This window comes from Pleuronectes platessa, chromosome 3, assembly GCF_947347685.1.
Source record: "Pleuronectes platessa chromosome 3, fPlePla1.1, whole genome shotgun sequence".
NCBI classification, from domain to species: domain Eukaryota; kingdom Metazoa; phylum Chordata; class Actinopteri; order Pleuronectiformes; family Pleuronectidae; genus Pleuronectes; species Pleuronectes platessa.
In genome coordinates this window covers 23,987,355-24,131,533 of record NC_070628.1, presented here as the reverse complement: position 1 = coordinate 24,131,533, position 144,179 = coordinate 23,987,355, and the positions used below count along the sequence as shown (strand labels likewise).

The window sequence follows — 144,179 nt, the reverse complement described above, 5'->3', positions numbered from 1 at the left end:
TTTGACCTACAAAAACCTGGTCTGAGGTAATTAGCTCAGGATTACACAGGTATCTTCTGGGGCACAATTTCAACATAATAATAAACCCCTGCTAGACGAGGGCAGGGGGTTATGGACCGGACTTTTTACATATAGTAAATACATATCTGCTACTGAGCAAAGTGGAACCGAGAGGCGTTCTCTCTAACTGACCGGCAACCACAATGCAATGGCACTTGCTTTTTAAAGGGAATTGGAGATGGCACTTTGATTGGTTCATTGCATTTTATGCCCAAATCACACCTACGATTAATTACGAGACTAGGTACAACACTTTTAAACCATGCACATACGCCACCGCATACATGTTCACAACAGCAACAAATCCTCCGCATCATTCAGGTGCCACTAAATACTACCAGTACATATACATTTTTCTCAAAGATGGTGTTAATTTCTAGTTAGTGGAAGGAAGATTTATATACATGCATGTATAAAGGTATTCTGGTGAATGTAAGTGAGGTAAAATAAGCAGGCTGAGGGAAGGTGACAACACCACTGGAGGATAACACTAAACATCACATCAATTCTATTTCCTGCAGCCTAATAGTCCCGAGACTTTGACTTTCACTCTGCATTGTCTTGCACCCACCCCTGCGCATTTCATTAAGTCTAAGACTTCATTGCTCCCCACATTGTTAAAAGTATCCATCACAATAATATAGTATTTTAGCCTCACAGCTTATCTGTGTTATATCTCTGGTATATTGTTTTAGAAAGGATTAGTTTCCGTTCACGGTTACTTACTGTTTATGGGCATCAGCTAAAACATGCTAATTAAATAGAATGGCTCCTACATTAACATATGGTGCTTCTACAAATAAATGGTATTTCCCTGTCATAAGGGGCAATTAGGGCACCTTACTAAAGTTGTCACTTGGAAACACACTCTGTTGCATTGATTGATCTGCTTAATGATAGGGGCAGATTAATTGAGTCAGTGGAGATAAATGACTGTGCACTGATCATCCAGTGACTTTCACACCATTGATTTGTCCCTTATCTCGACTGAAAAGAGGCTGGTGCCAGAGGACCGGGTGGCAGCAGCTATTCAGACGTAAGCCACAAAGTCTTAGCTCTTCCTCAGGCCGCAGCTAATTAACCAATAACAGTTTAAGTATCTAAAAGGTAACATTAAGGTGGTTCATTTGTGGTAAGTGGTAGCAACAATAGTAGTGACAGCAGACAAAGAAACGTGGAAGACATTTGATATTTATGTAGTTCAAGCTTCCAATTCGTGCAAATAACCTATCTTATTTGATCAACATTAATTTCTTATTTTGGTAAGTCTTGAGACTCTTTGTCGCAGGGCTCGCCTACGCAGAGGTTTTTATTGACTTTAATATTTTCCTTTAATCTTATTTGTATTGCATGCTTATAAATGAGCTCAATAACTTTAAAATTTCAATATTATATTCATATTGTTAGGGTGAATGTGTAATATTTGTCCGGGGACCACAGATGAAGCGGCTTGGCTGACTCTGATGCATTTACAGTATTAATTTGCACTGTCTCTGTTGAATAAGTAAATAAATAGACAAATATGATTAAAAAAAAATGTTGGTGGACTGTTTAGTCACCGTGTATCAACGCTGATGAAATGACACCCACGCAGTACTGATCAAGCAGGTACGCCGTGTTTCTAAGTGTTAAAAAATAATGATAACGCTGAAGATGTTTTTCTTTTAACTTTGACTGTTGCATATTCAATCATGAATATTTAATCTTAAGGACAAATACTTGTCAAGTTTTCAGGGGCTTTCATTCTAAGAATAACACATTGTTAGACTTTTTATGTACTTCAGATTAAAGTTTCACCCTGAGCAGCTTTTTTTTACAACACAGAATAAATGATTTTCTTATTTGGATTGATTTTCAGTAAGTCATCCTATTGTCCATACATATCTTCTGTGAAATTGAATCCACTGTATGCATCATGGACTCAGCAGTCTACATTCTGCTTTTGAAGACATCCATTTAAATGATGCACTTTATCTCTTTCCGGTGTGGTCTGCTCCCTTTTAAAAAAGTGAGGTGCAGGTGTTGAATTGATGGAATGCTTTTAAAGAGATTCCAGCCTTTTATGTGCACGCAATGCAGCACGCGCAGCCGTGACACCTAACCCAGATAAATACTATAATTATCAGTTCTGCCTCTCACAGATCACCCGTCTGCCGATCGTCTGTCGTATCCATCATGCCGACATAAATATATGCACGCACACTCACGCACGCACACACACACACACACACACACACACACACACACACACACACACACACACACACACACACACACACACACACACACACACTCACACACTCACACACACACACACACACACACACTCACACAGTTTTGATGTGTCAGATCTGTATCCATCATAACAAGTCAAAGTGAGATTTAGTGCAGCGCCCTGGCGGGGGTAACCACACTGTGGGCGAGTCCATATTAAATTGTCTGCTGAAGTGGGCCAGATTGTGTTAGGGCAGCCTATCCATTCATCTACGCTAATGCCCTTTCTGCCTCCATCCATTTCAAAAAGTGAAGGGGACCGGAGAGGAGAGGACAGGACCCAGGAGAAGAACGAGGAGGGGAAGGTTGTTGAATGAAGGGGAAGGTGAGAAAGAAAAATATTTAAAAAGTAGAAAGAGGAAGGGGCTAAAATAACAAAGGACACCGGGCCTGGAGGAAAAACATGGGAAGTCCATGATGCATGATGATGTAATCATGCATTTTTTGGTTCACTATAACCAATTAACTACATTGTTATTTCAACATTTGCCATGGTTTTGAATGAGCGCGCTTGTAGCTGCTTCTGTAAGAGAAATAAGGAAAACAAGAGCTAATGAAATGAAACCGGGCCATGTACAATACACGCAGCAGCTATTGCAAGAAGACTCAGTGGTAATGAGCTTGAGTCGGGGAATAAACACACATGCATGAGTGGACACGCACGCGCACACACACACACACACACAAGCACACGCACACGCACACAAACACACCAACATGCCGAGACACGATCAGCATGCCTTTACTTTGCCATGACCACTTTTAAGTGTTTGTTGCCATGGCAACAGCGTGATTTATTTCCCAATTAAGAGTTAGTGAACGTGCTCACTTACAACCCTTAACATCAAGCTGCACATAAATTACCTTCAAGCTTAATGTGGTCTATTTTCTATTAAAAAACAAACGCAATATCACCGCTGTGCATCTCGCTGCTGAGCAAACTTCTGCACTGGGAGTTTTTGCCTCTTTGTGAGTTTGCTGTACGAGAACAAACATCCTCTAATAATTGTGTGCTGCAGCTAATTGGCAATTAATGTGCCCGCTGAAAACAAAGCAACGCAGAAATTCACCGGGCCTCACATCCAATAACACCCCTTTTCATCCATCTAGCGTAAAATGAAGATAAACAACACACGGATGGATGGGAGAGTCAGCGGGCAGGTGGGAATGTAATGGAATCAATTAGGCAAACACTTGTGATTTATACTCTGTTTTGATAACAAAGAAAGCTTAATTTACTCTCTTTCCCCACTCTTACTGATATCATTTATTTCAAATGTTTCGCAATGATAACATATGAATCTCATTCCCCCTTGTGACGTATGCAGGCAGGGCCTGGTGTGTACGCAGAGAGGTGTGTGGGTATGTGTGTATACGAGCAAATAAAGCATAAGTAACTGCTAATTATGAACTGTTACCATGAAATGTTAATGCATATGTATGTGCATGTTTCTGAATGTGTCTGGTCAGAGTAGATTGCATGAGTGTAATTTCTCTTCCTGTTTGCATATCTACAAACATGTGGATGGGGGGGCTAAGACCCTCTCTTGCCTAAGTTTGCAAATACTTGTGCAACATTCTTCTGTAATGAAACCTCTCCGCTCCCCTCATCCTCTCCCTCTCTCCTCTCGCGCTCACTGCAGTGATATTGAGAAGTGGGGCTCGTCTGGCCCTCATTAATGTCCCCGGCATTCACTTGGCTCTGCGTCTCTCTCTTTCTCTCCCCAGCCCCCTAACAGCTTCATCCCACATTCTACCCGTGCCATCCTCGTATGTGCAACACTAGCAGACCTCAACTGCAATTAGCACCTGTGCCATTAAGCATTCACGCGCGCACACACACTGCAGAAGCCGGTCCAGATCTCTTCTGTGCCCAGCATGACTCTCCCCATCCTTCACCTCTGCAGCTCTCTCGGTAATGATGGACTTGACAATAATTAGACAGAGTTAATAAGCATTCAGTTGGTCCGGGGAAACATTGGGATGCCGTGTTCGTTTCCACATGGTCTTTATTAGAGGCCTTTTTACTTTAACCTCTGTGCATGGCTGGTTTAGCCCTGGTTCTGGTGGAAAACAGATTAGAGATAAGGTCGCCCACAGTTTAGGCTCGAACTGCACTGTGGTGATTAGCTAAGATGACATCCCACATGAACGCTGATCAAAGTGTCATTGTGCAATGTGGTGCCTTGGATGCCGGCCATACAAGAATTGAGTACTGCAGTGTGTCGATAACTTCCACGGCTTTGTGTTATCTGATAATGTTTTTTGGCAATAGCCCACAATGGCTACACGTTGTCTCGCTTCTTTATTAGCTCCAGTATGAATCTTTCATTTTGGCCTCTGTCACAGAATCCCCAAACACTCCGGCAAAGTCATTACCGTTCTCACTTTCCCAATCTCTGGCTCTCTACATGTTTCGAGATCACGCCTTTATCCCTCGAGTTCTATTTTTCATCACAACTTTATCCTCATTCATCCCCTTCAAACACTCTTTAAACTTGAAGAAATGAGATGCATGAGGAACTAGGTCTGGGGTGATCACCAGAAAGTTTCTGACACGCTGAATCACCCTTAAGCTGGTGTTGAATGTTTTAGAGCACGCTGGTCTCTCCTTCTGAGGGGGATAAGACGGCTCTTGTGTCTGCTTGTCTGCTGGGGCTTTGGAGGTAGAGGAGAGGCAGCTACCTGTTCTGCTCTGCCCTCTCATCTCTTCACACTAATTAGAGAGAACTGGCTTTAAATCTTAACGCGGACACACATCGTCTGCCTGCGCACAGGTGGGTGTGTGTAGTTACGAATTAATCAAAGTGTTTTATGAAAGTTCTGTTTGTGTGTCCAGAAACATACTTTCGGGGGCAACATTCTATTAGTAAGAGACAGGCATACAATATGTGTGTGTGTGTGTGTGAGCGTGTGTTTGAATAGCGTGCGCTGCGGTGGCAGGGCACCGCAGGCGATGCTAAGGAGGGGGCTTAAGCACTGGGCTCTCTAGGCCTAATCACTGCATGCATTTCAAAGGCGAGAACGCCAATTAAAACTGATAGGGCTCAATATGGGCTTTTGGGCCGCCACACCGAACAGCAACACATCCAACATGAAAATCTGCCGGCCACGTCTCCTGGTCGGGAGGAGCCGTTTTTTACCAGCCAGTGATCCGAGAGGAGCCTCTGATAAATACATGGGCTCAACGAGGGGCTGTAGCAGGGGCGAGGGGGAGGGACTCGCAGGGTCATCAACAGAAGACAGAGATTTGTGAGTTCCCTATAATCTCGTGTGGGTATGCTGAGGATCAGAGGGCCTGTGATCTCAGCTTCTCTCAAGTAGGTGGAAAAGTCCGCGACAGACACTTTGATATAGTCTCATTGAGTACTTCATTAGCAACAGCAGAGGCCAACGCATGGCCTCATTTTGCTCTCCAAATAGCCTTCTTTGTGCCGCGGATTCCACAACATGCTGGAAACCAACCTTCTGAGATTTTGATCACGCAAATTCGGCAAATTTGTCAGATCAGCCCATACATTGTCTAGCTGGGTTCACACACGACAAGCTGCTGTTTATAAACCAGCTTTCCCCGCTGGCCATATGATATATTTGTTTGCCAGTCTCATTTTTGACAAGCACACTACCATGGATGAAAGCCCACTGCCTGGTGGGGTTAGTTATTGACAAAGGCTGAGGCTTGTTAAGCAGAGGAGTAGCAGAATTATCTGGATGTTAGGTGTATCCGCATGCGGACAATCTTGGGATCTTTGATGGGTGACTAGCAAGACTGTCAAACAGTCCTTGACTCCACTGAGAAAGTGAGAAATGTTTATTGCAGCAGCAGAACATAGAGTTTGGCATCTGTAGGCCCCCGCCTCATCAGTTCTCCAGATATGACAGATAGAAAATGGAGTGAGGGGTAAATATTTTAACCCCACTGTCTGAGCCTACAGCTGAAATACACCTCCAAATTGTGAAGGTGTGTATGATGGAGGGTTGTGGAGAGTGAGGCATATCACAAGCGTGAGTCCATCTATGATATTGCACGCATTGTTATGCAAAGATGCATGTAGAAAAGTACTTTCACATTCAAAAAGGACAATCTGCTCTTCCTACAATTTAAGAGGTAGAAGTAAAGGATGGAACTATGCTGTGATTTATTATCTCAAACTTGGAAACATTGTCTTGCCACTTTTTATTATAAAAATATTTATTTTTCTGTATTTTTCTCTGAGTATGAGATCTGCAGTAATGAGACTAGACGCTGACTACAACAATAAATCAAGCCTGGAATTTGACTCCATCCCAGGCCCCCGTTCACCAAACCACCAGACGGCTAATTTTGTTGATGTAATGGAAACCAATAAATTGTGCCACTATGTCCATTTGGGAACTGACCAACAAGTAGTTTAGCTAAGTTTTCAAGATGCCACGGGCACGTGTGACTGTAGAGGGCAAACAACACACTTTTCAGAGGGTGAGTGAGATACAGAGTGAGCTAAATTGTTCAAACTATTATTTTATTATAATCAAGCATCAAGCATTGTTTCAACTTCGCACATATTCACTGAAATTTAACATAAGCTACAGCAAATGATGTGCTCCATCTTGAGCTTGGCACATGAATGAATCCAAAATAATATGATTTTATAGAGTCAGCTATTATAATTTATAATATTTTGTATAATTAAAGACATTTCTTTAACTTTAGAAATTTTGTGTTTCTTCTTTCAAGAAATGTTGTAATTTTCATTTAAAAAACATTTGTTTTTAGCCCAGAATTTTTGTATTTTTCTCTTTTTTCTGCCTCTATTGTCTCTAACTCAACGCAACTGAGCAGCTCTTTTATTGTGTTGTTTTAGTGTTTGTTTGTCAGCACATGTCTGAATTTTGTTTTTGTTGCCCTAAACTAAATTACCTCAGGATTAATTAAGGTGCATTTATTGTAATGTATCGTACTATAAGTTTGGCGTTTGTTGGAGCAGGTCCCTTCACTGGCAAACAAGTTGCTGAGGTAGGATTTAGCTGTGTCCGTGGCAGAGCTCCCTCTTTGTTATTCTCTCCTTCTGCTCCACCTTTTCATTCCTTCTGACCATGACGACCACTGAACCACTGGTAATTGGTTCATCGATTCTGTCACCGCACAACACTGTGTCATATATAATAATAAACCAATCACAGGAGCAATTTTTCTACTTTAAGTACATTTTCCTGATAGTAATTTTTTTATTTTATTAACAGTAATCAAGGGTTTCAATGTAAGACTTTTTATATTATGTCTTAGGTTTTTGTAATAAATGATCTGAGTGCGTCTTCCACTACTTCAACTATCTTATCAAACTCTCTGCAAGAAAGCCACAAGAATATTTCCCACATTAATGAAATAATGCTTTAATAGATAAACATTGTACTGACATCCATCACATTTCTCAAGCAGGCACAAAGACAAAAAAAGACAAAAAACTTATCCATCAAGAGAGTAATTTTGAAAACCTATGTAATAGAAAAAGGAAATCAATAAAGGAAGTGGAATGATTGCAAAATGACCTAATTACAGTGCAGCCATGATTCAAAAGCCCTGGCATGTGTCTCAGATGAACAGATTTTCAAAAGTGTGTGTATGGTTCAGTGTGTGTCCACTAACAAGGCCAAGAAACACAAAAGCCTGCTGTGTCTGTATCACTGGAGTGAAACGCTAGCTTCACAGGAGCTGAAGGTCAAAGCGAGCATCCCTCGAAAACCATCCACTGGCTAACCGCTGTAGGTCACACTCTGCTGAGGCAACATAAGGTGACGTCCAATATCGTGAGACGTGGGCCTGAGTCTGTGCGCTCGCATGAATGTGTGTGAAGGCTAATACGCTCCGACAAGCTGATAACATATTTCTTGTCAAATCGTTTGACATCATTAACTAATAAAGATTGATTGGCCTTTGTTCCCCTGCAATGGGTGTTTGTGCTATTACCCTGCCGCCCTGGTGTGTGCATGTGTGTGTCTCTGTGTGTGTGTGTGTGTGTGTGTGTGTGTGTGTGTGTGCGTGTGTGTGTGCGTGTGTGCGTGTGTGCAAGAGAGAGTTAGGAGAGACAGAGTGGAAAAAAGGGAGCTTTTTTGAAAAGCTCAGGGTTTTCCTATCCACAGATCAGACTCTGGCTGAACCCAATCTTCTCCCATGATGCTTTGCAGGCGGAAATTGTGGAAATACTCCAGGCGGTGGCTAAAAGACAGAGACAGAATTGATTATGCGATGCATGTCGGATGCATAAAACCCAGAAAAAAAAACTCTATGGCTCATTTTCCGAGTGTATTCATCTGCTCAGGTGTTGGCTACTTACTCACAAGTACAGGTTATTACCTCTGACAAGGAGGTTATGCTTTCGTCTGCGTTTGTTTGTCTGTCTGTTAGTCAGCAGGATTACGCAAAATCTACCAGACAAATTATCACTTAACTTGGTGAAAGGATAACATTTTAACTTATTTAAGAAGATGGTTAGTGTCATTAACATACTTCCCAGCATGTAGTAAATCAAGGTTAAATCACCCCAGAAATCCAAAATTAATGATTCATGTGTTATTCATATATCTCTTAGATGTCAGATGATCTTCTATCTACTCCAACTCCTTCTCACTAATCAATTGTGAAATAATGGAAACCATAAAGATAAGTGTGTACTTCCCCGTTTTTCCACTGGTCAAAAACCCTCTAACACCCACTAATATTTTGATCTGCAATGGGAATGTTCTCTATTTGCATCACTCCCAGGGCTTATAACTCTGCAGTGTACACCGGTTTCAATTGGCTCCAACCAACAGTGATGGAAACATGATATCTGGTTGATTGTGCTAATTCGTCAAGACTGCGATGTGAGAGCGTCCCAGTTTAAAGCGATTGTGAGACGTTAAACATGACATAAGCAGAAAAAACCTTACGGTAAAGTCCTCTAATGGCAATGGGAAATAAATCAATGGCCTTTTTTTAGAAGGGTTACAAGCTAAGACTAATTTGCTAAAGAGGTAACAGTATTTACAATGTCTGAACTAAGCAACAATGCAGCTGGGCTGAGATAAAGAAATTGTGAGGAGATAAAGCGAAAGCTACAAAAGAGAACTCATACATATTCATAGTTATAAAAAAAAACTAATTGGCTGCAGCTCACAGACCAGAAATACTTTACCTTTGAGTGAATTAACTGAAGTAAAATTCTGGGTCAAGTAGAAGGTAATTGAGGGAGAAGAAATTAAGTTAACAAAACAATGTTTTTGTTTCTGAATAATATCTGTGTCGATGACCTACATGACTTTGAACAAACACTTGGGATTCTGCATACTCACAAGTTTGGTTGTTGGCCTTCCACTATCTCCTGCTTGGGAATAGAGTAGAGAGCCTCATACGTGCGCTTCTCTCCTGAGCCGTGGATGGCGTAGGAGTTCATCTTGTTAACCTTGGGAGGAAGGTACGACCAGGGGAGAAGAGCCTCCCCCATCCACCTGTCTCCTGCGATTGTGGCATTAAACACCATCGGTAGTTGTTGCTGTAGAAAGAAACAAGGAGATAAACGAGAAATATCTATCAACTAACACAAAGAAAGTCTCTCAGTAACTCCTCGACGTCTGCCTACCTGGAAGGCTTGGCCGACCCCTGACAGCAGTAAAATCAGGTGTTGTCCATGTCTAAAGTAAAACCATAAAGAACATAGGGTTAGTTAGTTTTATTGCTGTAGTGTGACTAAAGACATCATACTGATCCAGTACAAGATATGTCTATGAAACTTAGTTTTTTTTTAAAGAGTTTTACCTTGTAGTTCAAGACTTAACAATGATATGTTCATTCATTAAAACACATATTCTTTTTGAATGGAGTAAGTGCCAGTGAAGCTATGGTCAATTACAGCAGTGCTGCATTATGGGTTGTTGTAGCCTAAATATTGCAAGGCCAATGAGTAACACCGAACTGTTGATCAGACAAAAAAACTGAGAACTCATTATAAACCAGTGTTTAAATCCAATATTTAGTGAGGAAACTTTTAAAATATTAAGAATTCTGAACATATTTTAATGTATTTGTTACAGAGGCAGCTCTTCTGGTTCAAGAAGTGAGAGATCAAGTGTGACTGGAGAGGGCTCTGCTGCTCATTAATAATTAGATAGTGTTGCTTTAACCTGCAGCAGCTTTCCCAGGCTCCTGTAAGATGTTCTGCTGCCACAAGAGGAAATAACGTCTCCCTATGAAATAACGTCTCCCTAGACTAGAAATACATCTCTTGCAGATGATGAACTAAAAAAAGACTAAATTGTGAAAGGGAAGGAGAGCGAGAGCGGGATAAACTCACTACAGTTACTCAGCTGACCGGTGGACCCTGGGAAAGTGAGCTGTCTGCAGATGTCTAACAGAACAAAGATTTTGGTAAGCAGCCAAGTGCTGTTATATTGTCAGATGATTAGCTCAGACGATATGTCAGATGATAAGGAAAGGTCGAACGCGGTTCAGATCTATTCACTGTCAGTCGTGTTTCTATGACGCTCACAGAAATCTTCTTTTGGATGTAGCGCTCTCTCAGAGAGGTGAGAAGCAAGTCCTTGAACGACTGTGGCTCACTACTTCCGAGTATTTCCCTTTTCGTCCCTTAGGTGTCTTAGTGTACTGTGAGAAACAACAACCAATGTCATATTTTATAATAATGGCCGAAAATGCCTATCTTCAATGCACAATAGTGCCCCAAATACATAAGACATTGCAGCAGCTTAGCTACAGTATGTACTTACGGACAAAACTCCACTTCCAGGTAATTTTCTGTAGTGCTATCAAGGAAGAACGACTCAACCACTGAGGGGATGAAGAAGAAAACAATAAAGATAAGATCTTTAATCTTATAATAAAGTTTAAAAAGTCCTCTTGACCTCATCAGCACCCATTCTTATTATTAAATCCTAAGTCATTCGAATAAGTTATTTAAAGGTACAGTTTAACATCATGCAAAAGTAAGAGATACATAAAGGTTCAAGTAAGATATGAGGATCAACACGCCCAGGCTACTCATTATCTTCCGAGATTATAATGGGATTGGTTTCCAATATAATAACTAACATTAATGAGGCCAAATATGTGGGGCTCATTAACCAGAAATCGAACTTACTTCAGGTCAATTAGATAGAATTGTTGTTACTCAACCTCATTACAAGGTTTAATTGCTGTGTCACCATAGCAATGATAATGCAATTACCATTATGACCTCATAAACCCAGATAGTCCCTAGTCTCTCCAACGTCATTGGTCTAAATTCAGAATTTTATCTCAGCTTGGAGAGACTGCATCATTATATTACATTATATTACATTGAGATGAGGCTTTTATCCAAAGCGACTTAAGATAAGTGCATCATACAGAATAAATCAGTAGGTCATGGATGGAATTACAGTGGTACAATATATACAGCTGTTGGCAGGTGGATACCATAGACGCAACACTTGTGCCTGTTACATACACTCTATTACAATATCTATTACAGGAGGTGTAAATATGAACTTTCTGTAAGTCCATACAATTCAGTTCACAATAGAGTATTCAGTTTATCACTGGAATGATTCCACACATATGACTTGCATCATTCCAATCAGATAAAGGAATAGGTTGCCTTTTTTTTTTAAATGTCAGGCGTTTTTTGGGCCTTTATCAGCTGGAGATTAAGTGTGATATATGGAGAAAACTAAAAAAAAAAAAAAAACAGGGACAATATGCCAACACAACAAAGAAAACCGGGGCTTGGATTCTTGGTGTGAGGCAACGGCGCTAACCACTATATCGCCATTTGCTCCGCCCTTGCAAAAAAGCATATCTCGGAAAATGTTTCACTATTCCTTTAAGTAGCCCTGCAAATTTAACATTCAGTTATTCCATTTGTGACAAATGTCATTTCTGCTCTTCTTTCCATGCAACACCAACCTTCATCTCTGTCAGACTTTTTCTTTTTACATAACCTTTTTGCATAAACTTTACTTTTATGTTGGACACTGTCTGTTCTCATGAATATTTAAACTATCATTATTTTGTTGATGAACTCTGTTATACGCGACATCTATTGCACTGCTGTCCGTCCTCAGAGAATTATTGCTCACTTGTGACTCTTTCTGAGGTGTCTGCATTTCTTTTGCCTTATAAGATTATCGTTTTTTGGGTCGTTTTTCCTCACACTAGTCGAGGTTAATGGCAGAGGATGTTGCACCTTGTACTGATTGTTTACCCCATTAGGCAATCTTTGATTTGAGATCAAAATTCGTTACCGTTGCTCTTCTTAAACATCATACTTGTCCAATCACTTTATTCATAGACATTCATCGTGCCAGTATCAGTCCACCTTTAAACGCTCTTACCCACATCCACAGTATTTGCATCTCTAGAAAACTGTATGCTGCGGTATCATACACACAGCATCTCTCGTGCCTGGACTCCTACCTTAGTTCTTACCCACCTTCATAATCCCAGAGTCCAGGGAAGGCCTGACTGGGGGGTCCTGCAGGAGCTGCGGGGTCATTGAAGAAGGGGCCGAACACCTCAATCTTCAGCCCGCCTTGTCCGGGAGAGAACAGGATCCTGATGGGCTCGTGGTTCACGGGATCGCTGTCCCAGGTGCTCTGGATAGAAAACTCCATCAGTGGGAGAGGACTGAAAGAAAAACACAAAATCATTCAGAATGAGTAAGATCTGCTGTGAACAGTGACACAGTGATGCAGGTGGTACAAACTCACAGAGATGTACAGCACAGCAGCAAGTGGAGAAGAGTCACACACTGAAGTCCCTGAGCTAACCCCATGTTGTTAAAGCCTGCAAAGACCCACTGGATCGAATACGGTCAACTGTGCCCCAGCTGAGCCTGTCATGTGTTAATATACTCAATATACATATCAGATACACATCTATTACTCAATAACTGATAAAGACAATAACACACTGACTTCCTGAAACTTTGAACACCCAAAGTGAAGCGAGCTGGCGAGCTGGTTGTGTTGTCAGATAAGAGCAGGACAAAAAAGGAAACAAAGCATAAGTTGTTTGCTGGAAAAAAAAAAATCTACCGAGAGCTGCCCGTCGCGTCTGATCCCAACAGCTTTGTTCCTATCGATTCTACCCGTGTTTAAACCATAGACTGTATATATATATATATATATATATATATATATATATATATATATATATATACTTTCACTTACCTACACGTCACATGTGATAACGTGACTCACACTGGAATTAAAAGGAAGCAGCTGACTCACCTATCTACACAGACATGTTCAATGTATCCGGATGGAGCTATCCCGTTCAGAGCGGAACCTTTATTCTGCCACTGCTGCACAAACGGAACTATTTTAGCGAAGCACACCCTCCTTGTCATTGGTTGTTGTTTGTAGCCTTCAAAACGGACGGCGCAACCGAGGAGAACAACAAACCCTCTCATGTATCCGTGTTTCCCTCTATCTACACATAACACAATCATATAACTCGTAAGTGTCACTTTCCCCTCATGTTATCGTTTTGTCTTGCAAGTCAGACATTCAAACAACACGTGACAGGGTTTAGTAAGCCAGGCTTTAGCCGAGATTGATTAGCTGCGGCTGCTAATGCTAGCAGCAACACCTAACAACACCAGCTCATACATTTAGCAGCTTTATCTCGTCGTTAGCTCAAGTCACGTGTTACCGACAAACTGTCAAAACTCCTGCACTGAACCGAAAACAGCCACTGACTCATCTAGTGGGGAGGTCGTATTATTCTCTGCTTTAAATAAAAGGTTTATGGTGCTGATCGTTTGCAACCTGTCAACGACAACTGTCTGCTTCTGTTCAGAGCCCGCCATCACTCACCATCACTCACCAGCACTCACCATGGATGCAGAAGTGGATCAGGGTAAGAACTAAGCAGGAAGGGTAGCGCCAATACATTGTTGTATAAGTGGCAAAGCTAAAACGACCCTAAAGCTTTCAGATGGAGAGAATAAGAGACCTTGATACGTATGATACCGTAGGACACGTCTCTTAATACCTAACAGATAATCACTGCAGGGATTCTAGTTACACACACACACACACACACACACACACACACACACACACACACACACACACACACACACACACACACACACACACATTATATATACTGATACTGCACTAGTTATTTGTTGTCATCCAAGCTATTCATTACATAGACAGATCTTTCATCAAACACACCTGCCTAATCGTAGAACTGGTTGTTCATGTGCTCAAACTTTAGCTTTTGTTAAGATCAATGCTCCACGAAGGCCTATTGAATATTAACCTTTCATATTTTCACTTTGTGTTTATGTTTTCCTTCATCTGCCTAGTTGCTCACATGCATCTCATCTTCATCACAAGTGCTCATGTCACTCATGGATGACCTATAATTAATCTGTCATACTTTAAACGATCTTAATAAGATACATTTCTAACTTATATTTTGGTTGTTTATATCTTAGATGTTTTCAAGATGTTTGTAATTGCCTTACTCGGCTTTCACTAAACTTAATTAGTGAATGATATCATTTAAAAGTGCTGAAAAGTTGTAACTGTTTCTATGTTTTCAGACCAAGGGTTAAATTCTGCTCTCAGTCAGCATCAGTACGGGCACCACTTTCAGTCCACTTCATCTCAGGTATAGAGGAATCATCACCATCTTGTGTTAATTGTCAAATATTTTACATAACCAAAATGATTCTGTGGCATTTTTTGGTGTGTTGTATTCATATTGTTATCAGTATGCTTTTCAATAAGACATACAGTATATATATAAATATACACAAATGTATATTTATCAATGACATTTCTGTTCTCTATAACCTTCTCGTCGATATTTAGTTTTTTTTCATGAAGGAAACCAAATTAAGTGAATAGAAAACCCCATGACACTAACCTTATGACCCCTGCCTATCTTATGTCTGTCAGATTGAGGAGGAAAGAAGAACAGGGTCTCCTTCTCACCGGATCTCAGACAGAAGGTCAGGCATGACAAAAGTCTTTCTTGTATGGCAATGCACATATGACTGTTCTTGAGTCTGAGATACAGGGAAACTCACTCTGGATGATTTTTCTCTCTCAAGTGATTACCATTAATCTGTGTTACAGCAGGATGGCTCCTCTGATCGCAGAGTATGATCGGCACATGGAGGAAATGAATGAACAGTTACAGAGATATCAAGTAAAACACACTTAAACTTTTTTTTCACTACTTCAGTTACGACATGATGTGAACGGATGCTTCAACTTACAAAAGTTTATGGGTTAAAAAAGGGCCCTTCTAGTCAGCCTGCTAGGTCATTAATAAACATGGAGAATTGCTAGCTTTATTATAAATGGGTAGAGAATGATAAGAACTTAAGAAGGAAACTGCACTGTGTGTCAAGACATTTAAACTTGGGACAATGGCGATCAAGGCAATACAGTCAGATGGACACGCTGCTTTGCATGGAACAAGTATATTTTCAATTCTGTTATGGATTTCTATCAAAACTTTCGTCATAAATTAGATTTCAAGTGGTTTTCATAAAGCTTTGCATTTAACTGCCCCAGACAAAAAAATAAACCTGTGTGATGAATTTGTGTTGATCTTGAAATTTCTCTTTTTTCTCATGAATACTAAACCCCTAATTTTTATCTGTCAATTGTTACTTTTAAATGTAAAAACCCGAGCTCGGATTTGATTGCGGGTGCTCTAAAATCTACCAGCATGTCTGAACGGATTAATAACAGACAATTTCCCTCTTGTTTTTAAAAATACACAGGCGCTGATGACGGATGTCAAAGTGAAACTGGAGAGGGTTGTCAAAGAGAACGAAAGGTAGCTGTCTACTGGTGTCAACATAGGAAGAGTGGTGACGTAACAGGAGACATTAGTGAGGATGTATCACAGCAATCAACATAATGTTATTAGACAGTATCAGATATTATGTTTTTTTCTTAGTTGGATTATTTTGAACTCATAAAATAAGGTTACAGCTAGTTGTTAAAACATTTACCTTACATCCAAGATCAAGATTGGGATATTTGATTGATAATCACAAACTATTCAAAAATTGTAAAAGTTTTTCTATGAATGACCCCTTAAATCGAATTCCTCTGTATCAACACCTGTCTTTTCCAGGCTGCATGCCGAGCTAAGGGAGTCTGTAGAGAAGCAGTTGCATGCCCTGCCCGTGGCTCCAGGAACAGAGGGCAGCACACTGGAGGAGGAGGCATTCATCAGGAACCTCCAAGAACAGGTCCAGCTGTCGGAGCAGGTCTGCATATTTCCATATGTGACATCTAAATCTTTATAAATTAAGTCCACGATTGCAATTATGTGTTTATATAATCTGCATATTACTTTTCACAAAATAATGTAGGGGAAGGCGGTTGTTTGCTGTTTCGCAGCCCATGTACACACCATCTGGCTGCAGCATTGCATTCTGGCTCCGTCACGGCCATTGGAGACTTTGAAGCTCCTTTTTTCTCACTCTGCTATCTTCACACAGCTCGTCTATTTTTTCAAGGGGTTGCAAGCTGCTCAAATTTTTTATGATACACTGCATTTGTACCTCACTTTGTTCTCACATGTACACGGCAACAACTACTGTCTTTGTGTTTGTAGTTAGTGTAAGAGCGAGACAGAGAAAGAAAGCAAACAAAGGAAGGACAGATACATTTTCATCAGAAAAGACTTCATTTGAAGATTGAACAACATTTATTGCCATGCACAATAAGCATGCATGTTCCCACGGTTGCGACGGGCACGTATTCCCTCCAATGTGTATGGGAGTAAACAGGTTATATGTCAACAGCACATGGGGTTATTCTGACATAATGTCTGTTGACCGTGAGACCTACAGCAGAGGATACCTGCTCAGATGGTACAAATGCCCTAGGATTGTTTTTAATGGACAACAGTTTTATCACTTTGTCAAAATTGGTGGTTAATGGTTTAACTGTTTATGATCAACATCCCTAGTTGCAGCATTTTGTGGAATAATTGATCAGCAGATCAGGAGAGAATGATTCAGCAAAAACAAATTGAATAATTATGTAAGTAGTTGTCAAAATTCTCTGGCGGAATCATTTCAGTTTAAATGTCTTTGTTATATGTCACATTGAACTTAGTTTGATGCGACTGGAAGCTGTAGTGTTTCCACTTTGTATGATTTAAGACATTTTTTAGAAGAAATACTATAACTCTGCATTCAGTTGTGGGCAGGTGGAAACAGCCACTCTAACTCAAACTTGAGCTACATAAATGAGTGATTTCTGGATTTTTTGTACACTTGCTCACTTGCCAAGAAGTATCCATCTGAAAATAAGACCAATTTGGAACTGGTAAGAAGACATTGCTTCTCTTTGAATGGGTCCAGCTGTCTTCTATGCTTTGTCTGTCTTTGCTGAACGCACAAATGCTTTGGTTGTGTGCTTCTCATCTCACTCTAAGGACGAAAGCAGCAATTTCCTTAGCTCACGTGAATGCCTCTCGAGTGTGATTGTAAATGTGTGTGTTCATGTTCATGTGCGTCAGGAGCGGGTGCAGGCCATGGAGCTGTGGCAGACGGCAGCCCAGGAGCTGGACCACCTCCAGCAGGTCTACCAGAAATCCAACTCGGATGGCCAGGTCCACGATGCCAACAGACGGCAGCTCAAGGTTCAGTTGTCGTACATTAAAATGCAGAACTATTTTAATTATTAGAACGTCATAGCTTCACCACTAGATGGTGCTTTTATTAATAAAATGCTGTAATTTAATTAAACGCTTGATATAAGCATGAGGTAATTACATGTAGTTACATTTAAGTGATGTCCCCTTTCCATTCGCCACAGGATCAGCTTGTTCAGTTCCAGCAGCACTCACACCAACTCCAAGTCACCAATCAGAAGCTGGAATCGGTAAGTGACGGTTAATTAAAAGTGTGTTAAATTATTGCCTCCTAATTAGCCATGGGATCGAAATGGTGTGGATTTCTCCGAAGTGAGCCCTGCTCTAATAATTACTCTTGCAACTAAGTGAATTGGTTTCTAAATCACTCTGGTAGTCAGCCAGAACTGTCTTGGTTGCATAATGGACTGTCATCTCGCTTGGTAATCCTCTAACTACCTTAGATTTTTCTTTTCCAAGCACTAGTATCTGCCTCTCTCCCTCACACACACACACACACACACACACACACCTGGTGGCTATTTTGGACCTAATACAACATGTGCAGGCAGAGTAATACTATATCCCCCTAATGCATTTTTAATGAGAGGACAACCCTGTTACTCCCCCTCTGTTCACTTATCTCACATGCAGCCTTTTTCAGTCCCTGCATGTTGGAACAAGTGACTATGTAACTGTGAATGACAGACAAAGGCTCCATGGGGTTTGTTCTAGAAGTACATACAGAGCTCTGAGAGAAATTTTGGGGAAAGTTGGTTTTGAGGTAAAGTTTGAAGTCATGCCGCATAAATGTCAGTCTTGTCTTTGTTGCCACACTCAGACTAACCAGCAGTTGCTGAAGACAGTGACAGAGCAGAGCATGGAGATGGAGGAGCAACACAGTCAGCTCAGGTGACGGAGCTCGCCGAATAAGGCGACTGTAAATTGGAAATGGCAGACAGTTTTCTGTATTGTTATATGTTTCAACTGTTGTTGTTTTTTCTCTCTCCCCCTGCTGTAGACAAGCCAAAGCAGAACTGAAGACGGCCACAGCCAAAGTGGATGAGATGACCAAATTGCTGCAGAATGTCCAGAACCAGATGCAGAGACGGGTCAGGGAAGAAAAAAGTGCAGAAGAAAATGTGTTGTTAATGTCCACCTAATAGCAGTGCAATGGGAATTCTGGTTTTTGGTTGCTTCCTCCGCAATGGAGGTTATGTTTTCACCCCTGTCTTTTTGTTTTACGCAAGATTACACAAAAACGCTGTTACATTTTTTTTTTACTTTCTTTAACTTTTCACTTTTCAACATTTTCTTTAATCTCTCAAAGAATAATGAAAGGTTCTTCATGTAAATTATTCTGCGCATTATGGAGTCTGATATAATTGAGTTTGGGTTTACATCCAAATATAAATACAGATCTAGTGAATTGTAAGGTTCTTTGTAGGAACCTTACAATTTGCGCCTTGGCAGACTTTTTTTCATTATATTGGAAATTTATTCTAAACAGAACAACAAATTAATTGTGTTACTCTGCAACGAAAATCCTGGTTTCCTGCAGCTCTGCTCTGACAGCCACATGTGTGTGTTTGTGTGTGTCTAGGAGGAGGATGTGGCAGAGGCTCAGGGCCGGGAGGCTGCGGCCGACAGACGGCTCCATCAGCTCCAGGAAGCCTTGAGCCAGCTAGAGGCCAGGTGATTATTTTTAACTGTCAAGTATTTCAATTAATTCTCACATTTATTTATCATAGAACTTTCAGATGCAGATTCCAGACTGATGAGGGGAGAAAACTGTGCAAATATAGTGTAATTTGATAAATCACAATGGGCTTTAGAAGTCGATTACAAGATATGATAACTTAAGTGACTATAAATACATAACAGCAGCAAGACAACATCAACAACAGTACAGAGAGTATAGAGCAGCTTTGTGTTTGAATCTCAAAAGTCATTGTATTTTACATCAGAGATACAAGATTATGTCTTTCACCCCTTTTCTGCGCTGCTAGGCTAAAGGCATCATCTCAGGAGGCAGAGTCCTTTCGCAGAGAGCAAACTGTGTGGGAGAGGAAGTTGGGGGAACTACAGGGACGTTGCAGCACCATAGAAGAGGAGAAGTATGAGGCCCTGGCCAAAGTTCGAGAGAGCGTTCAGGTGGCGGAGGAGGCTGCGCTGCAGAAGGACCAGGTAACTGCTGTCGCTCGCTCTTTTCCTCTTCTTTAACCACGCTATCTCTTCTCCCTCTCTTTTAGTCTACTTCACTCGCCAGGCCTCCCCCTCAGTCTATTAAGCTCTATCAGCCGTTGACAAGTGTCCAAATTCTTTCAGCAATAGACAACTTTTCCACTGAAAAGTGAGTCTGTGTCTGTCTTTGCCCTCTCCCCTCAGGCCTTGTTAAGAGAGAAACAAAGGATGGAGGAGCTAGAGAAGACGAAGGAGGCCATCAAACAGTTGATCCAGGACGCTGCGGTCCGCACCAGGAAAGAGGTGAGGAGGTTTGCATGGCTCTCAAGAGAAGAACACGAGCAAATGTTACAAACATAACACTGAAAGAAGAGAGACAGAAAACAAAAAAAATACAGTTTAGAAAAATAACCTTAACTGTTCTACCCCTTAAAGCTTGGGATGATATAAAGCTATTTGTGCCAAAGACGAAGAAATACGTTCGTACAAATCAATTATACAGATTGTTGCCTACATTAAAATGAGGAATGTGGAGCATCTTGTTAAGTTGCCATTTAATATACTGTAGGTCTCACAAATAACCCAATACCTCATATTTTGGCTCATCAGCCCCACATTTTTGTAGTATCAGGACTTTGAAATTATTGTGTAAGACACTGAGTCTATTTCATAAAAGAATCACTCTTGAAGGAAAATGCCTCTTTTGTGGAGGTAGAAATGTGATATTCAAAGGGATTTCCCAGTTTCACAATGAGATTGGTTCAAGATTTGGATCCTCGTAATTTTGCTTCTTTACCTCGTATTATTACAATAAAAAAAAGAGAGAAAATGGCCAGAATACTCATCGCACACATGAAACCAAAACCTCTAGCTGTACCATTTCCACAGCTCCAGTCTTTTTTTACCCAATAAGCCAAAAGCAAATTGCTCTTTCCTCCTGCCTAACCTCGGTTAGAGACATGGTGATTAATGCTCTATTAATGGGTCTTCTTCATCAAGCCCTTCAACTGTTTAATCCTGTTAATGAAGCCTTGAATGACTTCGGTGCTGGCTGTCATCTTAGGGTCTGTCTAGCCTTCAACACACGATGAACATTTTGAGATTAACCATTGGTGCATACAACTTTCAGTAAATTATAAACCAGCCCTCAGCTTTGATTTTTTTTTTTTACCTTCCAGGGTAGCAGGTCATTTTGTCAGAGTTGGTGGTTAAAGTTGAACAATTCAGCCAAAGTCTTTTAATCTCCTCTCTCCCTCATTTTCATTTAAAGCCAATCAATGTTGAGAATAAGCACGTGATGAAGAGTTAATCCCCAAACTGCTCCAGTCAGACCTCTTACCTGAGGACTCGAGAACCACTCAGACGTTTATGCACGAGGATCGAAGTCTCAAATAAATACCTGACAGTAGCATGGTGTTACTATGTTTATCCAAACTGGACCCATTTTTTATTTGGATCTAGTAAACCCAAACAAGATCACACAATTGTTCTTCCCGATTCCACATCGTTGGTTGTGGTAGCGTGCCTAGAATTGAAGAAATGCTCCCACAGAGGTAATGAAGAAGAAAAACTGTAAGCAAGCAGATGTGGATTTAAGCAGGGAAAGTTTGAGAATGCTAAAAAAAAAAAGCTGTTAATAATCACAAACACCACAGTATATTGAAGGAAATATGTCTGCTTAACGGTAATGACCTAATTCAGATAATAAAATCATATTTAATCTGATTTCCTGAAGATGTTTAATTTCTTTGCAGGATGCAGTGATACTTACAACAGCCTAAAGTAGCCATGAGTGTCACCATTAATTACCTCTTACCTTACGCATTTCACATTTATATAGGGAGATTGGTCTTGCTTTTGAAAATTGCAGATCAAAGTTAAAGGTTCAATGTGTGCAATTGATTGATATCTAGTGGTGTAGTTGTATGTTGCAATACCCCTCACCTCACCCTCCCCTTCTAAACATGAAAGAGAACCTGTGGTAGCCTTCAGTTTTCATATAAACTCAAAAGATGTTTTGTTTGTTCAGTTTGGGCTACTCTTAATAACATGGTGGCCTCCATAGAGAGGACCCGCTCCAGATGCACATATAAAATATTTGAATATAAAGGGCTCACTCCAGGTTAAAGAAAACAATAATTCTTGCAATTTAGATGAAACCCAGTAGTGAAAATATCTCAAGGTTATGTTATATAGAATTTCTGAAGATAGATCCCTTTCACCTAAGTCTTACACACTGAACCGTTAAGACTTTCTGCTTTTTCTATTTCTCTGAATCTTTAGTATTAAGACATCTGCTTGCCTGGCACATTGAAGTAGCTCTTTCATAGAAGCAAGGTCCATACTAAAAAATGCTCAAAGCCTCAAAGGTGTAGACTAGTAATTTTCTGGTGATTTATATAGTTTGTATGTGCTGCCCAGTCAAAGCAGAAGTCTGGAAATTGATCACTTACCTCACTCTCTTTATGCTTCAATTCAACTTTTGAACCTAAGCTGCCGAGTTCAGTCTCCAAGTCAAGTGCCTGCTTCTTTGTTGGATAAAAGTTACCGTCTATCGAACTGAAAGAAGAATGCAAAGCAATTACACGTCTCAGATCCCTGCGGCCATTGCCCGTATTTCAGCTGTGTGACTTTATCTTTAACAGGTAGAAAATGTGCGCAAGCAGTGCAACGCTCAAATCCACCGTATGGCCGAGGAGCTGTCTGCACTGCAGTTGGTAAGACCCCGTCCTCTAAGGACAAATTCCTTTCATAATCACCCAAAATCCTTTTTTTTCAGTCTCTACCAGACTACTCATCTTTTTTCATTCTATCTCCAACCCGCCCCTCTCCCCCCATTCTCCTTGTTCTCTCTCTCCGCCTCTCTGTAGGAGTGTGCAGATAAAGAGTCTCAGATTGAAAGATCCCTGCGAGAGAGAAAAGCTGCAGAGGAGGAACTGGAGAAGGTTATTTCAACAGAAACCATAAAACCATAGAAAAGCATCTGCTGAATCTTGACACAGAGTTTGGTGTTTGATTAGGTGGTTTCGTGAATTGGTTCGGGCAATACTATTGATTGTTTTCATGTTCTTTGCTTTAGGTGTATAAGGAGGGCAGGGGCGAGCCAGAATACAGGAAGATTGAGGCTCTTCATCACAGGTGTCTGAATGCAGAGAGGATGAAGGAAGACATGAGCTTGACTCTACAAAGCACCAAGAACAAATTAAAAACGATGGAGATGGAGTAAGTGCAGTAGTTAATACTTTGTATTTATGGCAGGACGTTGAGGTCTCCACCTTTGATCACTTCCACCCCCGCACATCCACTGGCACTCAGAATGACAACTGGTGTTGCTCCTGTGACTCTATCTGCTGCAAATAATAACAGTGTTTGTCTCCGTCTTTCTCCTCTTTCTCTCTTGATCTCTCTGTCCATCTGCAGCTACAGCGAGGAGCTGTCCCGGTGCCAAGAGGAGGTGAGGCGGCTGCAGGGCTCTCTGGCTGCAGCCCGGGACGACAGCGTTAATGTCAGTGAGGAGCGGCTCCAGCTGCAACAGGAGAACTTGAAGCTCCGGAGGGAGATGGATGAGCTCCGCAAAGCCTCCCTGCTGCTCCAAAAGAAGGCCAAACAACAGGTGACTTAATAATGGATAGTAATAGAATCGGTTGAAGGAATAGGTGCTTTCTACAAGAACAGCCAGAGGGTTTTATATATATATATATAGCATATATATCTTTTCAAGTCATGTGACCTGATGACATTTTGTAGCCCTGGATGCAGTCGAATCAGTCAACTTCTTTCCAGCATTAGCATTGTGTTAGGAGCAGCATGCATCACGTTAGGTCAGCGCTGAGCAGAGCTGCATAAAGTGTAATGCACCTAATGGCTCCAAAATTAATACCTGCGTTTGTATCTGGGAGATTTTGGCCTCATTTGTGTCTTCCATCTTTATATTGATCATTGACTCATTGATCATATGCCTGATTTTTTTCAACATTGGAAAAAATTCCTGGATGTGCCCCTAACCCTGATCTGCATCAATATTTAAGGTGTTCTTCCTTGACCCATACCACATCTCTCCACTAAGTTTCATGATAATCTACCCAGTCCTCTTTGGGTAATCCTGCTAAATAAAGTAATAAATACTTGCATAGGGGGCATGGGGAATTTAACACAGGTTAAAAACAGAGAGATGATGAATGAAAGACATGGTTGACATTTGACACACAAGACATGCTTGCTTAAAATCAACAGATAATGTAGAGTTCATTTTTATTGGTTCACACAAGTTTGGATTGTGAGGAGTCTGCATCTATTTAAATGAATGTTGGATCAGAAGAGTGAACTCATGTCTTCATACCTCCTCACTCTGCTGCCCTGCTCCAGGTGTCTCAGGTGGAGCACGAGTACAGCCTGAAGGAACAGGGGCTCGACGCCCGGGTGAGGGAGCTGGAGGAGAGCAGCCGCAGCTCCACCATTGATCTGACGCGCCTCCTCACAGCACAGCAGAAGAGCACTCAGCGCTGGAAGGAAGAGGCCAAGAACCTAGTCCAGGCCTTCGAGACTAAAATCACAGGCCTCAAGTAAGAGCCCATGAAAAGAGATAGAGTAACATGACAAAAGAAAGGAAAGATGGATCGAATATAGGATAAACTTCAAATAGATGGGGAACCTGAATGTTTTTTTTGTGCATACTCTGACAACAACTGTTAGTGTGGATTTACTGGGTACTTTCCACGTGTAGATAAATGTGAAGCAGTTTGGTGCTCAGAGAGAATAAGCAGGCTGAGCAAATGTTTACTGGTTTAATAAACAGCCCTAACATAACCATTCTAATGGACCCCTGTGGTTAAATGACAGACCGTTCAGACAACAGACTTACTACTCCCCAAGATGAGACTATTTTAAAATACATGAAATATTAATTAACTTAAAAGGGAGTGCTCTTTAAAGTTGAGCTTAAACTGTCTTTATTGAATAAGAAAATAGTGCTTCTGATACCTTAGTGCCTGGAGACTTTTTTATTGTGAGTTTTATCAAGAAACAATGGATCAAAGATAAAACAACAGCTAAGGTGGAGAGCCAAAGATTTTGATAAGTAGAAAACAAAAATTGACTTAGAACTTGAAGTTGTTTTGCCCTCAGCAACAGCTGTACAGTGCGGAGATTCATTGGAAATATTGAACCTTCTGAGACACTTGAAAATAAAGCTTTATAAATGTTTTTTTTTTTGTCTATGAAAGGCAGCTCTGCTCTTATCTATTTTTTTTTATTATTCTTTATACGTTTGTTTCAGGGGAGAGCTGAATCGGCAGAAGCAGCGTTCACACGATCTTGAGATGCAGCTGGAAACCGATCACAACACCATTACTGAGGTATGTGTCACAGAATGTACCAAGATGAGATGGTCACCATGAAATTCTTTTTTGATCTTATAAGGGGAAGTGTGAGATGTTTGTCCTTCAGTGTAGGACACTGTCTTCTACCTGATGGGAAGAGCTGCCCTTTGCTGTCCAGGCCTTTTCAGCTGATCTTAGACTCCGCAAATGTCAGGCCTCCTTTGTATTTGCACTCCTCAGACCAGCAGCTACAAAAGGCAAGAAGCAGGAGGGATTTTAACAGAAACCTGCAAGATTAGCATTAAGTGGCGGGCATCTGGCAGCGTGTCAGGGAGAGTTTGAAAAGTTTAAGTTCACGCTGTCCATTCGATCTACTTTACCTATTCGAGAAATACGACATAATTAGTTGGAAAGGTGGTTAAGTAAATGTGACAAGAATAATTGGAGCTCACGCAGACGTCTGAGAGGTTAATTCACAGGTTCAGAGAATGTATTATGATGCACATGCACAAGACTGATGCCAATTAATAATATGAAGATTCACAGTTTCCTGCATGTTTTCCACATCTGTAAATAGCCGCCAAGAAAGCATGTCCACCGAGATAGATGCCGATAATTGCACCATGTGTTCTCTCGTTGCTTGAGGACGTCGGAAACAAAAACTTCAACTCTGTAACTTTTGTGCGCTTGACTTCATGGAACTAATTGATATGCGTGTGTTTGTGCAGTACGAGAGGCAGCTAGCAGAGTATCAAGAGAAGTCGAGTCGTCTCCAGAGACGACTGACATACGCGGAACAAAGGGCAACTACTGCAGCACAGCAGGTATGGGTAACTACTGAGAGAAGTGGTGACATTGTGCGACTCTTACACGGAGGGATCTGTATTTCTCCTGTTCTCTTGTTATCTGATTGAACAATGAAGATATTCATCGCTTGCATTTTTTTTTTTACAGCTGAGTATGCTGGCATTGCAACAAAGGAAATTGCCCGTGGTGGATCCAGAGACTTTGTGATGTTTACTTTTACTATTAATGTACTGGCCAAAGGCATAAAACAGACATGCTCTTATTATTGCCCTGGTGGTTATATGACTACAATATGTCTTAATTTTATTAACCAATGTGTTTCCAATGGTTTTTTATCAAGCATTATTTAAATGTATATGTCTGTTAAGTAGTATACAGGTGCATCTAATAAAAATTGAATATCGTGGAAAAGTTTCAATATTTTTGATTACCTATTTATACAGTTTACAGTAAATATTGTATCTCTTGGTCTGGATCAGTACACATAACCATAGTCATGAGGGAAACTGCTGATTATCGACAGCCTCCACACAGAGGGTGAACCACAGCTGACTAAAAGGGCAGGCTGTTGGCAGAGTCCTGCATCGATGCATATTCATGGAGGTGACTGGAAGGGATATGGATGGCAGGAAAGGGTGCACAACCAACAGGGATGACTGCAGCCTTGAGTAGTTTGTTAATCAAAGCCGAGTGGGAGAGCTCCACAAGGAGTTGTCTGAGGCTGGAGTCAGAGCATCGACCGCCACCAGGCACAGGAAATCGTCCTAAGTCCTCTTTACAGATGAATATAATTTATACATTTCATTTGGAAATGAAGGTTCCAGGGACTGAAGGAGAAGTGGGGAGGCACAGAATCCCAGCTGCTTTAGGTCCAGACAGTGTATAGTTGAGAAATTTGGGGTGCCATGTCATCTGCTGCTTTTGGTACACCGTGTTTTATCAAGTCCAAAGTCAACGCCTGTCTACCACAAGCTTTTAAAGCACTTCATGCTTCCTCCTGTTTACAAGTTTAATGATCGACTCCATGCATTGATTCAGTAATTTGAGCTAAAGGAGCCCCGACCAAGTATTGAGTGAAGAAATTAAGATATTTTTCTGAAGGTCGACATTTTGATTGATCCTAAGAAATACTATGTTTTTTTGTGATACAACAAAATACCCCTCAGGAATAATAAAAAAATAAATAATTTCTTGACTTGATACAGGAGTTTTAACTTTCATGAGCTGTGAGCTGAAATCATAGAAATTAAAACATAAAATACTTATTTATTTAAGATGTATTTATTTATTTTACGTCAAATGAAACAAATATATGGAAGGTTCACTTTTTCAATTAAATTACTAAAAATACAACTTTTCCACAATATTGAATTGTTTTAAATGCATCAATATAATGTGATATTTTTTTTTACAATTGCACAATAAATACCTATGAAATGAAGTGTGCTCTTTATTGTTGATGTACTTTGAACAAAAAATTCAAAATAAAAGTTTTTATTAAAGTCGGGGTGAAACCGGTGAAACCAACGTAAAACCAGCCACGTGCTCTTGTTTGGTTGCGGTGCATGCAGGGAAAGAGTGTTGTTGCTAGGAAACCGTAAACCTGAGCCCGGCACCAGTAACTCCTGGACAAACGGAAGAGATGATTTAATTAAGTTTAAACCTTAAAGCTTTATTAACCCTTCATTTTGGAGCTGGATATGAGTCAGTCAGCAGGTCTGTACCTTTCTAATACAATGTTTACTCAATGGCTAGATGTTCACGGATGTGAAACAAGTTTAGAAGGTTTCCGAGACAGAAGCTCAAATCGTGACAGTGGCAGCTCGTAGAGGCACTTCCGGTGGCAGCAGAAACTGCCACTGATATGTAAAGACAGTTGTTAGGGTGGCCAACCGTCCCTTGAAAAACGGAATCGTCCCGTATTTAGAAACAATAGCACCCGTCCCGTATGAGCTGAAAAGGGACGCACTTTGTCCCGTATTACTGTGAGATTTAAAAAATGGTCAGTAAAATGCCAATGGTAAATGAATAACAGCGCGCTTTATTTGAAAATTTACGGTAAACTTGTTCCCAGGCAATGTCCTGCTCTGGGATCAATGAGCTGACAGCATATTCACACACGAGTACGATTATATAGAATATGCTTATCCCATTGGTCGAGGAGCTACTGTTGCTCGCTTTTTTTTTCTCTTTTTCAGAACCCCTTTCAAAACAAGAGTCCCAACCACCAACCTGCTTATAACAGGAACTACACATTAATTTTCCATAATAAAGCCACTAACGGGACAAAAATGTAGAAACCTGTAGCATATCCCCCGAAAGATGGTCAAGACTTTCAACTGATGTTTTCAGGTTTATTTGAAAGTTGATTGAATGTGTGAAAAACTTTTTAATAATATTTACTAAGCATTTTATGGGGCCAAGTATTGTGTCATCATATTGATGAGTAATTGTGTTTTTTGAACTGCATATCAAAATTAAGTGATATTACTGCTGGATACGTGTAGGCTCTATCACATTCACATAACGTTCTGCCATCAAAAAACTTTTGAGGACATCATTTTTACTTTGCACTGTAAAAATGTGCAACAAGTACTAAGTGGACACTTCACTGCATTACCATCTGTACATATTTTTTTTCCATATGAATATTTATGTAGCCTATAGTCAATGGATGATGATGCTTAATGACAGAAATTGGAATCCTGCTTTCTTTTGAATGAGTTACATAAAAACACTAAATTTTGCTATGACTTTACTCCTCTGTCTGAAATAGAAAGATGGTGAGAAGCTGTTATTAATGTATCATTAGCCAATTCATGTTCGTGCCTTTTGAACTTCAATATTTTTTATTATTAAAGTCACTTACAACCCAGTCCTTACTACAGAACCTGTAGTTGTAGCAATACCAATGAGCTGATCTCGGAGCCACACTTTTTATAACTCGCTGCCATGATCACATTTTTTTACTCTAACCATAAAATATATGTGTAGGTTCGCGAAAGTCTTGGGATTCTCACTGTGTTTTTATTCCACAGATTTATAGTTCTTGAATAATCGCACGTTGTTCGAGGGCTTTACTAGAGTGTAACCTTCTCTTTTCCAGTGTGTTTAGCGAGGAAAGATTCCGATGATGAGTCAGATGTAAACATAAAATAAATAAATGTGAATGTCTGTCATCAAAAGCAAGGAAATACATATTTGTCAGGTTGTACTTGGTAACCTTGATGAAGATATGATTGGTTAGCCAGGAAAGTATAAGTAACAGTTTGCTTTATTATCAGTACCTTTCACTTTAATTCAACAGGATAAGCCAGCCTGTATCAGTCTTGCTGTTCATGGAGTCATTGTCAGTTAACTGAATTCATATAAATACTGAAGACATGAGAATAAAACTTGGTTAAAAGTAGTAGGTCAGCAGCTTTTCTTTGTGTACAGCTTCGTTCATCATTTGTCTAGTATATTCACTGATGCTTTTACACCATAGAAGTCCAATTTGAATGTTCCTATGGATGTGATTGTATTTAATTAAGAGTTCTCGGAGAATCCCTATGAGATCCCTTCATAAGGAAAACATTTGGGCCAACGTCACTTATGATAGTAAATAAAACTGTAAATGGAGAGTGAGCCAGTTCCTACCGTTACGAAACACTTTGTTGCTTTGAGGTATTTCCATCTTCTTTGCTAAAGTTGTAGTCAATAAATTGCTACATGAGCAGTGGCATCTCTGTGCATCATTGCTATCGTGGAGTTATTCACCATCTGATGTAAAATTTAAGGCAAGGATAAATATGTACATTTCTCCTTTGGTTTATCACAGTTTACTGGTCCCACTGTAACTGATACTGCTAATACAGTGTTTCCCACCTATCCATAGACACCAAGATCATGCATATGGATCTGATAGATATGCAACTCTTCTTGATTCATTTTGAGTCCAACCCCTGAGAGCTATCATACTATCTAATAAATCATAATCCAGTATACATCTCATGGAATAAAATCACAAACAGTGCCTCCAGCTGCCTCTCAACAGTGTTGAATCCAAGGCAGCTAAGGTGGCTGCTTCCAAACCGTGCGGTGTCAAAGCCTCTAAACATTGTTGCATAGTGTGGCATCAAAGGCAACTGCGTTTTCATATCAGAAACCTGTTGCCACGAATCAGAAACCTGTTGCCTCATATCAGAAACCTGTTGCCACAAATCAGAAACCTGTTGCCACATATCAGAAACCTGTTGCCACAAATCAGAAACCTGTTGCCACATATCAGAAACCTGTTGCCACAAATCAGAAACCTGTTGCCACAAATCAGAAACCTGTTGCCACATATCAGAAACCTGTTGCCACATATCAGAAACCTGTTGCCACAAATCAGAAACCTGTAGCCACAAATCAGAAACCTGTTGCCATTGACACGATTTGAGTTTGCCCTTACTGAAGTTTGCTGCTTTCAACGTTTAAAAATAACGTTAGACAGTTAACTTAGCTAGCATTAAGCAAGGTAACACAGATACATGCATGTATTGTTTGCATCAATGTAAATGTAAAATTTGTATGTATTAATGTACTTAAATTCCGTTCGACACACAGACCCTGAGCGGCCTCACAAGCTCCCCAAACTGAGTGTCTCCACTGTCCCAAGGTCCCCACTCCATGTTAAAGACCCAGAGGTATGACTTTAAAATAAAACAAGTCAACTTTAGTTAAGTACTTCTTTCTTTTTGCTAAAACCCAGTGACTTTACTCGGATGTTACCACTGCACTTTAGCTTAGTCTCAGACCCAAGATCGTTTTTAAAGGACATTTTTAAAAGATAAAATGAAATAATTTTCTGGAACAAAATCACAAAATAGACAACATACGTAGTTAACAAAAACATAACAACATAACATGAATATTCAGTAACATTAATTCACTTACATTAACATGTAATTTCAACTGTGGTGTACTGCTCCTCTGTCTCTGTCCCACAGCTTGTGTCGACCATGGCCTCTTCTTCTCCCAGAGACTCCCTACAAAGTCCAAGCAAGGGAAATATGTCCAGTGGTAGGTCCGGCTAATCCAGAGCCTTTTTGCTTTTATGGAAATGTGCTAATCAAGTCAAATAGTATATAATCCAAAACTCTGGGTAAGTCAACTCTTAAGTGTTAATGTACTTACATCCCTTTTGACACAGAGGTCCCTGGGCCGCCTCACAAGCTCCCTGAACTGGGCCACTCCTCCGTCTTCCCAAAGCCCCCACTCCATATTAAAGACCCAGAGGTATGACTCGGCAAACAAAGATGTAACTCAATGAGATATCATCCACTCAAAATGTGGTACCTCCCATATTATTAACATATATTAACCTTGTCTCGGAATCAGATTTGAAAGTATACAGGTATGAATCTTTTGTTAATGTCCGTTTCCTCTCCCCAATGTAGGCTGTGCTGAGAAGGCGTGTGAAACGAATAAAACCCAGTCGCAAACACTTAGACAACCTAAAGCGGATGCATTTTCCGGGCTGGGCACCTTCACCTAAACAAATAGGGCGGCCACACAGGCCCCAGAAACAGTCGCCTGTCCACCTACCTCCTCTGCCGTCCACTTCAAAGGTCAGAGACATGCAGGCACAAGAAGAAAATCAGCATGATTGAAAATGCCAATAGTATAGGATGCACATATCCATGAAAAGTATATCTGCTCTGAATTTATTTCATAAATCAAAATCAGCGCTAAAACCTGTTAAATTATAGCATTTTTTGTAAAATGATTTGTAATCAAGCTTTCGACAGCTTGAACAGTTGAAAAAACATGGTATTAATCAAAATGGTTTTCAGAAAATCAAGCTTTTCATGCAAATGGTTGAATTTTTTTAAAGGCATAAAGAATGTGGAGTTAATTTCCCATAAATGAGCTGAATTCATCTTTCCTTGTGCCTCTCAACTGCTCCTTCTCAGGCGTCGCAGGATGTGGAATCAACACCCAGTCTCCCTAAACGACCCTTTTCCATTAAGGCTGGTAAACATGTGGTTCCTGGCGAAGTTAAACTTTATGAGTACAGCAAAGATGACTTCATGATGATCGATGAAGATGGCGTGGTAGTCGTGCGTGGAGACGAGTATGAACATGTGACCATCGACCGCTGGGAAGAGGAGTACAACTACCACTGCAAGATGAGCTCCATCCGTTTCTTTGCCCTCTTCGAAAAATGGAAACCTTTCTATGTCTGGCGCTCAAAAGTCCGCCAAAAGAAGTTTCATTTGGCCCGGGAGTCCCTGCAAAACCGCCTGTTCTTTGTCAATCCGGTATGTCACTGGGTGCATAAACCAAGGTCTACATTTAGTCACCAACTGTCATAATGATCTTGAATAAGGAACATCATATACTGCATATGGTGAAACAACAAACTCACTCTTCATCAACTTAAAACCCTAAAATGTAAGGATCTGGTTGACTTCAAAACTGTCCAAATTATGTAAATAAAAAAATAATATTAATACCCATCAGTATCCAAAAGTTGTCTCAGGTGAGCGAAAATCAGCATGATCAAATAATTAGTGATAACCAACCAAAATATCCCTGTATGACAATAATATAAGTCAAACTATGGAGTTATTGTACAGTGGAATGGAAAACATGCTGAACATTGGATAAGTTTAAATTAATGTTTAAATATGACATTCTGAATGGATATATATAATAGAGCGGGATGTTAAGTTTTTCCTGTTGCAAATATGTCACATTTTGTCTTTATTTGGATTGCCTTTTTTTCTATTTGCTCGAAATGCTCTATTTCTTACTTTATGTCTAGCTTTATTTGACTGACTTGTTCTGAGTGGTGAATGGGAACTGAAGCAGAAAGCTTGAATGTGTATTTTTCACCTACATCTCGAAAAGACAAATTATAAAGAAGGGGTAGCACTCGATATCACTCACTCTATTCCTACTCTTTCGAATGTAAAATGTGCACTTAAAAGAATAGTTCACCCAAAAATGAAAATTCACTCATTATCTACTCACCCCTATAACGATGCAGGGGGGGATGAAATGTTTGAGTCCACAAAACACTGCTGGAGTTTCAGGGGTAAACAGTGAAGCAGCTGAATTTAATACAACTGAAGTTATTAGGGATTTATCTTCCTCCATACTGCTCGTGTGGTGTCATCAAAGTGTCCAGAAGCCCCGAAATTCATATTCGACTCGAAACGTCATCATTTACATCTGTTTTATTTTGTCTTGTCTAAATGCATAGATGCACTTTCAAATCAATCATTCATTCATTGTAAATATGGTCACTTTGAGAAACGATCTTGGAATGAACTTAAGAAGTATGGGTAAGATGTTTAACCTGTTAACACATGTGTATCTCTTACAGTCTTTAAGTCCTGCACTGATAGACATCAGGAAAATGTCTCACCAAATCAGCGACACGAGCTTGTGTCACATTGAGAAAAAACACACTTACACACTGCAGGAGTTCCAGGACACGCAGCTCAAACAACTGCAAAAGGTGCAATACTACATTCATACAGCACTTGGCTTTAATACTTGTCCTATGTAAGTGCATTTGGTTTGCATGTGTCCTCAGAAACTCGTTGACTTCATGTATTTATTCCCATCAGATTTCGAATGACTTGGAGAAGTTTGAAGCCCTGGTTAAGGATGTGACACTTAGTGCCTGTCTCAACTTCTCAATGGAACCTCAATCCAATTCGGATGACCCAAGTGCGTGTATACAGTGTACACATATGAACATGATTCAATGTGCATACATAGACTTCAGTATTGAATGTTTGATACAATTCTCTTTTTGACCCAGATGATCAAATAGACAAGAAACTGCTTATGGGAATCAACAAGACGTTTCTCTCCGGCCGCCTTGTCTGGTGCGTTATTTAATGAATTTACTTCCCTTCTATACTGTTAACTCTCTGTCTCTATTCATGTACAAGGCATACCCCCTTCTCCTTTTTCCAAAAGGATGAAAGATGTTTTGACATGTTGTTGGTGGAGAACAGGTTTCATGGAATTAATGAGGACTAAATTCCACTCTCCATTCTTCTTAACTAACCTGGCAGAATGAGGCAGTTGAATTAAACAGCTGTTTTGAATAAAAGCTGTGCACTTCTTACAATGACATGTCTATAGCATGAACCAGTCCAACCCGTCTGTCTCTCACATACTCAGCTTCATCCGTCTTGTTGACTATATGGTCGTCAAGACCCTGCACTCCTTGGTGGTGAATGCAGTGGCCAAGCTTCTGGCTGTGCTCCAGGAGCAGGTAGATCTAACACCCGGCAGCGCCATCATTCAGAGCTTGAGTCAGCACTCTGAGACCACCACTGACCCTGTGGATCAAGAGATGGATGGGAAGGTAGGGTGTTTTTTCAGTATTTTAACCAGTGGAACCATCACTTTAAGCAGACACAGAGAATTTCTCAGTTTGGTCTTGATGTGTGTTTGATTTGTGTGTCTTTGATAGTCTGATGAGTCAGAAACCCCTCATGTCCAACCTTTGTTCATCTCTGAGTTGATGTTGGACACAAACGCTCTGACCTTCAAACCCAGCGAAGAAAACTTTCAGGTGTGTTTCCCAAATTATCATGAATAATTATACTTTGGCTTATTGATGAACTCCAATATACAGCTACTCCTGTACAGATTGCGAATGTGTTTTTCCCTGTTTTTTTTATTTCACAGGAGACTATTGCAGAGGTCATTGGGGAGTTTCAGAAGACAGTGCTGTCGGTTAATACATTTGCGACCGATCCTGATTTTGATTCAGTGACACAGCCTGGAGAGTTTGAGGTAAGAAGAACTAGGTATATTGAGAGTAACTTAGTTTGTATTTGAATGTTTATATTTGAAAGTATTTCAATCGTTATTTGATTTTACATATTCTTGTGGTCTTATGCTTTCACTTAAAATCCTGCGCTCACATTTAAGTAGCTCCTACTTTGGCTAAGATTTGCTCAGCTTGTGCTCAAATTGTGAGCTTGTACTCAGATTTCCTGCGCTCAATCTGCCAAGTGTAATGTTGACAAATTAAATGGTCCCACACTTATTTCGGATGTAATACTTTTACTTCTCTAAAAGTCCTGTAGAGCTGGTTACTTTCATCAGGTCGATGCACTCCTACCCTCCATGGCTCTATTATTACACCTTCATGGAGCAGGAGTCCAGTAGATCCCTGGTCAACATGGAGCAGCAAAATCTATTATGTTAGGGGAACATTGCTGCTAACAACTATGACAACAAAATAGACGCTTCCCATGTTTTTTACCCCACTGTATTTTTTGGGGAACAATACCATCAGCAAAAGTAACCACAACAATGGAGGGACAATTTAATTTATCCACAGTCCAAAGGGTTTTGATTGAAAGCATTACAAAATCTGAGCCTGAAAGCAATAAGTCCTGCTCTTAAACTGAAAGACCAGGCTCTTGAATAAAGAGGAAGAAACCCATAGTAATAAGTGTGTAATCTCATCTCTGTGTCTGTGCGTTTGTTAACTTACAGATACTGGAAAACAAATATGAAGATGGCCCCAGTTTGGAATTCATCATGGAAACTGACAGCTACCTTCAAAGCATCATCCGAAAAATCATGGTAAACTTTAACTTTTCCTTTGTGCTCCATCAATGCACAATGTGCTTTGTCTATACAGTACTGTTTGTGTGTGGACCTTATTTATTTGTTGTTTTTTTCCTCTTAGGAATCACTGCAGGCTGCCTTTGATGCAGCAAAAGTGTACTCGCAAGAGTTTGAGCGTTTCCGAGTGTTCTATAAGGAGAACGAGAGTCTGGATCTGGATGCGATGCAGCAACATGAACAGGGTGATGCCCAGCATACATCAACATAGACATTATTTTTGTAACACATCTCCCACTCACAACACAAAGAGCACTTCAGTTGAGAACAGTGCTGGTTTTTTCTTTGTTCCTTGGCATGAAATATGCCTTTGTTACTGGCGAACAGAAGCATGTGTTGGACACGTAACAAGTTACCAACTGTAGTTTTGTCGAAATTAAACCAGCTTGCAGAAGTTTTTTTTCTTCAGAAATATCAATCAATCAAATTTTATTTGTATAGCCCATATTCACAAATTACAATTCATCTCATAGGGCTTTAACAGGGTGTGGCATCCTCTGTCCTTAACCCTCAGCAAGATTAAGGAAAAACTACTAAAAACCCTTTTAACAGGGTAAAAATACGTAGAAACCTCAGAGAGAGCCACATGTGAGGGATCCCTCTCCCAGGACAGACAGAAGTGCAATCTGCCCTGGATCTGCGGGTGATAAAGCAAAGGGATTCCGGGGGAAGGGGGATAGGGATGGAGAAGAGGAAGGAGAAGCTGGAAAGAGAAGCTCCGTGTGTCATGTGTCATAAAATAGAAAGTTACGTTCTTCCGCACTAATTAGCTCTAACTATAAGCTTTATCAAAAAGGAAGGTTTTGAGCCTACTCTTAAACGAAAAGATGGTGTCTGCCTCCCGAACTGAAAGTGGTAGATTATTCCACAGCCGAGGGGCTTGATGGCTAAAAGCTCTGGCTCCTACTCTACTTTTAGAGACTTTAGGGACGACAAGTAGGCTTGAATTCTGGGAGCGGAGTGCTGTAGTGGGTTTATAAGGTACTAACAGCTCTTTAAGGTAAAAAGGCGTTGCATTATTAAGGGCCTTGAAGGTGAGGAGAAGAATTTTAAATTCTATTCTAGATTTAACTGGAAGCCAGTGTATCGGTGCTAATACTGGAGAAATGTGCTCTCTTTTCTTGGTTCTCGTCAGGACACGTGCTGCGGCATTTTGGACAAGCTGTAGAGTCTTTAACGACTTACTGCTGCATCTTTTTGTGAAAGGACATGTCTAATTTTTGAAATATTACGCAAGTGGAAAAAAGCGGTCCTAGAAATTTGTTGGCTTCAACTTTTTCTAAGATTTTAGACATGAAGGGTAGATTAGATATTGGTCTGTAATTGGCTAAAACCTCTGGGTCTAGGGTGGGTTTTTTGAGTAGGGGTTTGATGACAGCTATTTTAAAAGACTGTGGTACATAACCTGATGATAATGACAGATTGATTGTATTAAGTAACAAACTATCAATTAGGGGCAGGATTTCTTTAAGTAATTTTGTAGGAATGGGATCTAAAATAGAGGTTGTTGGTTTAGAACCTGAGATTATTTTGGTAAACTGATCACGGGTGATCAGAGAGAAGCTGTCTAAGTAATGGGTAGGATTCTCAGCCGTTTCTGAGATCTCTGTTGTTGTGAGGGTATTATTCCCAATTGAGGGCAGGAGATGGTTGATTTTATTTCTAATAGTTTGAATTTTATCATTAAAAAAGGTCATAAAGATATTGCTATTTAGGGATCGAGGAATACTGGGTTCGGTGGAGGGGTGACTCTCTGTCAGCCTGGCTACAGTGCTGAAGAGAAACCTGGGGTTGTTTCTATTCTCTTCTATTATGTGCTATAGGTAACATAATCATAATATGATTATGTTACCTATAGCATTGTTATGCAACTGAAAGCAGCCTGTTTAAAAAACATCTCTCTGTTGGTTAATTCAACTTTTGTGGGAAGGTATGCATTCACAAGCAGCAGTCACAAAATCAATGCTTACTTTATCACTATCACATAGATAATTCACTGTTTTTGTGGACCATAAATTACATCTTTTAGTTGTGCTTACAAGTGTAGCTCTAGGTATATGCATATATCTATATGGAATCATATATAATCACTACCATTTGTATTATTACAATGGTTGGGGGTTTGACAAAGGTTGTAAGAGACATGTACAGCATTGCTGCACAGCAGGTTAGACAGATAAAAAGGCACAAGGAAAAGTGAGAGGGTGGACTGTTTTATCCGTGCACTTGTGAACAGTTGGGGAAACATACTGTGAGATAAAAAAGGGAAAACATGAAAGACAAACATTGAGTGAACACATATGACTTGTAGTTAATGGGCAGAGCAAGTAGAGTAACACGTGTGGCTTTGTTACACTGATGACTTTTGTCCTAATTTCACAGGTTTGTCCTTCTTTGAAAACGCACTGAAGTTATACCACAGTGAATGTAGAGAGACCGAAGACATCCAGCAGAAGAAACATCTGGGTTTACTGCTGGTTGACAAAACAAAGCTCAAACAGAAGCTTGTGGCTTCCCCCCTGCGCTGTCTGGAGGTGAGGACGAGCATACAGATGCGTTGATTGTCAATGAGTTTAATTATTTGATCATGACGAGCAAGTGATTCAAACAAAAGGGCAGTGAGGACTTTCAGTGTTAATTAAACATAACTTAAATGTAAATTGTAAAAGAGAGGTCCAGGGATCCGTTGGAATAAGTACTATAAAATATTCAATAAACACTACAGAAAAAGTATTAAATACACAAAAATATTAAATCCATCCTCCAGGTCTTCAATGAGATGCTCACCAAGCTGGCCAAGAGGAAACTAGATGCCATCATCAGTGAGGCATGTGACGCCCAGTTTAAACTTGAGTTTAGTCCCACTACTACCGCTGAGTTAGCCAGCTCACTCATATTCCTGGATGAGATACAAGAGAGGGTAAGACTTAAATATCATGTTTGTTAATCGTATTTTCTTTCAACATTGCTCTGCACAAATGTCCCCACCTGTGACTGTAGACTTTCCGTGGCCAATAACAACCATACTGTACATACATCAAATTGTAAAAATCTTTGATTCATATTGCACATTTCTGTCAATTTCCCCAACCACCTCCTTTACATTTGCTATCTGACTCTTCCCCTTTCCTTTTGTTCCTCTTACCAGATTACAGAGCTGGACGAGGAGCAGGAGACCGTGTGTAAGATGTACAATCTGATTAACAAGTACTCGGTTCCCACGCCACCCGAGGACATGATTGTCTTCGCCACCTTGCCATCTTCTATTAACTCTCTGCACATGCTCATTGATGAGGCAGTGCTAGATCGGGAGTCCAGCATGGATAAGTTGTGCACTTCTCTAAGCAAGGCCATAAAGCAGCTGAACCGGGAGGTCATGGAAACCAAGCTGAAGTCACAGGTACATGGAAAACCTCTGTTACCTATTTACACACTTACAAACACAAACTTTGGGACTGTACAGCGTTTTTTTAGTTCTTTTCACTTATGACTAACTTATCACTCCATCTTTACTTGTTTGCCGTGTGCCTTCTCATGTGTAGGATCCACAAATCTTGGACATCAATGCAGATTCCTCCAGAGTGCGTCTGCTGCTGGAAAAGATCCATCTTTCTATGGATGAGATGCAGGCCCAGGCTTCTACCTACACATCCTACCAGAAGAAATTCAAGGTGCTGTAATTCTTCAGATTCAATTCTCCTTTAAACACAGCAAGACACAAAATATATGTGTTACAGTTTTCCAAAATAACAAGCCCGCTAATCCAAACCAGTTTTCCTTCTCTACATACAGATGGAGGTGACCAAGTTTGACACCTTGGAGGAGCTAACTGCAGATTTAAGGCTGAAGCAGCTGCTGTGGGACTCTCTCGAGGAATGGGACTCTCTCCAGGATGTGTGGCAGCAGGTGAGGTGCACGTAAAAAGACTGAATTGTATGTGCTAGCCTGGACAGGCATATGGTATATTAGACATATATGCAGCTCCTTCTCTTTTTAAGGCTGTTCCTTCATGTTTTTTCCTCAATAGGGCACACTAGAGCAACTGGACATGGAGCAGTTCAACTCACAGATAACCAAATACGGCAAATACGTCGTCCAGCTGGAGAAGGGTCTGCCACGCAACAACGTAGTGCTAAGTCTGAAGGCCAAGGTGGAAGTTATGAAGCAAAGGGTGCGTTGGACAAAGTGTTCTGTAGTGGCTGACATCAATGACAACATAACATGTTGAAATATTGACTGAAAGCTAGTAGTTGTGATGTAGCCAGACTGTTCTACACGACTGCTTTCACCAAATTAACTTCATGTGTTTTTCATCAGCTGCCTGTGATCACTGATCTGCGTAACCCATGTATGAAGCCAGAACACTGGACCAAACTGGAGTCTATTATGAACACCTCCCTGAACGTGACAGAGCTCACTATGGCCGCTTTGGAGGAGCTCAAAATATTCTCCTATGGCACAGAGATACAAGAGGTACCATACAAATGGAGATTCACTCTGCCATAGGATACTCACCTTCAATACACAAGCCAGTTTTACTGAATACCTTTATACTTAAACGTTGATAAACAAGACTAACACAGCACCTTGACTTTCAGATGTCAGGACAGGCTTCAGGAGAGGCATCGGTGGAGACCATTATTACAAAGGTGTGTCGACTTCCTATGAATATATTATGTACCCATTTAGATGTAAGACACCACAGCAGAAGTTACCTCCAACACCTGTTATTTGAATACGAGCTGGTAATCTTTATGCCCACACATGCCAATTTGATGACTTTAATGATGATTCAATGATGACCTCTGCAAATACCTAGATTTCTGTTAAAAAAAGAAAATTGACACTTTTATACACTCAGGTAATGTGGTTGTTAGGCTTCCACAGAACAAGGACCCAATCGCAGACTTAGATGCCAAAAAATACTTCTTTATTTAACAAAAACAGAAAAACCAAGGAATCCAAAAAGGCAAAAAATGACAAGAGCCAAAAAACTGAAAATCCAATTCAATAACTTGGCAAAACAGAATTCCAAAGAGGCTCAAAAAATCAGGGAGTCAAAAATCATACCAGATAACAGAGTTCACAAATAGCAGTATCCAGGCATTGCTTCTTCACAATCAAAAAATGATGAGACAATCCGACAGGGGACAACAGAAAGACTGGGCTTAAATAGAAGGGGAAACAAAGACAAGACACAGGTGAACTAATTAGGCAAACACTCAGGTTGATGATGGGGAACAGGTGAGGGGGAAAAAAGAGCGGGAAGCAGTAGAGGGCAGAGTCTCAGGACAATAACAAAACACACATGGCCTGACATCCCAACCACAACAAGCACACGACAACACAAACAAACAGGGGGAAAGACATGACACAACAAAACACAGGCAGGATGCACAAGGGAAAATGTCTTAAACCACCAGGGTCTTAACAGTGGTGGCATGTGGTGTTTCCAGGTTTGCGACACCGTTTGATTTATGTAGTGGCGTCTGACATTAATCATAGACAATTAAAATAGATTCTTGTGATCTGCCCTCAACTATGGCACTTCCTTTCGCACTAGCTTCATAGTCAGTTTTCAGTAAAAGCAGTAACCATAATTTCACTAAAATGTAACTTTGCAGTATTTAAATTCTATCAGATATACTAATATACAGTGATGAGTAATGTGTACGTCACTGTGTGTAATGGGAATTAAACATGAAAACAGTGGACATGGATATTCTGTTCTATGGTTGCTTGAGTCCAGACTTTTCCCTTGTGATAAATCCCTCTCACCGTGAGTCCAGTGTCACTGGGTTGCCACTATTGAAATCACGCCTGTTCAAGGATCCACATGAGATACACACACGCATAAAGATTTCTTGTAGAATCCATGTTGTTTAACCTCTGCCCTTTGGATGGGCCTTGCAGGTGGAGGACATGTGGAGGACCACAGAGCTGACTGTCCTATCTCATGGCGAAGCCGAGGAGATGTTTATCTTAGGAGGCACGGATGATATCCAGGTAGCAACATGCAGCATACACATGCACACACTCTCTCTTACAGTACATCAGATTGTGTGTTTATTTGTGTTCACCACGTTTGTTTGCTGTGTAGGTACTCCTGGACGACAGCCTTATTAATGTGGGCACGGTAGCATCTTCTCGCTACGTAGCGCCCATCAAGGTCAGGGTGGACAAACTGCTGGAACAGCTGACTCTCCTCAACCAAACACTGGTGACAGCTTAGAACAGATCCCATACCACTGCACTGATCTTACATCTGGCTGCAAGTGATTGTTCTGACATAGCTTTAAATGTAACACAGTAGCTCTCCCTACTGGCTGCAAAAGTAATTGTTCTCTGTTAATGTTTATTGATTCCTTTATTTCAGTTCATGTAAAGACTGAGTAACAGTGTCACATTTAAGACTGTGGTTTAATTACATTATTAATCGTGTGTGCCTCTTTAATTCTCCCTGGGCTCACATTTTCCCATTGGCCACTCTGCTGATGTTCACCCTTCTGTTACAGGATGAGTGGCTAACATGCCAAAGGAACTGGCTGTACCTGGAGAGTATTTTCTTAGCTCCAGATATCAAGAGGCAGCTGCCTGCGGAATCCAAGATGTTTCTTAAGGTGGACAAGACCTGGAAGGAGATCATGGGGAGGGTCAAAAAGATGCCCAATGCACTGAGAGCAGCCGTACAGCCTGGTAGGTGATAGTGCAGCCTGAGTGGAAAAATACTTTTCTCACTCAGGTAAACACCTTTTCACACAACATACAAACAACTCATTTCATCCTATACAGATCTGCTGGAGACCTTTCAGCACAACAATGCTCTCCTAGAGGAGATACAGAAGTGTCTGGAAGACTACCTTGAGTCAAAGAGAGTCATCTTCCCCAGGTAAGCACATGCTTTGTTTATTGTCACACTTTACATTCTACATTTGAAACGTAAGAGTATAATTTACATACCATGTTGCTTTGCATTGACAGTTGACAGTTTTTACTTAACATCTCCTCCCACTGAGCACTGAGTGCTAACGACTATGGTCCTGTGTGTGTAGTGTGCCTGCTCTGATAATCTTTCTTTATCTGTCCCCTGCAGGTTCTGCTTCTTATCTAATGATGAGCTGCTAAAGATCTTGGCCCAGACAAGAAATCCTCAGGCTGTGCAGCCACACCTTAGGAAGTGTTTTGATGCCATTACCCGGCTGGAGTTTGCTTTGCTGCCTAAAGACCCTGATGCTAAAGAAGCAGCACCGCATGCGGAACAGGAGACCCTATACAGCAAAGTGATCCTGTTTATGATCTCTCCCGAAGGAGAGAAGGTCTGTTCGAGTAACCTTAACACATTTTTTCTCGTCACACTCACTGATTGTATTTAATTCCCACTGTTGTTCTCTTGTCCTCGCTGAGAATAAGAGAGGGTAAGTTTGAAGGAAAAAATACTCTCTTGCACTGCCTTTCTCTCCATACAAAACTGCAACACTATTAAACCTTGTCAGCCCCTTAACAATCCTGAAGGACAGCTAGAATAAGGTTGATTCATACATTTAGCAAAAACCTGTACAAGCAGCACTTGAAGAAAAAAATGGACATGCCAAATTCTGATTAAAAATGATACAGAAGTGGGGTTTTATTTTCAGAAAACATAGAATATTTTAGTTTGCCACAAAGTTGAGTAGCAGCTGAATGGCCTCAACTGTCCAATGATCACAAATTCAAGGCAAGACAAGGCAGTTTGATTTACAAAGCCCCTTCCATACACAGAGGTAGATTCAAAGGGTAAATAATTGCTGTGAGAACTGATTCACAGTGAACCCTCAATTAAAGAAAAGGACAAAACACATGTAGTCATGTCCATTACTGTATTCTTCCTCCTTTGTGTGTACGTGAAGGTGGGCCTGACTAAAGGTCTGAAGGCACAAGGCAATGTGGAGGAGTGGCTCTGCAAGGTGGAAGAGGCGATGTTCTCCTCCCTGCGTAACCTCAGCAAGGCCGCCATTGCAGACTACCTGACGAAGTCTAGGGAGGAGTGGGTGGTGGCTGGACATCCATCGCAGGTACAAACACACTCACACACACACACACACACACACACACACACACACACACACACACACACACACACACACACACACACAAACACACACGTAAGAGCTGGTCCTTTTCAATCTTTCAATCTCAGCCCTATGTGGTATTGTGTGTAGTATTACATCTCTGGACATATCAAAACATCATTACATATTATTGCCAGTAAATGACCCTTTTAATTTTACTCCTCTATATAATTTTATAGTAATATATTTTGTGCTATTTTTTTTTATTATTATTTTTTTAGATGATTATTCACTCAAAGGAGCCTTAACTATCTCTCTCTCTCTTTTTTTTTATGGAGGCGTTTAATTTTAGTTTGTGTGTGTATTTTTGTGTCCACCAGGTGGTGCTGACCATCTCACAGTTGATGTGGTGCAGGGATATGGACGCCTGCCTGGAGGGAGATCACGACCACTTTGCTGCCCTGCAGGAATTTGAGCTGGCCAACATTGATGTAATCCTAATAAACACTAATAGCTCTTCAGCTGGCTTTGAATCCCTATAATTTTGTTTCAGATTTGTTGTGACACTTTATTCATGCCCAACTATTTTTAACTTTTTTACTCAAAGATCTTATGTGATTGTTTGCAACGTTTGCATGTATTCCAGAGGCTAATTTCCCTGGCGGCGTTGGTGCGACAACCCCTCCCTGCTTTGCACCGAAATATCATCACTGCCCTCATCACCACCGATGTCCATGCCAGAGACATTGTCACAGATCTGGTCCAGCAGAAGGTACAGCTGTGAAGTATTAGTGCCTTTGTGGAGATCCACACAAACACCATCAAGAAGATATGTTGTCCTTGTCTGTTCTTCACCTGGTTTTATCGGAGCAGGAGCTGACTCAGATCTCTACGTGAGATTTCTACAACTCACAACCTTACAGCAACTTCAACTGTCTGTTTCAGGTGGACACCAGGTCTAACTTTGAATGGCAGAGACAGCTACGGTACTACTGGGACCTGGAAGTGGACAACTGTGTAGCCAAAATGGCTGTGTCCACGTACCTTTATGGCTACGAATACCTGGGAGCCTGTCCACGGCTGGTCATCACACCACTCACGGTAACACAACATATCAAATTAAAGCTGTGCAAGCCAACTGGAAAGACACATTTTATAATCCGGTAGACAAGCTTCCACTCAGAATCTAATAATTACTGTGTGAGATATGTTTGATTTCACATAAAGCCAAAGACATGTTTGTCAATTGTGCGAGTATAGAACAGAAACAGAGAAGACCTCCTGTGTGTTTGTTGCCTTGTTTAATCCCCCCTCTCTTCCATACCTCTCTACTGATCAGGACCGTTGCTACCTTTGTCTGATGGGGGCTCTCCAGTTGGATTTAGGAGGTGCTCCAGCCGGGCCAGCAGGGACAGGCAAAACAGAGACCACCAAGGACCTGGCCAAGGCACTGGCCATCCAGTGTGTTGTCTTCAACTGCTCTGATGGGCTTGACTATAAGGTCTTTGTGTTTCTTATATGCTCTCTTTGCTTATTTTCTTGCTCGGTATTTAATCATTTGTTCCCCTCAGCTCTTTACCTACTCCACATGTTCAGGAGCCTTTGGTTTACTGCAGCTTTTTGCCACCACTCTTGTTTGCTCTGTGTGAAATTGGTTGAGAAGGCGCTCTCCCACTTCGACTGTACCGACTATGTTAAGCCTTTAGATGGCACTGTTGCTAAAGCAGTCAAGACTTCTAGCCTGTGTATTTTTGAAATCACTGATCAGACTTCCCGGAGCCATAGTTGTGTGCTGCCAAAGCATAATTGTAATCCAAATTTAATCCTCTCCCTTTATTCTCTTTGGATAAATTTCCTGTAAGTTATTAATTTGAGGAACATATGTTAGATGTGTGTTAGGGGACGCTAATGTCAGGTGTCATACGGCTGGTCACATCCTTAAATGTTTTGTTTGTATTTATTATATAAACATTTCAGTAGTATGACTCATATCTAAACGAATTGAAACTTTAATATTAACAACACAGGATTAGTTCCTTATATTTCTCCTGAGATAGCTCTCATCTCTTATGATACGTGTGTTATTCACGGTGTCTGTTTGTGCACATTGTTCACCTTCTATTAATTATGATAAGCTGACATTTAACTAAAATCAGTATGTCTGTATTTCATAATCGCCGAAACTTCCGATTGGTCCTTTGACCTTGAGCATTTTTAACGTTAAATAGTGCTGTGTCCTGTGCCTGGCAGTGCAATAAGGCACAACCAGTTCAGCTGAAAGGACCCAGTGACACGACAGCTGGAAAGCAATTCTCTTCTGTCTGCCGTAGTTATTTATTGCCAGAAGACACCTGAAGTATATCAGAGCTGGATGGGGCTTTGATTTAGTGGGTTTAACACAGTCTTCTCTGATTTTATGTGTTAATGCTTTGTTCAGGTCTGGCTCCAGTGTCAGTGTGAGCAGCATTTAATTGTAACATATAATACCAGTGTCCATGAGATGTTAGAACCTTTGAACCAGCGCTTTTGTGCAGTGAAGTGCTTTTCATGTTACTCACAGACATGTTGCGGGTAATACAATGTAATGCAGGCATAATGAAATTAACTGATACCAATATTAAAAGCATGAGACACATTCATAATGCTTCTTTATTTAGGAATTGAATTGGAATTCAAATTGCTGTCACTTTTTAACCAATCGAAATTGTGTCTTCCAGATGATGGGCCGCTTCTTCAGTGGACTCGCTCAGTCAGGAGCCTGGTGCTGTTTTGATGAATTTAACCGAATCAACATCGAAGTGTTGTCTGTGATCGCTCAGCAGCTCATAACCATAAAAAATGCTAAATCTGCTAAGGTATCCCATCATAAACACACCTAACAGACCCTAAACAGTGTTTACAAGGCATCGTGTAAGAATTAAAGACGTTGCTCTGCTGTCCTAACGTGCAAAGTAACACTAAGCTTTTAGCCTCAGTGATCTACAGTCAGTTGACCATTTTACACCTGATTCCACTGGTTTATTGTGATGATGGGCTCCTATCACTTCTATACTGATGTGTGGACGACATCTTTTAAATAAAAAAAACAAGACAAGTGTCCTACACTTTGCATGGCAGAAGCCCATTGAGCCCATTTGAAAATGTAGCCGGTCATCTAATGTATTTTTCATAGCTTGGGTAGCACTGTATGGTAGCACAGGTAACATACAAGTCACTGCCACACATACTTCCTTTTGCAAATATTGAAGACATTATGTTATCTGACTCAACTCTGCTTGTTATTCAGCTGCAAAGATTCCGATTTGAGGGCCGCGAGATCAGACTCGTGAACACCTGCGCCGCGTTCATCACCATGAACCCAGGCTACGCTGGAAGAACAGAGCTCCCTGACAACCTTAAAGCTCTCTTCAGACCCATAGCCATGATGGTGCCAAACTACGCACTTATTGCTGAGGTAAGAGACTCCCCGCACTTGCACTGTCACATATGCGTGCTTGCTGTATTTTTCTCTCTATGCAACAGTTTGTATTCCCTCACTTTTGACCCTCCCTCCAGGTTATTCTGTACTCTGAGGGATTTGAATCCAGTAAGACCCTGGCTCGGAAGATGACCCAGATGTACAAGCTGTGCTCTGAGCAGCTGTCTCAGCAGGACCACTACGACTTTGGCATGAGAGCAGTCAAGTCTGTCCTGGTCATGGCGGGGTCAGTGCCTCACACTCGTGCATTCACTGACACACATGTGCATTCAGTTGTTGGGACATGCGGGCACTCACCTTTTCAGGAGAGTCCCACCAGGACCACAGATGCACACATTGCAACACATTCTGTATATTTAGCTTCAATGTTTTGCTGTTAAAGATGCAGTGTTACATGGAAAAGGTTTACTGTCAGTGATTAAGATAGCAAAGTTTGGTGTCAAACTGTCGTCGATACAGGAAATAGACAGTTAAATGTAAGAGTAAGAACTTGATAGTGATGGCACAGAGCAAACGTTAGAAACACATGACTTTTCAGATGATCCTATTATTTTTAGCTGTTACTAAATCAGATAAAAGAAAAAAGTATTTTTCTCACTTGAGGACAAATTTCCCCACGTGTAATCTGTGTGAAATTCCCTCACTTTGTTAAATCCACATCACGAAGAGATGAGACACATGAAGAGATGAGGTGCAAGATTAAGTAGATGAAATTGGAGACAGCAAAGGCACAGCTGTTCCTGGTGTGCGTGGGCGCATAAGTAGATTCAAAGGGATGCTCCTGACCATACGTAGTGAAAGTGAGACTTTTGCCTGTTGGTTATTAGCTGAAGCTCAGGGAACTGTTGTAATTGGCTTGTGATGCATTGTGTGTCTTTGCCTCGATATTACTCCTCTGTGTCTGCTTGTTCCATACTGAACACACATTCATTATCACCTGCCTTAATGTCTCTGATGGTTTTGTTCTCTCTTTTTTGTAACTGAGTGTAGCCGTCCTGCCACTGTGTAAAAAAATCCAGCTCATGATGAACACTTCTTATCTTTATTACACTAATTAATTTCCCCATTATAACAATAATGTTGCCGTATATTAATTCTTTAATTTAATGAAATGCACTAACTGCTTGGAGAGCTGGTTGTGTTGCCACCTCTTACGTCAAGTCCTTTTTTACCTGTTTTTTCATTTAATAATAATGCTGCAACGATAGGTAAGGTAAGAACTGGGGAATATCCTACTGTATGACCAAGTAAACTGAGGAATGAGGTATATATACAAAGGATAAATAAATTAATGACCAAACAGACAAATGACCTATACACAGCATGAGGAGAAAAAACACTGCTGTTACTAACATTTCCAGCATAGGTTTTTAAATTGTAAAATTATTTTTGTATTTAGTATATTCTGTGTGTGTGTTCTTAGGTCTCTAAAGAGAGAAAACCCCCACCTGAGTGAAGATGTGGTTCTCATCAGAGCCCTGAGGGATGCCAACCTTCCAAAATTCCTCACTGATGATACTGTGCTCTTTGGGTAACCCTGAACTCTGCCTTCTAACTATCCAAATGCGCAAATACAACAACCAAATTACAGGCTTTTTGTTGTTGAATGTGAAAACATTTATTCTTATTGTGCATGTGTAATATGCCACCTTACACACCCCTGCAGTGGTATCGTGTCTGACCTGTTTCCTGGTGTGAGCATCCCTGAGCATGACTATGGTGTTCTGCATTCCACCATCCTGGAGTGTCTGGTTAAGCGAAACCTGCAGCCGCTCGCTAGCATGACCAATAAGGTAGAGTTCAAATGGGAAAAGCAATTATTATTATTTTCACGTAGTTTTTTTTTTAGATTTGTTTAATTTAACTTTGAATGTGTCAATACATCCCATGAAAAGATTAGACTGGCACTCAGTATACCGCAAACTTCTGCCAAGGCCCAACAGTCCCCTTAAATTCAATATATTCAATAAAAACATAACATTAGTCCTCTAAATATACCTAATAATATGTTTCTTTCAGCAAGATCTATTTATTATTCCTTGGAAAAACAATCAATTCGCTTCAAAATTGTATGGGTGCCTTCCTGACCCATATTGCATCTATCCACCAAGAGTAATCAGTTTCTTTGTTTTTGTTTAATCTTGCCTACAAAAAAATTGTCAACATAAACATGGAAAGGCGTGAAAACAAAACCTTGTTGGTCGAGGTTGTAAAAAAAAAAAACAGAACTGTTAAAATTGTCACACAGACGTAACCGAAGAAATGGACAGTATATATTGCACCATAGAACATCTAAAAACATATATATATTTATTTATGCAAATAAATAGAGCTACAAATAAGAAAAACTGATCTGTTCAATTAGTCACATACACAAATAACTGAAGAAATGTCACAGTTTTTGGTCCATATATTATAATGTCAAAGAATCGTAAGACACTTGGCTCAATTATGTGCTTCTAACAGCTGTATGTAAACAAACATGTTCAGATAAAATTCATCGTTGTTTCTATGTTTTCATTGGATTTTTTGACAATAACAATATATGGAAAATATACAATATTTCCTGTCTCTGTTGCCATCTATACATGCAGATATTGATATTTTAATTGTTTTCCTTGACGCGGCTTTGAGGACTGTCCGATTTTTGCCAACACATCAACACAATAGATGTGAATGGAATTTTGTTTGTCTGGCTATGTCTCCTTTTAATAGCCAAACAATATATGGATAGTTTGTCAGATACCCTGGATGTGTTGTCTTCACACATCAGATTTTCCATCTTCTTCCTGTTTGTTCTCGTGACCAGGTGATTCAACTCTATGAGACCATGATAGTGCGTCATGGTGTGATGTTGGTGGGGCCAACTGGTGGAGGCAAGACCACCGTCTACACCATCCTGGCTGACACACTGGAGACCCTCTATCGCACAGTGCACAAGGACAACAACCCTTTCTATCAGCCTGTCAACACCTATGTCCTCAACCCTAAATCTGTGACTATGGGAGAGCTCTATGGAGAGGTACTCAAGATATGAGACTATATATAATACAACAGCTTCTTCACCTCTCTCTCTACGTACATTCATTATTGACCTCCACTTCTCAGGTTAACACCTTGACTCTTGAGTGGCGCGACGGACTCATTGCGTTGACTGTCCGCAACGCAACCAACGACTACAGTGACGAGCACAAGTGGGTGGTCTGCGACGGGCCGGTCGACGCCCTGTGGATCGAGAACATGAACACAGTCCTGGACGACAACAAGATGCTGTGTTTGGCCAACAGTGAGAGAATCAAACTGAGCGAATCCATCCATATGTTGTTCGAGGTTAGATCATTGTGTGTTTGTGTGGTCAACGCACAGGCAAGATTTCAAATTCCTATTCACAGTGTATATACCCAAGTAAATACATAATTCGAGGAGTAGTAGTTTTCATTTCCTTGTTCCTGTTTTACCTGGTATGTCCATAAAAGTGATTACGTATGATTTGTTTTCCAGGTCCAGGACTTAGCGGTGGCATCTCCAGCCACAGTCAGTCGCTGTGGGATGGTATATATTGATCCGGATGAGCTCAAGTGGATGCCCTATGTCCAGACGTGGATCAGTGGACTTGGAGCCAAGGTTGTATATAATATATATTTCTCAAGGTTTTTTAAAGTAAACTGTTTACAGGGTTGGCTAAATGCAGGCTCGTTGTGATAAAGGTTTTGTGCTTGAAATCTCAAGTTAGCGTCACGTGTTTATCGGCTAGTGTTAATAGATTTGTTTCTCAGGGCACAGTTCTTCACTCTTTATCACTGTTCAGGTCGTGGGCATCAAAGACATAAACACACTTTATGTCACTAACTACTAACGTTTCTTCTGTCCACATCATTGCTCTTGTATTCTCTTTCTGTTAAACTGTGGTTGACCGTTTCTGACTCTCTGTGTGAGCTGCTATGTGAACGGTTAAGTCCCTTTTTCACGACAGTACAAGCCGTGGAACCTTAACATCAGCATTAACTTTAATGACGGCACATCACATTAAAGTTTATAGCTTCCAACATTAGCCCTGAGTCTTTTAGGGTCAGTGAGAGTGAGTCATCTCTCCTGTCAACTTTTAACCTTCTCTCTCTCTTGTTCATTGTGTGTCACTCCCTGTCTCAGTGTCTGTCCATCTTTAAGTTGTTTGTTACCTTAGCTGTCCTCCTTGTTTCTGCTGTCTCCTATTTTCTCTTTCATTCAATTGACTAATCTACCCTCTTCATTACTCCATTGTTTTTAACAAAGACCATTTTATTTTTGGGAAGGAACTTTCTTTTTTGAGTTCGAATTTTCTTAGTTTTGGAGTAATTTCTTTTGCATTTGTTGGGGATAATTTTGATTACACTTTAAATACATTTAGGTTCATTAGAGTAAGATCATTAGCATTTTTAATCAATTATGTATTTATTTCCACTTAGAAAATTTAACTAGGGGAGTCTGTCTCTCCGGGGAAGAGCATTACCCCCGATTTAGTGTATTCTCAGTGTCCTCTCCCCAAAAACAGTTCTTTAAACCAAACTCTTGTGTTCCTGTCCAAGTTATTTGTATTGGTTGTGTAAAAAAGATTTACTCTTTCCTTTGCTCAATGTCATCTCTTTCCTTCCATCACTCCTTTCTTCAGCTGCCGGACGCAGTGCGCGAATACCTGTTGGAGCTCTTTGAGCTGTATGTTGAGAAGGGTCTCCGGTTTGTTCTGAAGCATTGCAATCAGGTGATTCACCAGGTGGACATCAGTAAAGTCACCAGCCTGTGCTTCCTGCTCCAGACTCTGCTGCTGGGCAAAGGAGGGCCCGACCTCAATATGGTAATTTCCACTTCAGTTTATGCCCCACAAGTCTATTTATAGAGATCGTAGTTCATCTGTGCAAAAAAAAATCAATGTATGGGCACTGAGAATCATAAATATATGTTGAAGCTGCAGTGGGTGTCAGGATGTTAGTGATCTATTGTACAGTATAAGGCCCAGGAAGCATTTGCGGTCATACAGTAAAAAATATTTAGCCACACACATGCAAACCCCCTTTGAATCTGCTCTGAGTGATTGGATGCATTTGCTTGTGATTAAATCAGTCAGGACAGATGCTAATACCAGGTCTGAACCGGGGTCTAATACCCTGCAGATAATTGGAACCCACCTAAACATTTACATTATCCAAAAGCAAACTGTAAGCTGTGGACACTTAAATTTTCTAATGTTATAACTTAATGAGTGAGCTTCTTCCTTCCTTTCATTTGTGTTTCTTTTGGGGTTAGGATTCCAAGACCATGAAGAACGTAATATGTCAGACCTTCATATTTTGCTACCTGTGGTCAGTCGGTGGCAACCTGAACGATTCATACTGGGACTCGTTGGACTCCTTTGTCAGAGAGCAGTTTGCAGACAACAGCATAGCAAAGGTAATTTATTGCACTCACACCCACAGTTACACACAGGATTAGATTAACTTAATTGCAAGCTTTTTTCAGCTTTCATTTCACCTATAAATACACAGAGGGCCTGATCTGCTAGGGGGTTGCGCGTGTAAAAACGTGTGCAAACTTGATTTCACCCGCGAAAAAACCTGCAAACTGATCTAGTTACTGTGCGTGGACTGCGTGCAGAATAACAATAACTGTCAATTAAGTACGTTTGCCTTAATGAAAATGCAATATCGGGTGTTTCTACCCGAGTGTGCAAAATATTGGGAGGAGTAGATACAAATACTTTAATTTAGCACACGCACTTTGATTTACAAAGCCTGAAAAGAATTGCTGTGGTTTCTACTGGGTCTATATTTAATACGTTTGAAAGGTAGGTGCTAATAGGCAGGGCGATGCGCACGGATGGCTGCAGTTATTGCGGTGAGGAGGAGACGGCAGGAAGAAGATGGTGAGAACGGGTTTCTTCTGCTCGTGTTAACGTGTTTGGATTGACAGAAGCAAAAATAATCCCACTCTTACCAGGGCACTGAAGGTCATCGTCACACCAGATACAGCGCTAACACGTTGCCTGGTGTGCATTATGTTTGCGCCACAATGGCCTGAGTGTCGCGCCTGAGCACTCGTGCCACAGAGGACACAGCTCTCACCTCTTGCACAATATCGGTCAAATGCCTCTCTCTTCCTCACCTGGTTTATTTGCCGAGGTTTTATTATGAGCTAGTTTTTCTTTTGTTCTTCTTCTTATATCCTGCGATCTTCTCCTAATTTCATCGGTTGTTCTTTTTGTTTAACCTACATTATTAACTTTCTCGCAGATACTCTCCCATATCGCGTTTTTTTTAGTTATATTAATATTTCTTCACTGTAGCTCAACCACATGTTTGTTTGCCTCTTACACTTACACTTCCAAATCCATTGCTTTAATTTTCGCTACGCGCTTGTGGTCGCTCTGCTTTCCGTAAAGCAAAACATAATTTAAATACTATTGCCTCTACCATGATTGCACCTATTATCATTTGCACAATTATTTTGTGTAGATCACCCGCAAAACGCCCACAATCCAAACGTGAAATCTGTAATAATGCACACGCAATCTAGAACTCTTTATTTGGTATCTTAGTGGATCAGGCCCAGAATGTCACAAAAACGGTTCTCTGCCACTTAAAGCATATTTTATCCCTCATTCCCATTACTGAGAGTCAAATCTATTTTTCACTGAGTTTGCTGGTATATGAATGAAATATGTAAAAAGGCCCGAAGGTTAGCTCCTATCATATATTACACCAAAGTGCTTTTGACACTGGCACAGCCAATCTGAGAGGGAATTCTTCTTGATCATGTCATTCACTAAAATGAATGAAGACATTAAGAAAGAGCATCCATATTGTACATTTTAGTAATAACTTCAGTGGATTACAAAGAACACATGTCAAAGATAGATCACATAAAAGTAAGGGTGTAGATTCAAGGTTATAAAAGTCCATAAGGTATCATTATTCTACCTTTCCAACTCAAGAGAATTATGAATCACGGGGTTGTGAGAATTTAAAGTAATTTTAAATGTGTAAAGAAGGAGGTGCAGGAATGTAAACGAAACAAAAGGAAACTGGAGGCTGATATTATAAGTCCTTCAGCCCAACAGGATATGGAAAGCTATTTGTTTATAGTGAAATAAGCATTTATTATGCCTTCATGAACCTTTGTTCATGGAGGCATAATATCTTATGGAACATTTCATGTACTTCAAAATGTATTTATCAGCCTGTGAATAAGGGGCTGATGTCGATGTTTGCAACGTCAGAAAATGGTTTATGTGTACAGTTTTGTGCCTTTACCATAAGATGAAGGATCACAGCTGTGAAGCTTGAGGCGAAAGCTTGAGGCGAAACAAACTACTCACGGATGCATGTGAACACACACACGCACCCACACACACACACACACACACACACACACACACACACACACACACACACACACACACACAGGTTCATATGTAACGTCTTGTGTCACAGACAATCTTCCAACGCACTGCATACCAAAGGAAAACAAAGGAAAATGTGTTTTCTTCTATTCTGGATGTCTAAGGATTTTAAAAGAACAACTTGCATACAGTCTAATGTCGACACTACCTAAAGGGTTTGTCTGTGTTTTAATTAATGTGCATCCATATGTGCTGTGTAGCTCCCGAAGAAAGGTACCCTGTGGAGCGTGTACATGAACTTCGACAACAAGCGCTTGGAGTCATGGGAGACGATAATCCCTGTGTTCCAATACAACAACGAGCAGCCCTTTTTTGAGATGCTGGTTCCCACCACCGACACTGTCCGCTACGGATACCTAATGGAGAAACTGCTGTCTGTGCGACGTTCTGTGCTCTTCACTGGCAGCACTGGAGTGGGGAAGGTGAGGATTCCGGGACAGTCACAACAGTGTGGTGTAAACATCTCTAGATAGAAACTGGGTGATATAATTGATGCAAGTTATTTAACAAGATTAATTGGCTACAAGGCAATGGTGATAATAATTTGCCCACGTATGTCCTTTCCAAGATACTAAAGGGACATCTGGGTTGCATAGAGAAAGATCATTATAGGTAAAGAGACAATAGGGAAAAAGAAAAATTCCTAATGGAAATATTGAATAATAAATAGTCTCCACCCACCTGAAACAAATCCTTGGTTGAAATCATAAAATTAGACAGATATTAACTGCAGCCATTCAGATAAACTATATTACAATCAATGCAGTATGTTTGTTGGAAAAGTAAATACTATTTAAACACCCCAGTGATTTTGGTTTTAAAATTGATCACAGTGTAGACCGCAAAACTAAGATCAGAAGCAATTTGGTGGCAAATGATTTTCTGTGTGTCAATGTGTTTCAGTCCGTGGTGGCTCGCGGCCTCCTCAACAGTATGCAAGAAAAGTCCGGATACCTTCCTGTCTTCATCAGCTTCTCCGCTCAGACCTCCTCCGCTTGCACGCAGGAGATCATTGAGTCCAAACTGGAGAAAAAGAGGAAAAACATAATGGGTAGGACATCTTGGAGGTTCTCCTAAACAAAATGTCTCTGTCTCAATCAGATATTTAAGTCAGTATACTCACACGTCGTACACAGTATAGACAATGGCATAGTTCATGTATTCTGATAGGGCCCTGTCCGATGAGCTCTCACCTGAAATGATGATCACAACATGTGACAGCAAATTGTCACCTGTTAAATATTTCAACAGGCTGCTTTTCTCACTTGACTTAAAAACTTACAAAAACATAATTCCATCTTACATCTATACCAATTGCAAAATGTTTGGATCTCAACTGCATTACCACACAATATTCACATGCTGTAATGTATTAGGAAGTGTGTGAATATATGTAACCAGTTACCAGTCACGCCAAAGTTCCTTTGTTCATATACAGTAGTCATCCATTCATCAGTTCTAACAGTTATCCCTGTAGTTGTCTCTGTTAACCGCTTTCTGCCTGTCTCCTCGCCCGTCTCTATCCCTGTAGGCGCTCCTGGAAACAAGAAGTTAGTGGTCTTCGTGGATGACCTGAACATGCCAAAGCTGGACAGTTACGGCTCTCAGCCGCCGATAGAGCTCCTGCGTCAGTTCCAAGACTTCTCTGGCTTCTATGACAGAACCAAGTTCTTCTGGAAGGAGATCCAGGTACAAATTCATATGAGACACATAAAAGAAGCAGATTTTCCATGAAACTATAAGCTTGCTGTGTGTTTCCTCTAGGAATTTATTTTAGCAGTGGTGGCAGGACAGCCCTGGCCTCAAATTGTAATAAGAACTCTCATTATAGCCTTCTCTGAATTAGGGTTTCCCCATCTGGACCCCCCCTGGCAGCGCCACTACTTTGAAAAAATGTTCTCTTAATTTCTGCTCCTCTGCTATTTTTAGATGTAGAGCTGATCTTTATAATAACCTTGTGAATTAACATGCCTGTGTCCCTGGATAAGTGGAGTGTTGTGTCTTCTGCAACCATGAAGATAGAAGAAACACTGCGTTGTGTGATAATATGTGGGAGGTGTTTGTGTGAAATGTGTGCCTCAAATTCTACAGCAACTCAAACCAAAAACAAAGTAGACTCCAAGTACTAGACGGGTCCTGAAAACATTATGATACTCCAGGTCTAATGTGATCCTGAAGTAGTGCCGCTGTGCACAGGTAATCACATGCATTGAGCTGGTTCAGTTTCCTGTAGATGTTTTTGTCCGTTTTATGAATAGTCAGACCAGTCAAAGCTGCCATCAGTAGTAATTTTTAAAAGATGTCTATTAGAGGCCGTTTATATAAAAAGGAACATTCCAACATTTTATGACGTAGTCTTGCTTGCTAAAAATTAGCTGTTAATTGATTAAATTGACAGAGCTTCAGAGGTGCTACATGCTAGGATCAAGCTGTCAAAGGACCAGACTATAGGACCAGAAATCAGTTTGCACATTTTTTGTAACCTTCACTGTCTGTTTCTAAATGTGTCCATCCAGATGCTGGGGCTCACTCACAGAGCTAAAATTAATATTGATGTTCTAATCTGCCTCAGTGAAAAACTGCACACAACTGTGTGTTTTTCTAAACAATGGAATGCCTTTTTTTAATCTTTAGGATTTGTTTAAGATTGGTTTTCTGTTCAGGGAAAAAGTGTAAATGCACTGTAGGTCCTTAGTTTTTGTTTTTACAAAGTCAGCACCAACTTAATTTGTCTTCTACTTGGAGTTTTAATGAAGACTGTCCGTTTCTGTTGGAAACCCATTCATCTTGTGGGCCTGTGTGTTTGTAGCTTTGGACCCAGATTCTGCAATAATAGAAAGTTTGCTTTGCAATAATGTAATTTCCATACAACAACACATAGCTGTGTCTATGTGAACTATTGTACATGCGACTGATATGATGTCTTATAAAGTGGAGTGTGTGAATATGAATATGAATGTGTGCGTGTGTGTCCTTGTGATGGGTTAAATGCAAGCTATAGATTCAGGAGAAACCATACCTGTATGTATGTGATTAATCCTGTGCGATGATACATTGTACAACAGAAAGACAACATCACATACGACCAGATTCATGGTTATGCGATTTTTCAGGGAGGAGTACTGTTTGTGACTTTCACCTGGAAACAAAATCAAAGCAACCAACTTACTTGTTTATTTAGAATACTTGTTTTTGGCTTCACCTTTACCTCACACTCACGTACTTTAGTGACATACCATATATCAATGCAAGGATTTGATGTCAAGTCTGGATTAAAAACCAGAGTGCTCCCAAAGTCAGTGCAGCAAAAAACAAATAAAGCTGGAGGGTGATGTGCTTTCCCTTTTACTTTCACTCAATCTCCTTTTTAATATCCTGCCTTTCTACTCTCCCTCGTTCCTTTCCTTCAGGAGATGACCATTGCAGCGGCCTGTGCTCCTCCAGGAGGGGGCCGCAACCCTGTGACCCCCAGATTCATCCGCCATTTCACTATCCTGTGTTTGCCCACACCCTCAGAGCACAGCCTGAAGCAGATCTTCAAAGTCAGGAGACACACACACACACATCTCTCACATATAACAGACATCTCTCCCTTTAACTCATTTCTTTCAGTTTTCTGTGATCACATTTTACTCCATCTTTCATGCCTGTTCCAAACCCTTGTGAACCTCCCTGCAGGCCATCCTGAGCGGTTTCCTCACCGACTTTGCCCAAGAGGTGAAGGACTGTGCTGGGAAGATAGTAGATGCAGCATTGGAGATTTACAACCGTTTAAGTGTGGATCTGCTCCCGACACCAGCCAAGTCCCACTATGTCTTCAACCTCAGGGACCTCTCCAAGTGTGTGCAAGGTGAGATGAGCGCCTGCCTCCTGTGAGTGGCATTGGCTCACATGGAGGTCAATGGACACGCAGGACGTCGCACAGAGCAGTCATAGATATTTACAGTGTGTTGAGTTGTTGTTGGATGAAGAGGTAAATGTTACTTTTAGACAGATAAAAGAAAACCTACATCTATGTAGAAATTCCACAAATGTGTGTCTGTATTCTGAACTCAGATCTTGTGAACCGATTATCTTATCCGATTTCACACTGGGAATGTGTTTTGTATATAGCCTGAGGGCACAGGGCTGTGTTTGGTGCCATTTTAACCCCGCCATTTTGAGCCCGCCCCACTGACCATTATAAGTCAGTGGGGCGGGCTTTAACAGCCAATATGTGGTCGTAGTTAAACATGTCCTGGGATAAACTACAGCAGTGGTTGGTAACTGGGTCATGCCACAGGTCAAAACGGCTGACTGATCATTTTGATAAAGTTAATATTTTTATTTTAACATATTCGAGTGACACGGACATTCACAAATAACAGAGCTTTTATTTTGAAAAGTTGAAATTTTTGGTGTAAACTAGGGTCTTGCACAGCAGCACAAACTCAGTTCCGGATTTGCTGAAAGAGTTTGAATCTTTGTACCTCCACAGCATGCAACACAGCTCCAATTTATCTCTTTATGCCACATTTGTTATATTTATAAGCTCTGTCTCAGCCTCACGCTCTCAAATTATCTACCCCATCACCCCTTCTGCCTATTTTCCCTCTCCCCCTCACTTCTTTTAGCCAGCAGGCATCATCAGAGCACGGAGATGAACTGAAGTGTCTTCTACCACTGTTTCCTGCACACTGCTTGTTTAACACAGGGTGCATTTCTCAAACGCACAGTGCCCTTTAGCAATATACACAGTGCTGTTGGTGAGGGTTAATCAACCAGCGCCCAGTCTTTCCATATCATCATATTGTTCTTATCACATCACATTTGCATTCATGTGTGTTCCTAACCATTATCTAAAAATTGTGAAAAGCAAAAACTTGCTTTTTCAGAAACACTGATGTTCTCAAACAGTCCCACACATCTAACGTTGAATTTAAACAATATATATTTTCTTCTTTTTGTTATTCTATGCATCGTGTGGCTCTAAGGGGGTTTTCCCAGTATCAACAATGTCCCACGCTTCTGTTTTCATTCTGTTTTTTATTTTTGTATCTCTTGAGCTCTTCTTTCCATTCTTTGTGCTTAAGAAGTATGCTTTTTTATTTTAATTAAAAATCAAACATTTATTTCTCTCTCTTCCTCCTCAGGCATATTGCAGTGTGAGCCGAGTCAAGTGAGAGATAACAACCAGATCTTCCGTCTCTTCTGCCACGAGTGTCAGCGGGTGTTCCGCGATCGACTCATTAACAACCAAGATAAAACCTATTTCAACACCATCATCTCAGAGATGGCCAGTAAGAACTAACATGTTAACTAAACATACACAGGATTGAAGATTATTCCTCTTTTTGACCCTGTCTCTCATTCTGCCAGTCAAATATTTCAGTATCGCTTTGGAGCCCTCATACTTTGTGAGTCAGCCCATCATATTTGGAGACTTCATCAAGGTCAGATCTTCTCATAGTAATCACATGATAGGTTCAGAGAACATTGGATTTCTGTGTTTACAATGAAATGCCTCAAAACCCTTTATTTATTCCTTTTGCCTTCTTTCTCAAAAACCCTCTTAGATGGGTGCAGAAAAAGAGGACCGTCTGTATGAGGATCTGACGGACATGGATAAGATCCAGACTGTCCTCAAGGACTACCTCGATGATTACAACATGACCTTCTCCAAGGAGACCAAGCTGGTTTTCTTCCAGGATGCCATCGAGCATGTCTCCAGGTGTGTGCAAACAAACCATGAACTTTACAATCTGTGAGATGAAAGTTACACCAAAGACGTTAGTGCCACTGGATGATATCTGGAAAAACCTGGGCCAAGAATGTCACATGTAGGATACTTGTATTATGATTGTTTTTTATCTCCACTGTATAAAATGCCCCACGTGCTGTGGATGATAAGTAGCCTCCTAAATGTTTAAATGAGCTTTAATCAATATGTGATGTTGGGGGGATGAGGTGGGATGCAAACTCTATTAAACCAAAATGACCCCAAAAAACTTAATAACTTGCCACTTTGGCCATTCCCACTAAGGGAGAGAGAACTGCGTCTGCAGAAAAATAATTTGTGAGTGCAAGTGAGAGCCCTAAAGATATCCAGATAAAATATATCCAAATACATTATACTGACCTCAGCAGGCAGAGAGGATTCAGCATTAAGTAGGTAGACACAAGCGCAACAAGTTAACCAGCATTTGAGCAGAGTAATACTGTCTTTTGCTTAAATACAAGTATACATGGTTCACATGGCATTGAACCAGAGGGACCTATATATATATATATATTTCTAACCAGTGTTATAAGATTGTTTTTTGTTACAAGTGTTGTCAGTTATTTGGCCTCTCATCCTCTAGGATTGCCCGGATGATTCGCCAGGAGAGAGGCAATGCTCTGCTAGTAGGAGTGGGAGGTACAGGCAAGCAGTCACTCACTCGGTTAGCGGCCCACATGTGTGGGTACAGCTGCTTTCAAATTGAGTTGAGTCGAGGCTACAACTATGACAGCTTCCATGAAGACTTGAGGAGACTCTGCAAAATGGCCGGTGTGGAGGGCAAAGATATGGTGTTCCTATTTACAGACACTCAGGTATGGAGGGAAGGTTGATGTTTATAGAGGGCACGATTATCTATTTGTTCTTCTTGTATATCTTAGTATCACCACTGCTGCCCACTTTCTTTTACCTGTTGTAGATTGTGGTAGAGGAGTTTTTGGAGGATATCAACAACATGCTGAACTCGGGCGAGGTGCCCAACTTGTTTGAGAAAGATGAGCTGGAACAAGTGCTGGCTGCCACCCGCCCGAAAGCCAAAGATGCTGGAGTTAATGAGGAGAACAGGGATGAGGTATGCATAAAACCATTCAGGCTCTAAAAGGTATTGTTTAGTATGAAATTGCAACATGTGCAAACATATAGATTAATTCAGAGCTGAGTAAATTATTGAATTGGACAGTAGCCTAAATCTATGTCTGCCATTGAGACCTCTTGCATGTTAAACATGTGAAAACACACACATACACACATTCACTCACACACAGGTAGCAACAAAATGAGAAGTAAAACAAACACTGTGCACTGTCAGTTGCTCAAAAGAAACCACACACATACACAGTGCTTTTAACAGAGCTATAGACTCAGAGCGAGGGCTCTCAGTTACTGTTTTTCACAATTGTTAACACACGTTTTTCAAAACAATAACGGCTTTCTCAAAACTGCACACAGACAACTGAAAACCTCACACACAAAATGCTAAACCTGACACTCCCTTTGCAAGATGACTCTTTGCCATCAAATCTCTTAACGGTTCACAAAATGGAACTCGTGTTTTCATTTGGTACGCACAGCCATATTTTCAAATGACACACACATACCATTCATTGAGTACACACAACTAAGCATTTGCTTGCACACAACCAAGCATTTACAGCACACTGAAGTGCAAAATTGAAAACACAATCATCAAAATGGAACACACCATATGAATGACAATGACTCGAGAATGATGCATTTCTCCTTTTGTAAAATGTCTCAGTTTAGGCCTACTTTTGTCATAGTCAAACATAAAACAGCCCGCAAATATGCAGCATAAAAAGGTTTATTTCGGTACACACAGAGAACAGTACAGAACTGTAAACCGGCCTGCTCACCCCCCCCCCCCCCCTTCACAAAAATTACAGTTTTTCACAATTGTTAACACGTTTTTCAAAACAATAACGGCTTTCTCAAAACTGCACACAGAAAACTAAAAACCTCACACACAAAATGCTGACAGGCCTCAACACTCACATCGCCACAAGCCTCCTCAATGGCCTGGAGCAGTGGGACCCGGTCCTGTGGGTTCCGTTCATATACTTTCCACCTCCAAGCTGAAAATAATTTGGGATTCAGGAAAGGAGAATAAGGTGGAAGGTATAGAACGGAAAAATGTGGGTGGTCCTGGAACCCCTCAAGCACTTGAGCAGCCCGGTGGAAGCTCACATTGTCCCAGATGACAACGTGATTGATCCGCTGTGGGTCATCTATCTGGCCAGGAGGTACCAGCAGGTCATGCAGGCCATCCAGGAAGACGAGGAGACGGGCAGCGTTATAGGCCCCTAGGTGGGCATGGCGGTGCAAGACCCCATGATGATTCATTGCAGCACACATTGTGATGTACCCACCACGCTGGCCGGGGACCTTAACAATTGCCCGCTGGCCAATGACGTTTCTGCCCCGTCGCCTCCTCTTCAACAGGTTGAATCCCATGTCATCAATAAAGATGTACTGGTACAACACATGAGCTGTGTCATGCTCCTGGATCCACTGACACAGAAAAGCATGAGAATGCAAGTTACAGTATGGACACAGAGAGGTCAACACAGTGGGCTACAGTGAGACACTGTAGAAAAGGAACAATATTGGATTACAGGTACAATACATGCATGTGTCAGTGCTGAATGTATGATACTTATAAGCACAAACTCTCGCCGTAACTCCTTCATGCCTGTGTTCCGTTCAAATGGGACCCTGTACACTTGTTTCATCCACATTCCTCAGGCATTCCTATGAAAAATACGGTCCAATGTAGAGAGGCTGACGGTCTGGACGTTTCTAAATGTAGCATGGTCAGCCAGGATCCTAGATTTTATTTGTCTGAGTGTGATAGAGTCGTTCTCAAGAACCATATCTAAAATTTCAGTCTCCTGTTTGGCTGTGTAAATGAGGTGAAATTGCTCAACAGACCTGAATGTTTAGAGATTTTAGTATTTGTGTGTTGTAGGTTGATGCTTTGAGATTTTACTTGAGAAGTGTATGCAGCAACTGAACATTGTGTGTAGTGTTTTGACAACAAGGTGATGTGTAATTGACATCAGAGTGTAAAGAATGAAAGTCAGAGTCTAATGCAGATAAGGGAGTGTGAAGTAGTGCCAAATTGGGGCGAGCGATTGGTACATGAAGAGAAGGTTGTGCAAATTGTGCCGAATTTTCGCTTTTTGTGTGTTAACAACTGAGGAAAAACTGTAAGCTCAGTGCCCCCAGGTGAGCTGTAGGAAAACATGAGCCTTTAATGTTTTCTGCCTGCTGAGACCAAAACTCAAAATTATAGAATCTTCTCAGCATGTGTGTGTGATCATCTCCTCAGGTGTTCCAGTATTTCATCTCTCGTGTGCGGGAGAAGCTGCACATTGTGCTGTGCATGAGTCCCGTGGGCGACTCCTTCAGGTCCCGCTGTCGCTTGTTTCCTTCACTGGTGAACTGCTGCACTATTGACTGGTTTGTGCAGGTATGCAAATACAGCTCTTATTTTTCTGTCCTTGTCTGTTCATGTATTCTACTCTGGTTTAGTTGTGAAACTCAGCTAGTGTTATCTAAATATTATGGATCAAAAGAAATATAATTTAGGCACCATCATAAACACGCACAAACACAAATCACCCAGGTGAATGGTAGGAAAAATTACTTTCCTGGTCTTGAACCAGTCTAAAACACCCTTCTTCTTTCAGTCTGTGTCACATTCCCACTGTGCAGCTGGTTTTGGATATACTATAATTTCCTCTGCACTGGCATAACTTTCCACCATATTCATTTTATACCTTCCGTCCGTCAGTCCCGCTCCTGCGAACATGATATCTCAGGAATACCGTGAGGGGATTTCCTTATACTTGAATGCAAAGATTAATTTTGACTCAATTAAAATTATCTAATGACAAAATATACGTATTATCTGCTCCTCCAATCTTGAGAAGGTCGGTTGTTCCATCCCTGGCAATTTCAGTCTTCCAAAGTGCCCTTGGGCAAGATACCAAACCCCCAAATTGCCTCTGACGGCTGTGCCGACTGTCTGTGAATGATGTGTGATAGAAAAGTGCTTCATATAGCAGACGCTGTCAAATGTGTATGAATGTGAATGGCTGAATGCGACTTGTACTGTAAAGTACAAAGTTTGAGTTGTTGATAAGACTGGAAAAGAACAATATTAATGACATTCCATTTACTGTCTAGTATTTTTCTTTCCTCCCCCTTATCTACTATTCTCTTACCCTTTATTCTTTTTGGATCGTACAGTGATTTATCACTTTTGGCTCACGTAGTTATATTCATGCCCTACTTTAACATATCTAGAATTATTTTATTTTAACTCTGTTGTAGAAGATTGTAATTCCCATCTTATTGTATTTCTCTATTATTGCATTTTGAATGTCTTTTATTGCTGCTCTGTGAAATCACTGTACAAATAAGAGATAAAGCAAATGCCACATTTCATGCTCCTGCTGCAAACCTCATCTCTCCTTGTTCTCGTTCCTCTTGTACCATCTCGTGCTCAGTGGCCTCGGGAGGCGCTGCTCTCTGTCTCTCAGGCCTTCTTCAAAGAGGTGGACTTCGGCAGTGATGAGCTGAAGCAGAGTTTTTCAACCATGTGTGTGGAGATCCATGTCAGTGTCACAGACATGGCTGAGCGCTTCTTCTCAGAGCTGAGACGCAGATACTACACCACACCCACTTCCTACCTGGAGCTCATCAACCTCTACCTGGGCATGCTGAATGAGAAGAGACAGCAGCTAGTGCTCGTATGTTTAACCATTTAAATGCATTAGGGATTTTCAGTGATAAGTTTCAGTTGTTGTTGGAATTTATTATCAGTAATCTTGTCTGTGGCCATAATCATAATAAAGTAATATATTTTTGGGGCTGTTTGGGAATAGGCCAGGGATCGGGTGAAGAACGGTCTAACCAAACTGCTGGAGACCAATGTGCTGGTGGACGAAATGAAAGTGAAACTTTCGGCTCTGGAGCCGATCCTGAAACAGAAGTCCATTGATGTTGATGCCCTTATGGAGAAACTGGCAGTGGACCAGGAGAGCGCTGACGAGGTCTGTGTTTGTCAGAGAGACCAAAAACAAGGCTGTATTATTTGTAATATTTGAAGTTTAAGATGTCATAACATGCTGACAAAGCATGATGTGTACAATACAAAAATCTTCACCACAGGTGCGTAAAGTAGTGACAGAAGATGAGGCTTTAGCCAAGGTCAAAGCTGAGGACACGCAGGCCATAGCCGATGATGCCCAGAAGGACGTGGACGAGGCGCTCCCGGCCCTGGAGGGCGCCACTCAGGCTCTGAATTCCCTCGACAAGGCTGACATCTCTGAGATCAAAGTTTTCTCCAAACCCCCAGACCTTGTCATGGTTGTCATGGAGGCTGTCTGCATCCTGCTCAACGCCAAGTCAGTTTGCCTCTCTCTGTCTCTAAAAACACAAAACCTTTCTTCATCAAAGACTTTTGATATGAGTTGTATCTCTGCCTCTCTTATGACAAGTTCCCTTCTCTAAAACCTCACCTAGTGATGTGACAACCTATTTTATTCTATTCAGAAGGAAATAATCCTGAGGAATTTAGAGGAGCATGAGAACAAACCAGATATTTAAGGTTTAATGAAATATAATATATATGCTAAATATGATATTTGTTGCATTTGTTCAGCAAAAGTAATAAACACTTAATTTAATACCAATGGTTAATGGTCATCTGCAGATTTTCTGTTGGCTATTTACCAGGAATCCTACTCTTATTTAATTTACCGTGATGTCTCATCATCATAATACCAATAATCCCTGCTACATTATTACATCTTTGATGAAGGAGGTTGAAAATGCTTACGTGAACATGTCCTGAAATATTATCAACATATTTCAGTCTTTTAAAAAAGAATCATCGTCATTGTTGTTGTTTTATTGGCTTTCTGCAAACTGTGTGAGATTTGGGCCTGTTTTAATCCCGTATCTTTTTAGTCAGCATCAGGGTGACTACAGGACTGTCTGGGTAGTTGTCCCTGTGTCAACCCTAACGTGTCCTCAGTCATTAATATGCTGCACTAAATCCAACAATGTCCAATCTCCCATCTACTTTAAACGTTCACCACCTGTTCTCGCACATCACACTGATGCTGTGTAGATATTTCACTTACTGCTGATAATATGAACAGTTACAGTAATATGAATCTTTTCTTGTCTTTTGTTACTCTTCGTTCGTAGATTGTATTTGTCTTATTGTTGATGTGTGTCATGTGATTTGTAAAAGTTACAGGAATCCTAATCTTTCAGAATTCATGACTTGGGTGCCTTTTACTCTGCATTTAATTCATAATTTTGTTGTCATATGTAGTACGGTATTATCTAGGGCTGGGTATTGCCTACAACCTCACTTTTTCAGGCGGACAAATACGCCAGTCAGTGACGGGTTATACAAGTGGACATACTTTCGGATCTCTTCTGCCAAACGCTCTTCTATTTGGTCCATATTCATTCTTCTAAATCTCCCGTTGTTTCTGCCTGTATTATGGGGCATGAAACCGGAAATGCAGCTCCAGAAGGGATGTAGAGCAGACCAATCACAGCCTTGCGGGCTGAGTGAGCTTGCGGAGCTTTGCCGTAAATTTTAGAAAAGTGGGGCGACGCCCGTCAGCACGTAAAGGCCTCAAGGCCTCTGTATGCTTCTCCGAGTCCGTTGCGGACTGACGGACGGACAGAGCGGACGGACCCTTTTTGATTTATCGTTCTACGAGCCTTTTTGTTGTGAAAACAATTCACCGCCAGAACAGTAGATGGCGCAACTGAAGTCGAGCTTAGAGAAGCCTACCTCATGAGGTATATAGAAGAAGGCCACGCTGGTTTATTTACGTCCTCCCGGCTCCTCACACACAGTGAACGATGGCAACTAACAGAAAAAGGATGTTGATGACGCAACAGTTTTTGCTGAATAAAGTGACACCCAGCGGGTCAAAATGCTTTTGTTATCGTGTCTTAACGCAGCAGTTCCCCGGTCTTGTTTCCAAACTGCGTTGCTAATTCAACAGCTGCAACAGCTTGAAGCTACACGTAGGCTGCTAGCTTCCCCCCAACTTCCACACACAGTCAGCAGGGACACCCGATACTAACTACTACCAAGTGTTTGCTTCTAACCTGACGGTGTTTGAGAAACAGTGTCATGACAGCCGTGGGATTAAAGTCAGCGGGTTTTTGCGCTGTTACCACCTAAGTTAGCATGGTGGCTAGCCCGTTATGAAAGTTCGTTATAACCGTATGTAACCGTACACACATGCCGTAAGTGCTCTAACCAGCCACCGTCAGCCGGACAACGCTGCTGGCTTAACACACTTGTCACATTAATCATAGAGTCGTAGTTGTGATTTTGGTTTATTGTGATGTAGGGAATGGAACAGGAAGTTTCCATTCCGAAATGCTGGCGTTAGTGGACCAATCACAGCCAAGGGCTATCCGTGGGCTCTCCGCCATTTCGACGTGTAGTTAGAAAAATGAGAGCTGCACGAAAAGCTCTGCGAGGAGCCGCGGAGAGGCCCAGAGAGGGCGTTCCACGTTGGAGAGGGCGGTCCTATCTCTCCGTGTTCGTCAAAACGGAGAAGCATACATTGGCCTTGAGAAGGGATACATAAGCACGTAAGGGACCCGGAAAGGCTCTTGCGCTTACGGGCCCGTGAAAACGCAGAAGCATGTTTCAGGCTTTAGGGATCGCACCACTCAAAATACTTAAAATTCGGGCCATTAAAAGATCTTAAAAGTAAAATAAAATAATTATCATTCTAATCCCAATAAAAAAAAAAGGCAATGCCATGGATCTGTCGTTCAGGCATCTCCTCCCAAGATCCCCGGATACGGTGTTTTTAATTTCCCTCGTAAGTGCCGAGTCTGTTGCTTGAACATGAGCGCAGTTGCACATCTGGGCATGCAGCGTGGCTATAATGTTCTACGGACATTACGAGTGCTGCAGCTTTTAGCGGCTTCAGGGCTTTAGCCTCACCTTCAGCACAGGCCAGGTCCGCTTCAGTTAAGGTCCACAGCTCCTTGGCATTCTTCCACACCTCAGTGGAGAATAATTAAGAAACAGTGGGCGTCTCGAGCGCACGTTGAGCGGCCAAATTGAGACTGCGAGCAAAGCATTTCACGTGCAATAACTCCGCCAGTTTTTCCCGGTGTTTCTTCCTTGCTTGTTTTGAGTTGAGACGTGTGCTGTTTTTGCCTATGCTGCCCCCTTTGGCATTATTGTGCACTGCACCATAGGTGAAGTGTCGTTTTCAAGACGGCCGTCAAAGCATTTGATGCCGTATCGATACAGTCGCATCTGCATCGATGCGTGCATCGGCATGACGACGTCACGATATATCGCCATATCGATTTTTTTAGCACAGCCCTAGTATTATCTCAATTTCCTTTTTTCACTGCACCTCACTTTCATGCCCTTTTCCTTACAGACCAGACTGGCTCAGTGCCAAGCAAGTCCTGGGAGATCCCAATTTCCTCAAACGTCTCGCCGACTATGACAAGGACAATATCAAGCCTCAGATCCTGCAGAAACTGCAAAAATACATCAACAACGTTGATTTCGTACCTGAGAAGGTCTGTTTGGATTTCTTTTCAAAAATACTGATAGAAGGATTTGGAGGAAATTGGAGTTCCACAATCTCAGTTGTCTTAAAAAACATCTGAGTTGGAATGGAGCAAGGATAATTACTTCATCAATTTTGATAATGATATTATAATACACAGGCTACCGATATTAGCTTTATGCAAGTGTTGTGATTTCATAAACTGGCTTTAAATTATTAAACATGATACAGTTTGTTTCAGTTTATGTTGCTTGGTGTAAGTCCTGATTGTTTTGCTGCTATTAGGTGGAGAAGGTGTCCAGAGCCTGCAAATCCATGTGCATGTGGGTCAGAGCCATGAACCTTTACAGCAGAGTGCTGAAAGAAGTCGGCCCCAAGAGAGAAAAACTGGCCATGGCTCAGGTTAGTAAGAGTGCAGTATCATAATCTGTAATATCACATACCACACACAAAAATGTATATATACAAAATTTCACTGCTGCTTTTCTCTTTGTGTAATATTTTACAATCAAGGCATTCCCCCACTACAGATCAATCCATGTTGTGTTAAGTCCCAGCACAGATTGGCCCACATTAGACTCAATGATGGGAATGAAAAATAGTGACAAGATTCACAAAATAAGTAAATAAATATAATAACTACAAAATAAAACAATAACAGTTGGTTCTGACAGAAGGACTCTTCTCACAAGTTTGTAACCCCCCTCACCCCTGATGGTGAACCTATTCTCCTTCTCTACCAGTGCATTAGGCGATGCACGCCTCAACATAATTAAAATGTTTACGATGAGTATAATTATAGTTATTATAATTAATTGTAGTGATAATGATAATGCTAATGATTATTATCTAGTGTAATTATAAATAGCATCGGTGGCGGCAAGACTATATTATATTTACGCACTTATTTCTGCATAATTATTAGTACTTGTTACAACCACAGCAACACTATTAGTAACAAAATACTAGTGGTATATTACATTAATGCAATAACAATAATATTCATTTTGTTTTTGTTTTTACTTATGTATTCTACCTCCCTCCTTATGCTCTCCATCACTTTTTCTGTCATAGCAAACAACACAAACACACGCTCTACTTTGACATTCAAATTCCATTCTGGTAACTGGCCTGTATTTAATGTTCTTGACCTCCTTGTATTTTTCTGTCAATGTCTTGTCTCTTATCCTGCAAAGATAAAGAAAAAAAGAAAAGAAAAAAGAAAGGAAATTGTCCAAATGTGTAATTAATGGTTTTTCCCTCCATCTCCTTCTCTCTCTATCCAACCCATGTAGAATGAGTTGGATATGACCATGGCGACCCTGATGGAGAAGCAACAAAAGCTTCAGGAGGTGGAGAAACAGATCAAGGTCCTACAGGACCAGTTCGACAGCAGCGTGAATGAGAAGGAGGAACTGTGTAAGTGCTGCACCCTTAATGTGTTTCTACTCAAATCTAATTTAAATTTTTAAAAAGAAATGATCCCTCTAGTGGAGGATATCTCCAGGAAGACAACTATCTCCGTCTGTGTCCATGGTTTTTTATTACCTGTGAAATTGAAAAACAAAGGCTGGCAGCATGGACCTGTTTGTAATGAATCTTTCTGTCTTTGTGACCCCTTCCAAAAAAGTGAACAACATGGCTCTGACACAGGCTCGGTTGACGAGGGCAGGGAAGCTAACTTCAGCTCTCGGTGATGAGCAGGTGCGCTGGGATGAAAGTGTAACTCTGTTTGAACAAGAGATCATCAACGTCGTGGGAAACGTCTTCATCGCAGCTGCCTGTGTCGCGTACTATGGAGCATTCACTTCTCACTACAGAGAGCTGGTAGGTACCATTGGCTGAGAGCTTTAAGGGCTACCGTGTTAAAGAGTAGTGGATCCAATCCCACACCTCACTGAATACAGTTTACCCCATGAAGATCAAACTGGGCTCATGCCTCTTGAATGTTCTTTTTCCGAGAGGCAATTCTCATTACAGCATTGACTTTGCACTCAACTTGTATGTGAGATACTTAAACACAGAACCAAAGTGATCACATTTCCAGCATGACAAAAATATATAATAACCAACATAAGAATACATGCATGTGCTCCCTTTCCCCAGCTAATTGAGCAGTGGATAAAACAGTGCCAGGCGCTGAACATCCCTATCAGCTCCAACTTCAGCCTGATCAACATCTTGGGCGAACCGTTTGTCATCCGCCAGTGGAACACAGAAGGCCTACCTCGGGACACCGTCTCAACAGAGAATGGGATCTTGGTGACCGAGGGCCGCCGCTGGCCTCTTATGATCGACCCTCAGGATCAGGTGAGAGGGAAACAAGGACCAAGAGTGATTGGTTGTTAATCACTTCATTTTCTAACATTTCAAATATTCATTCACAAATTTAACCCAAAGTCCCCGACATTGTATCATTTTAGGGGCATTTCTAAACATTTAAAAACATTTAGATTTGAGCACACTGCTGTAAAGTTGCTGTATCAGTGTGAACAGCAGAAACCTCTCAAAATAGGCCTTCCTGTCAGACACGATCAGACAAAGACCCAGACAGGCCACTGTCCCCAGGAAACACACACACAATGTGCAGCTTCCTCACATTAACTGACTCCAACCAGCTGAGCCCATTCAGACCCACAAACATGTACAGGATAGGAATATTGTCACAGCTTCATATTTTAGGACTCTTTGTCCTGACATCTGTGAAAGACCTATGTTTACGCCTGCCGTCATCGAGTTTTTCTCTTCAATCCCTGTTACTCTCTTCATTGTTCCCTTTCATATTTATAATGCACAAAATATACAGAGAGTAAATTATTTCATCACATTAGATAAAGGTTATTTCTTTCAAACTCAGGCCAACAGATGGATCCGCTCCAAGGAAGCCAAGAATGGTCTGCAGGTGATCAAGTTGACGGACCCAAACTTTCTACGTACCTTGGAGAATGCCATTCGCATGGGCATGCCTGTACTAGTAGAGGAGGTAGGAACACTGTAGCCAAGCCATGGATAAATATGCTTAATCATAAAAAGTGTTGTTTCATGGTAAATTACAGGTTTATTGATTTAGCTGTTGTTCAAATGTCCTTTTTTAGATAGTAATTGTGTATATCATTGTATTCCTGTACTATGGTAGTTGAAGGAAACAGTGGATCCAGCTCTGGAGCCCATCCTGCTGAAGCAAACATTTGTGTCTGGTGGACGGACATTGATCCGACTTGGAGACTCAGATATTGACTATGACAAAAACTTCAGGTTCTATATGACCACTAAGATGTCCAACCCGCACTACCTACCAGAGGTAAGAACAGCAAACAGTCTCCTTTAAATCTGCAGATTGGGTTCATCTGGTATAAGCAAATGTATCAATCAATACCTGGTCACTATGGAGCTTTGAGAAAAAGTACACATGTACACATGAACATTAATAACCCTCTGCCAGGGTTGCGCGGTGTTGGCGAGTAAACTTATATGTTTCTCTCATTGAACAGCATCAGCTCAGCAATGCTCAGATTTTAGCAGTCATTGTCAAAGAATGTAGTCCCCACCTAGATTTCCCATTGTGTTGTTACCTTCTATTCTACACAGCCCAGGAGAGCAGCACCCTGCTAATATCTCATGCTTCAATGTTAATTCAAACTAGAGGTGCATGAAAGCAACAAAAGACAACATAAAAGCCTTCAGAATTTATCTATAAAGCCCTTGTGTTGATTATCAACTGTCAAATGCACAAAGTGTGTAAAGGGACATGGCATTTAAATCCTGCATGGTAGTTAAAGGTGTTTGAGAATGATTAAGTGTTTATTGCAGATGCTGAATTGTAGCTGTATAAATGAAGGATTGCTATCCAAACTGTAGACGCATCTTATTTAGTGTTGAACTAATATCTCATAATGTACATTTCAGGTGTGTATCAAAGTTACAATCATCAATTTCACTGTGACCCCATCTGGCTTGGAAGACCAACTGCTCAGGTACAAAGACACACATGGAGAACAGAAACTGCATCACATCCAAACCACACGACCATTCACACCATCACTTTTTTTTTAATACTATATAAACCTCAGTGAGAGTATATTTGCACCCTGCACATGTACTTAAATCATGCTGACTGATATTTATATTTAAATACACACATTTTCTCTTCCCAACCCCTCTTCCTCTCCTCAGTGATGTGGTACGACTGGAAAGTCCACATCTTGAGATACAGAGGAACGAGCTAATTGTGCAAATCAACGCTGACCGCAATCAGCTGAAAGACATCGAAGACCGCATCCTCAAGCTTCTCTTCACCTCAGAGGGGAACATACTCGACAATGAGGAGCTCGTCGAGACTCTCCAGGAGTCAAAGGTAAACCCGGAAGAAGGCAAAGGGAACTCGGATGCCTGTCTTGGTCGGTTATTAATCATGAGTTTATTAAGATTGATGATGATGTACATAATTTGTTGTCATCTACAATTATGATTTCTACCTTGTTAGCAATTTTCCTTGTTAAATGAGATTGAAATGAGCCTCCAGACATCCACCAACTTGTATCGTTACATTGCTGCAGATGCATCTGATTGAGCTGTCATTATTTTAACAATCTTACAAAACTCACTATAACACATGTAAATCCCCAAAATATAGTATTCAATCAAAAGTAAAGGCAAGCGGTACATTTTGCAAATATTACACGTTTCACCAAACCGCATTTGTGACATGACTATTTTGGTCCAATCACAATCAGGTGATCATGCCTGCGTTGAAAGTGAGGCAAGTTTAATTAGCTCAAGATGGACAATAAACCTGAGCATGCAGACCTCACGGGCACATTCAAGTCAGCAGTGTGGGAACATTGTGATTATCCCACCCACCCAAAAAGAAAAGAGAGCAACGTTTATGGTGTTTTCCTCCCTGTCTCCGCTCTACGTCAGGTGACATCTGAGGCCATAAAGCACCGTCTGGAGGAGGCAGAAGCCACTGAGTTGATGATCAACTCGGCAAGGGAGCGCTACCGACCTGTGGCCACCAGAGGCTCCGTCCTGTACTTTGTTGTGGCCAGTCTCTCTGAGATAGACCCAATGTACCAGTTCTCGCTCAAGTACTTCAAACAGGTATTGTTATGTTTATTTCACAACTCACAGTCTAATATACATGTAAGTCGTTTTTAAGCTTTGTTCAGGTTCACAACGAAGGTGCTTCAAATATCGATGTAACATGATAATTGACTTCGTACTGCATACCTCGCTGTCCCATTCACTTACCTAAATTTGTTTTATTCCCAGCTGTTTAACTCCACGATTGAGACGTCAAAGAAAAGCAGTGTGTTAGAGAAGCGACTGCAGATCCTGCTGGACCAGATCTTGCTAAACTCCTACATCAATGTGTCCCGTGGCCTCTTCGAGCAGCACAAGCTCATCTACAGCTTCATGCTTTGTGTAGAGATCATGAGGCAGAGAGGGGAGATTTCAAATGGGGAATGGCAACACTTCCTAAGAGGAGCTGCTTCCTTGGAAAAGGTAGGGTGTGAAATCAAAAGGTTCAGGCTGACAGATTGTTAAGATTTGTCGAATGTTAACATGAGAAATGAGTGGTATTCACGGATAAATAATTGATAACTTATCAATCACTGTGTTAATACTTTGATGTTGTGGATGAGGTTATTATTCACATAATTCATTCAGAAATAGTAATAAGCATCACATCAACTTAAGTCTCTGGAGTATTTTAACGTTTGGAAAAAACAAATCTGTTGAGGTCAAAATCCTAACAGTTACCAGTTTCTGCTACCAGTAACAAAGTGGTGTCAGCGACAATTCTTGTCTCAGAAGAACGCAGCACCAAATCCCATTGGCTGCCACATTTTCACACCTTCTACTGTTAGATAAACATTGCGCCAGTACAGCAAAGGGAAGTATATTTTATTACAATAATATGATAGTTAATATGATCTTATTAGTATTATCGTAACTCTAGACTGTATTGTTGCCAACTTTGAATATGAAATCCATCAGGTTTTACAAGGGATATCTGAACTAAGCTACGGTTTGAACGACATGGACATAGTTTGAATATACAGTACCAGAATGTCCGACTTGTAATGAGGAGATTTGACCACTGACGCCAGAACTAATCGTAAGGCATGAGGCTTAATTGCCGGCAGGAGCGGAGAGATAACGACCCATATTTAACTGTCATGAGTTCCAAATGGAAAAAAACATATTTTTTGGCTGCCACTTATTATAATAATTAAGGAAAATAGAGAAATCTGTCACAGTTTTTGTCTGGATCCTTTAAGCTGGAAAAAAAAGTGCAGATTTATTTTCCCCTTCGGAAATCCCCCAGGTTGGCCTGTGGGCAATGTCTTCATTCTCTCCCCCTCACTTGTCAGGATTGTGTTGGGGGGAAAAAGTCCTTTGTCACAGTTAGGCTGTAGCCCCCTCTTTGCTCATTGCTGAGAAACTAGAGACTGATGTAAAAGACAGAAAGTAGGAGACAGACAAAAGAGCATATAAGTCTTTTTGTCGAAAGGGTGACAAAATAAATATTTCTGTTTACGGGAGATAAGAAATGGGGAATATCTGTGTTTAGCCGGGCGACTCGAGGACAGTCAGTGAAGCCACACACAGCATTGTCTTAGCTGTGTGCTCCTGTTCAACGTCGTGCTGAAATGTGGTGCCTCACAGCCGGGTTCGGGTTACTTTCACTCTCTGGAGCAGGTTGCTTCCTTCAGTTCTCTGAGGTGTCCCTGCCCATGCCAGTGAGAAGTCCCGACACTGCATAATGCTACCGCCACCATGCTTCACCATGTGAGAAGTGCCTGCTGTTCAGAGTTCTGCTCAAAAGATTCAATTTTTCTCTCATCAGACCCCAGATTTTTTCCTCAACCTTTCAGGGTCCTTTACACGCTGTTTGGAAGATGGCTGCTCAATGCCTTTTACTTCAAAGTGACTTCATTCTAGCCACTCATACAAAAGGGCTTGATTGACAGAGGGCTCCCTTTGATGGTGGTCGTTCCCGCAGGACTTCTGAAGCTCTGTTAGAAGGATTGTTGGCTACTTTGGAAATTGTAATTTTGCAAACATCCTTTCAGGGCCATACTAAATTATTGAACACATATTACACTAAGCCCTTTATTTGTAACTGGAACTGCTTGTCTGTGGTGAGGTATCAGATCTTGAATGGTAGGGATGATGGCACTGCGGCTTGTTTTCAAGATTTTGGAAAGTCAGTCTTGAGTAGAACAAAGTCTTTGCAACAGTAATCTTAGGAAACAAAATTATATTCTGGTCAATGCAGTATGTTTCAACATCAGAAAATCCTTAGGATGTACATACAATTTATAATAATATAATGTGCAGCTCCTTTGGTTGCTTTAGTTTACTTTTCATGTCCTGAAACCTTTCACCAAATGTCTGAAGGAGTTTCACGAGCTAACAAGCATATGCAGATGTCATAGCAATTTGTTCTTGCAGAGTAGGAAAATGCAGCGTTTACCCTTCTCCAGTTGCACTTATCACAGCGAGCACGGGGCATTCAACAGCAACCATTCCTCCCTCCCATCAAACGTGGCAGTAATCCCAGGCACTAAAATGTCAGTATTTGTTAAGTCACTTATTTCATTATGTGCCAGAAAGAAAAGCTGAAAATGTCATGTCTTGTCCCAAAGTGTTTTCGCAGTATCTTGTGCCATATCAGTAATCCAGTCTGCAGCTATCCTCGAAACTAACTGACTCTTGGTCTGGTTCTAGCAGCTTCCCGGCAGCACCGACGGCTCCATCACAGATTCTCCTTCTTAATGGAGTTTCAGTTTCTCAGCTGGTAGCTCCTCACCACAAAACTGGCCGACATAACATTGTATCTGTCAGAATGTGGTCTTGTGAAAGCTGCTTTCTGGACACACATACTCCACAGAAGAGCGTTAATTGTATCTAAGGGCACTTGTCTTTGCAGCTCATCCAGTTCAGCTGCCTGTTTTCAGCTTTAATAATGCCGGAGATTGGTGTTTTCATGACTAATCCCACAAACTAGGCGGACAGAACCTCTGAATGTTTATTTTTGAAAATGCAACATTACACATCCAATTTTTTTTTCTTGACAGTTGTTTGTGATGCTCGCCAGTAATGAGACATAACAGCTGTGTGTTTGTTTCGTTCACACTTATGAGGCGTACAGGCATTCAGCTGAAAGGGACCACCCTGAAGGACATGTTAGTTGCATTTCATTTTTTGTTTTGTAATAAATTGCAAAAAGGAAACAATCACAAAAACATATACAGCAAAGGAATTGAATACTTTTGGAAGCCAATGAATCCCAACGGTTTGTGTATTTGCCTTCTGCCTCTCTTTTCCGTTTCTCTCTTTCCTACATTCTCTTTCAACCCCCAATGGGGCAGAGTGTGCAGCCAAGGCCCCATCGGTTTGGGCAATACATAAGGGGAAAGGTTAGTGGAGCCATGAATAAAAAGACCTTTGAGATTTATTTTAGGATTCAGATGGTTTTGAGACCACAGGACAGATCAGTCAATGCCATTCCAGGGGTGTGTTGCTTTTTTTCACCCACCATTTTGTCTCATTTATATGGCATTACTTAGGCTGGAGGTGCTGCCTGTCAGCCGCCATTATCCTCATGCTGGTGCCGTCCGTCCTTCTTTTTCCTTCACCTCTGTGTTTCTGTCTCCTGTTTTTTGCATCACAGCTTCATGACATCCATCACATAAACTTCTATTAAGAGTTCATAGTGCTTTTCAAATTAGTTTTTACATGTCCATGCCACCACCTCTACCTAATGTGTCTACCTTTTCGATCTTATTCTCTTTACACTTGATGTCCCTTAATTCTTCTTGACTGCCACTCTCCTCAAGGTCTTTCCTCCAACTTGTCCCCATCTCCCTCCTTTATTGTCGTAATTGGGACCTTTTATATTTCCCCATCTTACAGGACAATGCGGAGCGGCCAGATGTGCCATGGCTTACTGATTTTGACTGGCAGACATGTTGCGAGCTGGACGACACACTGCCTTGCTTCAAGGACCTCTCCAAGGAAATCACCCGAACCCATATCCACATCCAGATGGGTATGTAACACAATATATGTACTGCATGGTGTTTATGCTAAATACGAGAACAAGAATGATTGACGCAGATACAGCTTCACTCTTCTTATTATCCTTGTACCATTCCATCATCAGAAAGTGTACAAATCTGTTCGTACAGTACTATTAAGATCTACAAAATTCACCCATAAAGATTTGTGTGGCATTAAATGAAAGTCGCCGCCCTTTTAGGATGTTTTGAAGCATCTATTAATCCAAAGACCTGGGGAGACTACGTGTCAGAGTTGCCTCCGCTTACTGATTCCAAAGAGGTGAAGAAGGAGGGAGACATCAGAGGTTACTGGAACGAGAGGTTGGGAGCTTTCCAGAAGCTGATCCTCATCAAGAGCCTCATGGAAGAAGAGGTGAGCCCATAGAAAGACACAGTATTCATCAAGATTTTTTGTCAATGTTACTTTTAAATTTAAACTAAGCATAGATTTTGCTTATTGCACAAATTTACAATAATGCTGGTCTCCAGGCCCTTAGCAAGATCCTGCCAAAACATTCTACAGGGTTTCATTCTCACACAGAAAACTAGACATGTCCGAAACTGGATCTGGAAATGAAGCCTTCCCGGTGTCTGCTGTCAGGTTCTTCCCACTTTTTGATAAAAACAACTTGTTTGTCTATTACGTTTGATTTCTATTCATGTCCCCATAATGTCAGTGTTTGCCACTCCCCTGGGGTAAACTGTCTCAGATTTGCTTTTTCTTTATCTCTAATCCCTTTTTCAATTGATTGATTTCGGACAGTAATGCTTTATTTTTTTTTACCATTTCTATGTCTCACCCTCTTTATCACACAATTCTTCCTTTCTCTTTTCCCAGGTGGTGTTTGCTGCAACAGAGTTTGTGATTGTCAGCCTGGGGAAGCAGTTTGTGGAAAACCCTCCACTTGACCTGGCTAATCTTTACAACGACTTGTCCTCCTCCACCCCACTGGTCTTCATTCTTAGCACAGGATCTGACCCTATGGGTGCCTTCCAACGTTTTGCAAAAGAGAGGGGATGTCTCGACAGGTAAAACAAATTGTTATAAATGGCAGGTAGCTGAATTGGAACTCTGGATACATTTTAAAGGATGTTGACTTTACAGAAGTAATATTGTATTAAGAGCCAAATCAAGTAAGCTTAATTAGATTGGTCTCTCAAACTTTGAACTTGACTAAAGCCCACTTGATTCATTAAAAGTAAAGGTGTAAAAGATTAATTAAACTGATCATCATAACAAACAATGATGAGGGGTAGGACCAAAAAATGATCAAGGATCACAATCCTCTTCTTTTCATTTTTAGAATGCTTTTTTCCCACGGTCTGGTATTAGTTAGCACAATACATTTTGACAATAAATCGCAATATTTTTATTCCAATACTTAACAATCTTAATGGAAATGGTCGGCCAAGTATCATGATGGTATGTCTTTTCCAAGCCCTACTAATAATCATTAACATGATCACATGTATTAGTTCTTTATAGGTAATTGCTGTTTTTTCCCTGTCTATCAGAGTGGAATCCATCTCATTGGGTCAGGGCCAGGGGCCGATAGCTGAGAAGATGATCCATGAGGCCCTGAACAGTGGCAAGTGGGTCTTTCTGCAGAACTGCCATCTGGCTGTGTCCTGGTTGTTAGCCATGGAGGAGCTCATCAAGACCTTCACTGAGCCCGGTGCGGTAACATTAGCATAGAAACACATGCATGCATGAACACATAAAGGCTGACCATCGTGACAGTTTCAAAATGTCTCATTATTCATTATATTTCATACTGTTGCCTCTGAAAAGAAAGAGTTATCTCATCTGAACTGAAACGAGAAACAAAATTACACCGGAGCCCCAAAATAGTTGGGTGACCAGATCCAAGCAGCAATTTAAAGGATACGTGTTAATGAAGATAAATTTAAAGTAAAATTTATGACTTATATTTGATATTATTAAATACTGCCCTAAAATATGCCATTATAGTTGACTTTTCATGATGTGCATTTGAGTTTTGAGTAGAGATTATCAATGTACAAGAAAAACCGATGGCTCCAGGTTAGTTCCGTGCCTGACAGGTTGACAAATAACTGTCGGATGTGAGGCATGTGCAACTTTGCAATGTATAAAAAAGAGGCAATCGGAGAGAGTTGTGTGCTTTTGAATGTCATTTTAGGATTTGCCAAATCCGAGCCAAGTTTACCTGCGCAACAATAATGTGTGGTGGCTGAGAGCCCAGCTCCCTTCGCCATGGAACAAATCTGATCAAATTGAGGGGGCATGACTCAATAACCGGTGTTTCTATGGTTGTTTCTTGTGTTTTTTCACAGCATTTATATCAAGGTAAAATTACTTAAACATATGCTTTTCATAGAGAGAACCATAAGTATTATTTTCTTCATGTGTTGCTGTGAATAATATTCCTGTCTGTTCCTGTGCAGATATGGAGATACACGAGGATTTCCGTTTGTTTCTCAGTTCCATGCCCACCAACGTGTTTCCTGTTACAGTGCTTCAGAACTCCGTCAAGGTAAAAACACACACCCACACACACTCACACACACACACTCACATACACAAACACACACAAACACACACACACAGACACACACAGAGCTATGTAGAAACTCTCTGCTGATTTCAGTATATTTTTGCAGCACATTAAGGTGCAAAAAAACTCCTTTAGTGGCGGTGCAACGCCATTAGAAGTAAAGTAGTGCTGCTGTGTGTAAACATCTTAACATATATGTAAAAATTCATCCTGGATTTAGCTGTAGGTACGTTGGGCTCCATTCAAAGCAATTTGTCTGAAATCGAATCTGTTTTAAATATTGTATTATAATACACACACACTGGCAAAGAAATATTTTGTACAATAATCCATGATTGTATTATTTTGGTGTAATGTTGATCTGGCCCTGAGGTTATTTACTAACTAAACACATTTTCTCTCTCTCAATAAAGTCAGATATAATTGGTAAGGTGACTTCTCAGTTTAAAATATCAGTGGATGTGTCCCGATTCAGTGGTAATTTTGTTCAGAGTACACGGTTTATGTGGCCCATGTGCTTTCCTTCATGCCACACGGAGACCACGAAGGTCAAACTGAAATGAGATGATATGGTCTAGGGAGTATTTCCAGGATTTGCGTCACCAACTTTTATGGCCCTTAACCCCACTGCCTGGCAACAGAGCCACATTGAACAGGACCAAAAAGTTTGAATGCCCTTTGGTTTTTAAGATGTGTACCATTAGCTGTTTGGAGTTGATTCATGATACTTACTCTTAAAAGTACAAGAGTCTGATGCTTTGGTCTCTTTACTTGCCTTATCGCTTTAAAAAGCAATTCTTCACCTAAGTTTAATGAACCCTGGGACAGATTAGCCTGTGAAGGACCCAACCGAAACCATCGTTGCTCAGAAATGAAAGGAAACATTTGTCGGCCGCATTTGGAGGAACCTTCAAATAGGATAGCCTAGTTGCTCCACTATGACATAATCAGTATTCAAATGCATTCTCTAAAGGAGGGGGCCCCTGATTTGGGACACAGCATATGAGTCATGTAACCATTGAAAATATCAATTAAGTATTCATTTTTTGCTGAACAGTGCTCTCACTAATTACCACATTTAATATAATGGATGTAGAGTGTGATTTCAGTTGTGTTTGCAGATCCGTAGGGATCAGGTTTTGTTTGTCTAAACATGACAGTTGACTTTCCAGAGTTCAGATTTGGCAAGAAAACACTTGTACACATGTTTCTATGTGGGAAAACGATAAAGACATATAGGAAAAGCCTTATCCCAGGATGTTTGTCAGTCTAAGCAGGACTCAGTTTTCAATAGCATCATTGACCTTGTGTGTTTGTGTGTTCTTGTGTCCAGGTGACCAATGAGCCTCCCAAAGGCCTGCGAGCAAACATTCGACGGGCCTTCACAGAGATCTCCAGCAATTCCTTTGAGGACCACGTTCTGGGACGACAGTGGAGGAAGATTGTCTTTGGGATCTGCTTTTTCCATGCAATCATCCAGGTCACAAACAGCCTAGACCATACTTGATCATTTCTGATTTGTGCGCATCGATATGTTTCACTTTCATGTTACACACTGATTTATGTGTTTGCGTTGTTCCTGCTTTTTCATGTGTCTCGTCTGTGTGTGTCTTAGGAGAGAAAGAAGTTTGGCCCTCTGGGCTGGAACATCCCCTATGATTTCACTGACAGCGACAGGGAGTGTGCTCTTCTCAACCTCAACCTCTACTGCAAAGATGGCGTCATCCCATGGGATGCTCTCATCTACATCACCGGTAAGAAAGCCTACACTCAGGTGTGTGTGTTTGTGTGTGTGTCGGTGTGTGTGTGTGTGAGTTCGTGCTTTGGCAATACAACATCACAAATTGCAATATGCAAAACAGTACATGAAACTTGAGATGGTTTGGCGTTAACCAGGGCAGGAAGTGTGAATGTCTCTTTGTATCACCATGTGTGTTGCACAAACAGCACACTGTGGTTTTATCCACAACACACACATATAAAGCACCAAGTGAAATGGGGTAAAGCCAAATATTTGCTGATTTCACGCAGCAGGACAGTTCTCTAACTGGATTTCACTCCATTCTGCAGCTGTGGACTTTGGCTGCTCTGTTCCTCTCAACTGTGGCTTTGTGGAAATAAAATGAAAAGAACAGATGTTCCCAAAACACACAGCAGATAAAGAAATTGAACCGCTGTGCTACTGACGTCATGTAATATTGAATATGTTGTCAAGGTACCTGGAGGTGTCCACCCAAAACCAATATAGTTAGATTAACATTTTTCTGAAAGAGTTTCAATAAAACTAAAAATAGCCATAAAAAATAAGGGATATTTTCCCCCTCCATTTTAAATCAATTCTCCGAACCCTTGTTTTACAAAATATATTTTTTTATATATATTCTGTCCAGTACCGCTGTAGATCTCTCTGGACTATGTGACTTTTTTAATCCCCAAACATAATATAGACTTTATCTTGTTTACATAAAGAAGTCAACATTAACTCCTGAAGATGTCTGCGCATTTTGGTCCGGTCTTTTCCTGGAGTTTGTCTTTCATATATGAAAAGGCAGCAGGACATCCTCCACTCAGACACAGAAATATCCAGAGTGCTTGGTTGTTGGGTGGTGCATCGAGCAGAGACAGACGTAAACACATTATTTAAGGTCATGGGATTTTGTTTACAGCACATCAACACGGACGTCAGCTCTTATCACCAAAAGCTCTCTTGACATCTTCGTCTGTGTGTTTTATGTGAATTGCACCGCTTATCCCTCTTTAGATATTTGAAATCAAATTATTGAAATATTATTATTATTTTTCTTATACCGGCTCATTCAGACACTTTGTGAAGTTATAAATAATGTTAACAAAGTCCAGAGTATCTCACTCAATAATTTCACATACATTTGTTGTGGAGAGTCTCTGGATATCAGTGCATATCTGAAAGCAGCTTTTGCTTTGTGAACCATTGAGTAGCTAATTATGCTAATTCATATCATATCATTTCAAATTAAGTCTAAAACAATATTCCATATTGTTAATTATATTGTAATGAGAGTAAATGGAAAATAAAGCACAGCAATAATATTTGCCATTGCCCTGGGGATGACAGTTTTTTACCAAAGCTTGTTTATTTCTCGGAAACATACTGTTGGTCAATATAAGAACAGGGTATGAACAAAGACAAAAAATCCGTACAGAAAGAATGAAGGCAAATACAATTGTTTTTGTTTTTACATATAATATACCAAATGTAGCTAATATACACTTGGAATTTGAGGAAAAGTCAAACAAGATAAAGACTACACAGTCTAAAGGCAGATATTACTGTTAACACCACATGTTTAAGGGTCACAGATCAATTACTTATTTCAGTGAGACTTCAAATGTTCCCACTTTAGTCCTCATTCATTTTTATATTTTATAGTCATATCCATATTCAGATTTCATAAACATTTCATGTCTTCTTCCAAGTTTCGCTGAATCTGAATTTATTTTTAAATAATGAATTGTGTGGCACTGTGGCTTGAAGCCAAGCTGAGACAGAGGCCGGGTGTCACGACCCAGCTCTAAAGCCAGGACAAAATGTGAAGGAGGCAGGATGAGGGAAGATGGGGAGTTGTTTCTTTAGAAATAACATACATTTATTAACATTAGCATGAAGTGCAGATACTGAGAGATGTGTTCATCAGTAAAGGCAGTGGTGAGAGTGTGTGTAGAATGAGACAGATATTTGAATGCATAAACACAAAATTACTTGCCAAGGCCATCAACAAGACTCCGCCCTCTAGATACCTGTCACACAAAGGGGAACACAAAACGAGAATGAGCTGCTTATGAAAAGAACAAACAAAGATGGGCCGAGGGACTGTCTCCAGGCATAGTCCTTGTTTACCTCTTAGAGAGCTTGTTGACGTCATGTGGCGTTTGTGTCTGTGTCCGCAGGTGAGATCACGTACGGGGGCAGAGTGACCGATGCCTGGGACCAGCGCTGCCTCAGGACAGTCCTGCGTGGCTTCTTTTCCCCTCAGACTGTGGAGCACGGCTACACCTACTCGACCTCAGGTAGTTTCCAATGCCAAACTTTACGCTATATGTGTACATTTTATACAATATAATGGAATTCAATACAATGTGTGTGAGTCCATGTGTTTTAGCGATCACATACTTAATTTTTTACCTTTGGATTTCTCTGTGTTAAGGTGTTTACTACGCCCCAGAGACAGAGGAACTGGAGCAATATAAGACGTATATTGAGGGTCTTCCCATCCTTGATGATCCTGAAGTCTTCGGAATGCATATGAACGCCAACTTGGCCTTCCAGGTGAGGAGCAGTACTAAACTTACTGGTGGTCTGTTGGTCATTCCAGAATCATATTGTGAACTAATCCACTTTGATTTCATCATTTGTTTGTGTGTTTTGTAGAAATAATGAGTTAATCGTCTTGTATTTGTGATTGAATCTAGAGCTCCTCGCACAGTTTACTGCCAGTTATACAAGCAATTCTGTTTGGAGGCAATGAGAGTGGAGCGGTACAATGTAAAAAAAATGTGTGTGTAAATGTGTTTGTCTGTGTCTTTGTCCCCGCAGCGCAAAGAAACCATGGGTCTAATCAACACCATACTGGATGTTAACCCTCGCTCGTCAGCTCTGGATGGAGCCAAAAGTAGTGATGAGATAGTCTATGAGCTAGCTGAAGCTATACTAGCCAAGATTCCTGGTAAAAAAAAACACACACACACACACACACACACACACACACACACACACACAGATAAACACCCATGTGCATGTTGGTCATTGTTGAGAATGTGTATCATCATAACCTTAATCTCTTATGCTGTGTTTTCCATCCTGTATGTGTGTGTGTGTGTGTGTGCAGAGCAACTGGACATGGATGAAGCATTGGAAGCTCTGTTTGTACGAGACGAAAATGGCCGCCTTAACTCCCTCACAACTGTGTTGGGGCAGGAAGTAGACCGATTCAACCGCCTGCTGAGAGTGCTCAGGGTGACACACATGACACAGACATGTTTGAATTGTACTATAGATCATTGAATTATAGTTGTGCTGCTTGGAAACAGCTCTGATCAAAGCTTATCCCCTGGCAGATGTTGGTATTAGCTACTGTGGAACCAATACAAAAATGTTTTATTTATCTCAAACAAACATCGCTGTTTTGCTTTTTCCACTGCCTTATTCTCATGTGGGATTCTGTTTGTGTGGCCCAGGTGTCTCTTCTCACGCTGCAGAAGGCCATAGCAGGTCTGGTGGTGATGTCAGAAGAAATGGATCGTATCTACACAAGCTTCCTGAGTAACCAGGTCCCCAGCCACTGGGCCAACTCGTCCTACCCTTCTCTCAAGACCCTGGCGTCCTGGGTCAGGGACCTGGCCCTCAGGACTTCCTTCATCCAGGTTATTCACTAGTTTCTTTAAGTCAAACGTTTTTATATTTTTAAACACTAATAATCAGGATTCATACACATTTTGACCAATGGATTTCCTTGACTTTTCCATGACTTTTCAATAACTTTAAACCAAATTTTCATCACCGAACATTTTGCGAAAAATCTCTGTGTATACGCGAAACAGTGACAAAATTTATTATTACACCTAACAATCAGAATTCCAAGGCATACAGTATACCTTGAATGACACAAGCCTAAGTATGCTTGCTTATATTTTAAGCGTATTTCTTTAAAAGCATATGAATTATTTAAAAATCTGCGTAAATTAACGACTATGAATATAACAAATTTCCATGACTTTTCCAGGCCTGGAAAAATACATTTTAAAATTCCATGACTTTTCCAGGTTTTTCATGACCGTAGGAACCCTGAATAATACCTCAACATGCACCCTGTCTCTCTCTCTCCCTGTGTCCCTCCCTTGCTTCCCTCTTTCAGCGTTTTGTTCATCTACCCTGACTTAAACTGTTCTTCCGTAAGACTGGTTTTGAACATCTGTGTTGCAAATTCGCCAAGAATCACTCTCCCTCCTCTCTCGCACACAGACACACAAAGGGGACTAACAGGGGGAGTGTTGAATTAGTTTATTAGGTGACAATGTGTAGTCACTGAGTCAGACTGCACATGTTCACTATCTCAAAATAGAGAATGTGTCTCAGTCTGCCAGCACAAGTCTGAGTCACTTTCAGGTCCCATCAGTGACAGCGCTGGCTGTAATGCACCATGGCTCGTTTAACACCCAAACTAACAAATTCAAAGAGTTTAGCTATTTAAAGAAACAGACCTTTGCATTTCTCACTGTCTTTTTCTCACGACCCCTCTCCCTCTAGGCATGGATCACACGTGGTCTGCCCAAATCTTTCTGGATCTCAGGATTCTTCTTCCCTCAAGGCTTTCTCACTGGTAAAACACTGCAGCATCAAAATATCATCCGTGTTTTTAATTCACAAGAGCTAAAGCACAATAGAAAACTCACACGATATATACTGGAATTAAGGTGACCATTATCTCAATTATGCATGAGATAATTGTGATTAGCTCTGAATGGCTAATCCTTTGTTGCCACTATTTTTAATTTGTAAGATCTTGCTAAAGAATGTGAAAAACCCGTTGCTTTTTTTCTCCTCTGTCATCTGCACTCTAGGGGTTCTGCAGAATCATGCAAGGTTCTACAAGTTGCCCATTGATGAGCTCAGCTTCCGCTTTAACATGGTGCCGGTGTACAGGGACCAGGCAGAAGTCTGCGAGGCTATGGAATCTCTACCCAGCAATGCTCGCCTGCCTATGGATGAGGAGGTACGTGAGGAGAGAGGTTGATTTTTAAAATGTGATGCTTTAAGATGCTTGTCTCTCATTTATGGCTGTTGTTGGTATCAGCTGTTTCAACAATATAAATTAGAAGAAAAAAAAATGTTGTCCACTGGAATGGAACCTAAAGACATTAGACAGGTCATAGCTACATATCTAGCACAATTTGTATGGATAACAGCAGGACAAGTTATATAAACATTGCAGGCTGATATTAAGTAAACACAAAATTGGAGTTTCATTGCAAAATGATTACCTGGTGTATTTGTAATCCAACAATTCAGCTGAAGTCTCACTGCAGAATTTACAATTCCTCTTGTTCATAATCCTCAATCAACTATTTCACACAGATTTTCTTTCCTCTCATCGTTTTTGCCTCAGCTGCACTAAACACTGTGAGATAAAACTGGTTGACTCATGTTTATCCACAAAGGTTATTTACCACCACACAGAAGGATGATTGGGATGGGCCGTGAACTTGGTGTGTTCATTTTGTTCACCGCTGTCTTCATCTCACTTGTGGACACAACAGTTACCAGAGCCTGAGAATGGCGTGCTTGTGCACGGCATGTACATGGATTCCAGTCGCTGGGACGATGACAACATGGTGATCGATGATGCGTTGCCCCGCGTGATGAACAGCGTGCTGCCGGTGGTGCACTTCGAGCCACAGCAGAACTACGAGCCTGAGCCTGAGCTGTACCAGGCTCCTCTGTACAAGACCTCCGCCAGAGCCGGGACACTCTCCACCACCGGTACATTCACAAACTGGTTTTGGTCTAGATTTGGAAGTTTTACAATTTAAGATAATTTATCTGAAATTTTTCATATTGACTGAACAGACAGCGACTTGTTTCTTTTTTGAGAGATTAGATGTGTTGGGGCCTGATCTACTAAAGGTTTGCGTGTGTAAAAATGTGTGCAAACTTGATGTCACCCACTTACAACATGCAGGCTGATCTACTAAAGCAGTTTTCACTCTTTATTTGGGATCTTAGTAGATCAGGCCCTCGGAGTATTGTCTGGACTTTTTGGTGTTTGTACAGAGAAGGTCTTTGAACACAAATAAGTGTAACAGATTTGAAATGTTATTTTGTTTCAAATGTGTTCCTCACCCTTCATTTCTGTCTTCTTGCAGGTCATTCTACAAATTTTGTGGTGACGGTAATGCTTCCCTCCAAACGACCCAGCGATTATTGGATATCAAAAGCCTCTGCTCTCCTGTGCCAGCTGAATGATTAAATGGAAATTCAAGGACAAAAACGAACATTCAATGCTATATACAACCTTTAATTTAGTTAGTTAATGTTAAGCTAATGTTGCTTCTTTTATGAATTGATGATGGAGATTTTCACAGACATGACTTTCGCGGAAAGTTGTGTTACTTAATTTTGCTCTACAGTGTAATAAACATCTTGTTGAGTTATCCCATATTGATCGACTCTTCCTTCCAACACTCGAGTATCAGTTGTATGCAGCAATACATTCTTATCCTGCTGACACTGGGTGATAGCAGTGCTGTATATCAAGATGTCTGAGGATGAGACATTCAGTTTAATCACCATATACATCGGAGAGCTCCATTTACACTCTGCGGTTAGTCATCGGATGAATTGAAATTTACAGAACACACATAGGCACAGAGAGACAAAAGACAGATACAGTAGATCGATGAACAGAGATAGACTGACACACACACATACAGTAAATGTTGATAATTTTCAAAGAAAAGAAAATGTGCGTGATGGAAATCTGAAAATACAAGAGGCTAGAACCCCAAATTTGTCTTTGTGTATTTTAATAGGGGCTTTCTGCAGAAGGGACCAACAGAGAGAGTCATAGGGATCTCAGAGTGTTGATGGAGAACAGTCAAATGCAAGGATCTTATATATGAGAAGTAAGGCTGTTTGTCTGAGCCTGTTCAAACTGGGTCTGTAGGCGCAGTTTGAGACAGGAAATTGATTTGCATACTCTTCCTTTGAAAATAAAGCTGACAGAAATGAAGTTCTTGGACAGTCGATAAGTAATAGAATGGTCAGAAAGGTATTAGAAATGTAGGTTTCAGGTCACTACAGTTCAGGTCATAAAAGTATCAGACAGGTATGCAAAAGTTACATTTCAACTAAAACTAGGGCTACGTTGTAGCACTTGCGGGCCCGAGCACCCGCACGTTGAAGCCTGTTGCGGTCGGTGGAGAGAGCGATCGATGACCAAGCGCACATCATCGATCGAGCATGCACTTCTCCACGTTAAATGCTTTTTGCGCTCTGCGGCAGTAGGTTTGCCAGTAGGTGGCGCCATCACTATTATTACGCACAGACATATAGATCTGTTCATGTAGGCGCTCTGATGTAGCGTGAGCAATTTTGTGTCAATTGGACAATGTTAACACAACTTAATTTTCACACTGATCAGTAGGTGGCGCTATGACCCTGAACTAATATTTATATGTGGAGCTGTTCAGAATAGTATTGTGATCATAGGTCAGTAATTTGGAGCCGGTTGGATAATGCAGAGTGGATTAACAAAGTACTTCCTGTTTCCTGGCGAATCAGTAGGTGGCGCTATGACACTGAGGAAATATTGACACATAGAGCTGTTCAGACTTGGACTCTGACCATGTGACAAGTTTTGTAGTGATAGGACAATGCACAGTGGAGTTATGATAACATCGTGTCCTTTGGCGAAGGAAAATCCTTCGCCGCACATCAATGTTTACACGGTTTGAGGAAACGTCACAATTCTGACCATGATCTAATGACTTGACTGATCTGATTTGAGCTGTATATTGTAAATCAGCCAGGAGCAGTTCATCAAAGTATAAAACATGTCACTTCCTGTAGCCACCAGGGGGCGCTGTAATTTCAAGTCATAATTTCTGTGTAGATGTCATCAGGATGGCACCCTTGTCTTACATGTCTAGTTTGGACTCGATTGGACAATGTATGTCCGAGATACAGAACCTCGTGTTTTGATGGCGTTTAATCAAACTCAAGACGCCACGCCACGGTCACACGGTGTGACGAAAGGTCAATCTCTTAATCACTTTTTATCTCCATCTTGTTGTGATGGCACTGATCTTAATTTGAAGTTAATCTGATGAAAGCCCTGGGACAAGTGCATCAAGTAAAAATGTGGAATATGGAAAAAAAATGGCCACTTAATCCAAAATGGCGGCCTCCCTGTTTGGTCAAGCATACCTATCCAAGATATTTTTTTGTTTGTTATGAAACGACACATGTCCCGATAGATTTGTATAAATGTCGGCCATCGTAGTGCCGGGGTTGCCCTATAGGGGGCGCTGGTCAGTTTTTTTGCCACGCCCATTTCTTAAAACCATATGAATATCTTCAGGGGGGGGCTGTTGTTACACACATGTAGTTTGAGAGAGATAGAATCATGAACACTGAAGTTACAGCAATTTCGTGTTTCACGGCGAGTTGATGAACTTTAATGCCACGCCATTCATATGGCGTTTGACGAAAAGTCACGGTAATCTTATGTCTTCATTGTCAATGTCTTGGGACCCATTTGATACAGTTTGACATGGTTGAGGTCAGTGGATGAGGAGAAATTCATCCAAGTGTAAGACAAGCAAAAAACAAGACATTTCCTGTTGCCACCAGGGGGCGCTGCGGTTTTAAGTCATCATTTATGCATAGATGTCATCAGGCGGGGACTATTGTCTTACATGTCTAGTTTGGACTTGATTGGAACATGTATGTCCGAGATACAGATGCCCGTGTTTTGATGGCGTGTAACCAATTTTTAACGCCATGCCACGGTCACACGGTGTGATAAAAAAAAAATCCCTCAATCATTTTTTATCTCCATCTTGTTGTGATGACACTCATCTGAATTTGAAGTTGATCTGATGAAAGCCCTGGGACAAGTACGTAAAAGTAAAAATGTGGGATATTGCCAAAATGGCCACTAAAAGCAAAATGGCGGACTTCCTGTTGCGTTTTTCATAATGCTCCATGAGACTTTTTTTCATGACTGGTCACGTTACACCTATATCCAGATTTTGATGAAAATCCGTTATGTGGAAACCTAGGGGCTGGTTCCAGGGGGCGCTGTAGAGCCATTTTGCCACGCCCAATTCCAATTACTCCAGAATACTAAAATATCCGCAGACCTTGAATTTCCTGCAAAGTTTCATAACTTTTTGAGCATGTCTAGACCCTGAAAAAGCCCCCCAAAGGGAAATAATAATAATAATAATAATAAAAATCCTTACAGATTCAATAGGGCCTCTCACCATTCGGTGCTCGGGCCCTAAATATAGTTTTCCACCACACTACATCAGCGAGGTAGGAGGACTGAGTTGAGACAGAAGGAGTGATGATCATCAAATGATGAAATGCTGCCACCACAGCCCCTTCGACCATCAGCAGCATATTTGTGTCACTTAGGGCACGCAGGGCTAACAGATAAGTTATGGCCCTTCAAACACATTAAATACACCCTCCTGCAGCCGTGGGGCAGGGTGCAGACCCACTCCATCTTTGCCTCTGTCACATGGCAAGCAGGTGTGGGCTTATATAAACATTATTTTTTAACACCAACCTGGAGGGAGCAGCCCAGTTAGCAAAAAAGAGGGGAATGTTAATTATTGAATGAGCAAGCGGTAATGTAAATGATACATCCACCAGAACATCCATCACTACAACTGATGGGAAGTGCATGGTGTACTACCACCACCCTAAAGCTGTAAATGGTGATGAGTTGTTGGGCTTCCGCTGGGGGGCTTTTACGTACACTTCATCGTGTCGGATCAGAGGGGAAACAATTCATTTTATTAATCTTCACACAGATTTCATCATGAGGTGGAAACAGACACAGTTTAAACTTGCTTCAGTGGGAAATTTAATTCATGCTCTAAAATGTCCTTATTTCAGTTGCAAAGCCCGGTCAACCAGTTCATTTCATTTCACTTTTCATTTTGTGCAATCCGCTCCAACTAGTGCGTACACAATGAGGGGCAAACAACTTCACACATGCATGAGTTTTTTCTGAAACTTTTGTAACAGCAGCATCTACTGTCTCCTAACCTCCTTAATTAACCTCATTCCTCCCAAATCAATCCTTTTAAGAGTCAATATTATGGTCTATGAATAACTGAATGCACTGCACTGTGCTGCTATAAGGATAAAAGTCCCAATGAAGAGGGAGGAAAAGGATTGAGGGAGTAAATGAGATTATATGCCCCAGTCACTCTGAAACCAGATTAACGATGTTTTAGCATCCAGCACACACACTTTCATCTCGGTGGATTAAGTCAGGGGGAAGAGGACACGTTTCATGTCTGAACCAGATGGGTCCAATGGAAAACTCTGGTTTATCGTTACCTATTTTAAACAGGACAGAAAAGGAAAAGCAGAGATTTAAAAATAATTTCGATATAAAACACACACACACACAGTTGATGACAGCAACTGTGGGACAATGAGGACCGAATACTTGGCAACTAATCAAAACGATTGTGATGAGAAGCACAGAGTAACAGTGGGTCAGCCTCATGCTCTCACTAGAGCATCGTGTCATTTTGTTGTAATGATGCTGACAACAGTGATTGGAGCTGAAGAGAAAATGTGTGATTACAGAGGATTTGCATTTTTGCAATCATATTTTACTGTCCAGGTTACGCAGGTTGTTTCATTAAAAGTTACACCCCTGCAGTAACTCTCAGGGTTTCTTGGCCGGACAGTCGGATAGTTTCATGATTGCCTCGATTCAGATTTAAAGGAACTCGTGCTGCGATTGTTCTAAACCTGCCTCGTTAGAATGGTCTGTTCTCTTGCCCCCTGTTAATGCTCCAGAGCTACAGTACGTCAGAATGAATCCTTGTCATTAGTGAGTTGTTCTCGAACAGCCCTGGTTAATCTGCACTGAAGATTTTAGAGTCAATGTTTTCCATCAAATGAAACTGCATGTACTTCATTCATATGTGTGATTTATATATAAACACCATATACGTAACACGTAAATGTATGTTCAACAAGCAAATAATGAAACACTTGGGTACAGCATACTTGTGACACTAGATGGTGATGTACTGTACATAAATTTGTAGTATTCTCTTACATGGTTTGCAGTTTTCGCTTCTATGGAATTGGATATACAGTGCCTTGCATAAGTATTCACCCCCTTTGGACTTTTCTACATTTTGTCATGGTATAACCACAGATTAAAATGTATTTCATCGTGAGTTTATGTAATGGACCAACACAAAATAGTGCATCATTTGGAAGTGGGGGGAAATATTACATGGATTTCACAATTATTTACAAATAAAAATCTGAAAAGTGTTGAGTGCATATGTATTCACCCCCTTTACTGTGAAACCCCTAACAAAGATCTGGTGCGACCAATTGCATTCACAAGTCACATTTGCAAGTCACATAATTAGTAAATAGGGTCCACCTGTCTGCAATTTAATCTCAGTATAAATACATCTGTTCTGTGACGGACTCAGAGTTTGTTGGAGATCATTACTGAACAAACAGCATCATGAAGACCAAGGAGCTCACCAAACAGGTCAGGGATAAAGTTGTGGAGAAATATGAAGCAGGGTTAGGTTATAAAAAAATATCCAGAGCTTTGAACATCTCTCTGAGCACCATAAAATCCATCATAAGAAAATGGAAAGAATATGGCACAACCACAAACCTACCAGGAGGCCATCCACCCAAACTGAAGAGTCGGACAAGGAGAAAATTAATCAGAGAAGCAACCAGGAGGCCCATGGTTACTCTGGAGGAGTTGCAGAGATCCACAGCTGAGGTGGGAGAATCTGTCCACAGGACAACTATTAGTCGTCTACTCCACAAATCTGGCTTTTATGGAAGAGTGGCAAGAAGAAAGCCATTGTTGAAAGGGATCCATAAAAAATCCCGTTTGGAGTTTGCCAGAAGCCATGTGGGAGACACAGCAAACATGTGGAAGAAGGTGCTCTGGTCAGATGAGACCAAAATTGAACTTTTTGGCCTAATTGCAAAACGCTATGTGTGGCGAAAACCCAACACTGCCCATCACCCTGAGCACACCATCCCAACAGTGAAACATGGTGGTGGTAGCATCATGCTGTGGGGATGCTTCTCTTCAGCAGGTACAGGGAAACTGGTCAGAATAGAGGGAAAGATGGATGGAGCCAAATACAGGGAAATCCTTGAAGAAAATCTGATGCAGTCTGCAAAAGACTTGAGACTGGGGCGGAGGTTCATCTTCCAGCAGGACATTGACCCTAAACATACAGCCAGAGCTACAAAGGAATGGTTTGGATTAAAGAATGTTAATGTCTTAAAATGGCCCAGTCAAAGCCCAGACCTCAATCCAATAGAGAATCTATGGCAAGACTTGAAGATTGCGGTTCACAGACGGTCTCCATTCAATCTGACTGAGCTTCATCTTTTTTGCCAAGAAGAATGGACAAACCTTTCCATCTCTAGATGTGCAAAGCTGGTAGAGACATACCCCAAAAGACTTGCAGCTGTAATTGCAGCGAAAGGGGGTTCTACCAAGTATTGACACAGGGGGGTGAATACTTATGCACCCAACAGATGTCAACTTTTTTGTTCTCATTATTGTTTGTGTCACAATAAAATTTATTTTGCACCTCCAAAGTACTATGCATGTTTTGTTGATCAAACGGGAAAAAGTTTATTTAAGTCTATTTGAATTCCAGTTAGTAACAGTACATAATGGGAAAAAGTCCAAGGGGGGTGAATACTTATGCAAGGCACTGTATCAGTGTTTTATATCATGACAAAGGTAAAATTGCATTATTTTTATGTATTTTAACTTTTGATATTTGTAATGTAACGTTTGTTTTAAATGTTTGATATTGGTATGGTAATGTATGTTTTAAATATTTGATATCTGTATGTATGTTTTAAATGTGGATCCCACTAAAAATAGCTCTGTCTTAGGGTAGAGCTAATGGGGATCCTTCTAAATAAACAAATATATGAAAGTTTGAATGATATAAAACACAGCTCCTGAGATATGTGTTCCACAGGCAGTTAGATAGTAGATAGAAGGTAGTTCAGACTTTTGGGAAAATACACTTATTTTCTTACTCGCCAAGAGTTAGATCAGAATGTCAACATCACATGACCCCATTTCAGTTTTATGAATTTAACAAATGAGACATAAATCAACTTTAAATGTGCCAATCAGAGGCGGCTTGCGATCAAATGCACTGGGGGATGAGAACATTTAACCGGCTCTTTTCTAATATTTCCAGTGTTGAAGCTATGATAAACTGCTGCTGGATGAACCCTCATACTTAGTTCACAGACATGACATTCCAAAATGTTTAATGTATTCATGAGTTGATAATAACAATGATGCAGACTCATTTTCATTGTTTGAAAGAAGAGCTTTACAAGATACAGGTCCCAATGAACAGTATCTGAGGACGTGACCATACAAAAGACCCCCACCTCAGTTATGATGAGGTGGGAGGTCGTGCATGGTCGTTTCTCTCTGAACTAGTAAAGTGTCCCCACCTGAGGAGAAGAAGTGTGTATCCTTGCAGGCGATTATTCTACAAAGCAACCGGCCGTAGAGATTTCACAGGGAGGTTAGGTCTGTGGTCTCTACATTACACTAACTGCACAAAGTCAGCAGAGATCTGTTCTAGCTGACCTGGCACCAACAGTGCCAACAAACATTGTTCAACCTAGCACCCCTCCCCCACCTCCCAGGTGGTCTGTTCCATATCAGGACCTGAAAAAGGAGGACACAACAGCGGGACATGCAGACTGCAGGCTGGGGTGGAGCAGGGTAACCAGTGTTGCCAGATGTACGATAAATATTGTATTTGTGTGATAATTTTGCTCTGTGCGATGTACAAACAATAATATATGATGTATAATAATCACATCATTTTCTGACACTTAGTATTAAGTGTATATCAGTTGCAATATGGATATTAAAATATTGATCATGTCTGAACATGTTGTGAACGTGAATATGGACCCCTGTATCTGTATTCACGCAACTCTGCCTCGCGTCCCATGAGCTTAACACAAATCCTTCTCGTCTCATGTTTCAAAATAAGAGCCTTGTGCCTTGAAAAGGATTGTTTCTGTACACTAAATCACTTTGAAATCTCAACACAGCTTTGAAACGTTGGTATTGAGCGTCCCAAAATATATAGTTTCAAGCTTCTGTTACAACACTTCAACATTTCAATCTGGCAACACTGGGGGACACTGTCTCTGTCAGCTCCCTGTCTGCTGACAAATGGAGGCTTGGTGTGTGTGTTTGTGTGTTTGCATGTTGTGCTTGTGAGTGTTGCAATTCCAGTCACTAACAGTTGTCTGTCTGCACGTAGTGAAGCCTGACATTAGATTTGACCAATCTGAACATGTCATCACTGCTGAGTCCCCATGGTGTGTGTGTGTGTGGATTGGTTTTGATATACTTGTGAGGACCAGATATTGAGAAACAACCTTTTCTTTGAGGACCTTTCTCGTTGTGAGGTCCTTTTGGGTGATTGTCACAAATGAAATGCTGCGATGGCCTCCTGAGAGCCTATATACCTCATACTGTGTGAGTTTTAGAAAAAGTCTCAATAATGGAAATTTATTTTTTTTCCTGTGCTCATAAGCTCCCACTTATGGCACACTTGTGTACTTTACCAGGCATCTGGTAGATAGATTTTTCTGATTGTCTGGCTGGGGATTTTTGTGACTTCAGTCTCATTACTGCACTGTGTAGGGGGAAGGAAGGAGTTGGCAATGGAGTTGCAGTTCTGTGACCATCTAAATTCCAACCATGAAAACAGAATAATAAATACATAAATACAAATAAAGTTAAATACACAATTCATAATGTAAAATGTTTGCACATCTTACCATTTTTTGTATAGGCTTTATTTGGTTTGTGATGTTATAGCCGTATTCAGACATGAATTCCGGATAATGTTGACTTGGTTCCAGACTTCCTCCATAGTTTGACTTTGACACATGAACAACACAGCAAGAGATTCTCTTCTCAGGCACATTCACAAAAACACAAAAATACCTCTACGTGTCAGGAGGGGTGCAGCAGATCTGCTGTGGCAATCACATGTTTTTGTTTTCAGCACATTGAAAGCAGCGTTGCCTCTTATCTCCAGAAGCTCCCTTGACATCTTTGTTTTTTCTTCTATGTGTATGGCTCAACTTTTTGCATCCTTAAGTATTTGTATTTTTCTTTTGTTTGTTTGTTTTTTGCATGCTTGCATCTGTCACTTGTTAGAAACGTTGTCAATGCGCCCATTTACAGCCAGCAATCACAGATTAAAGCTGTCATTACTCTGCATGGCATTAAACTGCCAGCAGCCAACCTGTTATCCCGGTGTCTTTAAGAAATGGCGACAATCTGACATGAGAGTGCATAGAAGTTGGTGAATTGCAGCATTTCATCCACTCCAATACAAGCAATTAGCACATTTCCTGTTTATTTGTCACAAAAGTAATGTACAGTCATGTATCCATTGAAGGAGAATGTATCATACTGAGCAGAGAGGCACAGACCACAGTAATGACACTGAAGTCGACAAAATACAACACCAGTCATAAAACAAAGTCTGTTATAGCTAAAGCAGAAAGGATTCAGCGTCAAAACTAGGGAAATCTATTAACCCAGAATTCTCTTCATGTTTTCGTTACAGAAAGATTATTTGAGCACGGGAACTTGTCCAAAGACGATAAAATCCTTCTACCAGCTCCTCTAAAGCTCTATGATTACTGTAGCTCTTGGGTGGATGCAGCGACTTCCTGGAGTCTTGGCTGTTTGCCTTTGTGCTAAGCTAACACAGCCTGAAGGCTGTAGCTTTTCTATACCGACATGACAGTGGTAGTGATCTTCAAACCGTCAACAAGAAACTAAAACCAGTTTACAATCTTGTTGAGCATTAAAATGGTGTTCCCCCAAACATTACAAAACGTTTTTATTCTAGGCCATATTTGTGATTTAGATGTAGACATAGAAAGGCTTGTGAGGATTAATTACTGCTTATTACATTTTCAAAACCGAAATAAAAATAATTGAACATTGTCCGCATGAAGAGAGCTGCAAAATTCTTCAGCCAGCACTGGCTTCAAATATTGTCTCTGTTTATTATGAGTGGATATGACATTTAATTGCTTTACGGTGTCGTGACCTGAAAGGTTGTCATCGGGTTGCAGCTCTTTGTCTTTACTCTGCCCGTCGATTGAGCGTCACTACAATTTCAATGACTCTCTCTGTCGCTGTCCACAGTGAACCGCATGTTGCTGATTTAGTTCGTCCCTGGTTCCTCTTCAAGAATTCACATGAAGTGGCAAAGTGGTATCTGAGTTCAATCGCTCGTGTAAAAGTGTGAATTCACTTGTGTCTTGTTGCGCTGAGGATCAGAGAGGACGCTCGGGTGGTGAAGATATTCGAGGTTCAACACAAATCTGTTACATAAGGGGACCCAGTAATCCAAGTTGCATGTTGTTGCTAGAGATTAGAGAAGAAAGTGTTTGCCCTGTTGCTGAGTATTATGAGAGTAAAAACACAAAGCGCTCTGCAGTACAAAAGATTAGTACCAAATACAGCTCTACCAGCGTGATGTTCCTTCAGACGACATTTAAAGATTTGTCATAAAGACATAAAAACTCCTTCAATCATTTCTTGCTCTGATCTTCTCAACTCGTTGTGAATATTTATCTGAACAAGCGAGTGATCTAATATTCAGTGTATCATATTCTAGTCAATACAAATATACTGTTTAGCACAAGGGTTGAAAGCAAAGACAGATAAGGGGAGACCCCTTCAAAAATGATTTATACATCAACTCAGAAAAAACTGTAAATGTCTTGTATGTCACAGTTAAGTGTGTCTTGGTAAATCTCACATCTTCACAGGTCCTGGATCAAAGAAATTAGAAAACTGATGGGAAAATAGTTTGGGTGAGGAAACAAGGATGAGTGAAAGGATAAAAAAAGAGGTGAGAAAGTACACAAACATAATAGAAAGGATATCGTCTCACCACCACATTGGAAGTAAGATGAAGATTTATTTACAAAATTCAAAAGACTTGCGTTACTAGAATAGAGGCCTGAGGGGTCTGTCGACTATCAGCTGCACTGCGGTGGAGAAAGGTAGTGGAAGAAGAAGCAGAAAAAGAGAGCTGGAGCAGATTGAGTGTGAGCAGCGTGTTGTGATGAGACATGAGCTCAACTGGTGGGAGGTAAACAATGTGGTGCAGTGGGGACACAGATGAAAAGTGCATTAGTGTGTGTTTCTACATAATTAACTATTGCGCTAAGCCTCAACCTCCTATGTAGCATATTATGACAGAGCCACCTTAAAATAAAAAAAACACATCACCCCAATACACCAAGATATTAGTGACAAATATGTGTAAAGAAATAAAAGAGGAAAAGATTGGGTCTGAAGGAACTGTGACGTGTAACAACAGCTAAAACATCTGGATCTTGTGTTACTTCACATTGCAGACACAGGGAGGCTCTTGTGGCTCAGTTCTAATCGCTAAAGGATTTTTAATGTTAGCTTTGCCTCCTTTGTTTTCTTCAGAGAGGGGCGATATCGGCCTTATGTGAAGTCTTTGGACACAGCCTCGATGAAGTTGGGTGCTGCCATGAGAATGGTGAAGGTGCAGATGATGGAGAAGAGCGAGAAGGCCACCAGGCATAACCTATCCACCACCGCCGCCGCAAACTTCCACTCGCTGCAGATGGCCTCTCCCTCATCCTGCGCCCTGAAGCGCCTCGTGATGTACTGCACTTCCTCCAGGATCTGGGAAATTTCCGGCACCTGCTCCAGCAGCACAGTTCGCATCTGCTCTGAGTGGAGGTCGTTCGGGTGACCGCCACCACCGCACGCCACCACAGCGGAATCGGTGCCTGGTGGGAAAGCCGGGTTTTCTGTTCCCATTGAGTGATAGCCAAAGTACAGGTTCATGTTCCCGTTGGTTGTGGTCGACTGGGTGGATGCCTGGCCTGGTATGGAGCTCATCTGGATGCTGCTGGTGCTGGTGTGGTGAGGAGGAGGAGGGTGGGAGTACTTGTAGTTTGAGGGGCCAGTGGAGCTCACTGCGGTTTTCCTTCCCTCTCCAGGCTTCTTCATGCGGAGGAACCAAGCACACCAGTTGAGGAGAATGACTCGAACCTGGACAAAGAGACGAGAGCGTGCTGTGAGTGGAGGGAAAGAGGTGAAGAAGGGAGGGGAGGTCGTGTGCGATAACAGATGAAGAAGCAAGTGGTAAAATGAAAAGAAGAAATAAGAGGCAAAGGGAAGAAATAATAATACTGGCATTTATTTACCAGTTCTGCTTCTACCAATGTGACATTTGTCAATCAATCAATTAATCAAATAATTTTTTTGTATATTAACAAATCACAATGTGCCAGAGGATTTACAACAATAATAGCTTTTCCTTCCACTGGGTGCAATAGTTCTTGACAAAATGTGGATAATCTTTCTCATAATGAATTGTTTACAGACAAAATTAAAATATTGTTGCTTGTAAAAAAACTGTGTGTTGACACAACCTTTGAATAAATGTCTCCTCATTGCTCCAACAAGTGCGAGCAACAGGCATGTACCAGCCTTGAGTTGTCTGTACCAGTGAGTGTAAATGTGGTCATCTGAAAATAACTCACTGCAAAGGGGAAAATCAACTATTCTTCGGTTTAGGTTGGAGAAAGGAAGGAATTAAAGGAAAACTACACTTTTGTTTGAAAATGCAATAACTCTAGTATGGATACGCCAGTTGTCCACAATTCTCCAGGATGTTTTTGAGCAGCTAAAACAGCGCAGTTTAGAAATTCTGCTGTCCCTCTTTTAGTTTGAAAACTTCTGGGTTTGTTTTAGTCTGGATGAGCAGAAGCAGAGTTGTTTGGAAACAATGACAGATATATTCACAAAGACTTCCTTATTGAGTCTTTTCGGCCATGACGTAGCCTTCGCTGATTCGTCAGGCTGCTATCACATCACGGTCTTCCAGAAGAAAACATCCGGCATTAGCCTCGGCTACCGGTGTAGAACACAAGCATTGCTGTTATCTTTGCTAACAGCTGTTGTGCAATTATATTCTGAATTTTACAATGATACCACTGTTAACATCTGCAGGAGATGAGCTACTATTCTACCAATCTGCGAGAATTCACGATTCCACAAATGAGCGGTCTTGCAGGAAATGTGAATTGTCGCAAATTGCTTGAATGGTAGCTTGTCTCTTACGCATTTTTACCAGTGGTCACATGATATTCATTTTCAGGCGGTTTGGTAAGGAAATGGATTAAAACTGATAAATATCCAAAATGCTGATTGTTTTAGTTTGAAAATGCCCTCTTTAAACAAGTATTTTAATCATATAATGAAGTTGTCAACCTACCCATTTAGGCATCTTCCCTCCGTGGGGGTCATGGTGGTGGAACTGCAGTACAAGCACTGTCACCACCACGGACAAGCCCACGATCATCATGGTGCTGGCAAAGTACTGAGCTGAAGAGGAAAACAACGCATATATCAGCAATTTCTTTTTGGGATACAGAAAAAAATGAACAAAGTGAAAGACAGAGAAATTATAGTTTGTTATCTGAGGTTCCCTAGTAAATTTAGAATGAACGCTTAGTTGTGTATCTAAGGAAGAAACATAAGAGGTGAGCTTTGTATTTTGGCAGGACTGTTGCCCAGTCTATCGCCGGTAGGTTGGTCAGTGGGGAGCTTACCCCTGTCAACAGACCTACGGTCATAATAGTGGAATGACAGTGTCCTCATAACAGTGGAATGACAGTGTCCTCATAACAGTGGAATGACAGTGAAAGTGGACCAATCAAATGATTCTGTATACTTCCCCGTGTGAAAGTATAATTGGAGCTGTATAAAAACCTGTCAGAACAAATGCTGCGAATGCTGAGGAGCATTTCATTTTGTCTTCAATCTGCAATGTGTTAATACGTCGACTCCAGTAAAAGCAAGTTGGGTAATGGCTCCGTTTCACATCCCTGAGCTGCCAAATGATGCGGAGCAGCATCTCTGTCTGCAGCCTCAACTCTCCTCTCGTAGCTGACGGCCTTGTCTCTTCTGCTCTGTGTGAGTGTGGCGTTATACAATGCTAATCTGTTGGTGTCCTACGTATCGTCTGTGCCTCCTGCATCACCAGCCTCGTGCTCAGCTCCTCCCACTGCTTTAGCACCACATATCTGACAGTCTGCGTGGGGGCTGAAGAATGTCCTACACAAACTGCCCTGTGGTGTAAATGTGAGGTGTGAACATCACAGCAGTTTGTTATTCAGCCGCTCTTTTCATGCCACAGCCCACATTGGTCTACCGCCTGCTGGGTAAATGATTCTTTGCATCCATCCACTTTGTTGTTGATATCCTAAAAGAGATAGGAAATATCTCTGCACTGACCCACCAACCATCCGTTATTATAATGTCCGGAATGTGCCCACAGATACCTGATGAAGGCTAGATTCAGGTTTAAAATGTTTTGATTGATTTGGTTCGTTTTGTGGCCAAGGATTACATGAGAATATCAGGACCCCTCGCAAACAGAACATGAGGAAAATGTAAGACAAAGTAAATAACGACTGCCACTGAAAACTACTTCATTATCGTCCCACACTAACTGAGACTTCCGCCATCAGAGGCTCGTCTAGATTATCAAACTTTGTGATGCTGAGAAAAAATGACTCAAACATTTAACAGCCACTCTGTTTCCACTACAGGAGTATGGGGAAAACAATATTCTGGGTCAGAGTACATGATGAACATGAAAGTTGCAATACTCCTGTCACAGCCAAGTGCCATTCCTGGGGGCTTGTTCTTGGCTGAGGTCTGTCCCTTCAGTATAAAGCCTTTAGCTTAGCTTAGAATTAAGAATGGAAACAAGGGGAAACAGGTAGCTTGGCTCTAGTCAAAGGTAAGAAACACTTATATTGTTCATTATTAAGAGGCTTTATCTTGTTTGCATAATCCATCCAAACCATACTATTTACATTACATTTAAATTCTACTCCAATCTAGAGCAAGAAAGTATAGAAGTGTGTCAACTATTCCTGTTTTAAATGTGCTTCCCTCATTATTATGAGTACATTTCTATCACAAATTAACTTTTTTCATTACTTTCAAAATTAAACAACATGAGCAATAATTAGTGCAGTAAAGTGTCTTACCAATCAGAGGAACGGAGTCAGAAGTGGCAGGCATGATCTCTGCCACCAGTAACATGAACACGGTTAGAGACAGCAGCACTGTGATGCCTGGAGAAAACAGACAGTCGACAGATAAGCAGAGGCACAAAGGGGACAATTATTTTTTTATTAAATAGTGACTTGAAAGCACTCAGAATAAGCTGATTGCTTCAAAAGAGGTGAAAACATGTGGGATTTATTTTTTCTTCCCTCGTGGGAACCCCAAGTTATATATTTACTCCAGGCCTGTCTCATTGAATGACATTTTAAAAACAAGCTGGCATTTGTCTGGTCCAGGTGATAATCTTTGCTGGGTTTATAACAAAGCTTTTATTCCTGCTAATGAATGGAATCCAACACAGATGCTAATTACGAGCCGTAATGTCAGAATTAGCATAGAGCAGTGACAGATAAATAGGGAACATTTATCAACAGCATCAGGACCTGGTGGGCGGAGATCTCAGAGGCTGGGGAGAGAGACACATTTTTGTCTGCATGTATGATAATAATAATTCATCACTGTCTTTGTTTTGGTGTGAGGGAACGTGTGTACTTGTACTCTTATATTTGTGAGGACCATTTTGAGCATAGACCATACAAAGTCAGGATTAGGGTGAGCGGCTAGGGAATTCAGTGTCCCCACGAAGATAGAAATTAAAATGTATGTGTGTGTGTGTGTGTGATTGCTGCGATTGATGCTTATGTGCGTCCTCTGCTAAGTACCCAGTGAAATCTTCTCTCCGGAGTCAGCAGGGAGCAGGAAGACCAGCAGGGCCAGACCAGAAATGAGCACGCAGGGGATGAGCAGGTTGAGGCCGTAGTAGAGTGTCCTGCGGCGCATGGTGACCGTGAACGTCACATCGGGGTAGGGTTCTTTACAGCAGTCATAGTACAGCTCATTACGCTTAGCTGGCACACCTGGGGGACAGGGGAAGAGATGGGAAGATAGTGGAGTTACAAAATGAAATTCAAACATGTTAAGTCTGCGTGCAAAAAAACAAAAAGGTCAAATCTGAATCTATAATTGCACACAGACTGTAGCTGATCGTGAATTTCCAATAAACCTTTTTTCTTGGTAACAAAGCAGCTTGTTACTGTAAAAAAAAGGAAATGCAATCTCGCCCATAAGTACCACTCAATGGCTCACTGATTTTACGTTTTATATAAAACACAGCACAGATCTGTCAGACAGAGTCACAGGTACTTGACTTTATGCTTTGAGTCCCTAAATAATACGTCTCCTGCACGTAGTGCAATGTCATGACTCCTGTTTGAGGGCAGACTTTGTTTGTCTGAAGCTGTAGCTATTTCTGAAGGGCCTTGAGGTAGGAAAAATGCAATTACAAGAAATTGAGATAAAGATGAAGCAATTAATAGAAACACAAATTACTGTAAATCCACATCTCTGCACACTGACGGGTTACGCCCACAGCCATCACAGTAATTATGTGCTACAGTACAGACTAGAATAACATTCAAATCTGAAGTTCAATGACAAACCACTCACTAATACCCCAGTGATAATCAGTGTGACCTGCTCCTAAGTGTCTCGTTGGCATATTCACACTTCATTATTCATCTGCCTCATACATCAGATAACAAAAACCAAAGGAAAATAATATTAGCTTGGTCTGATCAAAGTCAAATAACACCTTTGTAGCAAGATGATAAGTAAGTGTGACTTTGGGATGAACAGTCCCTTGTGGCTCATAGTCAAGAAACTGTTGTGAATAAATATCCTTAGGTGCCATGAATTTGATTATGTTTCAAGAATCACTGTATGGCTGCATTAGCCATATCAGCATCATATTCAAACAAGCAATTTTGTGTGTCACAGATTCAAATTAGAATTTTATCCGAGAGAGAGAGAGAGAGAGAGAGAGAGAGAGAGAGAGAGAGAGAGAGAGAGAGAGAGAGAGAGAGAGTGTGTGTGTGTTCATGTGTTTGTTTTCCTATGGAAATTCAATTTAGATTAATTGTAGGGATTCAATTTCATTTCATTTAAAATATGTCACCTGAACGCTGAAGAGAAATAGCCTTTGTTAGCCATTTATTAATTTGATGGATTGCAGACATGCAGATGCATCAATCAAATGTGTGTGTGTGTGTGTGTGTGTGTGTGTGTGTGTGTGTGTGTGTGTGTGTGTGTGTGTGTGTGTGTGTGTGTGTGTGTGTGTGTGTGTGTGTGTATGCTGGCATGGGCATGGGCATGGGAATGTTCTGTGGCACCAGGATAGTGTGAATGTAGTCGGCCCGTTCTCCACCTGGCTGTGCCTGAATTAAGTGAACCATCCCTGGGCCAGCTGTCACCTAACACACCCATGCCCCCCCCCACACTATTCCCCAAGCCAGCTGGGTCCATTCATTTTGTGTTTTGGCTTGTGTGACTATGGATTCATCTGTCTATCTCTGATATACAAAATTTTGTTAGTGTTGATGAGAGTTGATTTGCATGGGGAGAAAGACGATAGTGAAAGAAAACAAGTGCAAAAGAAAACAAGGAATCAGTTTTTTAATCTTATCTTGAACTTGTCAATCTCTCTTTGTTTCTGGGCAACAGACAGACGAGCTGGGGAGCTGTGCAAGAGTGTGAGAGGCCAGGGGCAAGAAAGACACAAGGCAACACAAAGAATAATAAACTGGGCTGCTCCCGATTTGAGCCCTTAGTCCTATTATTCCAGATTTTATTGGCTCAAGAAGACCAAGCTTGCATATGGAGCAGGAGGAAAGTACACAGTAAACTCATGACTAAAACAATATCACAGCAGGAGTGAAGCAAATCATGAATTATCAACTAATCTTTCTTTTTTTTATCTGTTTATATTGTGCCTACATTTTTGTTTATTTTAAATTTGTTGTGCTTTAACCTACCTGTTGGTGCTGTATTTGAAATTAGCGTCCCTTTGTGCTCATCAGAAACAGGGTTTTATTTTCTTTCTATGTAAAAGAATGAGTTCAAGAATTCATCGGCAGCTAGGAAGGGTGGATGTAGCAATGGTAAACAGCGGCAGAATTCTCCAGGGTGACTGTAGCAGTTATCTGCAGCTGTCGGATTTAACCAGGATTGATGCACAGGCAAGTGTCAGTACAAGGAAGTTGATGTTCCTGAAACACCTGCTGTCAGAGCCGGTCGACACTGACTGGACGTCTGAACTTGCACAAATATGACACCGAGGCCAAACGTCGTAAGTCTTCATGTCAAACTTGTTGTTGTCGAACATATGACAAGATGGAGAAAATCCTTTCTATGTTTGAAGGTCAACGTCTGTCTTTCTTTTACATTCAGTATGGCGCTCAGGTAGTTCTCCTAGATATTCATATTTCGTTTCAACACATCTCTGCATCAGCCCTCACAACTCATCTTTTTCCCTGTAATACCACCATGTTGAGTCTTGTTCAAGTTTTTAATCTCTTTTTGACCAAACAGTTAATGTTTGATTCATTTTACTTTTCACTTTAAAAAAAAAAACATTTATAAAAGAAGGTAATATTGTATATTTGATGCCTATAAACAGACAGACGCTGCAGGAGGATTGTGGGTCTGATTCCTCCCTCGTATTTTCTTTTACCGTCATTATATGCTTGGCCTGTCAGTTCATCTTCTTACCTACGAGGTCCCACTCTCCATTGGGTATGTAGGTAGAGATGTCTACATCCATCATCTGGAGGTCCAGCAGCCAGCCATTGTGGGTCCAGGAGCCGAACTTCAGGTCACACTTCTGCACGTCAAACGGGAACCACCGGACATCTATGTAGCAGGTACTCTTCAAGATGCCTGGAGAGATGTGTTGGGGAAAGATTCATTTGAAACTAAATTCCTTACTTCATATTGAACTGTGTTGCAGGCAAATAGAACTTTTAAACTTAGAACTGATTCAGTACATTTTCCACACAAAAGTAATCTGATACATTGGGCAGATTGAGTTCCTCCTCATTCATGCTATGTAAGAAACAAAACTAAGTAAGCATAATTTTGATTTGCAATAACAAAACATCTTTAAATGTGTTTATAAAGATAGTGATGATAATAGATGATAATGATGTTTCTGAGGATGAAGATGGTGACATCTGTGATGTGGAAAGATAGCAATGTTGGTGATGATACAATTACAAAATCCACGGACGGTTTGTGAGAGAGACAAGATCAGGAATATCCTTAATGTGTCACCTGGTGGGATGTACTGGCAGGCTCCTGAGGCATTGACCAGCACATTAGTGTGGAAGGTAGCATCAAACCTCTCATCTGCACTGCAGGGGAGAGAACTGTGTTTAGATACAACATGAAAACAGTAATAGGGCGTTAAAAGAAAAAAGAAAATGAGACATACTTTTATGGAATAAAGCCAAAAGGCCAGGAAGTTGAAAGTATTAAGGGAAACAAAAAGCAAAAGTGTAGACAATAAAAAGCAGGCAAAAATAAAGTTGACAGAGTGAGATATAGAGATTTGAGGGGGATTATAGTACATCCGGACCGACAGTATTTCATTTGATCCTCTGAATAAACATGGTTATCTGATATCGAAACGTCCTTCAAACAGAGCGGTATTATCTATACTCAGAAAGCAAAGTACAGACATCATCATGAGAAAATTACACATTTAAATCACAGGAACAAAAAACTCTCCCCCCAACTTAGAGCAATTGAATTACTTTGCTTAAAAAAAAAACAGGGCGCTTTTAGTTTTCGAGATAAGACATTTTAATAATTGTCATTACAAATGTTGAAGACTATTTTATGCTGGATATAAAGTCGTTCTGCCTTCATTACAGTAAAAAATAAGCAGGGAAATAGAAACTTTAACTTTATACTTTTGATTAGACTTCATGAAGTGCAGATTTCAAAAGACCTCAGAAGTGCATTCAATTAACGAGTAGAGCAGTGTGGATCTTTCCTCTGAGAAAGTAAATCTGCATTAAAATACACATGATGACACAGTTATACGGATAATGTGGATAAGTGAACTGTAGGGCTTTGTACAAGAATAAATTGTTAGGTTCGTCAATTGATTTAGGTTCCTGTTAGATAAGTAATGGACTGTGTTTTAATTTTCTTGCTGATTTGGTTATATATATATCTATATATACACACAACAAATATTGGTCAATGAATCAATATACCCACTAATTCACCAATTCTTACAGTTGAAGATCTCATGATGACAATGTCGGTCTGTCAGTTTACCACTTTAGTTTAAGCCAACACTGACAAAGGTATTTAATGACATTCCTAGACAACTGTTTGACAGATTGCTTCACAGTTCCTGTCCATAAACCTTTATCGTCAAGTCAGAATCTTTATTTCTCCACTAATACTTACATTTATGAGGAAATACCAGAAAATTAATAACAGTCCCTTTAGCCTCAGCTGAGGGTTTAGTGCTTTTTAGCAAATGTTGCCATGTTGACACATTGAGCATGGTAAATATAATATCTGCTAAAAGTCAGTATGTAGAATGTCAGAGAGCTGAGAGCAGCCCTTAGCTCAAAGTTCCAGTGAACTGGCTTGTTTGAGAACGTTACTCAGAGTCTGCAAAGAGAGTTTTATTGAAGAATAATGTAACAAAAAACATGCAGGATTGAGAACATGACCTCCTTAACAGATTCAAAGAATCAATAACTATTTCCCATGAAGGCAAAATAGTATTTATTCATATAGTATGGCATTGGTTAATATCTTTTAGGGTCCATCGACTCCCATAAAAACATTGAATCTAGTGGGCCACACTGTAGACTGAATGAGTATTAGTTTGTGAATGTAGTGCTCATCACGTGCCAGACAATATCCTGACACACCATCATCTGTAATTGTCCATCAGTCCATTTCTACCATTTACAGTATGAGCATTGAAGCAGGGGGAGAGAGTGAGGGGCATGCTTTAACTCCTGTGAAGGCTTTTGATTGGACAAGTACGAAATACAATGAAGCAAAGTGAGCTTGGACTGAGTCCAAGAGGCATATAAGAGTACAATGCTTTCCCCAATACTGATGTAAAGTCAGTACATCAATACAGAACAGCTGCTATCACCCTAATCCATGGCTCGGAATGTATGAGGTGTATTGCGATTCAGTCTTGTAATGGTATTTGGAATCCATTGACCTTATAATTATACTTTGGCGGTAGCATTTGAAATGAGAAAGCTTTAAATTCTAATAAAAACAAGAATCTATCACAACACAAATGGAAGATACGGTTCATGTTTGAGCGATTCTTTCAAGGCTCATCAAAAGCCTGGTTGATTTTTCAAATTGATTTGGCAAACTTTAAAGCAAGGGAAGATTTATGCCATGGCAAAAAAAAGAGTTAGCTAGGACACTCAGGTGTCACAGGAATTTCCCCTTGATTCAAAACCTTAACCACATCGTAATCAGATCACTAAGTAAGACATGGTCCCAAAAGATCTTTAGCCATAAGGGAAAGATAAGGGCATTATGAAGGCCTTGAATCCCAATAGAGTGTTGTTGGTACAAGTGACTAACCCCAAAATAATACATAGTGTCCTCTGAGCCAATAAAATGGCATCAACCACATTTGTATTTAATACCTGTGAAAATATTGCATGTTACAACACCATCAAGAGATGCTGTTAAAGTCAGGAAAGCACAAAACCAGGTCTATTTGAAAAGCAAGTAGAGACTTGGTTTACATTATTTACCAAAAAAAAACAGCAAAAGCTAAAAAGTCAGTCCCTTTGGGTGCCATTTCCCAAGGGAAGAAATAATGGTGAAATATTCAAAGTCTTGCCTGGGAAATGACAAATGGTTCCTTTATTATTTATCTGAAAAGAGTTTAGTGTTGTCCCTGTGCTCTCATGGGAACATACAGAGCATACAGCCATCTATCTTTTAGATCTTCCAACAGAAATATCTAACTTGGAGATACCACCCTTAGTTTCTGTAACCTGCATCCGTTTGAGTGTATATTTAAAAATGGATAACTAAAATTCTAAACAAAACAATATCAATACTTGACAGAAGATGTGGAAAACCTGTTGACAATGTAAACAAAATATGTTGTATTTATGTGTTCAGAGCAACGACTTGACACATCTTTCCAATATTTGCATGATAAGAAAATAAAAAGGATCAGATGTGATAGGCATATAAGTAATATTAAACATGTGCATGAAGATCATAACAACTTCTGCATTGGGTACAAAGTATGGTGTCGGCCAATTGTAAGAGATAGACATACAGTTAGGTTATTTCCAAAGTTTGCTCTTAAGGCTGGTTCATCCCTTGGAATCTGGGACTGCCAATGTCTGTAATTTAGCTTAACTGATTTCTCACCCACTTCTTATTGTGACTTGCCGACAGTTAGCTCTTTCCCGACAAATTAACTCTGATTCTGGGAACCTTGGTGCAATCTATCAAATCCCTTGTTTTTTCACCAGTTGTGAGCAAAACCATTGTAATCAACGGTTTGTCCTCAACAGAGAGTGTAACACTGTGCACATCAGAGCTCTTCTAAAGTATTGAATGGCATTTGTCATGACTCTGGACTCAAGGCCAGGACTTTAACTCTGACAGTGCTGAAGGATATTTTGGTTTTACCAGGACTCTTTTGTATATGGTCTTTTCTTCTGTTATTTTGAAGTTTTGCTCCTTGTGTGTTTCCTACCTTACTTCCTGTCTTTGTCCTGTTTCCCCGCCCCTGTGGTTGTCTGTTCCTGTTCCTCATGGGTTTCACCTGTGCCCAATCAGCCCTGCCTCCCCTGTGTATATAAGTCTTTATTTTCCATCATCCCTCACTTGTGGGTTTTTTCTTGTTAGTAGTGTTTTGTTTTTTACTCTAGTGTTTTTGTTTCATGATTTTTTTGAGATATTTAGATATATTTACAGCGCACTCCGTTAGATTAACACAGTTCACACATTAAAACCTTTTATTTTTATAATCTGACTTAGAACCAACTTCCAGTGTTCTGGTAGTCGAAATGATCAAATTACTTGGAGATGGTTACATGATGCGCTAAGCTAAGCTTTTTATTGAGACAGTTATTAATGCTGTTAACTATATCTCAAAACTTTGTGTATAAAAAGGCACAGTTACTTATTTCTGCTCTTCTCAATTGAGCTTTTATTTTCCCTTTTCCCTTTACTTTGTATCTTTCTGACCAAATTTTACAAATTCTAATAATACATTTCATTCCTCCTTTTGCTTTCTAATAATAGCAAAGAATGATTTTACTTATGATTTATACGGCATGCATAAGGACCGTCAGTTTCAATCTGGGTCTGTGTCAGGACTGTATACTGTTGTTATTGTTAGTGATCGCTGATCCCCACCATAAGCTGCTTAATGTTCCGTATCATCCCCGTTAGAGGAGAGCCTTTCACTTGTTTCTCCCTTTCTCTCCAAGCAGAGCTGGAACTCTCTCTCCACCCCACAAGAATCCTCAATCACCTTGAAGGTAAATCCCAAAAAGTGCCATCAATCAACTTCACGTCTAGTTTGTATCAGATTGTCTTTTTTGAATGATTCTAAGGAGGAGTGTTGCATTAAAAAGTTTTAGTAATGGGTCATTCAACTAAGAATAGTTTGTTATTATTACCTGTAACGGATGCTTGGTAATTAAGTAACGCGACCAGACTAAATTGTTGGTGAAACAAATCTATTATGAAATCTTAAAGAAAGAAACTCAAAGATGCTATGCAAGGTAATCATATATTTTTTTTTTTTATGCTTCCCGTCCTGTTGTAATTTCGTATTTCTGTTGTCCATAATAACAGGTCTCTTGTGTTTGTCAGCTGAGGTCTCTATCGTTCACTGGGTTTCACTGTTTTTTTCATTGTGACGCAGCTGTTTTGTAGAGGGTAAATGTTCTGTTCTGGGGGGGAATGACAAAGTTCAAACCACATTGTGATTATCAGTCTCAGAAAGCAACTGAATGTATTTGTATCTCTGTGATCTGGCCAGGCAGAGGAGCCTCATTTCCATCCAAACAACAGAACGCCAAAATGACTCAGATGGTTGGAAAGGAGCAAGATGCTGTTACAATGACCATGAATAAAAGATCTGTTCAGGAGACAGGTTATTTCTTTTTTCCATATTATAAAAGTCTCATTCTTAGACAGAGATATGAAAAGTAATCTGGTCAACCAGATGAATACTTCCACAAAGCACTGTAACAGTGAACCTTCTCGATAAACATGATGAAATTATGACAATTTCTCAAACAGAACTAAAAGAAATGACAAATTCTGGTTATGAATAGAGCTATGTTACAGAAATTGTATATACATTTAAATAACTTTTCTTGGCTGGGCTATGATCAATAGTCTAATATCAGTTGACATATATTTATTCAGTTGGCGCAGTACGTTTGGTAGGCTAATTCCCACTTCACTACACATTACAGGCAACAGATGCAAAGCCCCCTGGGAGTTATAGTTTACGTGCTCCCACAGGGAATCGGCTCAAACCTCTCATTAAACAAGTCTTTATCCATGAGTGAAATTGTATCTGGGGAATATTTCTATCCACTGTGTTATTGGGAAAACAGAACATCGGAAAACTGGAGTCACTCTCCATGTGTGACGGAAACAAATTGGTGTAAATAGAAGAAGGAACAATCTGAACAGAAAGATGCTGAAATGAAAAGGCAGGAGCGGTGACAGAACACTGTGCTTATCAGTGTTGTGCAAGTTCACACTTAAAATTAACTAGAAACAAATGGTTCTGTCAGAAAAATCCAATTCGGAATTCATCTCAAGATTATATTTGACCAGTAAAATTACCAAATATTGTCTCATTATAATGTCTATTAGTGTAAAATACTGTATTTAATGTAGTTTTCTGTGAACTAGCTTCTACGTATACTTTGTAGTTGTTCAATGTTTCAACAGATATTTTAAGCTGAGATCATATATCAAATAATTCTCAAAATGTGTTTAGTTTAGACAGTTTTATCTGAGGTCCATCTGACCTTGAAGACCTTAATCAAAAAGTTGTAGTGTTTTCATATTAAATACTGTATTCATTTAGGGTCCCTGTTACTTTCTGCTTTACAGTTAATCATTTTACTATACAGAATATAAAACTTAGATCGCAGCAAAACACATATTTACAAGATCACAATGTAAGACATTAGCTTAGAAAAACCTCTAGTCTAAATCTCGTTTAATCATCCAATTTAGATTTGATTTTGAGTCTTCTGGCTTTGTTTGATTCATCATTAACTTTATTTCAAACCTTTCAAAATCTGAGTAAACATTATTTCCTTCCGTTTCCGGGCAGGCTATTTCAAAGCCTTCAGGCACAAGGCAATGGGAGATGTAAGGCACTGGCCCATATTGTATTAGGAGATCTGTGATTAAGAAACAAGTTCCATATGTGCAAATAAGGCTGTTATAAAAAGAAAAAAAGCCATTAACAGGAGGTCAGTGAACAAATTAAAATGATATCATTCAGCGAGAGATGTGATGGGAATACAGGGCAGAAGAGAAGGATGTCAATTCAAACCGACCTGTTATAGAGGAGAATGTCTGGGACCCAGATCTGGTGAGAAGGAAAGCGAAGGTTCTGAACCCCGGGGTAGCTCTCTGGATTCCATGAAAGGTAAACATCTGTCCAGGTCTGATAGAAACAATGTACAGAGATAGTTATTAATAAAGAGGACATCATACAAGAGGTAGCTATATAGTTAAGGACAAAAAACGATGTCAAAAGACCTGATTATAAAAACTAAGTGAATGAAAGACAAAATTAACGCTTTTTTGTACAGTCTGCTTTTTGTCTTGCAAACCAATTAGTTGCTGTTCTTGTCTTGTTTGACGAAAAGGACATTTGCAAGGTTTGTTGTATATCCTGGCCCATAACACCAAAGTCTTCTCTTTTTGATTTATATGAATCATAAATCTAAAGCTGTTCCTTCACACAGGCACATTTTTCAACCACTGTTGACTCTTACACGTTGTCTCTGATAATGAATTCTGGCAGTGACCTCTTGGCAGAGCAGTTGTTGGCTCTGACCCCTGCACTCCCATTTGAACCTGCACCTATATTCATCGATGGGCTAACTGAGTCCATATCAAAGTGTTTAGAAGCACAAAGAGTGAGTGTGTGCTGTGTCCACTGTGTACCTATCTTCAGGACTCACAATCTGTTGCAAGTGAATTGATCTGTACAACCGTATGGATTCTAGTGTGTGTTAGTGCATGTATTACATTTGTGTATGTTTGAGTGTGTTTAGTACATGTATTCAAGTTTTATATATATATATATATATATAAGCACTCAGATGTTGTAGCCATAGGGCAAATTCCCTATGGAGCCAACACAGTCCCATCACTAATGTGGCCAAAGCACACACTCATGCACATAAATAAGTGGACGGAACTTATGTGTAATGTGTATTTTTGTGTTTGCATGGATGAGCTCTAGAGATTGTTTACGCATGTGCATGTCACTGTACATATGTGCCTCTGTTCAGAGATTTTACAATTAACCCCTTATCATAGTGTCTTCAAAGGGATCCATCTAACATGGACCTGCTGACAAATCTCTCCACTTACGCAGTTAATGACTTAATCACTGCACTTGTCATCTGTGGGCCTTGGCCGTTTGGTGCTAGAGAGACTTCTTTTCATGTTTGCTGGCTGGGAAGGCTCAACCAACAGCCAACAGAACAACTCAGAGCTCAGTAACTGTGTAGTCTGTCAGGAACAGATGAGGAGGACACTAGGAAATGTAAGGAAACAGCTGTCTAAGAATAGGTTTGCAGTTACATGACAAATGTTAAGGGAGCATCACTAATTGGAGACAACTAGGTTCTTATTAAAAGAATGTGAAGTTCATTCATTCATCTTGACTGCAGAAGTTGATCTGATGAAAGCTCTAGGAGTTTGTTAAAATACACAATGTGAAAAATGGCAAAATGGCCGACTCCCTGTCTTTTTTGAGTCGCCTCGCCATGGTACACGTGTGTACTGAATTTCATGAGCTTTTGAGCATGTTTAGGGCCTGAACAAGCCTGAATAATAATATTAATATAATCGGACCAATTTCAATAGGGCCTTCACACTGTCTGTGCTCGGCCCCATTAATTGCATTAGTTTGGGCAGTTGAAGTTAATGTAAAAAAGGAGGATGGTGTACTGGTATATGATTAGCACAACCACTCTGTACTTCTCCAAAAGTGCAGAGCCAGGTCCTGAATGCCAGCAAGGCATGCATAGCACTGTCTGGTAGTCCTTTACTGGATCTGGACAAGTTGCACTTCAGCAGCTTTGCCAACTTGAAACTCAATATTACTTTTGTGCTTGTCTGATAAAGCCTTTGTTCTTGTAACATAAAAATTGATGTTTGGTATTTTGCTGCGTTGCTGCATTTAATGTGCAGCGCTATTTGCCGCACACTCAAGAGCTTGCGTTAGTATCCATACGTTTTTTACTGTCACCGCAGTGGGGGCAACACAGTCCGAACTTATAGTTTCAGCTTTAGTTGTGCACCTACCGATAAGAGGCATGAAATGCAGTACTCTAACACAAGAAATTATTTCACTCCTTACCTGTCTGTTGCATGTGAGAGCAACCTTTTTGTGCACTTGCAATCCTGCTGCTGCTATAGATTCAATAAATGCAATGGAAACTGATGCAAAGAAGGCGAAATAAATTCCTAGATCCGCCAATTTATTCGTAACTGCTCCAAAATGTAATAGTTGCTCTCATTGGCCATATCCTACCCACCGCAAAATGTAATAAAAATTGGTGTAGTAGTTTTTGCATCATTCCTAACAAACAAAAAGTCTGGCTTTAAAAGCTTTAAATGATTTCTCTAGATTAAACCTCTATGCCTTCAAAAGCAGTGATGTGTGAATACGATTTTAAAATATGAATGACTGAGCCAAAAGGACACAAACATCACACACAAACAGCTTCCAAAAATATGCTTAATGACAACTATCACACAGTGATTACAAAACAATCACTTGGAGAGGAGACGTACCAGCTGCAGCCAGGCATTTGTGATCATCACTTGGTTCTTTTCATCCTGGAGGGGAACAGAAGGAGGGAGACAAGCAATCAGCAGCCAGTAGACATGGCTTTAAACACATAGTGAATGAGGATATTCTGCAAGGCAAGAAAAATAAATCAAAAAATACTACTCATAAACATGAGGTGAGATTATGAGACAGATCGGCAATGAAGTCAAACTTTGTCCCTGATGGCTCAGAGCTGGTGTGCCCAATGAATGAGAATGACTCAGACTTAGTTTTTTCTCTTTTGTTACATCATTGTAACGCTTTCCAAGAGAATTTGTGTCTGCCAATATAATCATCAGACTGGGTTACACGTCATTCAACACGTCTTTCTACAGGCTGTCTTGCCCACTTGTTGGCATTTGTGTAAACCCCTGCATAAAACCCTGATTGAAATTCGCCACACTAACGATAAATTCAACCTCTATAATTTCTATTATTACTATTATTGGACACAGTCATGGTAAAATTACACAATAAGATTTCAGCTGGGGCCAGTGCCTCCCCTGGCCCTGCCCCTGAGATACTGCAAGGGTAGAACAGTAGCAATGAGCTTGTTTGTGCTCATTAACTTTATTGAAGCTATCTTCTTGTATGTAACCTAAGTTACGTAGGTTTTAGTGGGGCCCAGGTTCTTTGTAGGCCAAAGGAGCGGGGCAGGGCTATTGCTAGCTAGAAAACTAATTGGAGATCAAGACTGAAAAGTCAAGTATTTACAGTAAAAACATTGTTTTGGCCGTTGTGTTGGGTTATTGCTGCAGCTCGATGCTGACTGGAGGGACATGACTAAAGATAGATCAGATTCATCTTTTTGATGTATCTTGCCTTTCTATGGCAGACAGAGTGGACGTTTTTAATAACATTGCGTCATTTAAAAACTACTGATGGTTTTGTTATGGAAAGGGTCACGGACGTGTCGCCTACTAGTGCCGGGTGTATACAACAATGTTAGACAAAACAGGACTAAGAGCATTTTTTGCAAGAACTTGACAGTGACGATGAGCAGAAAGGATGGGCCTCTTCAACAGAGACATGAGTTTACATCATTTTCTATATGCGTCATCAAAACAGAAATATACAGTGGCTCCAGCTGCATTTTATGATATTTTACAAATAGTCAGCTCAGTCTGAAATGGTCGAAGAGAAGGACGGGGAAAAGAAAAGAGCTGAGAGGGAGAGGAATAAAGAATATATAGAGAGAGAGGTCAGACATAGAGGTGCAAGTTAGTAGAGCCAAAAAGAGTAAGAGTGGCTGGACTTTTACAGAATCCCACATGGCAGCTTTAAGTTTTACTCGTCGTTACATGTGGGTGCAAACTGCCTGACAGTGATAGTGAGTCACAGCAGTGTTTCTTATTCTCTCTGTTCCTTTTTCCCCCCATGTTATCTATCTACCCATGACCAATGCAGGAATAACACCGCTAGCTCAACCCTTTGAAAACTTCTCTTTTAATATTCCTGGGGTAAAATCATGAAATCAATTTGCTCACTTTATTTCTTTCTATTCCTCGTCACACCAGAACTCATGTAGTGTATGGTTTTCTTTCTTATCAAAGAGTTTCATAATATTCTTACTCGCTTCATGCTGCTTCTTTCTCTTGGAGAACCAATCTAACTTGCTCCCATGTTGTGATACTTTCACAGACGTGTGTGTGCCTTGATTTGACTTTGACAAGTTTCCATTACTGGCTCATGACTCATTATCTAAAAAAGAAATGCATGACTCTGAACATGCTTTGCCTTCATTTAAATTAAGTTTGCCCGAAGACATGCACTCATTTTAAGGTATTTCTTATTTTAGTTCCAGTATGTGTATTTTCATCCGATGTTATTAAATTATTACATTTGTTAGACTATCATGTATAATATTAAAAACCTGCTCTGGAAATGACGCAAACAAAACTGAAGACCAAAAACCCTCATTCACTCTGCCAGGTAGTTAATCTCAGAAGGGCAATCTGTTACACTGTCTAACCCATTCATCTAAATAAATAAGAACAAATAAATATTGATATAAGTTGCAGAGTGTTTATACGTAACAAACTTCAAAACCCTTGATATTCATAGGGTTAAAGATTTTTTATTTCACATTCGTTTTTCTCTCCAAAGATCTAAATATCTAGTGGAGTAAAGTATCTGAGAAGCCCAAATTCTAAACTTGTGAATCAAGTTTATGTCCACCTCTGTGTTTAACTTTGACTGTATGAATGCTGGTTTGAGTTCAAGGACTTAAAGAAGAAATAATCTGTCCTTAAACACCCAAGAAATCCAGAAATCAAATCATCCCATTAACTTGAAAAGCCTCCTATGAAGAATGAGAAAATACGTACATCAATAAACTGCTCTAGTCACACGAAGTACCTATTCTCAGAGAAAACAACCTGGTATTATCTGACACTCCTATAATACATATAATTCCATTCACTTTCTGTATCACCATCATTATTAGAGAGACGTATGAGCTGCCTCAGAAGGTGCTGTCATCAACGACAACCAAAGCAAATGTGCTGCTCCTGCTTCACCGTGTAGTGAAAATCGATTCTCACACAATCGTCGCTCCTCTCTCTCGTCCCCGCCCTCTCTTCTCCTCCCTATCTCCCTGCACGCTCCAATCTTATCTCCACCTGTCCTTTCTCATCTGTCCCTCTTTTAGCGGCATCTTTTTCTCCGCTGCTGAAATGGAGAGACCTCCTATTGTGTGCTTCACAAAGCAGCATTTTTGCCTGTCCCTTGGGTGAAACGATCTGGCGGGCGGTTTTGGCGATTTGGTATTGCTTCCACGCTGCTGTGTTTTTGCTCTATTTGGTGCCTGACCCTTGCTCGGCTGCAATGGGCAGTATCAGCCCTGTCACACCCACTATAAACACTCTAATCTCCCCGTAAATCTCCTCTGATTGGTTTTAGACAGACTGGCAAGGGATTGATGGACACTTGTAATCAATGAAAGCTCCTTAACTGTATTTCATTGCAAATCATTGGACATTATTTTGCCAAGGACATAAACATGTTTTTCCATGTATGCTGATTCAGAAATGGAATTTCAGTTTTTATCCCCAGTAGGTGAGATGAGGACAGATTCCGACATGTTTTCAATCTAGATCAGAGGATAAGTGTTTGAGACATATTGAAGCAACAAACATTGAAAAGAGGAATTCATGAATCGTATCTCAGAATACTCCACTGTGCTCGGCATTACCTTCCTGGAACAAAAACTGATATTTGACAGTGACGTGAAGGATGAACAGGATGCCCTCTGGTTTTAACAGTTCAACTGATATGGCTGAAATTCTGTGTGTGAAGGATCGTGGCCTGGTTTAACACGAGCACAATAAGAAGTGTCCCTTCAAGTCATTTCTGTCTCCCGGTTGAGAGAATCAGCTTTTGTTAGGAGGAATGTTTCTGGCCGGGTGACTCTCCGTCAGGAAGTCAGTCCAGCCAGTGAACACATTTGAACATTTAGCAAAAGTTGTGATCAATTATGTTATCTTAATATCACTTGCTAACTTGTAAGATTAAGAGATGCTGGTACAGTGGGTACATTGTAATACCTTCAGACAGAGCCAGGCTAATGGTTTCCAGCCTTTATGCTAAGCTTAGCTAACCAGCTGCAGACTGCAGCCTTGTGTTAAATTTACAGATGTAAGAATGGTATCAATCTCCTCATGAAACTCTGTGCCAAAAAGTGAATCGGTATATTTTCCAAAAATGTCCAACTCATGCTAAGCAACCGATCAGCACTGCAATGTAAAAGAGCAACTTTGAGCAACATTGAAAATGCCACTTTAGTAAACTGCACCACACTAGTATATTTGTAGTATTGAACTGTAATCAATGTCAATGATTATATATTGTTGGGTATTTTTAAGTAATAGGCTCATCTAACTGTAAAGATTACATCAAACTATGAGTTACTAATATATAAAGCAGTAAAAAAGATGCACTGAAGTCAAAACAGAAATATCACTCTCTGATTTGCAGAGTTAACACATGAAGTTGCACAAAATGGTAATACTCAGTTCAATCAGTACAGGTTCTTCAAATTTGTCAAGTTCTATAGTTTCATTCTACCACTGGACCTTACTGGTTTCTTTATAAGGTGCTTGAGGCATATTGTGGCTCTTCATACTGGTTAGTGACCAGTCCTGCACTCGTCTGTCTGTGTCTCTGTCATTATTCATGGTGATGAGCCCAGTCTGTGGGTATCAACCTGCCCCAGTTCCCTGATTAGGGAGGTACCTCGGAGCAGATGGTAGAATCAAAGGCCACATTACACACACACATGCACACACAAGGATCTTTACATTATTTAAAACTGCTGCCCAGTAAGTATTAAGTCATATGGTCTTTCCAGTTTATCCATTATGTATGGAGTCAGCAAACTGTGAAGTTAACAATACATACGTAAATAGAAAACACATACACACAAATATTAACCCTAATTGTAACTCAAACCTTGATTGTAACTTACCCTTTAGATAAATGTTTCTACCTTTAAAATTTATCGATTTATGATATTGGAAGACCCCCACAATGTGACTGCGTAAACAGATTGAGGAGTAATACCAGGACCACACACACACACACATATACATTTTGTTCAATCAAAAACTTACCCAATCCAATTGTTTTCAATTATTGATTTAATTTAATCACTAACACTAAAATGAAACTGTCTTTCATGATACAACCTTAATACTCCTGTCACATCCTGTTTCACCATATGTTCTTCGTGGAGAATGCCTTTCCTCTCCACTCTGTGTTTGCGGTCAGTCATTTGCAAACTTAAAGAATGCATTAAAATTTTGTTCCATACGTGCTGAAGTCTTGCCCATATTAATAGTAGAATGGAAATCCTATGGTGTAGCCCGGTGCGCAGCTCTTACCACCATGTAGCTATGATGAGGAGACGTGCACATCTTGTGACATGGCTGGCTCAGGGATGTGACAGGGTTGTCTGCTTGGGTTTTTTGGATGAGTGCTTTGGCTGTGTGGTAAGGCTAACAGGCAAGAAGTTATGTGTGGGTTTGTGCGAGGGTAGGTGCCGGAGCTGGGGAGCGGGAGGAAACACAAAGCCAAGCGCAGGGCAAACACAGATGGAACAGAACATAAAATTTAATGTGACAGGAAATCTACCAAAACCACAGAAGTGTCAATCGAAAAGTGGCTCGTCTGACACGAAAAAGAGGGAGGATGTGGCTGCAGTGAGCTAAATGGGGTTTCTGTGGGTGTACAATGTAGGACACATGTAGGAACTGATGTTTTGAATGAAGCTTTTCTCTGAAGAAACTACTTCAAATGTTTTGCATGAAAGGAGAAGAAACAGCTGTTGTTTTTAGGTCTGGAGAGTTCACAGAAAGTGTGTGAAGGACATTTTGCGAAAAGAGCATTCTCATTAAGAAGCAGAGCAAAATACTGTACTGTTCTCATGAGTAAACATGAGACTACCTCCAGTTACCTTAACTTAGCTTACCTCATGGCAAACTTGAAACACTCCTTAAGCTCCCTAAATACACTGCTCAAAAACAGTAAGGGAACACTTCATCTTTAAAGTATAACACCAAGTCAGTTAAACTTCAGAGATATCAATCTGTCCATTTAGGAAGCACGAGTGATTGTGAATCAATTTCACTGCTTTGGTGCAAACGAAAGGAATAACTGGTGCAATGGAGAGACAAAAGCAAGACAACCCACAAAAAGGGAATGTTTTTGTATGTGCTGGCCACAGATAGTTGTTCTCTCTTTATCCTCCCTGACTGATCTTCTCTAGTATTGTGTTCTGCTAATGTCCTTGTCACTACTTGTAGCATGAGGTGGTACCTGCAGCACAATCAGGTTGCACAGGTAGTCCAGCTCTGCCGAGATGGCACATCCATACGTGCGGTCACAAGAAAGTTTGCTATGTCTACCAGCACCGTCTCAAGAGAATGGAGAAGATACCAGGAGACCGGCCATTACACAAGGAGAGCTGGACAGGGCAGTGGAAGGGCATCAACCCAGCAACAGGACTGGTGTCTTAGTGCAAGGAGGAACAGGAGGAGCATTGCTAAAACCCAACAAAAGGACCTCCAGCAAGCTACTGGTGTGCATGTGTCTGACCAAACTGTCATGAGGGTGGGATCTGTGCTCACAGCCCAGCAACGTGCAGTTTGATGGCATTCGTAAGAAAACACCAGAATTGGAAGGTCCGCTGGCGCCCCCTCCTCTTCACAGATGAGAGCAGGTTCACACTGAGCGCTTGTGACAGGCGTGAAAAAGTCTGGAGTTGTGGGTCATTGATGGGCTGGGGAGTCATATCCCTGGTGGGTCACACAGACATCCATGTCATAGCCAATGGTACCTTGACTGCTGACAGGTACTGGGATGAAATTCTCATAGCGATTGTCAGACCTTATGCTGGTGCAGTGGGCCCTGGGTTCCTCCTGGTACAGGAAAATGCCCAGCCTCATGTGGCAAGAGTGTGTAGGCAGTTCCTTGATGACAGAGGCATTGATGCCATTGACTGAACTTGATTGACAGTGTCTGGGACATAATGTATCGATGTTTCCTTCGCCGCCAAGTAACACCACAGACTGTCCATGACTTTTCTGATCACTTATCCAGGTCTGGGAGGAGATCCCCCAGAACATCATCCACCATGACATCAGGAGCATTCCCAGACGATGTTGGGATTGCATTAAGGCAAGCACAGCGTGTGGGCGTGTTCATGACATTTGTAACACGCGACAGAAAAATAAATAAATATTACAAATTTCTCAGGGTGGGAAAGCGGAGCCATACACGTAGAAGACCCAGCTTGGTGATAAGAGCCGACGCCAGTGTTAATCTGCAGTAAACAAAAACATGCAGGCGATTGAAGAAAAAAAATGGGCGAAAGTCAGCAGGCATATCTCAGCACTGAGACTGGATTTTCTAGACAAACAAAAGAAAAGACTGAGGACCTGTTGAGCCATGAAATGAATAAAAGGATCAAGAGGAGAGAGATATTTTAAAGATTAATATTCTCACTTGGTTGGGTGAGTCCACTCAAGGAATAAGGTGTTAGGTTGGAAGAGGAGGAAGATGAAGTGCAACAACCACAAGGTATGTCCACTTGTGCCACAGTCACTGTAGATTAATTAGTTGCCTTCGGTGTAAACAAAACAAAAACATGCAACGTCATTTTTTTTTAGCTCACTCCGTTGATTTGCGAGACTTGTTCAACATTTGATTCTTCCCTCTGTCCTCAAGCATACTCTGTATTTTACACTTAAAATGAGATGGAATCACACACAAACACACACACTCACCACATCAATGATCTGTAGCAGTGTGAGGCCGAGGTCCACCACGATTGGTGCTGAGTCGTTCTGTACCGGTCTCTCCAGCCGATTGTAGTTGACCATCAGGTCACGGTACAGCTTTCTCTGGTACACACCCCCATGACAACCTGATGTAATAGAGAAAATGAAAGAAAACTGAGAATGAGAGGGGAGTTAAAGAGATGAGAGGAAAAGAAGGAGGAAACGGATAGAAGTGGCTTGGGGTGTTAGAGAGGGTTACATAGGTAAAGACATCAGGAATGAGTAGGGTTGGGAACCGAAACTCAGCTCCAAATTAAAACCTGATGTGACCTAGCATGCATTCCTAACCTGGCTGAGATGAGCCGCGATAAAAGGACAAAAGTTAGGTTGGACATCGAAGCTCATCAAACATTTAAGGCAGCACTACCAGCACCTCACTAGCACGTCCAGTAGAGCTAGGGACAGCGAGCTGCGATGGCAGCGACACACCGTTCTCGCTGGCTTTCAAGGGAAAGCTGACTAACATGACTTTTAGGATTTATGTCAATAGATTTCTTATAAATAAGACGTACAGCAAGCTGCTCAAAACGTCATTATCCACAAATGGTTCAACTGCTACTGATTTCCACTGTGTTGTTATGGAATATATGAGAGATTCATATTCATTACATATCTTAAAGTTGACAATTATTGATGTAACATTATTCTCACAGGGACTATTAGACATTTCCTATACTGATTATCCACAAATATGACATATGTTGTATGGTTAACTTAAACACCAGTATTTTCAAGTCAAAAAGTTTCAACTATGGCTCTATCTCAGTTACTACTAATTTACACAGTTGGGTTAAAGACATTGAGCATGTCTGATAAGGCTCTGAGATGAGTTGTGTGGGTTTTCTTTTCTAATGTTGCCTGTCTACCACCAGGCGTTACCACTGCTGCCCCGGTGTAACATGAAGCACAGCTTATATATTATTGATATATAAAACTTTTTACCTATTTTTGGGGGGGGGGGGGTTCGAAATGGGGAATCGATAAGAACCGGAACCGTCAGCAAAATCAGACTCGAAATCTGATTTAAAAAAAACAAAATGTAAAAGTTAGATTGACGATGACTCAAAAATGAGATGGATAAAGGTAAAGAAATGAGGTGGCAGCCATGGAAAGCATAATGACGGGAGGAGCTATCACATTTAAATTCATCTGTTTACATAATCTGCAGAGACATAACCAACCCAGAATAAAATCAACTGAAAGTTTTCTTCCAAACAAGTTAATGCCAGTAATCTAATCAACGCTATTATTGCAATTATTCCCAACTTTGTTCATGTGGAGCCAAATCCCCCGAGAAATCCTGATTAAATCATGAAATGTTGAATGTAATAAGCACATTATTAACTGTGAACTTTAATTGTGTTGACTGTGGTTTATTTGTGTCTCTTCTGTATTCTGTATGGCTCATCAAGTGTAGTACACTGAACAATGAGGCATCCGTCTTTAACAGGAATGAAGAGCCTAGTCCCCTGAAAAAAAGGGAACACAGTCACTTCAGCAGGTTAAATGATGTTGAAAGAGTTATTTTATCCTGACATTATTTATTCATTGAGTTTGATCATTCATCACCCATTCATCATCATGAAGGAAACTAAATGTGCCAGTGTGCCAGTGTATCTCAGTCCCCCAATGTTGCATTTCAAATTTGGTCAATATCCAGAATAATCTGAGGGTTTCCATCAGACCAAATCTTTGACCCCCTGCTTTTATATTGAATTTTAATGGATTTTGAAAAATAAAAATCAATAGTGCAGGTCCTGGCCCAACTCCCACTCATCTTGCCAAGTTTAATTCGGATAAAAAACTAAATTACCGCTGTAACAGGCGGGCGGACGGACTGACTCAAATGCATCAGCCTGCAACCTACTTTAAATAAATATTACATGGACGGTGACAATGAATCAGGAAATGGAAACTAAGAAAACTATTTAATTAATATTGTATTTAATTTGGAAGATTTATTGTCATAGAACATAAGATGTGAACAGAGATATTTGTACTTTAACTGAGTAGCAAGACTGATAATCTGTCTGTTGTTGCACTCAGCTTTATTTGATTTTGTTTATGGACTTTGGGCTATTTAACTTTGCTAATATTTTACATTCACAAAAAAACTAGAAAGAAAGAAGAAGAAAATCCGAATAAGCATCATATGTCTCCTTTAATTCATATATCTCTGGCTTTTGTTCAATACCTATTGACCTACCTATAGCGTAGTTAGTTGCATTAGCTCTGAATGTATGACCTAGTTTTTTCACTATAATACAGGAAAGTTGTTGTTAACCTAAATGGCCAGTTGAACCCTGTCGAACAAATCTGGCAGTTCAATTAAGTGTTGATTGATAAAGACATTTTTCAATGTTCGTATTAACCAGCAAACAATTTGCAATAATTTGATGGTTGTATATATATATATATATATATATATGTATATATATATATAGAGAGAGAGAGAGAGAGAGACTGCCTCCCTCTACAAACATTGTTGCAACAGTTCCTACGAGCCACCAGACTCTTTCAATTTTATCTCATTAAATTCAATGGCATCAGAAAAATTTGAAAGATGCTATAACAGCTTAAAGTCACACATCCGCCTGCATCTCCCCAGTGACTGTTGTCCAAATTACATGTCATCTCAACATATCCCAGCAATCATCCAGTGACGGAGGAGACTGGAGTGCACCCACAATGACTGAGTGGATGACTAATTAGCTAATGAGGCAAAAACAAACAAAGACTGATCGCTATGTGTTTGTGTGTGAGGGTGTTGGCCAGTGTCAGACGGGGCACAGCTAAATCTTGGTGTGACAGGGAATCTGCATAATGGGTGAGAGCGGCAGCCAGCAAAGGTTTTGAGAGTCAATGGACTGAAACGAGTCGGGCCAAGACGAGCTGAGAAGCAAAGAAAAAAACACAGTGAAAAATAAACAAATCTCTGACTAGGGGGCAACATAACCAATACTGATGTCAAATCTAAAAGGGTCAAATGAATCCTCTTATTCCCTGTATGAATTATAGAGAATTTCAATTGTTTCAGATGGTGACACAGTGAAGAACAAAATGTTCTGAACACATGGCCTAGCTCTTACTCGTGGAAGAGACACACACATTTCACAACCTTATTGGAAAGACAATGTAACCGTAACAGGTAGGCTGCAGTGCCTTCATGCAGTCTGTTAGTTAGTTGTGTTGAGTCTATCCACTGCGTTCTCAGGCAGTGGGTCTGCCTGAGTTTTCATCAAGGGCAGCTTCCTGAAAACTGGTTGTTTGTCAATTCATTGTCCCATATGCTGTATCTCAGTCCTTCAGTTCTTATGTCTTTCATTCTGTCTTATGTGCATGTTTCCTCTTATCCATATGTTCTGTATGTTTGTGTTTCCACAGATATAATGAGTCTTTACTTTGCTTTCAGATTATCAAATAAAACGTTTGTTTTGATAATAGCTGTGAAATTCAAAGAATTAGTGCAGTGCCCGTTGTAAACACGTCGGTTTGGAATGGGCTGTTTGCTTGGCTTGGGATGCTGGGTGCAGCTTTCCATCTGTAACCGCCAGAGTGATGTGCAGTAATTGAACCGTGGCAACTGCAGACTTGCTGTGGAACGGCGGAGTCTGGAGAACCCCAGAGTCACACCAAGAGCTGTTCCACTGTTTTTTCAAAGCTCAGTGAAGCTTGACTCAGTAAACAGAACCTGGAATCAGCTGTCACAGTCCCTGAAGTTGTTGTGAACACGCTGTTGTCATAATCCCACAAATTACTTACGTGGATGAATCTGCAAAAATGAGAGCGCTGACCACGTGTTTATTGAAATCTTCTTAATATTGAATCTATCCCATGTCCCATTTGCACCAAATAAAACACTGCACCTCCTTGGGCTCTTAACGATGCACATGCCAGGTCAGAAGCCTATAATATAAACAGTTCTGGAGATATGCAGGCCACAGACAGATTTGTAGAATCGTAAGATAGATAACTTAAAATACTTACAGTAAACACAATATAATACCCTCTAAAATCTTCCTTTTGCTGACCAATTATAGTTTTATCTCACCTAATGTGAAATAATCACTATTTCCAAGTGACAACACTTTAATCTGAAACTTGTACAGGACTAGAACTATGATGGTAACATACTATCATAATCTCTCACAAGGCTACAGTTTATTCATTAAATCTGTTAGAAGAGGGAGACTTTCAAAAATGTGTAGACAACAGACACAGGGAAATTCCTCTCTTGTTCAACATCGCTATACTGCCCTGTGCATTTGGCTGAGTGTGACCCCTCACTTTAAAGGAGGTCAGAGTGGTTTTAAGGCAGTTTGGATTACTCTCTCATTTTGTTGTCTATGCCTGCGGGCAACTGCAACTACTCTAGTCTCCAATACTTTATCTCCCATGAGGCTTTGGATGCATGCGCAGCCGCAGCAGTCACTTATGGATCATTTAATAAACACAATTCTCCTATCAATGTCAAATCAATAAAATCCTTTTTCCATTATTGTTAGATCTTGTGTAAATGATGGAGTCCTTGTTTAGTTATTTAAACTGTGGTTTGACAGGTTGGGATGAACCCCTTGTTGGTTTATACAAGGGGAGTGGTCAAATGAATAGGCAGCAGTCTTCATTGGCTAAGGTTCTCTTTAGCCTGGCACTCTAAATACATCAACGTTTTCCCTCAGTGACGCCTGCAGAGTTACAATACAAGACTCCTTACTTATCCACATATACGCTCACTGAGCACATTATGAGGAACACCTGCACCTGCTTATTCATGCAATTATCCAAGGAGCCTATCATTTTGGCAACACCCACTAAGCCGGCGCCTTGGTGATGAGAGAAGTCAGACCAGACTGGATGGAGCTGACAGGATGATCAGAGTAATTCGGATAAGCACTCTATACAACTTTGGTGAGAGGACAAACAGCTCAGAATGTCAGACCGTAAATTGGATGGTCTTCAAGAGCAGTAGACCACATCATAGTCTGGTCTGGTGGATCTGGATTTCTGCTGAGGCTGCAGATGTTATGTTCCGAATTTGGAGTCACCAGCATGAATCCATGGACTCAGACATTGTGTCAACAGCCCAGTCTGGTGGTGGTGGTAGAACTGTGTGGGGGATAATTTCTTGACAGACTTTTGGCCACTTATTACTAATCAACCATGGTTTTAATGGGACAGACAATTTAAGTATTGTTGCTTACATGAGCATCCCTTTACCGCTGTAGCTTACCATCTTCTAATGGATCCTCAACATGAAAATTCTCCATATCAAAAAGCGAAGCCGTCTTTAACTAGTGTCAAGAACGATCTCGAAGCAAAAGTTTCCAACATCAACATCCATGACAGGAAGAACTGAGGCTGCCTTGAGAGCAATGGAAGAAAATATCCTCTATATATAAAGTTTTACTTATCCTTCAAAAGGCCTCTGTAACGTAATGTCATTCGTATCTTTAAGTTTAAAAAATCTCCTTAATTTCTTGCTTATTTTTTTTCTGGTCCACTGCTTCTCTTACTGCTGTTAGAAGAGATGTTCCCCTTCAGGTTTTACTTGATCTTATCTTATCAGAGGCTGTTATGCCTGATTATGCTAAAATTCAACACGATCCTCACAACACAACTCAGTAAAATTAAGCTTTTCAAGTGAACAACAAGTGAACACTAAATATAACATAATGATCTTTTTTTATGTATGTGCAAATGGATTATCAAACATTTCCTTTTCTGCCTACTTTTAACACAAGCAACACAAAGCACAACATGCTTATACCCCAATCGAGCAAAAACCGAGGTTCAGCATACCCTGAATTACATTTTCCAAGATAGCATGCAGTTTTGTTTCAGGCAAGATAGTGATTTGAAAGTTGTATCGCTCCGATGAACAAAAACTGAGAAAATAAAATATGCTCTTTTTCTCCATCCACAAGGCAGTTTAACTTTACATCGCAATATCTGTGCCCAGCATGTTGAATTTCAGATGGGAGTCAGAAACTCCAGTCTCTGCCCATTCTGCATGCCGAAGTGTCCTTGGGCAAGATACAGAGCCAGCTATCTGCCCCTGACAGCTGTGTCGATAGTGTACGAGTGATGTGTGATTGAGAAAGTGCTGCACATAGATGCACTGTATGTGCGTGTGAATGAGTGAATGGTAAAACTGTACTGTAAAAAGCTTGAGTGGTCATCGACACTAGAAAAGCTCAATATAAATACTGACCATTTATCATTTAACAAAACAAAGCCCCTGTATTATTAATACAACAATCTTAAATTATTTCAGTTTCCTTAATATATCATATTTTACCTGAAACACATCCGTCAGCAGGTTTTCCTTTCAGGCCTCACAACTCCAACAACCATCAACAACATAGTGGGTCAGCGTATACACAGTATGTAATAACGTTGCCGGAGAGGCTAAACTGAGGGCAACCAAAATTGTCAAATCACAAAAGCAAACATCTCCAAACAAGTCCACTCCCCAGTTGCAAATATTCGCACGTACAGTAAGAGGATGTTATGTATTGCAGCATAAGCGATGGCCACTGCTTGCTCAGCTTCCCCAGAAGAATCAAGGCAGTGGAAAGTTATTCTCCCCCACAAGCAGCCACACATCCTTCACCTCGCTTCCACTTCAGTTTTCTCTTGCATCTTCCAAAGTGTAACGGTTGTTTTTCCCAGCTATGAACTCAGAGCTTGCTCATCTGCTACATGAGCCGCAACCTCATCAGAAACACTTAACATGCCAATATGGACAAAGCCCTACCGTGCCCCAAAGGCATCTATCGTCTTCGAACGGCTCCCATATATCTCTTCCATTGCATTAGTGACTGCTCATATTTCAATTACAGAGCCCACTTGGGGTCTTATTTGATCCTCAATGGTGAATTCTCAGTTGCATTGTACACGGATAGAAAATGATTATTTTTAATGGCTGGAATGCTGCAGCACAAGACATGCATGCAATTCAGTTTACGAGCTGTTCACCCTTGAAAGCGCTCGCTGCCTTCAAAATAAGTTTTATGGACTTGGTCTCCACAGTGTGCTTATTTTGTTACTGTCAGAGACAATGACACTCACAGGTGTGACAAATCACTGAGTCAAAACCTCCCACCAGTTTGACGTGGATTATTAGACAAGTTAGAAAACCAGGTCAAACGTCGCAGAGGATTTTGAGATTTTTTGACTTGCGAAAAACAATCATAATATTAATAATAATTATACCCTTGAGTTTCATCAGTCTCAAATCATGACTTTAGAGGGGTAGAGTGCTATAGGGTCTCACCGCCATAAAATTGCCGGCCAATGAAGAGTGCTGCCTTTTCTTTGTACCATCTCCCCCTTCTAAACCAACAATGGATCCATCCCAACCTGTCAAACCACAGTTGCAATAAGTAAACACTCACTCCCTAAATTACACAAGTTCTTAACAATAAGGGAAAAAGGATTAATTCTGTTTATGACATAACACATAAGCTAGTGCTGCTGCTACACATGCATCCACAGCCTTCTGGGAGATAAAAGGTCCAAGAACACTAGATCCTACAACGTACATTCCCCTTAATGTATCAGGATGGCAGTTATTATTTAATTTTCTTATTATATATTTTATAAGATGCAAAGCAATGTCTTTCAAAAATCAGATGTCCACTTTATAATATATGCTTTCTGTATTGCTCTTGTGGTCCCTCAATAATTTTAGACTTGACAAAGTTCCAGAAGACACAGCTGTTCCTACAGGCCTAGATACAATAACGATGCTAAGTGAACCGACCTTCATGTTTCAAACGAGTTTAGTACTCTTCTAATGAGGTACCACTTTCCAAGTCAAGCACTAATATTTAAAGCTGCAACATACTCACTGTGGGGTCTCTTTTCTCAGCTCTTCACCTCCACTTAACAATGGGAACTCCCACTAGCTTTGAACCGTTAACCTACAGCACTAATAGATGCATGAAAAACACAGAAAAACATTCACAGGAATTGAACAGTGGAGTTAACAAGGACTATTTTCTTTGACTGACCACCAAGCATGATGTGAAATGATAAATTCAAGCGTCTCAGTCTACCAAATTTAAGAATTAGGTTAGTCGGTATTAAGTACAGTCGAGAGCAGCTGTGGAAACTATATACAATTCACAGCCCTAAGCAAAGTCTGGGCTTTCCCTTCTCTGTGTGCCACATATTGGAGTTTTGAAGGGCCAGAAGGAGACCCCCTCCCGACAGCTTGCTGCTCGCAGCAAAATGATCTTGATGTGTGAGGACAGTAGGGCAAAGACTGATCAAAGCAGAATCAATCTTTAATGTCTGCAAGAGGCCGTCTGGTAAACAGACAGTAGTGGGAATGAATGTAACAAAGAAAAACAATAATGAATATAAAAAAAACTAAGTGGACTACTTTCATCACGACCACTGGAGAGAAACCAACAACCCCCTGTCAATATTTACAATCTGTGTGAAAAGGAATAATTACAGCTTGTTTTAAAGTCAAGAAGCTGAAAGAATATAAATAACTGCTCTTCTTGTGACTGAAAACCACTGAGACAGTTGCTTACATGCTTTACATATTGTTGCCTTAGGTTTTTACTTCTACCTGATTAACCTCTGCTTGATGGATGTTCCTTTTATTTCTCACATTAATGTTGCTGATGAAAATAATGTATCCCTCACATTATCATCACATTACATGTGTCAGTAAACTGTTCATCTGGATGTTTTCTTTTCAAGACACATACCTCCAGAGAAAATAGCAACAACGATGTTTTTTTATTCTTAAACGATACACTGGAAACAAGGTCCTGTGCAACTCAGGACCAGTCAACAGGACACAAGGACGATGCCACCACAGAGACTGATTTAAATAATGATTAGCCTCAGGTGCTCTTAACATCGAGGCGAGTTGGCCGAGTTTAAAATCGAATCACATTAAAGCAGCTTGTTAACAGCTTTCTGTAAAAGATCAATACATATCCAGAATCTGAGAAGTAAAGGAGACAGAACGGAGCGACTTAGCAGTTCAGCTTCTTTTCCCGAAGAATATCAAACAAGGTCACTTTGTTAGCTCCTGGAAATAAGTTTCCTCTGAGCCAACAGCGCACACCAACATTACAAATGAGAAAACAAGCTGCGTCATGAATCATGCAAAGTCTCCAGCTTAGCTCACGTGTTTGCTTCACAAGTCTCAGCTCGAGTTTGTCTCGTCTAAATATCTGGCTCCTCAGCTGACACTTGCTCCACCATGTGTCCTGTTTGGTCAATAGTCCAACCCTCAGTAGAGTTGAGGGGAAGTGCAAAGTGAAGATTTGTGTCACTTTGAGAAAGCCATAACACATTGCACATGATTATTTTTTTCTCGATTGTTAATAAAAAATAGTGATTAGTGGAGCTTTGAACAAATGATCAGTCCCTGATCATTAAAGAACTGATCATTGATTAAGGACAACACAAAAAGGATTTGCATCGATTATTCCGAGTTGTTTGTGTCTGGTGATTTGGGATCCTTTAAAAAACCATCCAACTATTCCGGTTTCTGGGTAACTTCTCTTATGGGGCATGGTCTCCAATTCTTGTTAACATTTGACTGTATGACCAATTTAGGCACTTTAAGGTGCAGTCCTCTTTAATCTGGTGTTAGTGTGGTGTCTGTTGGGAATAAAGACTGAAGCCTCTTTACCTTTATCATCACCAGTTTGCATGTGGGGCCTTTTTTCTTTTCCACTGCAGTCCAACCGTGCAGGAATAAAATGTTCAGAAGTAAAATGTGCATATTAAAAAACCCATCGAACTACAAAAGTGTAATGTAAAGCAGGGATTCAAACATATTAAAGCGATTTATCCTCCTCTGATGCTCCTCCACTGTAGTCACGCACCGAACAATCCTTTAGCTGCAGATTACACGGAGGGGATGAACGGGCCCCATTGGACTCCATGCATCACACTCCTTATTCTGGGCCAGATGTTGACGCTGTAATACAGGCGGCTCTCCGGTAAACACACACACACATTTGCAGCAATTTACTATAACTGTGGTGCATGTTGTGCGTCAAAATGTAATAACAAACGTTTTCTAATGAGGCATCTAAAGTCAACTCCTCGCGCATGCATGTCTTTTACAGTTTCGGATGCAGATGTCCCTCCAACGCCAGATGTGCAGCTAACAGGCGAACTAAGCCGAAGTCTTAATTAAGTGCAGATCTCATCCATCTGACATCTTTAAATGAAAATGGTGCTATAATGTCAAATAAATGAATAAATAAGAGAAAAGCAAAAAACAAGTTTGGTCCCTTCTGTTTTGGTTTCATCGGGCATCTGTTGACAGGCACGAAGCAGACTGACACACAGAGGTGACGGCTCCATCAGTGACCCACCTTGACAGCAGAGCGTCGCCCACAGGTAAACTCCAATCAATACACATCCTGTACACTTCCGAGGCTCCATGTCCGCGGCGGAGCGCAACTCCGTGTGCAGCCCGCTGGAGATGACAAACTTCAGGGAGGGAGTGCAGCTCTGTGACCGCTGCTTCTGCTGCTGCTGCTCTCTCTCTCTCCCTCTGTGTGTCTGATGCTGGGCGCGCAGAGGCACGTACGCACACACACAGACACTCACGCACTCGTCTCCCTCGTTGTGTTTGTGTTCCTCAGAAGTCAGTGCGTGCTTGGCTCTGTGCTCCTCTCCGCGCGCGCAGCTGTACTTTTATATGGGATATGTCGAGCGTTATCTGGTTTGCGGTGATGACGACAGCCACCTGTCCGCTGCACAGTTCGCACATTACGCACAGTGCGCAGTGCCGTCAACTTCCCCTAGCTTCATCCCCTCCAGACATTTCAGGCTTTTTCCTCATCCGCTTTATGGATGCTGACTCAGAAGACCACGCACAATCTCCACGACTATTTTCAAAGGGCGAAAGGCTCCACCTCCTCGACTTTGGAAAACTTTTTGTTAGACTCATCTAAATGTCTAAATGGTTCAAGACTTCCGTAAAATCAATAAGGCACTTTTCAGCAAAAAGGAGGGAGATCAATTTCAACTCCCGGTCCTCTCCTTTTCTTGTGTGGGAAGATGAGACTAACGTAAAAGAGCTACAGCAAGAAATTATGTCTTCATAAAAAGCAATCAATCAAATGTTATTTGTACAGCCCACAGCCACAAATCACAATTTCCCTCACAGGGATCAACAAAGATTGACATCTTCTGCCTTTAACCCTCAACAAGAGTGAGACGAAACAGAGAAGGTCACGTGTGGGATTCCTCAGGTAACATGCAGAGCATATAGTGTATCATAGCAATTTAGTCGTATCATAATCCACAATTAGGATCCATGATGTGTCTGCAGCCGCGATCCTACAATATCACTTCAGGCATGAGTCTGAAAGGAAATAGTTTCATTTCAAGTTTGTGATTTAGGAAATCTTTCTATGACCAAAGTCTTTATCATTCATGTCACTTGTCAAGTATTCTCCTCGTATGCCTCCTCTCCTTTCTCCTCTGACGGCCTTGTCCTCTCTAGCAAGGAGAGTCAGCTGCTGATATAACAGACCTTTATATAGCACCATCATTTTTCATTATCCTGTTAAATAATCCAGAGGCAGCTGTACAAAGTTACTGTACGGGCAGTTGGGGGAATCTAATATGTAAGGTCCGTCTGTTGTCTCGATTTTAAGTGTCTTTGTGGTCAGTTAGCAGAATTAAAATCATTCTTTCCTGCCCGTCTTTTCCTATTAAGAATGTGTGGCTTTTTTTTTCTGAACCCAGCGCATCTTTCAGATTGGGGGACTCGAGGGTCCAGCAAGGTCCAATTGTCTGAGCTGTTTGCTCATTCAGCAAGTGAGTCTTCATTGAGTAATGAGATGGCAAAAGAGGAGAGAACAGAAAGCAACACTGTCACGAATATGGGGAAGTGTGGGGACAAAACACGCACAGTTAGAAGATCCAGGGGTTAGTACTCAAAACATCCATAGTGTCAATGCTTACTACTCTACAGGCCACCTTTGAAAAAGCATGTTTACACATGAGGGCTGTGGATGTTGTCCCCTGTCACTTACATTGAAATTACATAAAAGGGATTTTTTTGCATGAAGAGGGAGAACAATTACAGGAATAACGATAAAGGCAATTGGTAGACTTGACTTTCTCCAGAGTTTGCCCAGCCCAGCCCCCTGGTAAAAGCTCAGGAGACGCAGGAGTTGCTCACCACTAGTGAGTAGATGTGTTGATGACTTCATGCTACGGACAAAACAACAAAACAAAAACAAATATCTCAGGTAGAGAAGACACAGAACACATGCTCCATCTTTCCACCAAATTTCATGGAAATCCATTCCAACTTTAGAATAGCAAACATCAGCTGGCGGATATCATGGACACCATCTGTAAATGTTTCTCTGTTGAGTTATGAATATTTTTTTGCAGCAGTGGTGCAGATGATAAATCAAGCTAGACGATCACAATATCACGTTAGCATTCTGCGCGGGGTGCACCTCTAATCATCACAGCAGCCGTTCAGTGTGGTGAACTCTGGTGCCAGTTGCTAAAACATATTGCATCACGTAATTCCCTCGAATGAGACGTCAGTGTGATGCTGTCAGCGAGAAGAAAAACATCCTCTGGCAACACAGGCTGCACACTTTACACCTTACACGAGACACTCTGTGTGTGTGTGCGTGTGTGTGTGTGTGTGTGTGTGTGTGTGTGTGTTTGTGTGGAGGGGGGGGGGGGGGCGTTTTGAAGCCTCACTGGCATGCACAGAGATGGTTAAGTTGTTGTTTGGTGTGCTCATTTGTGTGCTGATGTGTTAGCTTACTCATACATGCCACCCCCGCTTTCTTTGAGTCTTAATGTTCTCCTCTTTCTCCTTCTGTCTTCCTCTTAGTCATCCTTTCATTCCTTCTCACTTTCTCATGTCTTTTGCTTTCTTCCACCCTTCACCCATCTGCCACAACCCCCTCAACCCCCGCCGATCCTCCTGTCTATCCTTTATCCTCCTCCTACTCCTCCTCCTCCTCAATCTACCATATTTCTTCTCCCTCTCTGTTTCCTTCCTTCCTTCCTTCGTCTGTTCTGCACTTTTGCAGCCCTGCTTGTGAGCATCAGATGCAGCGATGTCCTCAGACCATTACGAGGGCGCCTGCAGCGCTTCACTAGTTCTCACTATCTATCACTTCCTCTCTCTCTCCCTCATTCGCTTCAGCTCTAATGTGTGTACCCCCCCCCCCCCCACACACACACATCTCCTCTCCTTCTCTTTCTCTTTCCGTTACCCTCCGGCTTCAGTCTGGACACATTAAACAAATGTCCTTTTGGCTGAGCCTGGAGGGATAGGAGTTGGTGCTGTGTGTGTATTTGCAAGTGTAGACTGTGTGTGTATTTGCAAGTGTAGACTGTGTGTGTGTGTGTGTGTATGTGTATGTGTATGTGTATGTGTGTGTGTGTGTGTGTGTGTGTGTGTGTGTGTGTGAGCACCTGCTTCAATCCCTTTGTATGTGTGTTGTCTCTTCTAGTCCAACTTAAGGTGACCCCCAGCCCCTCCCTTTATCTCTCAAAGCACATTAACATACAGCACCCAGCGTAGCCGCCTCAAGCACATGCCATAAATATCATAAACATGTAAGCAACCTCCCATGCAGAATCGTCAAGCATAAGGCAGACTCCTGATTTACGCTGAGGCTTGTGCCCTTGCATATGTGTCAGCACACTTCATCACCTTACATTCAAGTGCACTGTACATATTCAAGCTAATTCAAATGACGAGACTGCAGCTACTGTCTAAGAAGATCTAAACTCAACTGCTTTTGTAGTTTACTAACATATCCAACCTGGTATGTTGCTGATTGGCCACAGCAGAGCAAGCTATAAACACAGCTTCTTTAAAGACTATATGGCCAATGAGTAAACAAGGAAACTTACACATTTATATCTACATCCACCAGCACAGAGAAAGTCTGGACTCTGATAATTTCGATCCAGCTGTTTATGTGGAGACCACAAGTAATTCAAGAAAAAAGGTGGAACGGTCGGTGTATCGATAAAAGAAAAGTGAAAGTGTAATAAATCATGACGTACTGTACATGAAGGATTTGACTTACACATCTACTGAAGTGAGACTAAAAATAGAAGATTTAAATATAAGATCTGTGTGGAGCAATAAGGAGAGATGATGTTCCTGAAATTAAATGAAACTAGTGCAAGGCTCATGGTCAACATGAGCCTTGCTTTGAGCTGGCTGTTTGGTTGGCCTGTGGTAATGCTGGTTGCAGCTGTCTTTGTAAAGCTGCAGCTGTGAGATTGCATGTACGTTTCAATGATTTACTTTACTGGTGGTTTTTTTTCTTTTACTTTGTTGACAAATTGTTAAAGAGAAAGTGATTCTGTGAATGCTGTTGACATGAGAGAGATCAGCATCCGCGACTCCAGTGAATATCCGTGTCATTCTGATATGATGACATAAATCATCAGGTGGGACAGATATGATTGCAATCTTGGCCCCGCGTGCTGCCAGCTGTGTGCTATTGTTTTTCCAATGACGTAGAAGACGACAAGTTCAACTCGGTCCACAGGCTGACCGCACGCTGCCCTACCCCTCTGACTACAGGCTCTGTGGGACCGTTTACTCAAAGTAAAAAAAAATATGATCACAGTCCAAATCACAGGATATTAGATGCTGCTGCCTGCTGGTATATAAATTGGTAAACCTCAGTTCTTGGCAAATGCCTTCCACAGACAGACAGACAGACAGAGAGACAAGGAACTAGCAAGGAGATAAACAAATGCACTAAATCCATATGTTTGTATTGTTTTTGACCTTTTGACATTGCTTATCTAAGCCTGGAATATCTCCCAGCTCCCCTTTTATTCTGCTATGTGTCTATAGCTCCAACTGTTTATTTAAAATAATTTCAATACAATCTTAAATAAGTAAACAATGTGCTGTTAAAAAAAATCATTTGATATCTGCAGTAGAATTATTGTGTCACTTCCCGCCTCTGCCTGCTGCCCCACCCCTGACCTGAATCCTTCGGAGGATTTTTCACTGCTGGGAACGTGTCTGAGCAGTGAACCCCCCCCTCCCCCCCCCCCGCTGTGTTCTGCATGTGTGACAGGTAAACTGCGGAGAAAGTCGTATCTCGATTTGTCAACAACACACATCTTGGATTATACACCTAGTCTTTTCTTTCACCAACATAAATATATTGATATTGATTTGAGCATTGAGGGTGCAAGGTGTCACCTCACAGCAAGAAACCCAGCTGGGCTTGTCTCTGTCTGTTTGCATGTTAGGTTAATTGGAGACTCTAAATTCACCGTAGGTTTGAATATGAGTGTGTGTTGTTGAAAATGGTTGTTTGTCTCTATATTTCGTCTCTGCGATACACTGATGACCTGTTCCACGGTTTACCTGTCGCCCGATATCAGCTGGGATTGGTTGCAACCCTCAAAGGATAAGTGGTTCAGATGATGGATGGATGGGTGGACGATGGCGAGCAGCTTGAAATTCAGAGACAAAGTTGTAAAATCGACAGTGTTCTGTTAATGAATGCAATGATCGAATGAGATCCTCTACAACAGACATTCTACAACATTTACTTACACAGGACCTCTAGCCTTGTGTTACAAAATCCATCTAACTCAGTTTACTCTCCGCAGCAGTGCAAGATTGAATCATTCTTCACTAAAATCGTTCTTTGCTTATTTGGCATCTTTAACAATTTCTTGGCTCTCCTTTTTCTTGTCAGAAGCAACAAACACTAGTTTTCACTCAGACTGTCTGCTCTCGTGACAGGACACGTAAAAGTTAAAAGGTCATGGCGGCCGAGGTGAGCAGCAGAGCTCGTTTTGCTTCCTACCGTGACCTTTTCACCGTGCTACAGTGCTACTGGCAGAATGAGTCATGTTGTCGGAGAGTGACAAGCACAGAGAGTTCATATATGTGACGGGATGATGGAACACATGTTACGGCTTTGGTCACCGGCCTGATCAGGTCTCTCCTAGAGTCGCATGCAGCTCCTGAGCCCATCTTATTTTTGTAGTTCCCCAATGGTGTGCCACCTGGAGTTGATTCATTAAGAATGCATGTGAGACTGATCTTGTGGGGCATGTGTTTCTCAGTCCAGATGAGCTTCAAACCACAGTGGTGATAACAGACGTGATGCAGAAGATTGAGTCATTCTATACGCCCAGAAATAAGCCAAGAAAGTGTTCATGTGGTGACCTTCAATTTTTTTCCTCTTGTTATTTGCAACTGGAGCTGAACGTGGATGTCGCCGAAAATAAAGTAAACTCGTCCCAAGTGAATACTAGACCAGGAAGAGACGGTTCACTGTTGTTCAGCAGGAGCTGTTACTGTGTATTCTGGGGCTACCTCTCTGTGGAGCAGTGCCACGTCTAAACTGTCAGCAGTGAACATTAACTCACTTGGCTCAAGTCACCCTGTGGCATACGGCTAATACTATAATGGGATGGATTTATTTCTCTTATAAAAAAGTGGTTTATCCAAAAAATGTTAAATACTTTTGGATAGAAACTTATTTGTTATATTTCAACATTAAATAAAATAAATTCTGTGATTTGATATTAGTAGTATAATTCTGTTGAGGATAGAGTGAGTTTAGAGAAAGCATCATGGTTTGAAGCTTTAGAAACAAACCCTAATTGTCCTTTCCATGGAAATGGCTTGTATTGAATTATGAATTATCCCAACTCAACCAGAGGAATTAAATACATGAAATATTTGGAGGATAAATAATTCCCCTTTAAAATATTTTGGATGATTTGCATTAGGTCACAGGTCTTCTCCATTCAAAGACCTGAGCTTGTTTATTTATGTGGACTCCTGAGAGTATAAACAAACAGACACACACGTGCACACTGTCCCCTTCTTGTGCTCCCTCACGCTGTCTCACACTCGCACAGACACGCACGCACGCACGCACACACACACACACACACACACACACACACACACACACACCTGTCTGCCTGAGTCAGATCTGTAGCTGTGAATAATAGAGGAGAATAGCTGAGGTCAGACTGTTCAAGTGCGGGGAAACAGGAGAGAGGCTTTCACTTAAGCATGCCAGCCATTTTTAATAAGACAGAGAACAAACTCATGTCCCCAAGAAACTAGGCCAAAGCACAAAACACTATGATATCACCAGGCACTGACACTTGTAACAAGTTTTGGTGGCTGACAAAAGCCTGTGGGCTCTACAAGAAAGTGACAGCAGCTGAGAACTGCTAGTTTTGGACAGTTTGGACAGACAACCTATAAAGGACAATAGATAAGGTTAATGAACGAGCTGCTGTCTCGTTTTGTAATGACAAATTAGTTTGCGTCCTTAAGCAAAACCATCAGCACAGGGTAGAACAGATATTGTAATGATGTGCGACCTACAACATCTCTCCACTACAAATATTTGCTCAAAAACAAAACAATATTTGGACACTTTAAGCTTCACAGACATGATTTTATTTTCTCCATCACTGTATGAACACGTCGCTCTGTCAGACACATAATGACTACACCACACTCAAATATACAGTGACTCATCCAGGCTGATGTTGGAATTAAGATCTATCATTAGTGTGAGAACATGGTCGCAAGAAGGTAATTAATACATAAATATGCAATAAATATGCATCTGTGCTGCAGCAGCATAATAACTAATATTTATCCTGTCAACAGGGCTTGGAAATGGTCAAGCAGAGATATCTGCCGAACAATAAAAGAGGTTTGCTGCCATGTAGTGTTGATGCTATGTAAGTACACCAAACCTAATACACCCAGTCCATGTGGTCTGCGAGTTCATGGTATCAACAGGGTCAAGGCCCGAAAAGATGAAATGTAGTCTTAAAGAAATAAAAGTTTGTAAAGATTAGACTTTGATCAGATCATGACCCGTACTGCAGTAAAATAACAGAACCTAGTCTATTTCCGATCAATATATCAAAACAAGTGGCGAAGCTTTAGCCTTTTTTAGGTCTTTATTTACTTTTGAACAATCAACAGGATGTTTTATTTTATCATTTTTTTTACATTTATTAGGGTTGAAATCAACTAACGAGAGTAAATCTGCCATAATTTTGTTTATTCTCTATCCCTGATACTAAACTCTCATTATTATAGGCTCATAATAATGCTCAACTGCATCCGAAGAATATTATTCTCATTTCAGCCAGATTTCACTATTTATTCTATTCCATGAGCAATATATAAGACTGCTGCTCATTTAATATTACTTGGGATGTAAACATTTTAACAGAAAAGAAATTAACTTTTATATAGTTCATAAGATTTTTGTATACAATTGAACAATGTGGCAGGTGTTGGCTCAGGCTGTGTCTCCGATCGCAAGGGAATTAATTATACTGAATATAGACTGAAATAATGAGGGCATAATAAAAGCTTTGAGTATGTCTGTAAGTGCTCTTCTACAAAATTAAACCATGAGATAATTATTAGTCGTATGTACTTCAGTGCGGTAAATAGTATTACAAGGCAATCTTTACAGCTAACATTATAACATTGTAACCAGTAGCAACTCCCACTGGTCCCCCTTAGAATGTTGGGCCCCCTGAGATCATCGATTGCCTGGATGTAAGCATCGACTGAGTATGAAATTCAGACTTCTTACATCAGATTTCTTTTTATTGAGATCATCTTTACAGCACATACAGTAGAGTCCAGCTGGGACGACAAGGTGAATGAGACACACAAAACAACTCATTATGCATGGAGTGATATTGTGCATGTTGTTACATGTTTAATGACAATGTTACACGAAAACAAACATGAATATTTTAAATCATACACGCTACTATAACCTGCTTATTGCTTTTACTCCTCTGTGCTCCAACAAATAAGATTAGTTGCATTTAGAACACTACAGTGTCCAGTTGTCATTACAGGCTGCAGGCCGAACTGCAGGGAGGTAAAGGTTTTCAGCTAGAGCTCGTTCATACAATAGAAATGTACATAATGAATGTTATATTGAGCACTATCAATAAATTATCATTCAAAACAACTGAAGAACAGGGATGAGCAGTTTTTGGAGAGTGTTCGTGTGTGTATTCATGGCGAGCTGAAGTACAACTGCAGAGCAGGGGTGAAGATGAGAACAGTTCCCAGTATTGACACCGTGAGGAAGGCCCAGAGGAAGATCCTGTCCAGCACCTGAGCCACAAACTTCCAGTCTTGTACGACCTGAGAGGGAGAGAGAGACAGATAAGGGAGACAGACAGGCGCAGCAAGTGAGACAAAAGTCTGCAGACTCTTTCAGCTTCAAGCGGGTTCACAGTGAAAATATTCTGCAGCCAGGTCACAACACAACTCACTTATCTGTTGAAGCGTTTAATTCAGGAGACACATTTTAGGTTGGCGGTAACAATGTAAAAGTGTTAAATGTAACACAACATGCACTGAAACACATTCATCCAACACTATCCGTCATGTCAGCTCGCTCTCACACCTCTCGGATGAAGTGCTCCTTTTTGATGTGACGGCTGATGTAGCGCACTGAACTCGTGGCTTTCTCCAGCATGGCCAGCCAGGCTTGGTTCTCGTCCTCCTTCCTCTGTTGACTGGCACTGTGGCCGGGGACCCCCCTCCTTCCTGCGCCTTTCTTGGCCTTCGGCTCCGGGCTGGTCATCTCCATATCTGGATAGTGGTATCTGCAAAAAATGGAAACAGTTAAAGTTCAAATACTTTTCAGATATTGAATAGATAGATAGAAAGATGGATACTTTATTAATCCCGTGGGAAATTTAGATCATCCAGTAGCTTATACACTTAGACACATCACTGACATACATACATAAATCACATACAGAGAACATATTTACAGATACAGGAATGGAATGCAATAATGTGATTGTGTCAGTGTCCAGTAGGAAAGTGTGCTGTTGCTGCTGGAGTGGATAGTGCAATAAAATATATCTATATAAAAACAACAGAAAAATATATGTATATAAAAACAACAGAAAAATATATGTATATAAATATATAAATATATAAGAATATGTAGTGATAAAGTCTGTGCATGGGGCTAGTATAGCCAGTAAAGGGATGGACAATGGGTTGGTATATAAT

The 144,179-nt window shown here is 40.8% G+C and overlaps 5 protein-coding genes across 9 annotated transcripts in view; 2 read left to right on the top strand and 3 right to left on the bottom strand.

Moving 5' to 3' along the window:
- Positions 1 to 7,691: 7,691 nt before the first annotated feature.
- c3h4orf33 (chromosome 3 C4orf33 homolog) lies at positions 7,692 to 13,650 on the bottom strand. Of its 3 annotated transcripts, none has more exons than XM_053419144.1 (6): positions 13,579 to 13,650; positions 12,780 to 12,973; positions 11,077 to 11,137; positions 9,933 to 9,984; positions 9,646 to 9,845; positions 7,692 to 8,530 (listed from the first exon to the last, which is right to left on the bottom strand). In XM_053419144.1, the coding sequence occupies exons 2-6, from the start codon at positions 12,958 to 12,960 to the stop codon at positions 8,434 to 8,436; spliced, it is 591 nt and encodes a 196-aa protein (XP_053275119.1). In that variant the 5' UTR covers positions 12,961 to 12,973; positions 13,579 to 13,650; the 3' UTR covers positions 7,692 to 8,433. The 3 variants fall into 3 exon arrangements, with proteins under 3 accessions (XP_053275119.1, XP_053275120.1, XP_053275118.1); XM_053419145.1 differs by having other exon boundaries at positions 13,519 to 13,630; XM_053419143.1 differs by lacking the exon at positions 13,579 to 13,650 and adding an exon at positions 13,057 to 13,272.
- An 11-nt stretch (positions 13,651 to 13,661) lies between these two features.
- sclt1 (sodium channel and clathrin linker 1) lies at positions 13,662 to 27,717 on the top strand. Of its 2 annotated transcripts, none has more exons than XM_053419142.1 (22): positions 13,662 to 13,806; positions 14,150 to 14,209; positions 14,907 to 14,974; positions 15,265 to 15,317; positions 15,448 to 15,517; positions 16,101 to 16,156; positions 16,460 to 16,595; positions 17,858 to 17,980; positions 18,157 to 18,222; positions 18,813 to 18,883; positions 18,993 to 19,083; positions 19,575 to 19,666; positions 19,981 to 20,158; positions 20,360 to 20,458; positions 22,801 to 22,872; positions 23,026 to 23,100; positions 23,235 to 23,377; positions 23,576 to 23,768; positions 24,521 to 24,717; positions 25,431 to 25,509; positions 26,202 to 26,297; positions 26,428 to 27,717. In XM_053419142.1, exons 2-22 carry the CDS (start codon positions 14,188 to 14,190, stop codon positions 26,485 to 26,487), a joined length of 2,040 nt encoding a protein of 679 aa, XP_053275117.1. In that variant the 5' UTR covers positions 13,662 to 13,806; positions 14,150 to 14,187; the 3' UTR covers positions 26,488 to 27,717. The 2 variants fall into 2 exon arrangements, with proteins under 2 accessions (XP_053275117.1, XP_053275116.1); XM_053419141.1 differs by having other exon boundaries at positions 15,445 to 15,517.
- Positions 27,718 to 31,265: 3,548 nt separating this feature from the next.
- dnah6 (dynein, axonemal, heavy chain 6) lies at positions 31,266 to 88,849 on the top strand. The gene is made up of 81 exons (XM_053418209.1): positions 31,266 to 31,326; positions 31,457 to 31,542; positions 31,704 to 31,874; positions 32,220 to 32,567; positions 33,638 to 33,772; positions 33,885 to 33,987; positions 34,082 to 34,148; positions 34,450 to 34,636; positions 34,745 to 34,846; positions 34,963 to 35,070; positions 35,782 to 35,871; positions 35,978 to 36,098; positions 38,296 to 38,447; positions 38,681 to 38,833; positions 39,062 to 39,313; positions 39,456 to 39,584; positions 39,706 to 39,819; positions 39,941 to 40,084; positions 40,231 to 40,386; positions 40,512 to 40,562; positions 41,827 to 41,919; positions 42,014 to 42,133; positions 42,429 to 42,609; positions 42,706 to 42,802; positions 43,007 to 43,229; positions 43,800 to 43,964; positions 44,342 to 44,452; positions 44,608 to 44,733; positions 44,907 to 45,062; positions 45,301 to 45,462; positions 46,679 to 46,816; positions 47,248 to 47,415; positions 47,517 to 47,665; positions 48,863 to 48,970; positions 49,106 to 49,232; positions 50,249 to 50,461; positions 50,548 to 50,769; positions 50,941 to 51,063; positions 52,088 to 52,270; positions 52,720 to 52,863; positions 55,072 to 55,293; positions 55,775 to 55,922; positions 56,403 to 56,560; positions 58,282 to 58,413; positions 58,550 to 58,721; positions 60,004 to 60,150; positions 60,230 to 60,303; positions 60,427 to 60,581; positions 61,213 to 61,444; positions 61,549 to 61,701; positions 63,979 to 64,119; positions 65,162 to 65,404; positions 65,540 to 65,707; positions 65,826 to 66,061; positions 69,104 to 69,248; positions 69,524 to 69,640; positions 70,534 to 70,657; positions 70,869 to 71,065; positions 71,345 to 71,548; positions 72,096 to 72,221; positions 72,375 to 72,539; positions 73,145 to 73,212; positions 73,412 to 73,592; positions 74,159 to 74,338; positions 74,510 to 74,743; positions 78,164 to 78,299; positions 78,510 to 78,682; positions 79,148 to 79,338; positions 79,825 to 79,985; positions 80,737 to 80,825; positions 82,180 to 82,326; positions 82,462 to 82,600; positions 84,774 to 84,893; positions 85,031 to 85,152; positions 85,420 to 85,549; positions 85,712 to 85,839; positions 86,061 to 86,246; positions 87,130 to 87,202; positions 87,444 to 87,595; positions 88,140 to 88,362; positions 88,746 to 88,849. Exons 1-81 carry the CDS (start codon positions 31,266 to 31,268, stop codon positions 88,847 to 88,849), a joined length of 12,135 nt encoding a protein of 4,044 aa, XP_053274184.1.
- Positions 88,850 to 100,183: 11,334 nt separating this feature from the next.
- LOC128437452 (neuronal acetylcholine receptor subunit alpha-7-like) lies at positions 100,184 to 134,536 on the bottom strand. The gene is made up of 10 exons (XM_053419607.1): positions 134,467 to 134,536; positions 124,055 to 124,194; positions 116,735 to 116,779; positions 114,256 to 114,365; positions 107,960 to 108,039; positions 107,399 to 107,566; positions 104,515 to 104,709; positions 103,774 to 103,860; positions 101,988 to 102,097; positions 100,184 to 100,759 (listed from the first exon to the last, which is right to left on the bottom strand). Exons 1-10 carry the CDS (start codon positions 134,534 to 134,536, stop codon positions 100,184 to 100,186), a joined length of 1,581 nt encoding a protein of 526 aa, XP_053275582.1.
- An 8,626-nt stretch (positions 134,537 to 143,162) lies between these two features.
- chrnb3a (cholinergic receptor nicotinic beta 3 subunit a) overlaps positions 143,163 to 144,179 on the bottom strand; it is a 14,378-nt gene continuing 13,361 nt past the window's right edge. For both annotated transcript variants that reach the window (XM_053419608.1, XM_053419609.1), the window contains exons 7-8: positions 143,560 to 143,761; positions 143,163 to 143,294 (exon numbers count right to left, since the gene is read on the bottom strand). In XM_053419608.1, the coding sequence (XP_053275583.1) occupies positions 143,163 to 143,294; positions 143,560 to 143,761 (334 nt within the window). The remainder of the gene's footprint in view (positions 143,295 to 143,559; positions 143,762 to 144,179) is intronic.

What these genes read in the sequence shown, in the direction of transcription:
- LOC128437452 (XM_053419607.1), bottom strand. Translation starts at nt 134,536, where the DNA reads ATGGAGCCTCGGAAGTGTACAGGATGTGTATTGATTGGAGTTTACCTG. An exon ending in TGCTACAGATCATTGATGTG is followed by an intron (nt 116,780 to 124,054) that starts GTGAGTGTGTGT and finishes GTTCCCCTCCAG; the next exon opens with GATGAAAAGAACCAAGTGAT. An exon ending in TGGAGAGTGGGACCTCGTAG is followed by an intron (nt 104,710 to 107,398) that starts GTAAGAAGATGA and finishes CCTGTCCCCCAG; the next exon opens with GTGTGCCAGCTAAGCGTAAT.
- c3h4orf33 (XM_053419143.1), bottom strand. Translation starts at nt 13,121, where the DNA reads ATGGGGTTAGCTCAGGGACTTCAGTGTGTGACTCTTCTCCACTTGCTG. An exon ending in CTGCTGTGCTGTACATCTCT is followed by an intron (nt 12,974 to 13,056) that starts GTGAGTTTGTAC and finishes TTTTTCTTTCAG; the next exon opens with TCCTCTCCCACTGATGGAGT. An exon ending in GAAGGCCAACAACCAAACTT is followed by an intron (nt 8,531 to 9,645) that starts GTGAGTATGCAG and finishes TCTGTCTTTTAG; the next exon opens with CCACCGCCTGGAGTATTTCC.
- dnah6 (XM_053418209.1), top strand. Translation starts at nt 31,266, where the DNA reads ATGGCCTCTTCTTCTCCCAGAGACTCCCTACAAAGTCCAAGCAAGGGA. An exon ending in CTCTGCCGTCCACTTCAAAG is followed by an intron (nt 31,875 to 32,219) that starts GTCAGAGACATG and finishes GCTCCTTCTCAG; the next exon opens with GCGTCGCAGGATGTGGAATC. An exon ending in AAACCAAGCTGAAGTCACAG is followed by an intron (nt 39,314 to 39,455) that starts GTACATGGAAAA and finishes TCTCATGTGTAG; the next exon opens with GATCCACAAATCTTGGACAT.
- sclt1 (XM_053419141.1), top strand. Translation starts at nt 14,188, where the DNA reads ATGGATGCAGAAGTGGATCAGG. An exon ending in CGGTCCGCACCAGGAAAGAG is followed by an intron (nt 20,459 to 22,800) that starts GTGAGGAGGTTT and finishes TATCTTTAACAG; the next exon opens with GTAGAAAATGTGCGCAAGCA. An exon ending in CAACTACTGCAGCACAGCAG is followed by an intron (nt 26,298 to 26,427) that starts GTATGGGTAACT and finishes TTTTTTTTACAG; the next exon opens with CTGAGTATGCTGGCATTGCA.